General features: G+C 36.1%; 4 protein-coding genes across 4 annotated transcripts; 3 read left to right on the top strand and 1 right to left on the bottom strand.

The window, feature by feature from the left end:
* Window positions 1-50272: 50272 nt before the first annotated feature.
* Window positions 50273-82302, top strand: LOC138317541 (uncharacterized). Its single transcript, XM_069259291.1, has 6 exons — window positions 50273-50367; window positions 53579-53643; window positions 55403-68395; window positions 69278-69435; window positions 69627-70073; window positions 72925-82302. The coding sequence occupies exons 3-6, from the start codon at window positions 55437-55439 to the stop codon at window positions 75063-75065; spliced, it is 15705 nt and encodes a 5234-aa protein (XP_069115392.1). The 5' UTR covers window positions 50273-50367; window positions 53579-53643; window positions 55403-55436; the 3' UTR covers window positions 75066-82302.
* A 3117-nt stretch (window positions 82303-85419) lies between these two features.
* Window positions 85420-115025, top strand: LOC138317540 (cell surface hyaluronidase CEMIP2-like). The gene is made up of 24 exons (XM_069259290.1): window positions 85420-85751; window positions 90550-90766; window positions 93933-94099; window positions 94597-94759; window positions 96259-96444; window positions 99578-99799; window positions 101109-101213; window positions 101958-102100; window positions 102889-102961; window positions 104350-104480; window positions 104914-105044; window positions 105828-105897; window positions 106648-106782; window positions 107417-107546; window positions 108939-109002; window positions 109199-109234; window positions 109532-109642; window positions 109813-109996; window positions 110349-110558; window positions 111733-111914; window positions 112425-112595; window positions 112864-113038; window positions 113993-114046; window positions 114869-115025. The coding sequence occupies exons 1-24, from the start codon at window positions 85617-85619 to the stop codon at window positions 114929-114931; spliced, it is 3258 nt and encodes a 1085-aa protein (XP_069115391.1). The 5' UTR covers window positions 85420-85616; the 3' UTR covers window positions 114932-115025.
* Window positions 115026-115234: 209 nt separating this feature from the next.
* On the bottom strand, window positions 115235-124974 carry LOC138319466 (uncharacterized; the record flags this gene model as incomplete). Its single annotated transcript, XM_069262622.1, has 8 exons — window positions 115235-119088; window positions 119907-120058; window positions 120219-120360; window positions 120949-121091; window positions 121345-122591; window positions 123519-123656; window positions 124389-124556; window positions 124959-124974. Coding segments are annotated over 8 exons (2307 nt in total), but the record flags the coding sequence as incomplete, so codon positions are not given.
* An 8798-nt stretch (window positions 124975-133772) lies between these two features.
* On the top strand, window positions 133773-136740 carry LOC138319915 (ankyrin repeat and SAM domain-containing protein 3-like). Its single transcript, XM_069263030.1, has 3 exons — window positions 133773-133960; window positions 135075-135266; window positions 136509-136740. The coding sequence occupies exons 2-3, from the start codon at window positions 135082-135084 to the stop codon at window positions 136723-136725; spliced, it is 402 nt and encodes a 133-aa protein (XP_069119131.1). The 5' UTR covers window positions 133773-133960; window positions 135075-135081; the 3' UTR covers window positions 136726-136740.
* Window positions 136741-144179: the final 7439 nt, after the last annotated feature.

Genomic DNA, 144179 nt, shown 5'->3' with positions numbered 1-144179 from the left:
TGCCCTATTAAAATTTAGGATTTTCTTTTTTCTTTCCTCCTATCTTACTTTCATCTTCCAAAGGTCTCCCTTGACACCACCTCACCCCTGTGAGGAAGCCCGTGCTTCTGTCCTCTGGCCGAGGCACACCATAGTTTATAATAAAAGTGGTCGTTTCTGCCCCTGTTTAGCGCTCAGTATAAAAGGAGTGGGACGACTGGTTCGCCCGTGGTCAGTATAATGTGATCGGATCGGGATTGTTGCTTGGTGTCGTCGGCTGCATACTTCGGTGATATAGCACTGTATAAAAAGGTAATAGTTCCGCTATACAAGAAAGATACAAGAATGTTCCGCAGTATCCCAAAGCACGCACCCACACTTCTAACATGAAAAACACCGCATACATGGGAGGCCGTCCTTACATGATCCTGGCTGTTAATAGCATAACTCATTTAACCAACAACATTGTCCACATTTCATTGTGACAACAACATTGTCCACATTTCGTTGTGACAACATTGTAGTTGATGGTAATACATATCCTGTTAAATGGAATTGAGGATGTTTTATCAAGTTGTAAATGTCGACCATTTGATGATAAACATTAGTGTGTAATACATAAAATCTAATGTACAGTCATTTTTATGGTATATGATACCTTAGCAACATAACTCGTTTAATCAGAAAGCCTGTTTCAATAAGCTAACCACAGGGATCTTTTTAGTAGAACCATCCCAAGGTTTCAAAGCTATAGACATAGTTGTAGAGTGTTAATGTGTGTGGTGTTAGCACCTCTCACTCTCTTACCCTCTCAACCAAATTAGTTAACAAATTCAATAAATGAACATTGGACTTCAAACCGCGGTATTACAATAAAGAAATGCGAAATAATCTGCACGCATTGAGCTAATGAAATCCATACTTTCATTGACGGGTGATCGCCCTTTACTGAGCTCTGCTGGCTTTTAAGTGAAACCTTAACGGCATAAAATGCTATTTGATGGCAACCGAAGTGTCTTTTGCATTTTAACGACTAACTTTTAATTACATGATCGAAGTCGTTAACATGTTGTCTTTAAAATGGTGTTAAATTTTGTATGGAAGCCAAAAGTGTAACGTATTTGTCAGAAAAAAGGCGAAATTCTACAGTACACCATTGGTAACAACGTCTGATTTGCGTTCAGTGCTATGTGGCCATTTAAATCGGTAAGGTAAATAATTTATGAGGTTTTGTTTTATGTTATTTTGTCCGCAATGGCTATACCACTAATGCAGGATATCGATCAGTTACTTCAAGCTGGAAGTAATGGCGTCGGCCAATGTAAACAACTCTAATCCTAACTGTTGGTGTCTCCCAAGAGACATGGCCTCATATGCTCCTGACTGTTGGTGTCTCCTTAGACATCCGTTCCAATTTGACCCTGACTGTTGGTGTCTCCCTAGACACATGTCCTCAAATGACACTGACTATTGATGTCTCCCTAAACACCTGCTATCATATGACCCTGACTGTTGGTGTCTCTCTAAACACCCGTCCTCATATGATCTCGACTGTTGGTGTCTCCCTAAACATCCGTTCTCATTTGACCCTGACTGTGTCTCCCTAGAGATCCATTCTCATTTGACCCTAATTGTTGGTGTCTCCCTAGACATCCGTTCTCATTTGACCCTAATTGTTGGTGTCTCCCTATACACCTGTCCTCATATGACCGTGACTGTTGGTGTTCCACTAGACATCCGTCCTCATATGACCATGACTGTTGGTGTCTCCCTCACCTAACACCCTCCCACATATCCATATCAAATTTTGGTATTCCAAACTTTCTGATAGCCCAAGAACACAACAGCCAGTTTGGAGACCAAATTATCCGTGGTATCCAGCAAAGATTTTTCTTCTAAAAACATTTTCAAAAAACGGTCATTAGCATTGAATATCACTGAAGCTTATAATGTTTTGTCCCGGTTTAGCAAACTTAAAATATTTGCTGTGTTATAATGAAACAACATTCTGCCTTATTTCCCTATTTTACACCCCGTTCAGGACTTCCATGCACTGCATAACTCCTTCGTATGATTATAAAACACTTGACATAGTATTTCCTATTCCTGACATTTAACCACACATAATTATACACCTCTCTTTCAAGAGTTTCAAACTAACATGGCTCTTGCCATGTACTGATCGTCATAAGGATATTTTTTATAATGGCATTCCTCCGCCGTCTCCAAATCACTTCAAACCTCGCATGTACTTAATCCTAGCGTAAAATAAAATTAACAAAAATAAATGCAATTAGATATTGTACACTGTACATTCATTTACTTTAAGCCTACTATTTGGTTAATAAAATACATAGTAATGGTACTGGTAGGATTGCCAGTTTATTGGGCTAACGATAAAATGTGGGAGGTTTAGACTCACTTTTAAGCAAGGAATGAAATCTGATCTTGGCGCTTCTATCTCTGAATTCTGACACGTGATTAGGGCGTGACAAATGAAGTGATAGGTAGTTTATCTCGTGACCCGACACGTGACCTTGACACGTGACCTCGCACATTCTGATGGTGTTCCGAGACTTGTTCATACAAAACGTAAGTTGGAGGAAGAGTTTCTGGAAATTTTCAAATTATGCATCTTTAATGTTTTTGACATTTGATTTAAATCATGATAACGGGAAAGTCGAAAATTGAAAATTGAAACGGTTTTATATTAAGACAAAATCAAATATACTGGTGTGTGTAATGTCACTCCCCGATATTTATATATTGTGGTATGTAGTATTTAAATAAATCCGTAAACAAAAGATTCAGAGGTCAGCGAAGCATAATTGTTTCAAAACACGTATACGACAATATGATGGTAACATTACCTGTCCTCATACTAAAAGGGAATTACTTTTTGATTATCACGGAGCACATTTCAGTTGGGTTATAAATATTTACAGACGCCCCAGCGGCCATGATTATTGATAACCTTGTATATTTGGGCCTTTTCTTGTGTCTGATACCCGGGATTATTTACAAACATTTGTTTGTTTGATTGATTAATTAACAAGGTTACTTCTTTTGAAGTAACGATTATGTTGACACTTTTTAGACGTTTTTGTATCTTCGCTTACCAAGGGGTTCAAAACGATACTCTCCTTTTAAGAGGAAGGTTTTGAATCGTAATTCTTGGTAAGCAAATGTGACATTTCGGGGAACTATAATTACGGTTATAAAACATTTAAGATTTAGTTAAAAAACGATATCATTATGGGCTAAACTTAACAACGGTAGTCCTATAAAACTGAAATGATTGTAGAAACATGCATATCCATTATTGTTCTAACACATGAGGGGGCACCAATAGAGAACACAAACCGAGATACTAAAACAGCTTTATCTGAGCTGGTTGTAGTGCCTGAAGGTCTTGAAATGTCACGCTACGCCGTTGTTTTATGTCTTCAGATTAAGAAGGCCACGTAAGGTTAGACTACTCTGGAACATCAGGGGGTTTCATGCTTTTCGGAAGCAAGCAGACGACCTAGGAGACCGTATATAAAGTTCAAGAGGAATTTCAAGCATCGTCTGCTTCAGGAGCGCGACCGATCCGTGATCACAGCGGACCGCGTAAGATGGCGAGCACGCGTAGGAATTTGTATTGACGGATCCCGATATGGCAAGTTAGCGGGGGCGTGGTTGTAGATTTTCGACATTAATGCAAATAAGATAGTCACAGGAATATGCCATTTTTATAATCACTTATATCTATTATCACGTATTGTTAGTATTGTATTTCAGAAACATCTCCAAATTGGAGCTTATATAATGCAATGACTGGTAATGAAAGGATTGCCATGGGCTGTGTCTGGTATATGCGTGCGTGTTTCGGGGGGCAAGGAATCAAGGCCAAAATGAGGCGATGTCAAGGAAAACGTTAGGAGGAAGAAAGCCAATAGGACAAAGGGGGACAGTAGGATTCAAAATGTAGTCGCCTTTTACATGGGGGCAGCAGGTAGGATTCAAATTCCCAACCTGCAGGGCAGTCGACCTGGGGATTGACTTTTGACGGGCGTTCAACACGAGACAACAGACGTTTCGATAGGAGGAAAAAGAAAATGAATAGGAGAAAGAAAGGAAATATATAAGATCACTAATTTAGTCGCCTTTTTCGATTATGCAAAGCACAAATCCGTTTGGGCAAATCACGCATAGCGTGATTTAAAATACTGTTTATATGTTTTGAATGACACATGAAATTTGTACTTCTCATTTCGTTTATTGAGTTTTTTGTAACTATCCACTAGACTGATATACCATTTTGTTAACCCGTTTCCCGTTGAAATACCTACAAGACCATGTACATTAACTTGTTGTTACCACAATCTATATTAGCAATAAGTTATATATTTTATCGTAAGGCGCTTATAAGTGTTCAGGTGTTTGTAACAGGAACCAGCGGGATTCAATCCGCGACTAGACATGCTTCAATGACGTATTTATCCCCCAAGACGACCTTGTTCGCGTGCCGTCTATGAGAAAATTGGCCGTGGATGTTTCCTTCGCAATGAACCCTAGCAGACGTGCATTAGGCGGGAATCTGGGGCTCGTACGGACAGCGACTGACTTACATCATGTATTATCTCTGGATCGTTGAGGAGCTTTAAATTGAACGCATTAATTCCAATCGGTCGATAACTTACAAGCTTGTGTCTGACCCTGATCGGCGAGTTTAAAGTAGATATATGCGCTTAACTTCCCAGCACGTGCTGGAGAAAGGAAAGGTAACGAAAAACCAGTTCTGCTATAATAGACGGACAGGTGGTACACGTGCCTAATTATACGCGTACGTTACAAAAAGTAGTCCCGACACTGGCACGCTTTCCTTCAGATCTCCAACAAAAGGAACCGAGGAAGTGATTATAGATAGTCTTTTCATCTTTAATTCAATTAAAGTCACATTCCATGTGTCACATTGATGAATCTGAGCACCTCATCGTATTTTGGTCATTAGTAAACGGCCACGAGACAATCGGAACAAGGTTACCTCATAGAATATCTTAACCGTCTTATAAAGAAGCAGAAGAAATTATTGTGAATCGTTATAACCATGTGTTATTTTAGCCGGTTGTGGTGGGAAAGTAATACGTTATGTACATAACGACCCCCGGGAACTCGAACCTTCCATTTGACGGCTGACCCCGGGAACACGAACCTTCCATTTGACGACCCCGGGAACTCGAACCTTCCATTTGACGACCCCGGAAACTCGAACCTTCCATCTGACGACTAATTTGTCATTTTCGTGAAAATATTGTTATGAAAATTTTGAATGTAAAAATTGTCACAATAAATCCGAAACGTGAGGCGAAATGAATTACTGATTTCACAAGCGTCATATTTCACTGGGAAAAAAAGACTAGAGCCCACCAAACCGTAGTCCTATTCATAATATACAGTATTTTAACGACAAAAACACTAAAATGAAAACATGACCTAATTTAATATTGAAATATAAAGAAAAAGAAACTTTACAGTGAAAAGAGTCTACTTGTCAAAAGTTTCCCCGGGTAACATTCTTTTTACCTCAAATGTCTCAAATTTACATTGGAATGTATTTGAAAGGTCATACTTGAGTTGGAAAAAATACTTTCGTTCCCGTCAGTATCATTAAAATAAACACTGCACTGTGTTTTTCGGGATGCAATTTATCATTTTTGATATTTTTAGCTTGAAATAAAATTAGAACCTCAAATTTTTCAAAGTGGTAATAGTATAAAGTCAGTAACTTTTGCAAATGAAGAAAAATACTAATTCGTCTGCTCTTGTTTTTCATATGAAAAATTAATAAATGTCAGCGGGCGGTGAAGCATCTTTAAATTGGTTTATTGCCTTCTACGGTACGATATTTGACTAAACCATCAGACATTTGAACAAATGTATATATTCCAACGGTGTAAGATATATATCGTCTGTGAAGTAACGAGAATCCAGTGGATAAAGACATGTTGTATGTCTACAAAACAGCTGGGGTAGCATTATAGCGGATTTCGGTGCATAAAAAGGTTAAATATATATGTTAAAACAATTTATCGAGCATGTACCTTTTGAAAATCTAAACATTTATTTACATGGGCATGGATTGGTTATTTATTCTTTATATTCTAAAAATTAATCATTTAGAGTTATCTCCCTTGCCTGACGGAGTTATCATCCCACCCTGACGGATTCCGCTAGAATCTATGCGTATTATATGTGATTTGTGGAAATAAACAGCGATACTGTTATCCGCGCTCATCACTCGAGGTAGATAGATAATCGCCATATGTCTGACTTCACTTCATTTTCAAGGGTCCATGTCCAACATATGGCAGCCATTGTTATCAGATACCAGACGTGCGAGTGCTTATATGTGCTCTTATAAACTCACTTTTATGTTTTAAATCAAACGAAGCTTGATATAAAAAAACCTACATATATTAGAAATTACGAAAATCATTGCAGAAATACATACACATTGATATTTTTGAAAACATGGTTGCTATACATATTACGTAAGATATAAATATAGATAATTTATAATACTCTGATACAAGAGCGACACATTTCCGATTGATGTATGTCGGTCAAAAGCAAACTAAGTCATTGTTTAATATCTAAATGAGCCACACTTTAATTATATTTGGATGAAAAGTTTTGAAATGAAAAAAAAATCAATAGCAAAGGATATCAAACGTCTAGTGTTCGACGTATGTACCTTGTAGAATTGCAGACATCTGGTTATGGTAGAATGTTCATTTCCATTTTAAGAAACATCAAAACCAAAATGATTCTTCGGTCCCTTTGAAGTTCTCCGCCATATATCTACCATCAAGACACTCGTACATGTCTTATTTTAGATTGAAGCCTTGTCCGGGAATACTTTAGTATAAACAACTCGAGTATAATTAGTGAAGTGGTAAGGGGCCGGGGAGGGGCAATTTACTGCAGCTGGGGAGGCAAGAATGACGTAAATGGCCTGCATGCACGCGCTAATTAAGTGTAACGCACGTGAGTTTATTTCACTCTTATGCTGGTAGGATTTTGACTCGAATAAAAAATATCAAATTACATTCTTGGCATTTTGAAAATAACATCATATCATCGTTGCCTAGGTTATGTTATATATCATAAAATTTATTTTGAAATTATCATATATATATTAGATTATGCGCTGTAGTTTGACGATTGTCGATATTATTACAACGATTTTTAAAACTGATCTGTTATGTATGCTTCACTTCTCGCCTGTATGTTTTAACATTTTCGGTTTGTGTCTCCTTGTAAAAGCGGAAAAAGTTGTCCATATTATAGTGTTATCTCAGAAAAGCATTCTGCTTAAAACATCGATCAGATTCGTCTTAATCCTGTTGACGATGGTGTGTCTTGACCGATGGAATAACTGAAGGCTCAAAAGTTGAAAGAAAGTAAATTAGGAAGAAGAAGAAGAAGAAACGTAATCCGACATTTTGTCGCCTTTTACGATAATCTGTATCATATTGCTTTAGTGATATATAAAAGTCGACCGTTATCAATATCGACAATTAGTTGAATTGAATTGTGCTACTTTTTTTGCTGTTTAAAGGTAATAGACATATCAACTGTACATCCAAACATAAAAAAAACTTTTACATTATTACAATAAATAGTCCATGGAATGTACTCTCGGTGTACGTTAAAATCAGTTTCAGAGTATATATTAACGCAAAAATAAATACCGTAGATTATTCGTGTATCCTGCAAACTGATGGACATCTACGTAGATTACAGCGGAGGTCAAACTGTGTCCGAAATTGACCATACGGTCTCTGTAACTAAGATAGACATCTAGGTAATCAAAAGTGAGGGGTATCGATCCGTCTCGAGGGCGCGAAATTTACGAGAAGAGATCATACAGCCTGATACCCTCAAGAAAACCCGCGAGAATTAACATTAAGGTGATAAATTCGCCAATTGGGAGGGACAAACGGAAGCGTCGATAAGGGTGCACCCTGGCGTGCACCTGCTGTGTAACACAGATAAGGGAGATAACTATGAAATGTATACAGTTAATGTCTGGCACAGGTCGAGTTGAGTCTGCAGTGATAAGTAGGCTCTGGGTGTAGAACGAGTGTTAGCCTAGCAGAGAGTTATGCACCGATCGATGATAACATGTATTGGTTTCAGAGAGATAGATATGATTTGCCGCTGATGAGAAGGAAGATTGCGGAACCAGGCGGGAGGGATTTCATGCTTCATGTGCCCCTTTTCATTTGAAGTTACAGATCAATGGAATAACCAATAATTATTGACACAATTTGGTTACATAAATTACATGTTATTTAAGTACCTTTATAGATATATTGATACAGATTTCAACAACTACCGGTAGTGAATATCTGACATGACCTTTGATTTACATTGAACTGACTCGACCATAAAGGCCCATGCTTACATCAGATACATGCATTGTATCTACATGTCTTAGTATGGTATCGGGACAGAGGTAACTTGGACTATGTTTTCAATACTTCACACGTCTGACAATAAAAAGTACGTATGGGCCCACTCAAGACCATTAAACCTTAGAACTTCTAGTGAGAGCAGTAAGTGTGTACCCACTCTAGACCAATCAATCCGAGGACTCTCGAGGAAAGTGGACATATCCGGTTACACACGACAAGTATCTATCCCCGACTTCTTACACCTCCGTCTGTAACTTCGTTTGTATATATTCATCCGCACATCAAATTCTATTTTAAGAAGTTGAAGAGAACGTGATGACCATGACTACCAAAGACAGAGAAGGTCTCGAGACATACTATAACAGGCATAAATTGATGATGTCACCTTTTCGGGATCTTTACCATTTCTTGGCCGTGGGCCATAATTTCGAACAATTTGAAGATATGCATTGTACTTTTTTGCTTCAATCCCGTGAAATAATTATGTAGTTATTAATTACCTAAAGTGCAAAGGTCAAACAGTATAGATTGTCAGGTCTGTTGGAAGCTTTGTTTTATGGGAAATTGGTCCTGAGATATTCACCCGTCTTTCAAGATAGAGCGGTATCCGGTGACTTGGGCTAGTAACAGAACTTAGTAATATAAACATCGTGATCATTTGTGTTTTGCTGGTGAATTAGTGCCGTCGATCAGCAGTAACCATATTGTTTTATACGAAAATTTATTCTAAAGTTATCTAAAATGAAGGAGACTTTGATGTTAATCAAGAACGTCAATATATAAATTGACATATACAACTCCGAAACCTCAAATGTATATGGCTATATAAGTTTGCTTTTGACTTTTACTAGTTATATGCAATAATGGAATGGTCTAATTGTATTGCTTACATACGCAGGGGAAATCATAAATGAAAGATCGTCCAGGTCTGATCCATTAAATTTCTATATAAATAAAATAGCATTTATACAAAAAGATTAAATGTCCGGATGAAATATAGACAACAGTTGTATCAAAAGTAAGATACAATCGAAAACGCAACCGTACCAATGCATATTACATAGACAATCTGATTTGTAAAAAGTACTTCCTTCATTTCAAAAGTATCACTGTCGCTATGCCAACCATATCGAATTTTAGGAAATATCACATGTTCCTGTAGATATACAAAACCAGGAAGTCTAAGATAATGATTAAAATATTTTCTCGAAACAAAGCATTATTATAATTATTCATGATGACATTTTCATAGGCTAAAACAACAAAGACTGGGTCTTTAGAATATTTAGTTTCGTGGAACATATATGTTTCAACTTGAAGGACATATGGGACAATGCATTCCTAGGGTGTGTTATGTAATTGCATGGATGTAAATGTCATAGCCTTTACTGCGATAAGATGGTATTTGAGTATACATACGTACTACTTATCTTATCGATCTCTGATTTCCATGACACTATGTCATTAAAATGTCAAATAACATAAGAGGCAGACAACAAATCCCTGCTGTTTATTCCGATAATCGTTCTGCTATAAATGACAAATACAAAAGGCGATACGTCTGCTCGTCAACTCCTTTCAATGGAGGAGGCAGAACCTCAGAGATGCACGAGAACAAAAATGTCAAACCTACACAGAAGCAAAACACATTTTTTTCAAGTTGTAAATCAAATCTATATACGTTGTTTATAACAGATCGATTCCCCTGAAGACAATTAAGACATATTTTCATATCTTAATTCCGAATCTTTCTAAAACATCTTGTGGAAGTGGTCTAATCTATGGTGGCTGATTACGGCCATCTCGTGTTTTGTGTTGTCGCCTTGTCGAGTTGTCGCGGTCTCAAACTGCGACAACCCGAGATTTAACAGTTAAAATGTCGACTTGTCGCGTTTTCGAACCGCGACAAGTCGACAACACGACAACACGACAACACGACAACACGACAAGTCGACATTTCAAACACGCTAATTAGCGCGTACAGAATTTCGTGTTGTCGCGGTAAAATGTCGACTTGTCGTGTTGTCGACTTGTCGTGTTGTCGAGTTGTCGGCAAATCATATGAAATAGCCACTATCTTTGAATATAGAAAACTGAAGTCAGTGCTTGTACCATAGTATGGTGGCATATTTCTGCTATCGAGTTGCCGACTTACGACTTAATGATGTCGACATAATTAATGCATTAAGTCGACGTCATATCGGAAGATGTCGACATAAACAGAAGAATATGTCGACTGACACCGACTTGTTAGTTATTGATGTCGACATCTAAACTAAAAGATGTCGACATCTGGTCTTGAAAGTGGAAATCAAAGGCCACCCTTTCATAGGGCACTGTGTATATGCAGCAAGGCACCATACAGCAGAGTTCGACGTTGATTTTGTTAATTCAGAAAAGTTTTTATTTATTTGATTTCAAAATTAAAAAATGTGATACTGCACATCCCGGCCATGCAGCTGTAGCCTGCGTGTATGTACACATTGTAACTGTTAGTCCGAGCTGAGGAAGTTAGAGTGAAAAGGACTCTGCTTTGTACAACAAATTTCTATCTTCTTGGCCATAATCATTTATTAATATATATAACCGTGGGTTGAAAATTCGTTTAAAAGCTGTATTTGTGCTTTGTGGATTAGCATTCGTACCAAGTCCATGTGGTACATACCGTACTATACTATATTACAATGATTTTTTCAAGATTTCATTATTTTTTTTTTGCGAATCACGAAAAATACCAGTTACGTAATTTAAAAGCCAAAAAGGTCACAGTACAGATACACAATACCCATTTGGAAACCAGCTTTACTTGTTAGTTTGCCCTGTCCATATATACATGTATACATAAATATTTACATCCCTCGATACACTTAAATAAAGGCACAACGAATTTTTGTTACGGTCTTAATGGCCAGATTCAACCTTTGGGCTAAAAATCCTCCCGCGGGACGCGGTTTTAGCTCCAAACTCGGGATATACATTGTATCTGCATCTATTTTTTGTAGTAAAAACGTAGTAAAAAAAGTCACGTGCTTATACCTCATTCATGCCATTGGCCGGAATATACAATTGTATTATGGGTAACTAGTGATCACGTGATTTTGTGTTTACTTCCAAATATGGTGATAGTTTGCTTGCCATTTCTTCGGAGAAATTGATTTATTTGAAAATATTTAGACTCCAAAATGTTATTAATATTGCATGCATATCATTTTGACTTGCACATATGTATTATTTTACTATAAATAATGAACTGAAATGAGTTATTAAACTGTCATTTCCACGCTTTGTAAATAAATGATATAATGCGAATTGACCAATTTAATAGGTCTAACCGTCTAATCTAGGATCAGCGATGATCGGCTACTCCCGGCTAAATTCGTAGAATTCTAAATTTATATTTATATGTATTATTACCTGCTTTAGGGTTCAGAACATATACATATAACACAGAGAAAATAAGATCTTCTTCAAAAGGCCTAATTATGTATAAATACCAGGTCAGAGAAATCACTATATTTGGAAGTAAACACACACTCATGTGATCACTAGTTACCTACTAATACAATTCCATATTTATTTCGGCCAATGGCATGAATGAGGTATGCTCACGTGACTTGTTTTACTACGTTTTACTACAAAGAACGCGTGTTTTGTACCATTATGGGGGAAATCCTCCGCGGATCGTGGTTTCATTTCCACCATTTGAAACAGAAGGCTTAGAGTAGACTTTGATTGTGAAACATTGATAAATTGAAGATAACATGTTGTGCCATGGCAGATGTCAAAGTTCATGTATATATACTCGACAATTACTTCATCTAATAAATTTGTGTTAATGTACCAGGCTAAATTTTGGTTGAATAATGCATGGGAAGTAAATTAATCCAGAGATTTAAATAGTAAATCTCTGATTAATCCTAACTTTTCCACTTTGTGGAAAATCCTTCAAAACGGATTTATCTCCCTTGATTAAAACTTGATTTTTTTGTCATTTTTTTTTAAATTCAATAATGAATGCAGATCAAATATATTAATCAAATATGTGTATTAATTTAATTTGAAACATGTTTGTTTTGCTGAAAATTTGCAAAAAAATTAATATCAATACAAAATATTCATGATTGTAATTTGATTGTTGTTGTTTTTGTACTTGCTGTAAAATGAGAAAAACCGTGTTGTGGAGAAGAAGTTTGTTAAAATTTGAATTGTTTACAAATGGATGAGAGTTGAGAATGAGCAGAAGGCAATAAGGATATATATGTCTAACAGTCACCTGAATTCCGATATGCACAGTTATAAATAATGTTTTGCTTTTAAACAAACAAATAAATATGTCTCAGCCCTGTGACTTGGCACATAGGTCAAGATCATTGATTTGAACAAACTTTGTATTCCTTCATCCCAGCATGCTATGGCCCAATAACATGTCCATGTATGAGGTTCTTGGTTATTAAGAAGATTGTAAATTGTTTACAACAGACACTGGATGTTGCCGGCCAAAAGACAATTGCAATAGGTCACACAGGGGGAGATTAATTCAACACACAACCATATATACTTTATATACTTTTTCTCATAAATCATTACATATAATCCTTGTACACATCCATATCAATGGCGACGCTAAGAGAAAATTAATGAATATGCAAAATGGCGTGCGAGCGTCGAAGGGTCGAGATTTTGGTGTTTGGAGGTCCGGGGGTCTCTCCTGGAAAAAAAATATTACGATTTAGAATGGCTGAGATAATTTTTACGATGTATTTTGATGATTTTGATGATTTTGCGAACGCCGAATGCGCGAGATTTTGGTGTTTTGGGGGTCTGGGGATCTCCCCCGGAAAAAATTACGATTTTGATGATTTTGCGAGCGCCGAATGCGCGAGACTTTGGTGTTCTGGGGGTCCGGGGGTCTCCCCCGCGAAAAATATTACGATTTGGAATGGCCAAGATGAGTTTTACGGTGTATTTTGAGGATTTTAATGCGTTCTTAACGTGGTATTTTTTCGATTTACATTTACCTGCATTTAGAAATTATAATTGTGAATGTCGTCATATCATTATGCAACCCTGCTCGATCTGAACATACGACTTCACACCATCAGCACATTGTTGTTTAACTAAAAAAAATAATGAATTGATTTAATTGTCTTGCTTAGACATACAAACAATATAATATTTTAAGAAACATTTTTGAAATAGTAGAATCCCTTGATGGACATTTTTAGTCTAGTTCATGTGTATTTAATTTTTATTATTAAAGGTTTGAACATTACGTGCTTGAACTTTTAGGAAATGCGCCGCAAAGCGGCAAAATTTTCTAAAATGAAGTACGAAAAATGTGCAGGAGGACCCTTTTCTTCCTACGCCCCTGCAGTTGCACATTTAAAAAGTTTAATGAACTTGGTACCCACTACTGACTGATGTAAATCATGCCAATAAAAGATGGATCTTTTCTCTATTTCTGTTATTCTTTACCTTTTTCTTTCCTCTTGGAAATGTTTTATAACATGGGAAAACTAAAAATGAAGTCTATATAGCAGGAATAACAAAACACATAGCCACCTGTCAGCCATGCATGTTTTTTTTCTGATTGGTCACCCGAGTTCGGATAAAGAATGAAACAAATACATACATGTACACTGTATACAAGCACCATATATTGGCCTATCAGGCCCATGAAATCAGCCAGTGATGATATCCATTTAACCGTTTAATATATGAAGAGTATTTGATTCAATTGCATCTGTTTCCTATGAAAATTGAGCAAATAATGCTCATAAATGGGTTTCCCTATATAAACAATGGTACAGACCCTATCCCCTGGGGAAAATTCCGAGACCCCAGGGCCAAGAAATTCACAATATTGGTAGAGGGCCTTGAGACCTTTCAATCTATGAAGAGTTATTCTGACAAACAAAATGATACATTTTCGTACGGAACCTACCGAAGCATAATGAGTTAGGTCCTAGGTCCCAATTTACCAGGCGGGAAGCTGCCATGTAAGCACATAAACCCGTGTTTCTTAGTATATGTGTACATACATGTATGTATTAGATTCCCAAAAAGCTAAGTGGGCTATGCGGAAGCTTATACTATTTGTTTGGAAATAATATGGAAAATAAACTATGATATGATAGTATTGCTAACAATTTCAAATGGTGGAAATGAAACCACGATCCGCGGAGGATTTCCCCCATAATGGTACAAAACACGCGTTCTTTGTAGTAAAACGTAGTAAAACAAGTCACGTGATTATACCTCATTCATGCCATTGGCTGAAATAAATATGGAATTGTATTAGTGGGTAACTAGTGATCACATGAGTGTGTGTTTACTTCCAAATAGAGTGATTTCTCTGACCTGGTATTTATACATAATTAGGCCTTTTGAAGAAGATCTTATTTTCTCTGTGTTATATGTATATGTTCTGAACCCTAAAGCAGGTAATAATATATATAAATATAAATTTAGAATTCTACGAATTTAGCCGGGAGTAGCCGATCTTCGCTGATTTTAGATTAGACGGTTAAACCTATTGAATTGGTCAATTCGTATTGTATCATTTATTTACAAAACGGGAAAATGGCAGTTTTACAACTCATTTCAGTTCATTATTTATAGTAAAACAGTGCATATGTGCAAGTCAAAATGATATGCATGCAATATTAATAGCATTTTGGAGTCTAAATATTTTCAAATAAATCAATTTCCCCGAAGAAATGGCAAGCAAACTATCACCATATTTGGAAGTAAACACAAAATCACGTGATCACTAGTTACCCATAATACAATTGTATATTCCGGCCAATGGCATGAATGTGGTACAAGCACGTGACTTTTTTTTTTTACTACGTTTGACTACAAAGAATGCATGTTTTTACTACGAAAAATAGATGCAGATGTATCGCGAGTTGGGAGTTTAAAACCGCGTCCCTGGAGGATTTTTAGCCCAAAGGTTGTATCTGACCATTGAGACCGTAACAAAAATTCGTTGTGCCTTTATATAAGTGTATCGACGGATGTAAATATTTATGTATATTATATATATATGGACAGGCCAAGCTAACAAGTAAAGCTGGTTTCCCAATGTGTATTGTGTACCTGTACTGTGACCTTTATGGCTTTTAAATTACGTAACTGGTATTTTTCGGGATTCACAAGAAAATACAACATAAAAAAATCTTTTTTTATTTTTTTTTCATTCATTCTTTTAATATAGTATAGTACGGTATGTACTACATGGACTTGGTACGAATGGCAATCAACAAAACACACACACAGCTTTGAAACGAATTTTCAACACACGGTTATATATATTAATAATTCGTTGTACACTTCCTTAGCTCGGGCTAACAGCTACGTACACGCAGGCTACAGTTTCATGGCCGGGATGTGCAGGATCACATTTTTTTTTTTTTTTAAATCAAATAAATAAAAACTTTAATTAACAATCAACGTCGATCTCTGCTGTATGGCTTTTGCTGCATATACACAGTGCTTTATGAAAGGGTGGCCTTTGATTTCCACTTTCAAGACCAGATGTCGACATCTTTTAGTTTAGATGTCGACATCAATAACTGACAAGTCGGTGTCACACCCGAGCATAAACACATTAATCGCCGAGTTACCGACTGTCTACATAAATATGTTGGAATCATTATGTGGGCATGTACAATGTACATGTGGTAAGTCGACATATTCTTCTGTTTATGTCGACATCTATCGATATGATGTCGACTTAATGCCTTAACGATGTCGACATTATTAAGTCGTAAGTCGGCAAATCGATGGCAGACATATGCCACCATAAAATTGCAATATTTTCTAAGTTTCGGATTAACGGGCCTTCGAACTATTAGGCCTTAGCGGTTCAAGTGACCTTAAAATTAACAGATGACGATTACTGCGTACTAATCAGACGGCGTGACCAGACCATTATTACACGATTATAATATAATAAACAAATTATTGAAATTCATAGTTCAGAGAAAAATACTTTGACAACTCTCGGTAAAGAAATTGCTATCAAATATCTTCATATAGCTACAAACACATGCACACAATTATTTTCATTAGCAATCCAATATGGCGAGTGTTATCCATTGTTTGCGCATGTGTAACAGGAAGGCGACAACTCGACAACTCGACAACACGACAAGTCGACATTTTACCGCGACAACACGAGATTCTGTACGCGCTAATTAGCGTGTTTGAAATGTCGACTTGTCGTGTTGTCGACTTGTCGTGTTGTCGTGTTGTCGACTTGTCGCGGCTCGAAAACGCGACTAGTCGACATTTTAACTGTTAAATCTCGGGTTGTCGCAGTTTGAGACCGCGACAACTCGACAAGGCGACAACACGGCAAGGCGACAACACAACAACACGAGATGGCCGTAATCAGCCACCATACTAATCCGACTGACTATCCACATTACATCTGTGCCATTTTGTACAAAGACAGGGAATGGTTATTGATATTATTGCTAATATTGTTGAAATATAACTAGTAAACGGCAATAGTGTGCCACTATTACAAAGCAACACAGCACGGATATATATCGCAGCCTCCCAAAACCTACACCTACACACCGCAAACCACACAAGGCAGACCGTCTGTAAAGGACACTGGCTGTTAAGTGGATAATACTCGTATAAACCAAACAATATCAAACTTGTGCTTGATTAAAGAACGTTCTATCAACGGCTAGTGTCATGTAAGGACGACCTCTCTTGTATGCGGCGTGTAGCGTGTATGAAGTGCGTGGTGTGTGTTTTGGGAGACTGCGGTACATTTATGTTAAATCTTCTTGTATAGTGGAATACCTTTTTATAGTCCAATATCACTGAAGCATGGAGGCGAAGGCACCAAACAAAACACCTCACCGGGTCACATTATTATGGCAACTTGCGAATCGAACCATTCGTGCCACTCCCGGTGTGCTGAGCGCTATGCATGAGCAGAAACTACCAATTTGATAGACTTCGGTGTGTCGCGACCAGAGTACTGAGACTTTCTCACAGGGACGAACACCAACCGAAGGCTTAAGTGAGGTGGTGTCAAGGGAGACGTTAGGAAGAAGAAAGTAATTTCGGAAGAAAGAAAAGGTAAGATCCTAAATTTAGTCGCCTTTTAAGATCATGTAATAGGGGCAGCAGGTACAATTCTTACGCCATGCCTGCAGAGCCTTCAATATCAAAAGGTGGATCTTATGTTGGGGTGGGCCTTTTTGAATCGATAGTTTTGAGAAATGTTGATTGGCATTAATGGTTGTGGTAGTGCACACGTTTGAAGCAATTTGATTGGTGGTGTCGATTTCCATCTTTGATTTAATCAGAAGTACATTTAGTTTCTTTTTTTTTCTCATAAATCTCCATAAATCATTTTATCATTGAATATCATGATATCATTATAATATTTCATACTTTTATCACAAAGGTTTTCTCATTTGGCTTTTGTTTTCAGACTGAAAATGGACCCATGAAGGTACATGTTACAAAGGAATCCCATCATGCCTAGCGTGTTTAGCTCTATGATAGTACTATGTGCAATGATATTGCTGGTTTTTTGGTTTTCACAGATAATTATTTTGACAAATAACAGCAGTCCCTGGTCGTTTCTGAACGCTGTACAATGTCGCTACAATTTAAAGGACATGCGCATAAAATCAGCCATACAAATGTAAATGATGTCAAGCGTCTCATAAACATTGATGATATCATTTCTCTAAAGGCCAAGCATGTTCCGCAGCATGAGCTGTGTCAACTTGACGCTTCCATTCATAGTCAAATAAATCAATTACTGAAAACTGTACGAAATGTAAAAGAATAACGTTTGAAAATTGTAAAATATTCTTGTGCACTAAACGGCCCTCGAAGTATAGGCAACATAATGTTCCGTGTTATAAATTAGATAGATTCACCAATAAAATACAAAAAGTTTCACCATATGTTCCAGTCGAGTGAAAAGCGCAATCCGCACCCAATTATTATATTACAGTTGTATAATGCCGTACTCCGCATATCTCTGTTTGAGGCCCATTAACCTGGTGCATTGTAGTAAGGAACAATTCACGTTAGAGTGGAAGGCTATGAGGGAGACAGCTTGTAATACAATGCCCTGTTGTTTATGACGTAAGGGGTATACCTGGTGCTATCTGCCATTGCTTCATGCTAAAAGCGACTAAACTGTGAGATACTACGTCCTGCCTAATGTCTCCATGAAAACCTTTTTACTTTAATCCTCGATTTGAGTGTTTGCTTAAAGGATTTGTGAAGCCAAGTTTTTTTGATAATACATCAGGAAATGGCTTTAGATGAATGAAAAATCAAGTCCCATCCAACGAATCTCCTAGCGCTAGGTTTTGGTCTTGATTTACGGGTAGTGTCACAGTAGTCCGCGGCAACACATATACGTATATACGTTAGATGTACAATTTGTGTTTTTCGAGTTAATGGTTATTTTAGCTTTATGATGTAGATATTTTCAGGAAGACCCTTCATGCCATTGTATACCATACATGGAGGGAAAACTCGGATTCACATTCCGTTGGAAAATGATTCCCATATTCTTCAGTTTTTAGTACTTATGTAACACTATTTGTACACATAGAACTGTACCATTGCCATTAAATTACAAATGTTTCAACAAATTCATTATAAATTGGATTTCTTAAAAGACCTTATTATTAAGTAGTATTATAGCCATGTTATATGTCATTTTGGAGATTGTGATGAAAAAAAAAGATTTGAGTATTATCAATTTCGATTTAATATTTACCCTGCCAGACGATAACAATAAAACACATGAAATGTGCAAATGTAGTTATAGCGAGTACAAGGAACGACAACTCTCGCTGGTAGCTGGTGTATGAAATCATCATCCATGGTTAATACTTATTGATGAAGCCATGGAACGCTTCACGCATGGTGAGAGACTGCGATATTTAATCCCACTTAGGGGTCGGCAATCTTTTAGCCGTATTAATTATTCATCTATGATGTCAGACGGATTGATTTGCGATGTCAACAAATCACCCGCCGGAGCAGACATATATTTTATAGCATAGCAATAATATTTGTTTTGTGGAGAAGTATATCAGCTGTTTTATACACACTTCTGTAGGTCTATTGTTTGTCAATAGCAGCTCCTGTAAAGGTCATCAACATCAGCAATGAATGCGTGAATGGCTAATGTTTATACGTCCATGTAACGATTACAGTGGATAATGAAGGAATATGGATTAATATCAAAAATAATCGCTAACGCATGATTCATTATGTGGTGGAGTCACTTTGTACCGCATTATACCTAAAAGTAAACTATGTTGACATATCGTAGTGTATTTTGTTCTTCTTGTTGGGAAGGCAAAGCTAGGGACAATGATTTCTGTTGCATTGCATTCTCTTAATTAAGTGAAGTTAAACGAGACCGTAAAGGAGGTAAAGTGTCAAACACCTTAACCGCATGACCGAGGCGTTACCGTGTTATTGGTAAATCAGAGTTGTGTTAAAGAAGTAATCGGCAAACATTCAATCAATACAATGTTTTACTTGAAAATAATCTCGCTGAAGACTTATACCTGTATTAATATCTATGTATTACTACCATTGCAATTCGGCGGACTGCCAGGGCGATATTATGTTTACACTGTTTTAGGTGAAGTTGGTGTAACGTATTGCAAGACCGCCTCAATCAATGTTTTACTAAATAATATTTCATTCTAAATGCGATACGTTGAGACAATAATAATAATTGCAAATGTCAAATTCAATCCGAAAACAGAAAATGTTGAATAGAAATTTGGTCCTTGCTGGAACACATAGACGATAGGGGAGACAATCCAGTAATCGTTTGCAGCAAGTGTACAATCTGTGGGCAGGCTATGGAATGGGAGTTCACATATTATCCATAGCTGAAAGTTTCCTATTTATTGATCACTGAATTCTGACGACGGAATTGACATTTGAATTTTAAGCCTTTATGACCTTAACTAAAAAAAACATGACTAGTTACAACCTAACAACGATCCAATTTAATAGTCTAAATGTAGTAGCTGATTAAAAATACCCCCTGCCTACCCGATAATTATACTCACTAATAACAAACAGTTAAATTTCAGACAGCAAGGTTACGGTGGAATGCTACTTATCAATAGACGGTATCGACTACTTTAACCTTGTCATTACCGCTTGCAGTGCGAGGATAGATTACGCGTTACGTCACTATGGCGATTGATATTTTTGTTCCTCAGCCTAATCAATCAAACGATCTTTATATGGATTACAACGTTAATCGATCTCACCACTAGTTACATTAGTACAACGCCTTGACTACTTCACTGATATCACTTTCTCCTCACGTCTTTGTCGACGAATGGACGCCCAATGCAGAATGTACACCCAGACAATTGTTTTTCTTCGAGCATAAAGCAATAACTAACGACAAAGTTAAGACTTTTTGGCTGTTTGTTTGTTTGATTAATTAACGTCCTATTAACAGCCAAGGTCATGTAAGGACGGCTTCCCATGTATGCAGAATGTAGCGTGTATGAATTGCGAGGTGCGTATTTTGAGAGGGTATAGTGGAACTCGGCTCTATAGACATTTTGCTCTCAAGGTATATGTAATAGTGTGTCTTATGCCGCCGAAGACACCAAGCAACACATCCAACCGGTCACATTATAATGGCAACGGGCGAACCAGTCGTCCCACTCCCTGTTTGCTGAGCGCTAAGCAGGAGCAGATACTACCACTTTGATAGACTTTGGTGTGTCTCGGCGAGGGGACAGAACCCAGAGCCTTCCTCACAGGAGCGAGCGCTCCACAAAAGACCATAAGTGAGACAACTACAGTCGATATAGTGGAATGGGCTATGGTATAAGTTCGTTGTTTGATCATTCAACGTCCTATAAACAGCCAGGGTCATGTAAGGACGGCTTCCCATTTATGCTTTGTTTGTTTGTTTGATTCATTAACGTCCTATTACATGTAACAGCTATGGTCATGTAAGGACGGCCTCCCATGTATGCGGTGTGTTGCGTGTATGTTGTGCGAGGTGCGTGTTTTGGGAGACTGCGCAGGATATTCATGTTGTGTCTTCTTGTATAGTGGAACTGTACCCCTTTTTATAGTGCTATATCACTGAAGCATGCCGCCGAAGACACCAAGCAACACACCCCATCCGGTCACATTATACTGACAACGGGTCCTGGTTCTATTGTGGAAATTGTGGTGGTGTTTGGTTAAAGACGTGATCCAAGTACACATGAATCCACCAATTTTCTATTGCTGCCAAGCTCATAAATTGTATGTACTCATTTTTTCAATTGAGTATGTATTCACTTCATTTTTAAATGGACAACTGAGTACATTTTGTATCTTGGACCCCAATATACACACATGACAAGTCCTTGCGTCTCATAACACTTAGGTATCCATGATATATTTTTTAATTCCTATATTCACACCGGACATTTATACATTGAAAATGCTGCCAATGCATCAAAATGTCTGTGTATTTAGTATCAACAGATTGGACAATGGTGTATTAAGCTAGTACCATTAAAGTACAAACATATCTGACAGTTAACACGAATCAAGCGCGACCAATACTCTTATTACGGATGTGCCGATCTCATAATCACTTCAGTTAATATCTGGGGAACATTAATTAGGTCTCTTGACATTTACGCTACACTAATACTGAGGTCCTTATTACAGTAAAAACGCTGTCGTTTCATGGTACCAACAAATTTGATCATTGAATGTAATAAATTGTTTTTGTCAATCCTACTCAATGCAAACGTTTAAACCTTACGAACCATTCGTGGTTCTTAATGTGTAAATGTCTGGTTTGTATTTAGTATCAAAGATTTTGAAATAGTTCTAGTATGGTATTATCAGCAGAAGATAGCTACGTACCATCAGAGTCACGTTTTAAAGACAAACAGTATCGGACAGCCGCGGATTTACCGACAAATCCATTACTTTTGACGCGACTAAAATCCCGGGAGGTTATCCGACAGACAGAATTCGGAATCAGCCTATATAATTGGTTGAACTGGGAACTTTCGACATTAAGAGTGTCTTTATCCACAGGGATTTGGACATGTAAATACGCTACAATACCTTGTCGAGACCTATTTCGCGACAAGATTCTGTGTCTCCATCGTGTCGTTCATGGTACATCAAGATTTTAAAGGCTTTCAGAATACGATGGGGCATTTTTCTAACCATTTGTTTGGGCGTTCGGGAACTGTGTTGGTAAGACGGTATTGAAAACACTAAACATAGCACGAGAAATTTGTGATTAATACACGTCATTGTTATTATTAATGCTTCATTAGTCCGGCGTAATTAAAAACTGTGACATTTTGAAATTATCCGGAACAATAACATATCACGATGTTGACATTTATAATCATTATCCTCGAGGTTTCCGCAATTGTTTATGAATTATTGTTAATGTGTGTTATTTTACGCCAACAAAATAAATCATGTTACGCTTGCCTTTCTGAAAACAGAATTCATTTCATAAGAGTATTAATGATAGTGTGTAGATTTTGTTGAAGATACATATTAATTTTTGAAAAAAAATATTTGTTTGATACAGGAACAGCGCATAACACATAATTGTTGATAACCGAAGTTAACAAGCTACAGAAAAAGTGTAAATAAACTGATCGTTGTGGTTGGTTGGTTGGTTGTTCATTTACGTCCTATCAAAAGCCATGGCTATTTAAGTTCCCAGGTGTGCAATATGTTTTCTGTATATTTATGAGAGGCTGCGATATATTCATAGTCGCCATTTCATTTAATGAAGCATATCGCCGGGACACTAAAAGGTGACTAAAGATTGTATATTATCTGTTCTCTTCTTCCTAACGTCTCCTTTGACACCGTCTCTCTTTTGGACTTGTGTTGCGTGCTCGCCTCTGTTAGGTAGGCTCAAAGTTCTGTCCCCTGGCCGAGACACACCAAAGTCTATAAAAGTGGTAGTTTCTGCTCTTGCATAGCGCTTATATCAAGGGAGTGGGACGACTGATTCGCTCGTTGTCAGTATGTGCTCAGGTGGGTGGGTGGGGGTGTGTGTTGCTTGGCGTCTTCGGCGGCATGCTTCAGTGATATAGCACTTTAAAAAGGGAAATAGTTCCTCTATACAAGAAGACATAACATGAATATACCACAGTCTCCCTAAACACGTATCACGCACTTCATACACACTACGCACCCTATACATGAGAAACTGTCCTTACCTGACTCTGGCTGTTAATAAGACGTTCATCATTCATACAAACAAAGTCAGGGACATTTAAGGACGGTCTCCCGTATATGCAGTATGTTGCGTGTGTGAAGTGCGTGGTGCATGATTTGGGGAGACTGTGGTACATTCGTGTTGTATTTGTAGTGGTATCCCACTGAAGCAGCATACCTTACACGTTCACATTATACTGACAATGATCAAACCAGTCGTTCCTCTTCCCCTTTATACTGAGCACTAAGAATGAACAGAAACTACCACTTTTATAGACTATGGTGTGTCTCGGCTAGCAGGCAGAACCAAGAGCCTTCCTCACACGGGCGAGTGCTAAACAGAAAGCCTAAAGTGAAACACTTTCATGGAAGGCGAAAGTCCGTTAGGAAGAAGAGAAAATGTAATATCCTAGTCGCCTTTTTCAGGTTTCAAAATGAGAAGTTAAAATAAACTACAAAAGTTCGGTGTTCTTAACCGGATATTTGAAGTCTTATAAAGACAATGATACGCATCGATATTGATTTTATTATATGCAGCATTACCCAATAAAGTAAAATTTGAGAGTAATACGATCAGTAACAGGAAGTTGAGAATGGCCTGAAAACAAAAGTAGAAGTATGGTATCTATATTATCTGGAAATGGAATCTGAACTTAACAAGAATAGGGTGCAGACAATAAGAAACGAAATATGTCATTTCATAATATATTGTATGTACTGAAGCCGATAATGCCGGTATATCAAAAAAGTTGATATCATGCCTGGTATTCTGCCATGCTTCAGTTACTTTACATTGTCTGGTTCTACTGTCTTAGTTTAATTGCTAGTGGGAAAATCGATACATCCCAACAGCTACAGTCTACCAAAGTATATAGACAATTTTAATTGCGTTCAGGATTGCGTGTATTCTCATATGTACTTTTAAACATTTTGTTAAAATTTCGTGTTCAGAGCTTGAAGCTGCGTCTCTTACACGATTTCTGTTTAGGCTCTCATTTCTTTCTATGATTATGTAACATCTATGCAGCACATGTCTACGTGTTGCTAATTTTCAGGCGTAGACACTTCCTTTAGAAATGTGTTATTAAGAAGAGTTGCACACTGCGTACTGTACGTATTCTACTTTCAGCATTACGTGCATAAATATCTAGCAAGAAAATAACTTAAAAAGGCAAACGATTTTAGAGAATCACATCACATTTTGGAGGAAGCTGTTTTGTATAACAATGCAGAGACATGCCACTTTGTCTGGGCCGTTGGGACGAATAAAATGTGGCAAATAATTAACTTCAATATTTCCCAGCTAAAATGCTTGACAGAAAATATTCAATGACTCTTCACGACATTGTCATTCATAAAAGAACAGTTCTGACTCGAAGCGAGTGAGATTTAGTTGTGCCTCGCCTTTTGGACGTTTTTTTCCAATCATGTAACCAACTATCTGTGGACTCGGGACAAAACCAGCTTTCTGACATCAATACTTTCTGGTAATCGGTAGTGTGTTGCTGGTACCAAATGTAGAACGTATAACAGAATGAAGAAACAAAGTCATGATTCCTGCGTTAGGATGAATCAGAAAGCAATAGAGAATAGACAAAAATACACTACAGTACGAATGGTGTCTATATTCGTACACACAATTTGTTTCTAATGATTCAATAAGTGTCTATATTTAGGTACTCTGGCATGTTACTGTGTCTAATATACCGTAATTAGGTGTAGATAGAAGCGTCGATAGGTCGCCTCCATTAAAATAGCATTTTGTGAGCTTGGCATTTCCTACAATTTTATGTTGTGGAAATTGAAGAGCAGAAATAGTCTGGTGTTATAGCAGTTAATGGTGTATAGTGTGCAACTGTTTTTAATGGGACATGTTACAAATCTATGATATTACATTTCGACAAAATGAACATATGATATATGAACAATATAGACTTAGTAACCTATGCTTTAATGGTAGCAGCACCGGACAGGATCGGTCGCTGGAGGTAACTAAATAGATGAAGCAACCGTCTGGTATCTCGGATTCAAAATTCGGTTAGGCCGTGCATTTTCTGCTCCTGCTTCATGCATGTTAACAGAAACTCATTTAATGTACCTTGGTAAAATATATGTTGTCACAGACGTCACAACACACCTAATCCGTTCAATTCACTAATGTCGGATTGTTTCAATAAAAGCAAAAGCCGACCATACTACAGTCTCCCAAAACACACATACTCTTCGTACGCAAGCATGTTACAACCGTCTAGGAAAGTTAGCCTTACGTCACGTTATCCCGGCTCACAGCATTAAGCATTATGTCAAACTGTTGTTAAATGTTTTTACTAGACGACAAAACCAAGAACCTATCATACAAAGCCGAGCGCTCAACATAAAGGCCAAATGTGAGGCGGTAACAAGGGAGTCATTCAGAAGAAGATTCCTCAAATAGGCATTGGGTCTAACACCGTATATAAATAACTATGCTTAACAAGATCACTAAACGAAATTCACAACCATTTCCCCACGAGTTTTATTGAAATGAAACAGAATGAACGATATTTCGAATTAAGAAACACCCAAATGACAAGACAATGGTATTGGCGTCTAACCTTAACATAAATCTAGTTGTAAGGTTTATCATTTTGGCATTTTTAAGATGACACGTGCAAGTGTTAATGTAAATTGTATCGCTACATTTGGAAGTAACTATGAAAAGGTAATGTCGTCGATAAAATGTAACGCGAAAATTTAAGATATCTAAAACCTTATGTAGTCAGTATCTATTTGGGGATATAAAAATACGTTGCGTAGCTTAAATCCAGTGATTTTAAAAAGCTTTGAAACGAACCATTTTACTAGTCATACAGCCAAGGGTTTGTGAAGTTCAGGACCCGGTCTGACACGTATATATAATAAAACCTCCATAACTCGAACAGCAGGGGACCAGATCAATAGTTCAAGGATTATATGGTATTCGACTCATTCGAGGTTGGTGATAGTGGGTTACGATAGTAATATCAAATTGATATCAAATTGAAAACCAATGTATTACATAAAAGGAATGTTTGAAAATTTCTCAAAGGTCGAACATCTGTTCGATGAATACATAGTTTAATACTATTTATTTGATGAAACGGGGATATATTTCTGTTCGGAGATTAAGGGGTATTCGACGAATAGCTGTTCGAGCTATCCGGAGTTTTCTTATATGAAATATATGGGGATATGGTCGGGACCATGCGATCAGTTCGACGAATGGGGGTATTCGAAGAATGCGGGTTCGAGTTACATGGGTCATACTGTATATCACTTTGCATTTTTATATATTTTTGTTTGAGTGTTGTCATTTAAGGGCAACCTTCAAGGTAGGGCCTGCTGCCTCTATTTCATGATCGTAGGAGGCGACTAAATTTAGGATCTTATCTTTTCTTTTATTCCTAACTAACTTTATTCTTCCTAACGTCTCCCTAGACACCGCCTCACTTTGGGCCTTCTGCTGAGCGCTATCCCCTTTCAGGTAGGCTCTGGATTCTGTCCCCTGCCCGAGACACACCGACGTCTATAAAAGTAGTAGTTTCTGCTCCTACTTAGCGCTCAGTATAAAGAGAATGGGACGACTGATTCGCCCGTTGCCAATGTGATGTGACCGTGTGGGGTGTGATGCTTGGTGTCTTCGGCGGCATGCTTCAGTGATATAGCACTATAAAAAGGGCAACAGTTCCACTATACAAGAAGACACCACACGAACCAACCGCAGTCTACACACACGCTACAAATTGCATACATGGGATGCCGTCTTTACATGACCCTGGCTGTTAATAGAACGTTATTTAATTAAACAATCAATGCCATTTCAATGTTTTGCTATTATTTGTCAAATTTAAGTTAAAACACTTCATCACAATACACGTACTGACATTTTTGTGTTAACCAATGCAACCGTGTCATTCAAGTCGATTTTCCCCAAGGAAATATCCGCTATTTTAACGTCAGCAAATGAGGTTGGTTAGAGGACGCATGTCACTGAGAAAATCATCTGTCATCTGCGTAAAAACAAACTTATCTAGTGTAAAACAAATGTTTAACGTGCTAATTTCTTTTGAATATTTCCTTCATTCGAGTCGCATGTCCTTTTTCTGTTTTTTTTTTTTCTTAGCAGTGAAACAATCCGCCGTCATAGACCATTAGTATGTATATATCACATGAAATTGCCAGCCTGTCTGTCACTGTGATGCCGTGTGGGTAATCTCTCGAGTCTTATACTTGGTTCATATAAATCAAACTAATTCGCCGTCAATTTGTATGAGTTTTATATACATATGTTTTCATCTGAAGTTCTTTAGAGATGGCAAATAGACTAAATCGATTGGCAACACGGAAATAGGCCGGACAACAAACTCCAAACCATGCGCAGCATGCAAACAATACATAAAGCATGAAAAAAGTGTTCGTCTCAGTAAAATCGAATAACGACAAAAAAATGTTACGAAGAGAGTCCAAAGGCTTTCATCCATACTGGACTATTCGAAAAAGTTCAATTAAAAGTACATCAAGATTGCCAAGTGAATCCTTCCATATAACCCGGCTGGAGCGAAAATGCTCGAACGTGTTTCTTCACGTTTCAATCATGTTCCTATATGTGGTGTAAATATTTGATCTTTGACCAGGAAAAGATTGCTCGAGAGATCACCCGAATGTTATCGAACCCGTTTCAACTAAATTAGAGCAGCTAGTTAATGATAAAAGTCGTGTACATGCAAATTTGCCTAAATAATGATCCATAAAATTACTGCAAGGTTGATCTGCAACGGCCACGTGATATTGACAACCACCGAAAAATCCAGTGTACTTCAAGACAAGTGTATGTTACTTTATGGTATCTTAAATGTATTTTCCTTTCAATACGATATCGTACAACGTGTTGCTAACGTCATGAATTCTGAAACAAATAAGTTCCATTAGTGTTTAAGAATGGCAAATCGGACATCATTTCACGATTCAAATATTAACATCAAAAGTTTTTTTGTACTCCTTACAGTTCGTAAGACACGTTTCATAGACCAAAAATTAGGGCTGATACTGCCTTTGATGGTACCAGGCACAGCATACTCACGTGCAACGTAGTGAAGTGGTCGACAACCATTACATTGTATGATATCGATTTCCTGTCATGCGCCGTAATGGCTCACGAAGATGCTGTCGAACGATTTTCTGTGTACTAATTGTAGAGCTATATATAGCGCTATGAATGAGGCAGAAATTGACGGACTCCCTTCCTAGAAAAGTCTTAGCCATAGAAGGCTGATGTAATGACAATCTATAAAATCTATGTAAGCGCCTATCCAGTTTCTAACATTGCAGAGCGATGCACGATATTCTATGGAAGCTGCGGAGAACAACTATTTGGACTAAAAAGAATTATTCATTCCTAGAGAAACTTGTGTCATATGTAAATATGTCATTGTAAGGTCTAATTAAAACGTCACAAAACCAACGAAGTCATGAAGAAAGAAAATGAGGAGTTGATGTGGATACTCCAGCATTTTAACCCCGGTTGCTAATGGTTGTTTAAGATATTTGTGCCGTAATTTTCATACTGCACGATGAATCCTGAAGAGCTTTTCAATGTTGTTCATCACCAAAGCTTACCATTTTGAGAATCACTATAAATGTACTTACAATACAATACACAGACACAGGCAATACACTGCCACAAAATCCTCTTATTTACGTCTATAGTGTACTGAAATAAGTACATGTGTTGCTTGGTGTCTTCGGCGGCATGCTTCAGTGATATTGCACTGTAAAAGGGCAACAGTTCCACTATACAAGAAGACACAACACGAACATACTGCAGTCTTCCAAAACACGCATTTCACTCACGCTACACACTGCATGCATGGGAGGTCGTCCTTACATGACCCTGGCTGTTAATAGGACGTTTAAAATAATCAAACAACAAATGATCATACGGTATGCGGGAATATGAAATTTACTTGGTATTAGTAATTGTAAAGTGACAGCTGTAGATATATTTTCATTTAAACATATACAAAACATAAAACAAGAAGTTTTAAGGTGCAAACAATCTGTGGTATAACTAATGTCCATTAAGCATCATACATGTTCAGCTGTGCCTTTGAATGATTTTCATGACTTTATTTATCATTTTTTTCGATAGATTACAGAAAAAAAACTTATGTATCAAAAATGTTTTTTTTTTTTCATTTTGTAAGCTATTTTTATTGCACTATAGGAAAACGATTAAAAATGAAAGCTTAAACAGAAATTTCATATTCCAATACCATGTGGCCAGATATTTTAAAAAGATTTTCTATATTCCAATACCATGTGTTGCCGCTTATTTTAAACAGTTTTCCATATTCAAATACCAGTGGCCGTATTTAAGCAGATTTTCTATATTCCAATACCATGTGGCCGGATATTTTAAACAGATTTTCCATATTCCAATACCATGTGGCCGATTATTTAAACAGATTTTCCATATTCCAATACCATATGGCGATTTTTTAACAGATTTTCCATATTCCTTACCATTGCCGGTATTTTAAACATATTTTCCATATTCCAATACCATGTGGCCGCTTATTTTAACAGATTTTTATTCCAATACCATGTGGCCGTTTTTAAACAGATTTTCCATATTCCAATACCATGGCCGATTTTTTAACAGATTTTCCATATTACAATACCAGATTTTCCATATTCAAATACCACGTGGCCGCTTATTTTAAGCAGATTTTCTTTATTCCAATACCATGTGGCCGGATATTTAAAAAAAAAAATTCCATATTACAATACCATGTGGTCGGTTATTTAAAATAGATTTTTCGTATTCAAATACCATGTGGCCGATTATTTTAAACAAATTTTCTATATTCCAATACCCTGTGGCCGCTTATTTAAAATAGATTTTCCATATTCCAATACCACGTGGCCGGATATTTTAAACAGATTTGCCATATTTCAATACCATGTGGCCAGATATTTTAAACAGATTTTCCATATTACAATACCATGTATTTTAAACAGATTTTCCTTCAATACCACGTGTCGGTTTTCTTTTCTAAGGGTCTAAAAGTTTTCACGATATGATCTAAGGGTACATATGATTTAATCACAATTTCGCGGATCAAATTTTCGCGATCATAGCAATGAGCCGTAAAATCTAGGATTTATCACAATTTCGCAAATGTTTTCTCCAAAATTTGAAAATATCCCAGAAAATATCCAGGTATATCGTAGTTTAACGATTTTTATGTATAGAGACCATATGTTTTGATTTTGGAGTGTAGGCGGTATTCTTGATGATGTAAATTTATCCCGATACTGAGAGCGTCCTTGGTCTTTGGCGTAAACTACTACGCAAAAAGCTAATTAAAATCAATGTCAAGATACGCGGGAGTTTTATACTTAAAGACCCAATATTAAAATCATGTAAGAGGGGCGATTTACTTTATGTCTGTATCCCCCGTTAAACCGACCATCGAATCGGTTCGACCGGTGCATTCGATTAGATATCTGTATGTGGTATTCGACAATGTTGTTTACATGGAAAACGTCCATCGCAGGGTAAATTATAGCTTCCTTTGCAAACCTGAAGTTATGACCCGCTGTTGATACTAACTTGGCATCAACGATTGTATTACTACAGACACCTCCCACCAATCTAGGTTAAACAATTTAACTGCAATTATAACAATTTCTTACATAGAAACCATTGACATATGTCAACGGACTAACCATTGAATAAAATGTATGACAAAAACAGTTAGATCACTTGCGACATTTAACAGGTTGAATTTGTAATGCCGGAATTATGATTTCATTTTGAATATTAGAAGAAATAAATACAACGTCAGTCTGGGCCCAGTTTCATGGACATTTCCGAACTTCCTTAACTTAAAATTCCTCATAATAAAGCATTACAGAGTTTAAGGATGGCTCCTTAACTTAAATTTTCCCCTTCTGTAGTGGAAAAATTTTAACTTAAGGAGTTCGTTTAAGTTAAGCAATGTTAATGAAACTGGACCCTGAACTAAATGTACGCCAGCATATAAATTATGCAATAGCGTCAAAAGGCACAAGACCGAGGATGAAAGAAGATAACTATTTTGAACGGCACAGCTGAATAGAGAGACACCAAAGATTATATTCTAGTTTATGAACGATTAGTAGGGGATGGACAGTCTGATCTTCACGAATAGCAATGCTGTATGTAGTCAGTCAACTAGAACACAGGGAAGGTATGTGAAGAGCATGTCATTGGTGACAAGGAATCCATGTGGAAAGGGTACAGCCTTGAAATGTGTGAGGGAAGAGCATTATATTGCCAAACAAGGTCAAAACAAGGAAACAATATAGACATTAAGTTAACCGTAGTGGAGGTACACGAACCTGTAGCATGAAAATGAGCAAACAAATACAATTGACCTGAACTGGACAGCGAAGGATACGCTACCATTCCCAATCAATATTTATATGGCATGGAATTTTCAAAACCATCTAGGTGTCATCCTTTTATTAAACCAGTATATGTCAACAACATGTTGTTTGTATGCTTCGTTTTCTCAGTGGCGGTAGGTACTATCGGAGTGGAATCTTGTGGTGACGTATGTGGATCAGAAATTTAAAAAAACAGATAAGGAGGCATCACATTGTAAAAGGGGAAAAAGTAATTTATTGAAAAATATCAATAAAACATTCTCTGTAGAGAGATTCCTTAGATTTGAAATCAAGAAAAAAATTGGACAAGACAGTAACTGTTGAAAGAAGGAATCAGTGAAAGTGTGGGTGGGCAGGTTATAAATCCCATCAACAGACGAGTAACGATTGATAGAAGGAATCAGTAAAAGTGTGGGTGGGCGGGTCATAAATCCCATCAACAGACGAGTAACGACTTGACCAGCAGCACGCGTCCAGAATTGATGTGAAGTGTGTTGACTGGGAACACCTGGATCAGCAAAACTGTAATTCTTATTTCTTATTAAATCGGATTTTACATCTATAATAAAAATTAGAATGATTTCATGTGAATAATTCCCAAAAGGAAATATTCAGATATTGTCATCATACTGTCATTCATGCCAGGGCGTCATCTAAAAGTTGAATCTCAAATAAACAATACTTATATAAATGTAATTTTCACTAGATTTTTTAGAAGTCAGTTCAATGAAAGGTGACAACGTTTTAAGAAAGTAACTATGTATAGCTCCGTGTAACAGTCAAATAATCTACGTGGCAATTAGCTAACTGAAGTTCTTAATGGTCAGTGATCGGTTATATATAAATTCAGCGATCCAAAAGTTGTCTTTGAATACGGGATCAAGTGATAACATCGGAGATTTGGTGTAAGAGAGCCATCTTTGATGACAGACAGCAAACAGGATATCAACTTCCCCTTTATACAGAGAAGAAAACAACGTCTCCGTATTACTAGCCAAAAGTCCATATATAATTGTGTTTCCCAATATGTCATTGTTCATTATTTTTGAATTATGATATGTTTTACATCCGCCATTGTCTTTTTTCAAAGATGGCTATACTTTCCGTGTAATTGCCAACGCCAATACGCTGTTTATGTAATGCAATCAAAATTCTGTATCATAAACAAGCATATATCCAACCGCCTACGGGTAAGTAAAATCAGTCGCCATTGTAGGAACCTCTCGGGACGAGATAGAAACTGCGGGTAAATAATTCTGGTATCGGTCTGTGGGACATTTACATTGATCGAGGAAAGGCTATCAAATTATGTTGTCAATCTGACCGTCTGTAAAATATGGCCTCTGGCTGGTTACCATAGTTACGTGCATCTCTTATGCAATTGATCATATCGCTGGCTCATCACTCATCTCGCAGTTACTGCAGATCTATAAATAGATTAGTTACGTCATTAATGGATTTTTTTTTCAATCAAGATCTAATAATTGAAAACCCCTATTGCTTAACAAGACTTAAAATAACAATCTGTATCGGAATAGGGAAGATGTTTATGTAATTGTGGACTTCAGGTGGGTTGTATTGATTATTCTTCAGAATAACGTCTCATAAGTTCGAAATCTAGTCCCGATGTACCAAAGCTTCTCAATAGCAAGATCTGGCATATCATAACGTACACACAATGTGCATATCGGGACTATTTCACTCATCAAAATGAAATAATTGAAAACCTCAGTAGTTTGCTTAACGAGACTTGCAAGAGCAATCTAGTTATAGTTAAGAGTTTTCCTGATACACAAGCTTAGTCTGAACAGACTGGGCTTGTTCGATACTGAAGTCTTTCCACGTCATTATCTGATATGTCAAAAACACATGGAAATATGCATTTTGAAGCCCTTTGTGGAACACAACAAATCAGTTTGTGGCACGGTGGTAATGACATTCATAACAGCATAGCCACATGATGAAGTTGGCTTATCGAATTTTGTATCATCGTTTTGTATATTATGAATATATTGGCGTTGGGGCAAATGGTCGTTTTCTGGACCAAATATTATACCTTAGTTTATTCGTAATTTTATATTTTCTCAAGTAATAGGTAGAGTCTATTCCACCCAAATTGAACTTAGAATGTTTTTGCGCTTGGTGAATTTTATCGAAATATTTCATCAATACATGACGCATCAACGCAGTCATAAATGATGTCAAACACTTCGCAGTCAGACACTTCCTCGATACAATAACCGACTAGATCGTGAACAGTGGGAAATGGCAACTGTAAATGTCACATTATTACATAACCAAAATAAGAGATGTCTTATCTGAAAGCTTTCCGCTGACGTAGATTTTAACGTAATTAGTTGTAGCTCCATTGTTTCGTATTTATGTCGTATCTATCACCTGGATGTTAATAAAACATGTTTCACTACGGAATACGTTTTTACTGGCGATCAATATTAGCGCAATTGCTAGAGTTTGTTGGCTATACTGTAGCGGCTAGCTCTAGTGTTCATTCTTGTGTTTGCTTGCATAATACTCCGTTTGGTTTGTGGAGGATAATTGAAGTAAATCATCGATTTTTTTGCAATTTCATTTGATCTGGAGCACTTTTTAGACATAGGTTCTCAACTTTATTGGAATGTCTATCAGAACTGAACTCATGATGTGGCCAAGTCATACTTTGATATTACGACGAAACCACATGATTAATATCGCGTCATACATGTCACATTGTATGTTGGATAGGTTGTCAGATAGACTGCCGGTTATATATCATATTCTATATACTCCATTCATCTATATCCGGATTAAAAATGGCTACTTGATCCGTTCATTGATCAGTCTCCTCATTTATGTTTACTAAATTTTACACAAAAAGTTTACGCGCTCTTGTGTTTCAAAAATGTCTATGATGTCGGAAATTGTTTCTATCTTACTGAAGTTGTGGTTCGCAAATTTGCATGTGTTTGAAGGGCAAAACTAATCAATGCACTTGGAAAAGTGGCAACGAGCAAATGAAAGAAAATGCTTTCTATGAATGGTTCAGCCTTGGTTTTCTACCGCCATATTAATGTAAAACAGCAGTACAAAAACTAAGGCAAAAACTGAGCTATTTTCACACTAGAACAGTCGGACCAATAAACATCCTTGAATAATTCATAGTGCTCAGCGGCGTGTAGTTGTGAAGCTGTGAACCCCTATATATCGGTGGGATGCAAATCTACGCTTAAATCATCGATATAAGTCAGTGTGGTATTACTGGCAATAGTATTTCTTCCCTTCTGGTCTACACTTTCTCGTTGTCCCTGAAGAGTTAGACCTGCGCATGTGATCTTCAGATTGAGTAAAACTAACGTCGTATGATATCCCTTCTTGTAACTTAGCTGTATGACAAACATCGCAATTAGTATCTATCTGGCCCTGCTGCCACTATTGAACCATCGTAAAAGGCGACTTTTAGAGGGGTATCACTTTTGGGCCGTTTTACGGCCAGTCAGTGATAAGCAAAATATTTTGCATTAAATTACCTTAGGGTCAGCTGCATATTGTATGCTATTCAGAATATCCAATTTTTTCAGCGCTCATGTTAATTTCAGAGGTCAAAGGTCAAAGGGTGAAAATTTACATTTTCATTGTTCAAGTCCTAATTAATTGAATATTAGAAAAGTGTTCACCGTAAGAGAATAGTATCGTATTACTATTAAGTAACTGGTTTGTAGTGACAGGAAAGTTTTCATGAGAAAGAAACCTTCTCTATGATATTTGAGACAGAAATCCAATTCATTTCGATCTACGTAGCCTCTAGAAGTGAGATCCCAGATTTAGTCGCCTTTTCCGATTCTGTAATGAGGAAGCAGGCACAATTCTAACATCTTACTTGCAATGTATGTGATGTTTAATATTTTCTCTTACAACAAACTTAAATAGCTTAAACACTTGAACATTGAAAATCCAGAAGATACTTATTTGACAGACAATAACATTCACTTGAATGTTACCTAATTTATATATACACGTGACCCAGCAAATGTGACGTTAGGATGTAGTAATCTAAAGAGATCTGACAAAATACAAATCAAGTGCTAAATATTACTCTAAAGCTTTGAAATGGTTGTAAAATTTAAATAATTTTCATCTCAATATTAACCGTGAAATTAATATTCCAAATTTAGTCGCCTTTCAATATCATGCAGTGGGGCAGCAGGCATAATTCTAATATCCTAACTCAGTGAAGGCGTTGCTTGAAATAAAGCTCATGAAACAAGTCTAAATAATTTTACATCCTACTTTAAACCTGGGAAGTGGACAGATGATACCATTCATTGAATATGACCTAATTTATGCACGTGACCTTACCAATGTGACCCTAGGATGTAATCATCTTAAGCAGGTCATGTCAAGATCCTTATGCAGTACTAAACATTAATTTCAAGCTATCAAATGGGCGAAAAACCTAGTTTTCAGGAAGAATATTAAAGGTTGCTAAAACAGAATAAATGCTTAACTAAGTCACTGTGACCTACTTTTTGAACTTTTCATCGGTTATCTGAACTGAACTTCACAAACCCAATATTTACAGGCAAAATCTGCAAAATATGTTTTCTCTATTCTAATTTTTAATTGATTATGACTTATACAATGAAAATATTAATTTTCACCCTTTGATCTTGACATCTGAAATTACCATGAGCGCAGAAAAAATCGGATATTCTGAATAGCATTCAATATGCAGCTGACCCTAAGGTATCTTCATGTAAACTATTTTGCTTATCACTGGGTGGCCTTGTCTTTTTTCGTCATTGACAATGCCTCATTTTTGGCATTTAGTTAAGTTTTTCCCGCTTCTTTTTCAATACTGACTAGGTTGCGTACCATAAAATGCTTGATCCTGCCTAGGATCAAGGATTACTCGGAACTGATCTAACAACGCCTGTGAAAAGTATCCATGTAGTAGCTTATGAATCATATCTAAATGATCCAGGGAAGAAACAATCCTTACAGTATGCTGGTATGCTGCACAACTGAAATCCAACCAGAGATATCCCCGCGTTCAATCATGTTTTCACCACACAATATCGAACTATCTTAACACAGAATTAAATCAAAAGCCCGCACCATCTTTGGCATAAGAATAACAACTTTTCTACAAAATCTAAAATTAATTCTGGAAACCATAACCGAGTACATTGTGTCGGATGTATCGCTATGGCTCAATTAAACACCTGATAGACATCTTAACTATAAATGTGAGGGCAAAGTCCAGTGCACCACTACTCGAAGAACAAATCCTTTTCGGGGTGCATGTTCAGATCCATAATGACGGTTGACAAGATGTCGAGAAAGTTGCCGTAGCATGCTATGCATTTGTCACCCATTCAACCTCCAGATGGCTCATGAAAGCATGTGCTATCAATCTGGCTCTTGACCACATCGACGGACACCGCATTGACATGGTAGTTACCTGTTCGGACTCTCTATAAGTCCTTCAGAGTTTGCAATCAAGAAACACCCAAAACACTTTAATACAAAAACTTTTTATCTGAATATTTCGAATGTTTACTAAAACTTTCTCTCACTGTAGAGCACATGTTAACTCTTTTCATGTTGTTAGACTTGATGTTATTTTATGTACTTAAAGAAAATCGGGCTGTTTAGTAGGGTTTTAATGTTATCAACATATAACGTTATCTTTTTATTGCTTTTTCTGTTATGATTGTTGTTCTATTTTAACCGAAAAATTATTTTACAATCCACAACTTTATCTTCCAACGAAAACTCGATTTTGTTAAGAACGCACTTGTCTACTTTTTTGCTTGAATATATTTAGAAAAATCTTGGCTGCCGATGAACCGTTAAACTCAAACTTACTAATGAATGTGTATAGCAATGACCCTGCAGATTGGGCGTTAGAGCACCTGCTACCACTATTGCATGATCGTAAAAGGCAACTTATTTTAGGATCTAATATTTCCTCTTTCTAATGTCTCTCTTGACACCGCCTCACATTTGGCCTCCTATCGAGTGTCTGTGAAGAAGACTCTAGGTTCTGTCCCAAGGCCGACACACATTATAGTTTATAATAGTGGTAGTTTCCGCTCCCAAGTAGCGCTCAGCATAAGGGGAGTGGAACGACTGGTTTGCCCGTTGTCAGTATAATGCGACCGGGTTGTGTGTGGTTATTATGTGTTTTCGGCGGCATAATTCAGTGAGGTAGCACTGAAAAAAAGTGCAAGACTACCACTTTCACAAGGAGACAACACGAATATACATGTACCTTTTGTTTGTTTGGTTAATTAACGTCCTATTAACAGCCAGGGGTATGCAAGGACGACCTCCCATGCATGCGGTGCCGTGGATGACTGCTGTATGTTGTGTCTTCCTGTATAGAGGAACTCTTGTCCTTTTATAGTGCTATATCACTGAAGTATACTGCCGAAGACACCAACCAACACACCTCACCCGGTCACATTATACTGACAACGCTGGGCTATGCTGGTCGGCAGAAGAAGGATTGCTGCCCCTATTGCATGATCGTTAAATGTAGGATCTTATTTTTTCTCTTCTTCCTAACTGACTTTGTCTTTCCTAATGCCTCTCTTGGCGCCGCCTCACTTTTGGTCTTGAGTTGAGCGTTCGTCCCTTGGAGGAAGGCTGTGGGTTCTGTCCCCTGGACGATACTTACCAAAGTCTATATAAGTGTTAGTTTCTGCTTCTGCTTAGCGCTCAGCATACAGGGAGTGGGACGACTGGTTCGCCAGTCTCCCAAAACACGCACCTCGCATACCATACACGCAGCACACCACATACATGGAAGGCCGTCCTTACATGACCATAGCTGTTAATAAGGCGTTAATTAATCAAACAAACAAACAAATTATTACCTAAGGACTTTACAAACGCGTTTATATGTGCTACTTAAAGTGCCTAACTAGAGTGCGTATTAAGAATCAATAACATACAGTCTCAAGTTATTTTAGTGACAGTTGTATTTTCCTTTCCTCATTCTGGTCAAAATACAGATCCTTATTATCACTCCCCTATCGATCAGATTGTAGTATCTGTAATAGTGTTGTTAATGATATGTTGTAAGGGAGATAACTGCTGTATTATTGTCAATGAAGAATATCGGATGAGGGGGAACAACGTAACTCTATTTAAAAATAGTTTCCCATTTTGTGTCGAACGCTGCGAAATAAACATTTTTGTAGACCGCCACGTGTCCTCGTGGAATATGTTTTCTTAAGATCGTCCATATATAATCTTAGACGTTGTAGAGATCGGTAACAAACATATACATCGTAAGTGCCGTTTTCACACACAGGCGGAAGAAAACCGGAAATTTATTTTAAATTTCGGGACCCGTGCAGGTCATCTTCCACGGGTTATATTGCACGACACTACCACCAGTGTGGAGGTTAAAAATTAATTTAACAAGCAAGCAATTAAATGCACGGTATGCTCTCATATTATGCATGGCCTCATACGGCGAACTACTCTGTACTAAATTGTCTAATGGTGTCTTAGAATTTCGTTCATTTCTGAAATTTGATTTTAATTAAACTGTCGAGACTGATATTTGCTTGTTATTCTTTGAATCTCCAGTCCAAACTTGACAGGTAATCAATATCAGATTTGATTACCCGTACATCTATTTACATCTAGTGGTAAACTTGATCCCACAAACACGTTAAATTGGAATAGTAGACCCGATCGTTTTAGTTTTTCATCGCCTCTTCTATCGACGAATACAGAGGAATTTCATTTTTAATCCTACCCACCTGACAATCGCCGTGATCTTATGTCTATACTATAGTGTGTGGTTTGTGTCATTTTGTTGGCATCCAAAACCGTCAAAATTTCAACAAACTTGTGACTTGTGATTTACATGTCTAATAAAATTGTTGAATTTCAAATGTATAGTTCATCTCTGAAATATGTATTCTCAATCACAACTAAAAAATACGCAAAAGTGGATTTTATTGTCTAATTTTGTTTCCAACTAGAAATCATAGAGTGCATCCTTGAACAAAGTTTGTATTTTGCCATGTTGATGTACGTAAAGTGTCTACATATTCTGAGTAAATACAAAATGTGTTCCAGTTTGCGCTTTATTGTTCCTTAGACAAAAGCTGTAAAATGTAATTTTAAGTAACTTTTATAACTCATGAAAAATACTAATTCTGCTCCTGTTTTTGACAGAGAAAAATACCATTTGTAAGATGTGGACCATCTTTAAACATGGTACATCAGAAAGTAAATAAAAATATAAAACTACTTTTGTGGCATATTTCCCTCTATGCTGCAAAAGTTACATGTATGAGTTTTGTGCAATGATTTGTAAGTTATAAATCCTTGGTTTGTGTAACCAGATATTTAGATACAGTGTATGGTTAGGGCTTATTTAGTGACAAGTATAATTGTTTAAATCGGAACTTTAACTAAATTTACTTTTTCTATAATTGTTCATATATTTATGATCCCATATATACAATTACTATTTAAAGCTTAGCTCTATCATCAGTCTAATTAATAGGGGTAATCCATGTAATCTCGGACAGGCATATAAACTCGGACGTCTGGTATTAAAGCGCTGTTTCATTCCATATATTCCTTGTTTTGTTGTTTTTTTCGATATTGAATGCAGTCGCATGTGCGACCAAGACCAAACCGGAAACGATTTTGAAAAAGGGCGTGACTAAAACCCGGCACCGATAACGGTACAATCGGATTTTTCTCTGACATCACTTGACTTGACACCGTGTCTGCTTCCCGGGAAAATTCAAGGTGAAAAACGGTCAACATCGTTTCAGTGCCAGTGATTTGAAGAGTGAACCGAGGTAAGTTTAAATTACATATTATATTTAGGCCATGTATTTATTGTGTAATAGTATTTAATGTATGATTCTAACATTTGAAAGGGAACGCATATAGATAATAAAAGTAAAATGCGACATGATATTAAAGATGCTCCACTGCCGACAGAGCATAAATGATATCCATCATTTGAACAATAATTCGTGTTTAATCGTGTATATATATGTCTAATTAACACAAAAAATAATATAAAATAATTTATTTCGCTTTTGGTGCATGCACATTCCGTACTTCATTCCATATAGGATATAGTGACACAGATTTTTTTCGGGATGCAATTAATTGTTTTTCATATTTTTAACTTGAAGTAAAATTAGAAGCTCAAACTTTTCAATGGTGGTAATGGTGTTTTTTTGATAGTGAAAAAATACCATTTGTCAGCGGCGGAACATCTTTAAATGTACCAGGAATACATGGATATATATAATATGCATGATCCATTCAGACCAAAATTCTATAAAACAAAAAAATGAAAATTAGATGAAATCCTTAGCGCTTTCGTTTCAAATATATTTTGAAGAATGGACTAAAACTGTACAATATCTATATCATTATATCAATGTTTGTATGATTGTATATATTTCTCTTTCAGATGCCTAAGAAAACTAAAACTAAGTACAGGGGGCCTGAAATGAAATACAACCGAGCTAATTTACAGCAGGCTGAACAGCAGGTCAAAAGTGGGGCAATGTCCCTAAGAAAGGCAGCGGGAATGTTCAACGTCCCTAGGTCAACGCTGCACGATAGGGTTACAGAAAAGTCTGCGATGGATACTCATTCCGGTCGAAAGCCTGCCCTTCCTGAAGTAATCGAAAACAAAATTGTTCATAGTGTTAAAGGGAATAGGATTTAGTAGAAAACAGTTGTTGGTCAGGACGAGTGACCTCTGCAAAATTTTGAGTTAACCCATTAAGAAGGCTACACCCTCTAAACAATGGTGGGAAGGACTCAAAAAAAGGCACACGGAATTGACAATTCGAAAACCGGAGAAGTTGGCTTCCGCCAGAGCGTCAATGCTAAACCCTGTTGTGGTCCAAAAATACATGGACGACTTCGGCCAGGTACTGCACAATCTTAAAGTGTACACGGAACGGAAAATAATATTTAGATATGTTATTCTGTTTGATCTCCTGACAAGAATGTTGAAAACCGCATCAAAATCGGCCGCTTCAGTACCGAGATACAGCCCTCCGAAGTGCTCGATTTTTACCTGTATATGACTGCTAATCAGGGAATCGGCCGCTCACGCTGATTTGAGGAATAACCGGATGTGACGTCACGAGGACAACGGCAGTGAGGTGTTTGGTAGTGGGGTTATAGCAAAAAGGGGGACATATATGTATTCCTGAAATGGGGTTACGAGAATTTTACAAATATATATACAGTATACAGTTATGTTGACGATTTAATTATATATAAAATAGGAAATATTACAACTGAAATCAGGCTAAATACATATGTAGATAAGCGGAAACATGTATACGTTATTTATGTTTCTGGTACATTTAACTAGAGATCTTATCTCTGTTTTAACAACTTTCTAAATTATCAAACCTCGGGAATATTCCATTTTCATAATGTGATCTAAAAAGGGACGAATTAGAAAAAATGATGGTTATATAATTATTCATTTGAATATGTTTCTGTATAAATAAAAAAATCTCTCTCTAGGCCTATGGATTTCAACAGAAATATATATGTATGTATGTTTCTGATTTCAAGAATCAACATAACGAAAAGAAAATGTTTTAAATGTATTTCATAGTTCAATACACGTAGATATCATAGACATAAATTAGGAGGGGAGTAAAAAATGGATATCCGAAATCTACTATCAGAAATATCAAAATTCTGACATTGAGCATTATATTTGCATTGTTCTTTCTCGACATGCCATTTGTAGATAATTTTGTAGTTTTTGTTATAAAAATACATTTACGTGTAACCAGAACATATAAACAAGACAAACGTATAATGAGTCTTTCTGATTGATTTGATTTAACATATTTTATTGCAAATATATACAAAAGGATTGGGTACAAGTTTTATGCAACTTATATTGCCACCCTTTCCAAAATACAGAACGAATACAAACATGATATGCAAAGTAATGAAATATATAAATATGATTAAATAGTATATAAGAACACTTTGGAGAGAGAGAGAGAGAGAGAGAGAGAGAGAGAGAGAGAGAGAGAGAGAGAGAGAGAGAGAGAGAGAGAGAGAGAGAGAGAGAGGGGAGTAAGGAGAGGAAGAAAATTCAATGTCTTAAAATTGTAATACTAAATCGACTTAATTAATAAATAATAATTTGCGGCAACAGTTGGACTAATTATCTCGTTCTTTGCCTTCCCTCTCAAAGAATGTCCATCACACTCCTAAAATCTTTCTCCTAGCTGTTCAGGTCTTCCATCAAATCCATAAGCAATCGTCAATTAGTACCAACTTGCCATAATATCTAAAATAACGTGATTTAAGTCGATTTCTAGATAACACAAAAATACACAAAATAGATATCGAAAAGAACTGATAGGTGTATAACAATAAAGGTATTCGTCTAATATTAAAATCTTTTGCTTAATTTAATAAAGTTTTGAACATATAAAAATATTTCTGTGTTCGTTTCCAGAGACAGATCCTCATTTCCAAACAAGATTAAATTTAAATCAATAAGAACATTTAAATTCATATTATTTAGGCTTTCCAATAGCAAATTCCTTTCAACATTATAATTTTTACATTCGAAAAAAAAGTGATGTACACTCTCACAAATATGTCCACAGTTGCAGCATGGAGTTTCCACAAGGTTTATCCTGAACAAATCGCAATTTAGGGAACTACATTGATGTCTAAGTTTTGTATGCAATATATTTAACTTCCGGTCACCAATGCCAAAGTAAGAAGGAGAAGATTCAAAAACCGGTTTTAGTGAATTTCTAAAAAAAGGCTCAATGATATTGCTGACTTAACAGAGTTTTTTAAGTTATTCCAAGAGCGAAGAGTAGAAGGTAGAAAAGAAGTGTTTGTAGATGAAAGTCTGTAATACGGAATTCTATAGTCATCTCTATTTCTTAATGGATAGGCAGCTTGATCTTGAACGGTAGAAGGAAGTAGAGAAGTAAGAAAATCAGGAGTTTGATTTGTGCGCATTTTATAGAGAAGATGAAGTTTTTTCCTTTTCCTTCTAGAAGATAGAGATTCTAAACCAGTTTCAAAATATAGAGAATCGATACTTGCATAAGAGGGAAGACCGGTTATTATTCTAGCAGCTTCCTTTTGAACTTTTCTAATTTTTCCGAGTCAGAGTTTGAAAAACCATCCCATAATTCACATGCGTATTCTAATACAGGTAAAATAAAAGCGCGATAAATTCTGAGCAAAGCGTCACGTTTTATTAAAAATTTCAATTTTCTCAACACATTTAACTTTTTCATTACTGAAGAATATATTGCTTCCACGTGATCTCCCCATTTGGAATTAGAATTGAATACCACACCCAAATGCCTATGACGGTCGGTAAAGTCTAAAATATTACCATTAAATTCTAATTCTAATAATTCATTTATTTCATTACTGTTAGAAATAAAAAGAACATCGGTTTTATCTGGATTAAAAGACACTAGCCATGTTTTTGCCCAGGTGTTTAATGATTCAAGATCTTTGTTTAAAGTTGTTTGAATTTCGAGACAAGAAGAGGAAGAACATTGAAGAGAGGTATCATCTGCAAAAAGACGCGACGCGGAGTCAAAAACATCTGCAATATCATTTATGTATATCAAAAATAATAGAGGGCCTAGGATGGAACCTTGTGGAACCCCAGCATCAATATTTCCCAACCTTGAAAAGGTATCATTAACACATACCTTTTGCTTTCTTTGACTACCAAACTAATAATTCGCCTCCAATTCCATAGGACTTTAACTTTACATATAACCCAGAATGCCACACCCTGTCAAAAGCCTTTGAAATGTCACAAAAGATAATACATGTATGTTTTCTTTCTTCGAGGGATAAACAAATGTTATGGTACATTTCAATTAATTGATAAACAGTGGAATGTCCTGGGAGGAAACCAGATTGGTATTTATAAAATAATGAATTTTCCATGAAATAATTAAATATATGTTTAAAAATAACACGTTCAAACACTTTACCAACAGTGGACAAAAGAGATATTGGACGATAATTTGTTACGGAATGTATATCACCTTTTTTAAATAAAGGCATAACAATTGCCATTTTCCAAAGTTTCGGATAAATGCCAGATGACAAAGACATATTGAAAAGTATCTCGAGTGGTTTACTAATAGTATTACAAACATGTTTTAACATATGGTGACTGATACCATCATGACCCGAGGCCTTGCCGAGCTTTAATATTTGCAGTTTGAAACGTTTGATTAACTTCCAATAAGCTTTTGGGTCAGAAGTAAAGTATTTATCAATTATACCATGCACATTTTCATAAAAGTTTAAACGACGATACTTTTTCATATTGTTTACTTTGTTTCGTTGTCTTTTAAAATTGAGAATATCCTGAAAACGCTTAGATTTTCTAGCTATTTTATGTAACCTATCCCGGATTCTTAGATTTGTTCTGAGCTCAGAAGTCATCCAGGGTTTATCGGACGGCCTAATTGTAACTTCTTTAGAGGGAATACATTAGTAAAAGTTTCACTCGCATTGTCTACAGACCCACTACCAAGCAAAGATTCACGCCAGTCGTATTGCGATATAAGATTATTTAACTTGACATAATCGGCTCTTTTATAAAACCAAATTTTTCTCTTATAAACAGATTTAAAAGCGCATGGCAAAGTTACACTGACTATACAACCTTCATGATCGCTTATCGATCTATCAATATTTATTACAGAAGAATCAATACAAGATATAGTCTGACTTAAAAGAATTGGGTCAAGCAAACTTGATCTAGTCTGACCTATCCGTGTAGGTTCATTGATTACATTTGTTAAACTGAAAGTACTCATAATATCCAAAAGAATATGGTTTGGTGCAACATTGAGCAAATCAACATTAACATCACCAGTAATAATAATGTTAGGTGAAATATCTAGAGCATTTTCTATAGAGGTTTGTAAATTTTCCCAAAAAAGCCGCAGCTGAAACTTCAGATCTATAAACAGTACATAAAATAAAATTTTTGGTATGTTGCAAGATAACTCGTATCCAAATAACTTCATCACCCGGGTGTTCAAGATGATCTAGACGGTCAACTTTCAATAGACTATTAACGTAAACAATGACTCCACCCCCGCCCTGTTTCTATCCAGTCTAAATGGTGCATGGAAGCCCGATAAAAGAATATCATCGGTACAGACGTTTTCATCAAGATGGCTTTCAGTAAAGCCAAGGACGTATATGAGACAACTGCAATACGTATATGAGACAACTGCAATATGTACATTTTTTATAGTCAAATTTTGCTATAAATGCATTTGTGAGTTTAGAGGTTCAGAAAATTTATAGTTAAAAAAAAATGCTATGCACTACTTAATATGTTTAGAACTCTTCCAGATAGAGAATAAAAATAAAAAAGAACAACATCCCAATGATACTGCAACATACTTTAACAATTCTATACGGGAAAAAAATCCTTGAATTACAGGGGTAATTTACTATACGTCGCAGTATACATTGTTAAAAACTTACTAGTGAAAATTTACATGATGAAAGGAAGCCCAGTTTTTATATGGAATATTTCTCAATTTACATACAATTTTTAAAATGCATGTATCTATACATTTAAGTAATTTGTGCCAAGGAGAGCTTTATATTTCACCAGAAAACTTCATATTTTGTTTTGAAACACTGTCATAAATTTGTCATATTGAAAGTTGCACATTAAGACCGTGGTTGCCACTCCATAACACTCTATATTTTGGCAAGGAAAACATGCAAAAACTATGATTGGGAACATTTCAAATAATGCTTTTAAAAAAACACATATTCTGATTGGGAACACTTGACATTTTACAGTATGTTTCACTATAGTTTGGTAAATCAAATTTATGACAGTTTAGATATTAAATACATATAATTTAGTGACATTTTCGATAAGTGGTTTTTGCCATGAAAAAGGGCTAGTTTTAGAACAATAGAATCCTAAATCACTGAACATAGACAGTTAAACATGAAGATGTTTTGAGTCTAGTTTATCTTAGAGAAATTTTGGAGTGTTTATTGACTACCACCGTTAGTCGGAGTTCGGTTGTCGATAACACAACCAAGCGTAATGAGATCCTCGTCATTTCGAACCATAATTCTAGAATTACTGTCCTGGGTTTTCTTGGCGTAGATTTGGCCATCCCTGGTCCAGAACGCATTGATGTTGTTTAGATAGCGGTTCTTGTTTAGAACATTTACAAGGCGTTGGCGGTGTTTCGTCAGGGCCTCAACTACCAGAGTTTTGTCAGGATTTCCTTTTAACTTTGCCTTTGCCTCGAAGACCCTTTGGCGATCAGTATAACGGTTTTTAAGTCTTTCTGAAATATATACTGTACATCTAGTAATTGATACACTTGTTATATGTTATGTTAGAACGGTATATTTTACTGTAAACCAGGGATTTTTAAGTGTTAACAAATATTACATTATACAACAATTACATGATGGTCCATCGCTAACTTACCTGTGATCTCACTTTTGACACCTGACGCGAGCTAATCAACAAAGCGTGACAGGTCACTATCCACCTTTCTTACGTAATATGGTTAGCCCCCTCATTAGTCTCGGTTGACCACGCGGTTTAGTTACTGCAGTATACAGGTATAGAGATTAACGCAGTACGACATTGGCTATTCGGAATGACAGTTCTGTTTTTGTTCTGTATTTGATATCTGCTTCTTGGATTAGACTTGTCACATAGACATCTTCAGTCTCATTGTTTTCGTCTGACCCGTGCATGATTTATTTTTCAATTAAAGACACTAATGAATGAACTTGAGCGAAATATCAACAAGTCGTCGAGTGTACTGTATTATATGTAAGCTGAATATATTTCGTCAAAAAACAAATAGATCGATTTCAGATGTAGATGCATTTACATATATGCAAAAAATTCTGTTTGGAATCATAACTTAATCGTATGGGCAGGTTTTATAAAAAAAAGCCAGAAATCTGTTAAGCGGGTTTGACCAGTACACATTCAAAGACCCGAGTCGGGCTTTGGATAACATAATCAAGAATCCTTGATATAATATTCACATATATGTGGTTCCAACCACCGCAGATATACAACGTACGTGGATTTTTATGAACATTTTATTGTGTAAAATTATGCAATAATTGCGTAGAGATGTTCATTTATCTAAGACAGGTACATCAATATACATGTATGCATGGCATAAATCCCTGTTTTCAAGCGTTTTTCAAACTCATATCTGTGATTAAGGATAATATTAAATAGGTATCGGACATGAACACAGGTATTTGTGTCTTCAAAATTGATATTTACAAACAGATAGTTTATATTAGATGGCAGACACCAAAAATCGCCTCGCTATCTTATGCGAGTAGAATAGGTCCCGTTGTCCTCGTGACGTCACAGGTCAGGGGTCCCGAATCGGGGTCAATGGCTTGGGGCTTCAGGTGTGTTTTAGAGAAAGGTCGCATTATCTCTAATACCGTAATCGCTATGAAACTCGTACTTTCTCCATTCTAAATTTTATCCAAAGACGCATTTATCAAGCCTTATATACCAAACCATTCCGTGTACACTTTAACTTGACAACCAGCCCAGAACATATTTGGAATTGCGACGAAACCGGGCGCAATTTCGAACATACATGTACACCTGTGCGAATCAATTTTCAAAGAAAGAAAGTACACATATCTATCTAAAATTAAAACATCATTATAGGAATGCCTGTGCTGTCGAAATACTAAAGAGTCTTGATTTTCAACACAAGGAGTAATTTCTTGCGTTGCGGTTCATCTGATTGGATATAAAACAGAAAATATGTAATAATATGTATTATTGACGTTTTCTATTACATTTATGTTGAATTTGATTACATTTATTTGTTATTTATCTGTCCAATTTTACAATGCTGCATGCAGTGTCACTCTACCTTTCATTGTACATTAGTTTACCTGGAACTGTAGATTAGTTGAAACTAATAGTTGAAACTAATCTACAGCTACAGGTAAACTAATGTACAGTGAAAGGTGTACTAATCTACAGACAGAACAAGTACTTGAACAATAGTCTAAATAAAGTACTGGGGACAACAAAAGATGACATCATAGCCATGTTTTAAGTAAGAGAAACACCTCAAACTGTAGATTAGTCAAGATAATGAACAATTTTCGGCCCTTCGGGCCTCGCATTGTCCATTATCTTGACTAATCTACAGTTTTCGGTGTTTCTCCTATACATATTGAATATCTAACTTCATTAGCTCTGTGAACAAAGATAGCTAAATTTTTAACAATGCTACTATTTTCTGAAATTATCATGTCAAAGTAAAATTGCTGAGTGAATCTGCTATAATATATATTGAAACCACTGAAGCTTACAATTTTTCGTTACTGTAAAGGAAATTTTTAGAAATATCAACCCATTTCAAATGATTCGACTGAACTAAGTCTTCCCATCGGTTATGTTATTTTTTCATTATATTGTACAGATCAAGTTTATATCTTAAATTTCATTATTTAAGAAAATTTTCTTTGATGTGGCCTTACGCTTTGAAAAAACGCAATTATAGTACAAATAGTAATTGTCGCACGGCCACATTTCTAGGGATTAACACGTTTCAGACAGAGTTATCAATTTCAAAGTTATCTTTCAGAGAAAATAACATAAAAACGAAGCGTAATTATCAATAAATGATGCATCTTTGGTATCACCACTGAAAAATGAAGTAAACTTTAACAACACAAATGTTGTTTTTTTCTATTAGGGATCAATTTGGGTACAATGACGCTCAGTTTTTGGACCGTTCATCTCTGCCTATAATACCACTACGAATCAATATTTAAGTGAAAACCCGTTACAATCTATTAACAAGTGGAGTTTTCCTGGTATTGTAAGCCAAGGAAAGTAGAAAGGGCATTTAGCCGATTAGTCATGGCGTGTTGTGATCGCCGGACCGTTTCGACAGGGTGCGCCCATGGCCAGCTAGCAAGTGCTCCCTCCTTCGCTCCGATTCATTAACGTGATAGATACACGACGCTTCGCCCCATTAAAACGCTATAGATTTTAGGTAAAAAGATTGCGTACACATTATCAAGGATATAAAGACTGAAAACACAACAACATGCACATCGAAAGTGGAAGTTTAGAAGAACTCTCTACTTGTATGGCGTAAGATGGAAATTTAAGGTAAAATTAGTGTGATATTAATTCTTATATGAAATGCCATCTTTTTGAACCAATTACGGACAGTGAAAAGTTTTTAAAGATATTTTTGGGACCCAGATTCGGCCAACATCCATCAGGACATACGATTACCTGATCAATATAAGCTAAACCTAATTATATTAATATGATTAGCATATTACTGGTAGCCCAAGGCCAATACAGAATTATGTTTTAATGAAATATTACTTATCACTTGTTCTATATAGGGACCTACAATTTTATATATATTTTGGTACCTAAAACTTACCTAACAGAGCGACACTGAGATGAACAAATTTTATTGTGAATCATCCACTGAATGTATTTAGAAGGCAGATAAGATTTATAAGATGATATTATTAGTTACACAGTTTGTTAGTTAGCCAGAGAGACTCTGGCCCCGACACCATCTATATTTATCTATTATGGCCTGGTTGAGAGGGCACTATTGCCTCATAGTATTGTCGAGGGATGGAATAGTGCACGATATATCCCATCATGAGACAATACTATGAGGGGGTCACACTTAATAACGACAACAAACGACAACACGTTAAATACAAGGAAAAGTTAGTGACAACACAAGATATGTTATTCAGTACATTAAAATGAATATTTCTACCAAGTTTTATGAAGATTGGAGCAAAAATGAAGGAATTAGAGTGATTTGAATATTCTGAAATCGACCGCTGGTCAACGATAGATTGAGTGACAAGAGGTTTGCTGTGATGGTATACCGACAACACATTGTAACATCGAAACTGTTTTAAAAACCTTACGACAACAGAAGACATGTTATTTGTCATACTATAATGCATCTATGTACAAAATTTAATTAAGATTGGAATAACAATGAAGACTTTATACCTGTTTCGTGAGTGTGTATGTCCAGTATTACAGACAACACATATCATAGCATTAAAAATATTGTGTTGTCGGTATACCGTCACGGCAAACCTCTTGTCACTCTATCTATCGTTGACCAGTGGCCGATTTCAGAATATTAAAATCGCTCTAATTCCTTCATTTTTGCACCAATCTTTATAAAACTTTGTAGAAATATTCATTTTAATGTACTAAATAACATATCTTGTGTTGTCACTAACTTTTCCTTGTATTTAACGTGTTGTCGTTTCTTGTCGTTTGTTGTCGTTATTAAGTGTGACCGCTATGAGGCAATAGTGCCCTCTCAACCAGGCCATAATGGGTTTAGTACAACACCCTGACATGAAACCGTTTTTCATGTCATCGTAATAGAAGCACGTCAAGCGATACCTCGCGCTATCTTCATTTCCTCACGACGTCGTTACATTAAAAGTAAAACATATGAATTGTCGCAGAAATATGGGATTCTATAAAAACGGGATTCAGCTTCATGAAAATAGTAGATCTTTTAAGCAACATTTGCTTCCATCCCTGCACACAACAGCCTGTCCGCCACCTTTACGTCTTGGTTGAAGCGCAACGTTAAAGTGACGTCATGTAATGGTGGCGTCACAATACATTCACTTTCAATTTTGCGCCACTTTAATAGTGTCCGCTTGCCCGGGCACTATTGCAAATAGTACCCATTTGTGTAGCCAACCAGAATCCAGTATTCTGTCACGTGATGTACTAATTCATATTACGGTCATCTGGTATTGACAACACATTGTTTACTATGGTCATCTTGGAGATATTTTTCTAGCGTCTGTTCCGTTAAAAGCATACACTTTCGATGTAAACTGATATGATTTTCAGATACAGCAGGTTAAAATCTTCTTTCGAAGAGCAATGTCAACGTCATCTTATTCTTAAACCATCAAAATCAGTCAAAAACCGAAACTTACCAATTTTGCCTGCATCCATCTTTGATGACTGTAATATTGTTTGTAATAGAAACATTATGGTCTGATAGTAATTGATCGAAATTTCAAACTTATCAAGTTTTGCCCTGCCCATTTGCAAAGATTCAGGTGTTCTCTGATTGTCAGCCAATCACAATCTCACGCTGAGTGTCGCCGAGCTGTGTGGGACACCAAAGGGATAGAAACTACTGTTACTAGTTTTTGCTAAATAATATGCGATGTTGCTGTAACTATTTAGGAGTATATCTTAAAATAAACAGTAAACTAGGCACATACAGGGGTACATCTGTCGATCATAAAAATGCCTGCGTTGCCAATTATATATGTTTCTTACTGAACACTGGGTATTCTGGAGTGATTGCTGCCAAAAGTCATCAAATTAGATTTTATGATAGCGCTCAGGCTTCAGTTGAAGATGTTGCGAGGATGATATTATTGTGGGACATTACTGTTGTAAACACGACTCATATCTCAGATCTGGTCCAACTTAAGTCCTGTATTCAAGGTCTACTAGGCGCTTGTACATGGTATAACAACATGGGTATATCAATGAACAGTTTCACTGATCTTGATCATGCGCGGTCATACTAAATAACCATGAGGCCTAGGATAGCTAGAATTAGCAAATACATAACAATTACTAGGATCACAAAAATTTGATCCTTAAAATCTTGAGAAATGGTTGAATGATATCTACCATTAAATCTTTATCCCGAAAAGTTTAAATCGCTAAGATACGATTTTTCGTTTTTAGATGTTATTGAGAAAATTTTGGTCCGCAAAAATAACCGACAATAGGGTAGTCTGATCCAACATGACATCATGCGCCTACAATACTGAAAGTTTGGTTAAAGTCTGTATGCATTAATTGTTGTAAGTGTATCAAGTTCTGCAACTTTCTGTTTTATTAGAAACTCACGCTCATCATAAAGAAATCAACAATGATGAGTTTTTCTGGAAAAATGCTATTGGGCTCGAGCTCCAGCTCATTGCATGCATTTAGACAAGCATTAATGGGACTAATTCACGTACCACGTGATACCCGATAACGTTTGTGCGGGACTATTATATCCAGTGGTGATGGAACGTAACTCGATCTTTGTACCAGTAATCTTCCCGCTGAAATGACGTTATCCTGCAATAACGTCATTTGATGTCATTCCATCACCAATAGAAACATGTACAATAGTCCTGCACAAACGTTATCGGTTATCATGTGGTACGTGAATGAGTCCAATAGATATAAAATGTTGTTAATGTATAGCACGGTGGTCAATGGTACAAGTTCCATGACATTACCTGAAGCCCTCTCATTTGTTTGATATTATTCCCTAATCCTGTTGTAGTTGTGGAAAGCTGATGAGGATCAACCATACTTTGTGAACTACAACACAACATATAAGCAAAGCTAGTAAGTACATCTGTTCACTAATTAACACTTCATTTTTTTCTTGTGTATTTGTTTGTTAATCTTCTACTCATATTATAACTATAGAAGCCAAAGGAAATACAGTTTTCATATGTCTGTCTGTTTTTCCAGCTTTTGCACAAAGGTGAAGTAATAAGTAATATAATAACCAAAGGACTAGATACATTGTATGTATGCTTTTGAAGCTTTATTTTTGGACCCCCACCCCACCCCCCAAATTCATCAGCTTTTCAAAACCTGCTAAATGTATTTAGAAATGAAATTGTTGAATATCCAATATTGAGTACATTCTTGATACAAAAAGTGTGATAGACAATTATGTATCATTGTAACTGTTAACGTTGTATCCAAAAATTATGAAAATGTGGCCATGGAAATTCCGTCAATTTTGGCCATTTTTACTGGTAGGTTTTCATCTAGAAACCATAGAGAGCATCCTTGAACAGATTTTATATTCTCCTTAAGATGTATCTGAGGAACATACATATTCTGAATAAATGTTAAGTTTGTTCTATTGTTTCTTACACAAAAACTATAAAAAAGGCCAAAAATGAAAAATCTTAAATTCCCTTAACTTATATATGCATATTTCAGATGGTTAACACGACAACTTCAAGCGACAAAATTATCTTAACTTTTATACCAATTAAATCAGGGATGTACTAAATATTTTAAATACAACAATTTATTTCTTGATACTTACAAAATTGATAAGATACAAACCATACATAGTCCTTTACAAAATTTCTTTTGCATCCTTCAATCTCTCTCTGATATTTTTGATGCAGTTAAAATCAAATTTGCGCCAGAATGAAATAAAGTAATATGCCCATAGGTTAAAAGTCAGAGGTCAATGCACTGTTCCACCAGATCAATAGTCAAGCTCAAATTCAGATTTGTGTCTTAACATAAAGCAAAATTAATCAGAATAAATTAAGCATTGTTATTGACAGAGGTCAAGTTTGCACAAGGTATTTTGATTATTATATTTCAAAAAAACATTTGTTTAATAATGTATAATTAAATTCAGACAATGTTTATTTCCATTTCCTTTATACAAAGAACTACATGTACTTCTTATATAGTGCATTAAGTTTTCTTGTCCCTTCAAGTTTGTTATAAGTGAGTTTTACTGTATCATATTATAAAAAAATCATCAAAGTTAAAATGAATCTTTTAAAAGTATCAGTAATTGTTATAGGTCATAATAATAGGCATCTGAATGATAGTGTCTTTCCCCTTACTAACATTTGTTATGACATGACGAAAAGTAGAGCATGTTGAAATAAACAGCTAAAAATGGTTGACTTAAAACTCCAAAAGCTAATACTGTCTGTCATTGTCTAACAAAATCCTTACAAATTTGGTTGTCTTCGAAAAGAAAAAAAACCTCAAAACACTCCATTTTCATATTTTTCAAGAATTATGGCTCTTTGTCTGTTATATTTATTTTTGTACTAGCAACCTGTCTTTGGAATACAATGGATGTTGATTAAATTTTCATATGCCACATATATATATACATGTTTTTCCTGGCGCAAAAACCCAATTTCTTTTGCAAACGTTGTAAGAATCATTAAAACTGAAACTGTTGTGCTAGTTTAATGGTTTTCATCCATGAGAAGTAATCTTATTCTGCTACAATAGCTGTCACACTTTATCATATGTCTCATAGTACTAATAGTAGGCGTATCACTATGTTTTGGACAATACTTTGACCATTTCTCCTTTGTTTTTCCAGGGTCTTGAGAATAAGCTGTTTCATTCTATGAGTGATGGCTTGCAGCAGCACGTCCCTGGAGGAAACGGACCAGGACACTGTAGAGGTGCCCATTGTGTTGACATATAAGAATAATACATTTCATTGTAAAGCCTGTCGTAACAACACACAGAGCAGAAATGCCTTTGAGGAACACATGGTGAGGCACTGTCAGCTGTTACCGTACATCTGTATTTCATGTAAGACTACATTCAAGCTGAAGTCTGAAATGGAAAACCATGTGAAACAGGTTCATAAGAATGAGAAAGTTCGATGTGGAATGCAAGGAATGAAGGATGTAGGAAAAAAGATGAAACACCTTTTAGAACATGGGAAAGTGAAATTTTCTGGATATTCAACGAAGCAAGGAAAACTAAACAGTGTTTCCGCAGGAGCATCGGGACCAGTGTCCTGTGTAAAGTCAGCAGTGGACATTGAGAGGAAGAAAGCAAATGAAAAGCAATCTACGGTTAGTTCATCACTTAGTGATTCACAGCCTACTGAAAATGCTGACAAGGTCGTGCCTACTAATGAAGCATCAACAACTGACATTGGGACTAGTAGATCAAATGCGAATAATGTAGATGTTCAAAATTTAGTTGAAAATCCAGTGACTGAAAATAATAATGTGAACATTTGTATGGAAAGTAGTGGAGGCAAAGCAGAACAATCTACAAGTGGATATATTCTAAATATTCCCATTTTTAAACAAAATAAAGAAACATCTGCTTCTGTTTCAAGTATTGATCATACATCTCAGACTTTTTCAAAGGAGAATTGTGCCAAGCAGACTGACCTGATTCCTAAACTACAGATTGAACCTATTAAGTCTATCGAAAATGATTTTACAAACAATATGATCAAACTGAGTGAAGTTGAACAGGTGGATTTTAGGGCTGTTAGTTCTACAGGAGAATCTGGGGAAAAACAGGTAAATGAAAGTGTTAAATCAGAAACATTGCCTTCTGGAGATTTGAAACAGGACTTACAACAACAAGATAAGGAACATTCAAGTACTGTTAAGGAACACTTATCTGAACACAGCTGTGTGCCACAGTCAGAGTCTCAAATAGAAAACCTAAGTCAGGACAAAAGTTTTCCAGCTTCAAGCATCAAGCAGAAAAACACAGGATTATTGCATGAAACAGATTTAGAAATACATCAAGAAACCGAGGTGATGTCACATTTATATCATAATAGTGATAATACTGAAAGTGAACAGGAAAGCCAATCTTTGGATGCAGTATCACACTCCACATTAGTGTCCGTGGCTGATACACCAAACAGTGCTGAAGAACCTCCACAGAAAGATGGAGGGCAGATCCCTTCATCAAGTCAAGATAAGGAAAGAAAACTTCTTGTATCGTCTGGTGATCATTCTTCTGAGGACAAAGAAATACAGACTTCTGCAATAAGTGGTACTAATCTTGTACAAGAGAGAGAAGGAAAACCTCCTGTATTATCTGATGATAGTCCTCCACAGAACACACATCATGTTCCAACTGCATCTGATAGTGATCATCTGAATGATAAAAGGAGACAACCCATTGCAACAACGTATCATCCACAAGAATTGCCATCTTCTTCATCTGATGTGCACCCTCTACACACAATAGAGGCAATGCCAATTTCAACTGATTTTTCTTTTGGTGAAGAATTGCAACTGAGTGCTGCAAATGATGTGAAACCTTTACAAAATGAGGGGATGCAGTCCACTATAAGTACTGGTGAAAAACTTTCATATGACAAAATGGAGCTACCTGCTGCTCGAAACAAAATCACTCCATCAAACGATCAAAGTACAACTGGTAAAGATGAATCAGTGGGGGAGAAAACTCCTCCTGCTACTGATGATGGTAGTCTTCAGCAACAACTTGACATTGATCCTGAACAAGATCTAGCACAGAACAAATTGACAGTGCCAGTGACTTCTGAAACAGATAAAGACAATCATTTGATGGAGAAAGGAACAGAAGATTCATCACCAAGTGTTGAGAGTACACAAGTAGATAATATATCAAAGGCATTAGTGGACAAAAAGTCTCAAAAGAATGATAAAAGTATCAGTAATGCCGACGAAGTCAATTCCACTGTGTCTGCATCAGAGGTCAAGCACACAATTCCTTCAAGTTGTGAATCTGATGGAAAACAGAATCCAAACGGAAAAGACATTGACTCATCATCAATGGTGAATGAAAATAGCTTTCCACGACCATCTACAGTTACAACAACATTGACTGAGTCTCAAAATGCAGATGAGGATCAACACATAACTTCATCACAGGAAAGCTGCAATGAAGTCTTCAAAATCACTGAGGAAAATGAGAAGATATTGAGATCTAATCTTTTCAGTTTGAAATTCCCAGGAACCAACACTACAGATAAGAGTTTTCCAGAAAACAATACCATATCATTAACAGAGCATCCAGCAGAACATCCTTCTGTACAAACACAATCGGGTACATCAACTATGTCTTCACAGAAGAAAATTGCCGACAATATGTCTGAAAAGACCAATGCCAGCTGTTTAGTGGAGGAACATTGTATTCAAAAGGAAATATTAAAAAAAAATCCTATACCAATACGAAATGAACAGTCCTCTGCAAGATCTGATCTCGTGTTGGAGAAGCAAAGAGCTAATTTTGGTAATTGCATTCAGAGGATGCTGGAAAGAGACCCCAAGGATAATCAAGAAATGAATGTAACAATGATCCAACAAAACATTACCAAAGGCAAGGATGTGTCTTATATACCAGACAGAGAACCACCTCATGTTTTGCATCAAGGACAGACTCATCCAAGAGACCCATCACCTGTCTCACATCAAAGACAGAGTCAGCCAAGAGACCCATCACCTGTCTCACATCAAAGCCTGAATCAGCCAAGAGACCCATCACCTGTCTCTCATCAAAGGCAGAATCAGCCAAGAGACCCATCACCTATCTCACATCAACGACAGAGTCAGCCAAGAGACCCATCACCTGTCTCTCATCAAAGGCAGAATCAGCCAAGAGACCCATCACCTGTCTCACATCAAAGACAGAGTCAGCCAAGAGACCCATCACCTGTCTCACATCAACGACAGAGTCAGCCAAGAGACCCATCACCTGTCTCACATCAAAGCCTGAATCAGCCAAGAGACCCATCACCTGTCTCTCATCAAAGGCAGAATCAGCCAAGAGACCTATCACCTGTCTCACATCAACGGCAGAGTCAGCCAAGAGACCCATCACCTGTCTCACATCAAAGCCTGAATCAGCCAAGAGACCCATCACCTGTCTCTCATCAAAGGCAGAGTCAGCCAAGAGACCCATCACCTGTCTTGCATCAAATGAAAAGTCAGGATGGGCAGCATATTCCAAATAGAGGGCCATCTCCTGTGGGTTATCAAAGTCAAAGGCAAATTCAACCCATGTGTGCATCACAACAGCGAAAAAATCAAACAGGAGAACCATTTTCTGTGGCCCATCAAAGACTTAATCAGTTTGGTCAATACATTCAAACAAAAGGACCATCTCCTGAAGGTTATCATCAAGTCACAGAACAATCTGCTGTCTCACAACAGAGTTCGTGTCAAACAAGAGGACCATCTCCTGTGGGTCAACAAAGACATAGTCAAGATGGTCTATACATTCCAACAAGTGGACCATCTCCTGTGGGTCAACAAAGACATAGTCAAGATGGTCTATACATTCCAACAAGAGGACCATCCCCTCACTCCTACCAAAGTCAAATAAGGGGCCCACCTCCTGTGGGTCATCAGAGTCAGTCAAGAGGACCATCTCCTGTGGGTCATCAAAGCCAAACAAGAGTACCATATCCTGTGGGTCATCAAAGCCAAGCAAGAGGACCATCTCCTGTGGGTCAACAAAGCCATTCAAGAGGACCATCTCCTGTGGGTTATCAAAGCCAAGCAAGAGGACCATCTCCTGTGGGTCACCAAAGCCATTCAAGAGGACCATCTCCTGTGGGTCATCAAAGCCAAGCAAGTAGGCCATCTCCTGTGGGTCATCAAAGCCAAGCAAGAGGACCATCTCCTGTGGGTCATCAAAGCCAAGCAAGAGGACCAGCTCCTGTGGGTCATCAAAGCCAAGCAAGAGGACCATCTCCTGTGGGTCATCAAAGCCAAACAAGAGGACCATCTCCTGTGGGTCATCAAAGTCATTCAAGAGGATCATCTCCTATCCAATTGCAACAGCAAAGACAGCTTATAAATCAAGCCAGAAGTGTCTCGCCTGTATATTTACAACAACTAGAACAGGCTCTGAGGAGAAATAATGTTGTTGATAGGGGCACACATTCTAATCTACAAATACATGAAGAAGCTATGGTTCAAAGAATGAGCATATTTAACATCACATGTCCACAGTCAACAAGCAATTCCACCACAGTGAAAGACAGCAGAGCTAACTCTTCTTCAATGTTACAAACTAATAATCTTACTACAGGACAAACGCCATGTCAGTTTACACCTATAACATCCAGTCAAGTAAATCCCACATATCAACAGGTGAGGACCTCTGCTCCATCTGTACAACCCTTGAGACCATCAGTTGGCCAGTTTATGACAATTGTCCAACAAACAGATGTAACACCAGGACCTTTGAATATAACCCAGCATACAAACATTCAGAGTATATTGTCAAGGCAGCTTCCATCATTTCCAGAAGTAAGAGTTGCAGCACCAACTAGTTTTCCACAGACAGGGTATGCCACCAGAGCTGGTATTCATCAAGCAGCAGCTGTTGCCTCAGCTGGCTTTCCTAACTTCAATCCAGCAGATCATCCAAACGTTCAGATCCAACAGCCATCTGTTATGCATCAATCTAATGTTGGCCATAGTGGTGCCCAAGAACAGACAATTCTCAGTCAGCAACAACTTTCTGGGACTTTGGTAAGGATGCCTGCTGGTGTGCTGATCACAGGACAAAATGCTTCCCTTTTAGGTGTTTCACAGTTTCAAGAAAATCCTAATCAATCTGCTGCAGGACCCATTTGTGTATCACAAGTCTCTACAGCACAAACAAGAGGAATAATGCCACGGTACATCTTGTCACAGAATCAAACTATCCAACCTACAGTACCTATGAATAATATGAATCTTCTATTGCAATCTGGAAACCAGACACAAATCAGGGGTCCTCCAATGGTTTCCTTGCTGCAGCAAGGACCTTCTTCTGTGCCAACCCAGCAGACTCAAATTAGTGAAAACAACCAGAACCAAGTCAGGAGGCCATCTCTTGTCCCTATACAACCGAAACAGATTCAGGATGGCAACCAGCGAAGAGGACCTCCTGTAACTGTGCCGCCTAGAAATCAAGACAATACTTCTCAGCTGCTTAGTACTCCTGCACTTAGTGAAATGGACCATAACAAGTCATCTGAAATAACTGCTGAAAATAAGGAAGATAATCAGAAAAAAGGATCTGAATCTGCAACAAAAGAATCCTCATCTATAGGGAAAATTTCAAAGCAGGTATCTTTGAAGGCAACTCTCAAAATTGCTGAACTATTTCGGAAAACGAGAACAGATAAAGAAATTCAGAATAAAAAGACTCAGGAGACATCTAATGAAGTCAATGATAACCAAAGGGATAATATGCAACCAAGAGTGGAGGAGACATCTAATGAAGTCAATGATAACCAAAGGGATATTATGCAACCAAGAGTGGCAGGGACAACCCGTGAACAAACGGATAAGGAGGCTTCTGTTGAAAAGCAAATCGATGATACTTCTGTTGTGCAACCAAAGCCAAAAAAGAAAAAGAAAGACAAAGGCGATTTCAGGAAAGTTGGGCCGGACTTCCTTTGTATTGCATGCAGGATCGAAACTCAATCTGAAGTTGAGTTTAGGCGACATGTCTGGGTGCACTTCCATGTCTCAAAGAATCTCTGCCAGGGATGCCAATCTTCTATTAGCAACACTGCAAAATGCCAGCTTGTTATGAGTGTAATAGATGGTCTGAAATTTGGATGTTCTGCTCCTAGTACAGATACCGAACCAGTACAGGTCAAGACAGAACCAGAAGATGATGATATTGTGATATTGGATCATATCCCTCCTCCTAAGAAAGTGATTCCGGCTGCTGAAATAAAATGTGAGCTCACTTCGATTTCTCCTTTTGAAACTTCAGAATTTGGAAATCAAAATAAGGAGGGAATGAGTCACAGAAGCTCCACTCCCCCATTGGAAATTACTGCTTGTAGGTCTTTAAACATGCCCGAGTCAGCAGACCAACCCAGCCTTACAAGTCCAGAATCAGACACCTCTGCTAGTCAATTGAGTAGGACATGTCAAGGCAACTCTGAAAGAGTGAACATTCAAAGAAGACCATCATTGTCAGATACTGAAGCAGAGGCAACACCAGGATCAGAGACAAGCAACAATAATCAGACCGAGGGTGGAAATAACTCGTCACAGGTTACAAAAGATCGTACGGTTAGTAGACTACAGATTAGTAAAGGTGGACGGCATTTTATATATCAGTTTGTTGGAAAGAAAATCCAGCAGAAAAAATCTAAATCTAACTCAACAGAAAGTAAAGACAATGATTCCAATGTTCAGACAGTCCAAAACACAGAAGTTGAAGCAGATCCAGTCACATATTCTTGTTCAAAAGAGATTGAAAACACATCTGCTGATGAAAAAGAGATTGAAAACAAGTCTGATGATGAAAAAGAGATTGAAAACAAGTCTGATGATGAAAAAGAGATTGAAATTAAGTCTAATGATGAAAAAGAGATTGAAATTAAGTCTGATGATGAAAAAGAGATTGAAAACAAATCTGCTGATGAAAAAGAGATTGAAAACAAGTCTGCTGATGAACCATCAGTGGTGGACGAAGATCATGTGTCTTCAGAGAACAATACAGGAAACTTCTATATTTGTGGAGGCTTTGATTCCTGTCAATTTAGCTGCTTAACTGTAGCTGACTTCTACAAGCACATGTTAACTGTGCATGGGTCTGCTTCATCCTTTTTATGTGTCCACTGTGGATGTCCCTCTCCTAACCTGCAACAGCTAATGCGTCATCTTCATTCTCATCTGAAAGGAACTTCAGTTTTCTTCAAATGCTTCAGTGGTTGTAGATTTGAAACTAACATCTTAAAGGATTACAGCTCCCATTTGATAAATGTACATCATTCCTCAACCACATTCATGTGCACTTTCTGCGAAGAAAGTTTTACATCTGTTGACCTGTTGGTTCGACACATGCAGGAGAGTACCTTAAAATTTGTTAGGTGTCCATTCTGCAAAGTTGCGGATACAAATGCAAACCTTATCAAACAGCATTTGGCATCCACACATCCAGGACAATCTCGTCATTTGAAAGTGGCATGTGAAATTGTGTGTCGAGACAGAAAGAAATATAACTATCAGAGAAGAAGCATAACACTAGTACCTGAAACTGCTTCCTTACTGGATGAAGAGCCCGCTGTTGTTGAGTCAAGAACAACAGAAACACCACATGTGGATACAAGTAAACCAATATATGCTGCATTATCCGATACATCAGATGAGGAGGAGACTGCTGAAAGAAACATATCTCATACAAATGTCTATGAGGATAACACAACAACATCCAAAACTGCTACAAAAACTAGACCAGCTTTGTCACTAAGAGTAAATGAACCTGTGATTCATGAGATTTCTGCCTGTGATTCTACAGTTTCTCCAACACCTATGGTTTATTCTAATGAGGAGGATCAAGCTGATTCTGATAACAATTCACCCACCCTTCAGAAATGTGTGAGATGCTCATTTGCAACTGAGGATAAGAGATCATTCCTTTACCACAAGGAAATTCATTCAATGAAAGAGCAACATGAGAAAATCTTTACCTGTCCAATATGTCCAGATGGAATGCCGACAATACAAAAGTTCAGGGACCATATGAACAGTCATATAGGAAACAACACTGTAACTGTGTTTTACTGTGATCTTTGTGAGATTGCCAGCAATAAGCTAGAGAAAATCCAAACACATGGCACACAATTCCATAAAGACTTTAAGGAAGACACACATATTTCAACAAGGGAGATGAAATTCTCCTTTAAGGCATTTGTCTGTGACGATTGTGATTTTTGTACAACTGATGAGGAAACCTTTAATATGCATGCTGAGACACATGTAGCGGAAGTTCCAGTTCAGCTGACAGATCAGAAATGTCCATACTGTATATACTATACACAAGACCTACATATGTTAAGTCTTCACATCAACAACATGCATCAAAAGCAATTAAAGAAAGAAAAAAGAAACAGGAAATCTTCCGCGGAGCAAGAAAGTTTGTTCTCTCGTCTAAAAGATTATGAGACTCCTAATAAGTTTTCTTCACAATCCAGTACTTCTGTTGGAAGTGTTCAGGTCAAATCTACTTCTTGTGGAACACCGACTGACCAATCAAACATCCCGATCAGCATATCAGGACCAATCACCACGGAAACGACAAAAGGAATAGAGTCTCAATCACCATCCACGTCAAGTGATGTTTATCAAAGTCAGATACCAAAGCGATATCAGTGTAACAAATGCTCTAAAAGCTTTTCAGTTGCAAATCAGCTGAAAGCACACATGAACATACATATACAGGAGGGCAAAATAAATACTATAGATATTACACTATATAAATGCTCACATTGTGACTATTCATCTACTGAAATGCTTTGGACTAAACGACATGATCGGGAAGTTCACAAACAGAAACCCAAAACAACAAAGCACCTAAGGGAGGTAATCCATGTAGGAAAAGGAACAGCAGAGACCTCAGATACATCAAACAAGGATGTACAGACATCTAATGTGATAAGGAACCCAAAGCCATTTTTGATTCCAGTACAGAATACATTTCCTGAGCGAGTGAAATGTTGTGAATGTGACTTTTCTACAAGAGATCGTGCTGCCTTAGTTATTCATATCACTAAGCATTCAACACTCTATCCGAAATTTGAGGATCTTAATGAAATCGCGGAAAACAGGAAACAGAATACAAATTCTGAAACTGCAAGTATGGATGGGATCGAAAACAAAAATGAAGCCGTTGGAAAAGGAAAAAAAACGAGTAGAAAATGTTTTGATACACAGGCTAGTTCTACGTCATCCGAGGACTCAAGTGCTGATCAAGATGTCTTTGAATTATTAACTGATGAAAATAGTGATGAATTTGAAAGAGAGGAAACACCACAGGAGGAGAATAAAGGCAAGCTAGGAGGAGAGGGTGAAAATGAATCTACATCAGAGAATCAATCTGGATATATATCACAGGAGGTGTTGGCTGAGAAAATAGCTCCTCGTTCACACCGGAGAAGTAAGGAGTGTGAAGTCCTATTCAAACTTGGAGGTGACCTGCTACACAGCAGACTGATGCCATGTTTCTCAAAGGGAAAGAATAATGCTCTTGTGTGTGACATTTGTAACAACAGCACCATAGTAGACAAGGCAGAATTCCACAGACATCTGCTTGAACACATGAATCTCTGGTTCTTCATGTGTGGCTATTGTGACTTTCATTGTTTTGAGAATTCTGCCATGACAAGCCATTTTAACAAATTTCACAAGAACCAATCACCCCAAACTCTGAAGATGGAAGTGGACGACTTCAGAAACAGAATCAATGAGATCATACACTGTCGAAAGGCTGGTGTACCTATGTCATCGTTAATCAGTATTAAGGCAAAAGAGTCCAGCATAAATAAGCAACAAGGTATGATTGTAGATGATGGGACAAAAAGAGAAGAGGCCAGTAAAACTGCCAAGTCTCATAATGGAACTGATGTTGAAAAGCCCAAAGCAAGTGCTAGCAAGAGCTCACCAGCTAGTACAAGTGTACCTGCAAAGGATTCTGTTCACTCCAAGGGAAACAATAGCAAGATCTCATCAGCTAGTACAAGTGTACCTGCAAAGGATTCTGTTCACTCCAAGGGAAACAATAGCAAGAGCTCACCAGCTAGTACAAGTGTACCTGCAAAGGATTCTGTTCACTCCAAGGGAAACAATAGCAAGAGCTCACCAGCTAGTACAAGTGTACCTGCAAAGGATTCTGTTCAGCCCAAGGGAAGCACTAGCAAGAGCTCACCAGCTAGTACAAGTGTACCTGCAAAGGATTCTGTTCAGTCCAAGGGAAACAATAGCAAGATCTCACCAGCTAGTACAAGTGTACCTGCAAAGGATTCTGTTCACTCCAAGGGAAACAATACCAAGAGCTCACCAGCTAGTACAAGTGTACCTGCAAAGGATTCTGTTCAGTCCAAGGGAAACAATACCAAGAGCTCACCAGCTAGTACAAGTGTACCTGCAAAGGATTCTGTTCAGTCCAAGGGAAACAATACCAAGAGCTCACCAGCTAGTACAAGTGTACCTGCAAAGGATTCTGTTCAGCCCAAAGGCAGCACTAGCAAGAGCTCACCAGCTAGTACAACAAGTGTACCTGCAAAGGATTCTGTTCAGTCCAAGGGAAGCACTAGCAAGAGCTCACCAGCTAGTACAACAAGTGTACCTGCAAAGGATTCTGTTCAGCCCAAAGGCAGCACTAGCAAGAGCTCGCCCGACAAACACTCTGTCCATGAATCAGATAAAAGTTTATCTTCACAAAAGCTATCTGGACAAGGAAAAGTAATCTCAGCTGGATCAGTTCACAAGTGTTCAATCTGTAACTACAAATCTACCAATAGAAATGATGTGGTGCACCATCTACCTATACATTCCAAAAGAAACAAACACTGTTGCAACCTTTGTGCATTCCAAACATCTGTTGCTGGAGATTTAAGACTTCACATGACCAAACGGCACCCTGAAGAAATTAAGACAAGCACAGGCAAGGCTACATGTTCTAAGGAATGGAAAGAATTAAAAATGGAGCGTAATTCTAGATCTAATAAAAACGACCTATCTTCTGATGATACTCCAAGTTCAGCAAAAACCAAAAATACAGTGAAGACATCATCATCTGCGACTAATAGGGCTACTTCATGTGTGACCAAGACCAATCAAAGCACTGGTAAGAAAACCTCTGCTTCAAAGCAAGCTTCAGAAGAGGATAGTGAGCTGGCTACTACTCCAATGAAAACCATATTCAAGGATTCAATTAAGAGATTTAAAGGTCTTTTTAAGTGTAGCTTTTGTAAATATTGTTCAAAGTGGGGAAACAATATGATCCGACACATACAAGCTAAACATAACGTGAAGGTCCTTGTCAGTCAAGAGGAGGAAGAAAGCAGTGACCAGAGTGTCGATGAAAATGTGATGACTGATGAGGAAGACAAAAAAGATGATGAGGAGGACGAAGATGTGGAGAAAAATGAGGATGAGGAGGATGAAGACGAAGATGTTGAAAATACTGATGAAGAGAGTGAAAAGACAGAGACTTCTGAGGGAAGTGTTAAAAGTGATGATGCAGAAAAGGATGATAGAAAAAGGAATAGTGGCAAAACAAGTCTGCCAAAGGAGGTCATGTACACATGTGATGTTCAGGCTGATTCCAGTGGACATTTCCCATGCTCACTGTGTGGGAACATCCTTAAAAACAAGGCAAACCTTTACCGACACGCCATAGAAGTACACAATGCTGAAATTAAAAATGGGTACACATGTTTAAGTTGTAAGAAAAACTTCAAACTGAGAACACATTTTCTTAAACATTTGAAAACTGGAACAAAGTGTGATCGACCATGGTACATGTGTAGAGTAAGGTATTGTAGAACTCTTTTCTATGACCGTGAGAAAACTGCAAAGCACACGCAGAAAGAGCATTCGAAGCAGATGGACCCTGAAGTGATAAACACAAGGAAAATGAAACTTGCAAAGTGTGTTATCGCACGAAATACTATCAAGAAAAGGGAAAGAAAAGCATTCAGTGAAAAGGATGAGAAAACTTTGAACAAAACTGAAGAAAAGGCCTCCAGCAAAACGGTTAAATCTTCAGTAGAAAAGAAAGGAAGCCTTGCCAGCAAAATGGAGGAAAGAAGTGTTGGAAGCAAAGAGGAAAGGGGATCTAACAAAGAAAAAGTGCCCCGTTCTCTGTGCTATTCTCAGTCTCCTGGTATGAAAGATATTCAATGTGGAAGTTGTAATTGCCAGAGCACACAGAGCTTTCCTTATCAACTTCACTGTAACAGGAGACACTCTTCACTATCATTACGTTGTTTCTTCTGCCGAAAGTTCACAACAACTTCTATGCGTCACTTGATTTACCATACCATTGACATCCATAAGAAGAACAATCTCAAGTTTTATCATGTAGCTAAAACGGAACAACATGAAAAAACTGCTGATAAGTTCAAGAAGGCATTTGGCAAGAAGAACCGCATAAAGAACAAGAGTATCATTAAAACAGATCGTTACTTTGGCTCTCATCGGAGTCCACTCGCTTCAAAAGATAACAAACTCAAAGCAAAGCAAGCTGATTTAAAGAAGCAAAACAAAAAGGCTACAGAGGTGAAGTCGCCTAGAGTAAAAAGTTCTAATGGTGGGGATAAAGGTGTGTATCGGTGTATGGCCGTGAAGGGTTGCAATGACACATTTGGGAAGGCAGATTCCTTGCATTTTCACATACAGAAACATTTCAATTACAAGCCATACAAATGTGGTATATGTGGGTTTTCTTTCTTCGTGGAAGGCCATGTGAAAATGCACCACACAAAAGTCCATGATCCTGAAACAAAGTTCAAGTTTTCTGTTGAACGCAACGTGGTCATGGAGAAGCAAATAGCAAAATACTTAAGGAGAGGGCGTCCAGGATATAGTGTAAAGACAAAATTTACAGAAATGGACGCTAAAAAATTTACAGAAATGGACGCTAAGATGATTAGGAATGGGCCAGGACGATTGTTCAATCAGTCAGGAGGAAAACAGCCAATCTTTAAGTGTAAAAAATGCAGATTTGAGGCAGATACCAAGAAAAAAATGGTGGACCACGTGTACGGGCATTTTCCACAGATCTACAAGTGTCCTTTCTGTAACCATACCCGCTACCCCAGGTAAGTGAAACACCTTAAACTATCTTCATAGCTTTAATATATTTGTATACTGTTTACCACTTTATGGCTTTGCATACACTCTACATATTTCACATCTTTGTTAGTTTCAATATATTCGCAAATACCTTAATTTGCAATCAAAGGCTGTTAAGCAGATTCAGATTTATAATTATATTCTATACAATTACTTGCAAAACATATAAATTCGTGCTTGAATTCTCTCAAAAATAAAACAGTATACACTAATAATCGGAGACACAGATTATGTTGGCTGGATAAACGTCTTGCCGTAAATCCACAGTCAAACCTTTCTGAATTATTGATGATAATTCAAGCTTGTTTGACTGGAATAACTTGAGTTCTAAGTAAAATTTCACAATATATATATGGTATTAGAATTCTCTTCACTCAAATACTGTAAACACACAGATTGTAGTGTTAATCTGTTTTTAGCTCTATCCCTAGAAATTGACAATGCTAATTGTATTTTCTGTATTTTAATTGTTTAGATAGTATCTATGGTGACTGCGTGAATGTATTATTGTGCTTAACAGTTCAATTGAAGTTAAGCTAAATTTAGAATGCACCAACATAAGTATCTTTGCTGTAATCTGACATAAAGTGTTGTTTTTTTTTCAAATTAATGAGATTTGACTGTAATTAGTGTATGGTTGCTGCAGCCGTGAGTCATCTACAGATGAAGATTAACCAATATATATTTCAATGGTTTTGATGGTTAATATATGAAAATAAAAATTGATGGGTGAAAAATAACGGATAAAATATAATATTGGAAGATAGATATTTAACCAAAATATAAATAATATAAATATAAGTAGCTCCAGTCGGAATCATTTCCCATTCAAACATTCTCGTGAACAGGTCTCTGGTACTTGACCACATGGCAGACATCCACCCGCACGAAAACACGAACACACCGGTCATCAATCTGATGAAACCAAACGCTGAGCAATCAACAAAAGACCAGTCCAGGAAGTCAGAATCGTCATCCCAATCGTCTGATACAGATGTGTACTCAGGTATGTTACACATGTACCTTAAAGTTATCCATTTAAAATTATGCAAATAAAATAGTTTTTATTATGATTTTCATTTCTTAGCTTTGATTGCTAATTTTGCCAAGCATTATTTTAGAATTGAATACCTTAATTTTTTAATAGTCATGAATTTGTTGTTCCGTGTTTGGTTACTTTCTTCATTTTACTGTCAGATGATCAAGTTTGCCCATCACAGCGTAAAACCAAATCCTCTGGTGTACGACATCAAAAGTCAGAAACATCAGACTCCGACCCCATGCCACAGAAGTCCACATCTGCCAGGAAAAGACCGAGAATTTCCTCTGATTCTGAGGACGAAGAGAATGTTACAAAAAAAAGGAAACATTGCAAAGCAAACCCGCCTAAGACTAGACTCTCAAAGAGGAAACTTCTGACTTCATCCTCCAATACTGAGGAGGAGGAGGAGGAGGAAAAAGAAGAGGATGAGACGATGACTGATGAGAGCGATGAGGAAACAGAAAGTTCAAGCTCTGAAACAGAAGAATCATCATCCTCTGAAGATAGCAATGAAACTGATGAGGATGAGGATTCTGAAGATATTGTTCCAATACGACGGAAAAGACGCCGTCACCTGTCTGACAGCACCACAGATGAAAAAGGTAAAACTCTTAAATCTAATGAATTGTATGGTTAATGACTTCTGTTTAGATTGTGTTTGAAAGTGAAGCAGTAGGCTTTATACCTCTGGCAAATATTTAATATTAATAATGTATTCAAATAGAAGTGAAGGATTAGAAACAATTTACTACAGTTGAAACTCAACAAATCAAATATATCTCTATTTTGTGAGATTGGATTTTGATTCCCATCAGTGGATGACTAATGTGTTAAACACCAAGGATTTATAAGTGAGAAGGATTCGTGACTGTCTCTTTGCATAACAAATCACCACGCGAGACGCCTATGAACCGGGAATAAAAACCATTTTTCTCAACAAATACTTGTCTTATCGAGTCAAACGAAACACCAATGTAAAGTTTATTAAATTTCACAACGTTTACTACTTGCTTTAAGGACGGAATATTTAGAGGACATGTCTTAAATTTTCATTAAAAAAAATACAACAGCTCATGAAATTCAGAAAGTAAGACGGTGACCCTCGCACACGCAAGCTACATCAAAGGCTGCACTGCCGGATATCAAAGAAAAATCAATCGTCGCCCAACGTCACGGTCAGTGCACGAACACTAAAGCTCCTGCCTTGCACTTTCCCAAAACCCAGTGTGACTTATCCTTCTGATATACGTCCTTGATTATACACATATGGACTTTATAGCCTGTATCTGTTGTGGCGTATAGAACCAAATAGACATACTGTCAAGCATATATCAAGGATCATGTCACATTAATTTTAGTTATTACATTAAAAATGAAAGTTAAAAAATAATTAATAGAGCTACAATAGATATGATTAACAGTATCTTTCTTCATCAAGGGGTTACCTCCCCTTATATTCATAAACCTCCCCATATATATAAATGTTTGTTTGTGCCACCAATAACAGGAGATGACTAAGATAGGCCTGACGTCTAATCCTATAGACAGCATCCTTTTGTCAATAAATATTGGGAAATCGAAACTGAACAATGTGCTGCTTCGTCAGTATTTCAGTTTACAATTTGAAAAAAGAAAATAAACAAATAAATTAATACATCATGGTTGTCAAGATTTAAACGGTTAACGTGGTTAGAAGCCTAAAAAATGTTTATTAAAACCCCCATCTGAGTAATTGTAAATATAACTAGCCCAGCCGAAACCTCCACATATACATTAGCTGCCATATATATATATATATACATAAAAAAACACAACTATAAAACAGTTTCTTCCTCCCTAGCGCTTTCTCGGCTCATGCCGGTCTTCAGGGGTTTGAAAAAACTGTTTTATAGTTGTGTTTTTTTATGTATATGGAAACCATCACATGGACATTGTTCTTTTTTATTTATATATATATATATATAGATCATGGATTAGATGATTATTTTAGCAAATGCCAGCATAAAGTGTGTACATATATATGGACATTGTCATGACAAATGCCAAAACATATCTTGAATATATCTTATAATAACATCAGGAAGAATCGGATCTAGCCATTTACGTGCGCAATAAAGCTAATTCAATACTACATGTACATGTACTAACTCAGCTAAGTTCCCGTGCTTGTAATATGATAAAAAAAGTGCACCAATGGCTTGTGTATAGCATGCTTTCACATGTATATAGTTGACCAGATATTTTTTTATCAACAAAAGCAGCTTGAATGATCAAAACAATCCTTAGCGGTTATTTTTTTAGCCCTCCATCATCAGATGATGGGCTATTCAAATCGCCTTTCGTCCGTGGTCTGACGTCCATCCCTCCGTCTGTCCGTCCGTCCGTCTGTTAACAATTCTTGTTACTGCTATTTCTCAGAAAGTACTGAAGGGATCTTTTTCAAATTTGGTATGTAGGTTCCCCTAGAGCCCTTGTTATGCATATTGCGTTTTGGGACTTTGGCAGCCATCTCGAATTTTGATAGTTAAAGTTTGTTACTGCTATTTCTCAGAAAGTAAAGAAGGGATCTGTCTCAAATTTCATGTGCAGGTTCCCCTAGGTCCCTAGTTGAGCATATGCATTTTGGGATTGATCAGTCTTCAAGATGGCCGACAGGCTGCCATCTTGGATTTTGACTATTGAAGTTTGTTACCACTTTATTTCTCAGAAAGTAATGAAGGGATCTCTTTCAAATATCACGTTTAGGTTCCCCTAGGACCCTAGTTGTGCATATTGCATTTTGATACCGATCGGTTTACAAGATGGCCGACAGGCCGCCATCTTGGATTTTGATCATTTAAGTTTTGTTACCGCTATTTCTCAGAAAGTACTGAAGCAATCTGTCTCAGATTTCATGTGCAGATTCCACTAGGACCTTAGATGTGCATATTGCATTTTTCAGACCGATAGATAAACAAGATGGCCGACAGGTAGCCATCTTGGATTTTGATAATTGAGGTTTGTTACTGCAATATATCTCAGAAAGTGTTTTAATATGTAATATGACGTCACAATCACTTCACAGGTTGATATAAGATTCCAATGGTCCCAGGTTGAACTCAAATATAGCGTAAAGGGAATGTCCATGACGTCAAAAATCTGTTGTGACATGAAGAGGAATTACATGTAGCCAAGGGGTTTACATCATGTAAATTCCATATAATAAACTGATATCGACCTGTTTTTATTTGGATACAGTGATTTATCAGCCCTCAAAAGCGATATAATCCTCGGCTTTCGGCCTCGGTAATGTCACTTCCTTGAGTTGATAAATTACCACATCGACCTGAAAGCAGGTCAATATTTGTATAATGTCATTAGATAATCAGCATTACGATTTTCTTTAAAGTAGTTTTTGGGAGATTTTATCTGATCAATCACAGAAATAATTATGAATTTTTCTTTTTTCTGCAGATACTGGGCCCACCTGTCACTTCTGTCATCAGTGCAGCTTCCAGACTGAAGACCTGAAAATATACTGCCGTCACCTTGTCACTCACGGGGGATTTAACCAGTTATGTCCCCGCCCAGTCCCAAAAGATATCCGTAGCGAAGTGGAACAACAGTTGGAGAGACTTCTGGAAGGACATTCCAAGAAAGAAGGCACAACTTTCCTGTGTGCCTACTGTAGTTATATGGCTGTGACTTCTTTCCGAGTGAAGCAACACATCCTTTCCAACCATCCACACAGTTTCCCTGACTATATGGAGTTGCATACAAAAGATGAATCAACAAACGTCATGGTGGCTGCTATGCAACCCAGCATCGTTGTGACGGACATTTGTAAAATGGAGCTGATTGATTTAGCCATGATGTTCAAACATGAGGGAGTATGGATGAGTGGTCACCATGGCAACCAGCAAGGCAACCATTGTGAAGAGACAAGACCAGACAATGATGGGGGATCCTCCAGTAAAAACAAAAGGAAGAAGTACAGTATCATGAACCCGTCTAAATACTACAAAAAATCTACTGCTCATACAGATATTCACCAGGATGATGCTGAGAATAGGGCAACATCAAGTAATCATTGTCTGCATTCGGAGGAAAAGACGTCGGACGAGGAAAGGGATCTCATAAGGATTTCTGATAAACCTAAACCAAAAAGGAACCTTTTTAATGCTATAGTACAGCTTTCACGAGAGGACAGAAACGCTACTCAGGGGTTTGAGAACATCATGGCCGAGTATCTATCAGCTGAAAGGAAAAGTGATGACTCCCTGACCAGTGATGTCCTTGACGAAATTCTCAGTCCATGGGAAGCCGATGATGATCCTACAGGCACTCTGACCAATACAAATTCTAACACTATAAAGGAAGCCTTGACTCCAAACAACTTAGATCTTCGAAGTCCAGATGAATCACAGAAGAAAATAATGACTCTGAGCACATCAGTTAACAAATCAGATTCTCACAGTCAAAATGATTCAGAGATGGAGACCCCATCTATTGGCTCTGATTCTCTTAATACAAAAGATTCAGAGATGGAAACCCAATCTATCGGCTCTGATTCTCTTAATACAAAAGATTCAGAGATGGAAACCCCATCTATTGGCTCTGATTCTCTCAATACAAAAGATTCAGAGATGGAAATCTTGACTATCAGCTCTGATTCTCTCAATCAAGAAGAATCTGAGAAGGAAACCTTATCAATGCTTATCTATGAGGATATATCAGATTGTAGTGATGATTCTGAAGATCATTCTGACCATGGCGGTCAGGACAGTGGTCAGTCTATGGTAGACAATGGACTGACCATTGTAAGTAGCACCACTAACAACATGGATGGTTCTGACTGGTCTCCCTATTCTGACATTTCTGACTGTAGTGACCCTGAAGAAGATCCACCTGCCGTCACGGAGAAGTCAAATAACGCAATGGAGAACATTTTAGATGAGGATTTAATGCCGTCCTCTTCAACTGTAAAGCAAATAGAAACAAACATAGCTGGAGTAAACGTCCCAACACAGCTTTATACAGAAGGTCAGAACATAGAAGCCAAAGATTCAGATCTAGATATTTTACCAACAGCTCAAATTCCATCTGATCACTATACTAGATCAGTGCCTCAAATGGGAGATAACTCTAGTTGTATTGGATCTTCTTATGCAGGGGGAGATAATGCTCTTCCTTCTAGTTCTTCGTGTGAAAAAATCGATAACAGGTCAGATTCAGAACCAGTGTCCATGGAAACAGGTACTGATACAGGATTAAATGACAACCAACAAGGAAGTGGGACCCCAACTACAGACCAGGGCAGTAAAGACACTGAGAGAGCTGGGACTCCTTATGATGAGTTCAATATTTCGGAGGAAGCTTCTGATATACACAGCACATCAGACACGCTTCAGTCAGCCAAGTGGAATAACTCATTACCTTTGGTGATTACAGGAGAAAATGTGATGTCCAGTATTGATTGTATGTTGGACAGTTTGTCTGATATTAAACAGACGGATGATGCTGGGTCACTACAGTCGGTAACAGACAGACATGGGGATTCAGACAACGAATCTATTGGCTTTGAGATGAATATGAGTAGCACGCAGGAGTTTTAATGGATCATCAAAATCACACAGGAGATTTAATGGACCATCAAAATCACACAGGAGTTTTAATGAACAATCAAAATCACACAGGAGATTTAATGGACCATCAAAATCACACAGGAGATTTAATGGACCATCAAAATCACACAGGAGATTTAATGGACCATCAAAATCACACAGGAGTTTTAATGAACAATCAAAATCACACAGGAGATTTAATGGACCATCAAAATCACACAGGAGTTTTAATGAACAATCAAAATCACACAGGAGATTTAATGGACCATCAAAATCACACAGGAGTTTTAATGAACTATCAAAATCACACAGGAGATTTAATGGACCATCAAAATCACACAGGAGATTTAATGAACCACCAAAAACTCAAAGAATTTCAATTGACCGTCAAAATAACACTGGAGATTTAATGGACCATCAAAATCACACAGGAGTTTTAATGGACCATCAAAAGTATGTGTTAGTTTTAATGGAGCAATTATTATAGCGATGATTATTAGGTGCAGCAAAATATTTGGCTATAATGATACCATTTATGTAATATCCAAGGGATTCTGTTTTAGTATTCAGTTTGGGCAGTAACAATTTTAGAGTATTACTGTCAGCTGATTATCTTGGGGCATCAATGATTTTAGGTTGTGATGCAAGAGCTGTAAGATATTTAATCAATTGTTCTTACTGTATTTTACCTACTTTTTATATAAAGTTATCAGGTAGTTCAAATGTATAGCAGGTGGAATAGACGAGGTTAATAGTATATATTTATCAATAATGATACTTTTTTTATGTATGTTCACTTTATTTAAGTTAAAGTTTTCAAATACATGTAATCATTGTTTCGTATATGATTTTTGTTACTAGGAAAGTAACTACAGTATATTCAGTTTTTGGCATTGAACAAAATGTATGGATTGTTGCTGACTTATGACTTGAGTTAAGAAAGTTGGTGGTAGGGGGGGGGATGTTACTGGAAATGTGGTATTCATATTTAGTTGTCATGGTTGTGCATTTTTGAAAGGTGATTTAATTGGTCTATGATATTCGTGTCAGTATGTGTATACAAATTTCTAGGCTTTGAATTGTGACATAAAAATCACTACATTCTAGTTTGTGTACTTGAGTTGAATATATGGTAAATAGGTTGATATATCTCAATAACTATAGTCCCAGTCTGTAGAGTGATAGGATCCTGTATATACACAAACAATGCGCTCTTCCCTATATAAAAGTGCCATAAATATCTCCCATCGCTTACCTTAATTCCAGTTTAAAAAGTTAGATTGTGCTACAAATGTAATTACTAGTTGTTTTTTGTTAATATGTAATGAAACACAGTTTACAGCGATCACTTTGCAGTATATGTAGCAGACTAGATTTTTAGTTTTATATCCTATGGAAGCAGATCTATAATAATTTCATGTTGAGAAGGATTAACACTCAGTTTTCGTATCAGCATTTTAACGTTAAACAGTATTAAATAGCATTTTTGATAGTTAGTGTCAACTGTTCAGTTACAAACCAAACTTATTCATGTTTTGTCCTCTGAACTGGTTTCTTAATCATTCTGTACAAAGTTATTGTCAATGACTAGAATGGTGTTATTCATTCTAAAATGATCTTTAATAATATAATGTTGAATTGAAAAAAAATACCGGTCGTTGGTATTGATTTAAAGTTTACTTTTGTTTTAATGATATTTCCATTCAATGTTCAAATATTTTTACATGTCAATTTGTCACAGTTGTTTTCATGCTATAGTATTTTTTTGTGATTAGAAGTCAATGACAGTATTCAGGACTGTGTACATGTTTTAATGAGTGGTGCAGCTTATTTAATGAGTTTGCGAGCTTATTTAATGAGCGTGCCAGCTTTTGAAGTATAAACCATGATTGTCTTCCTTCTCAACTGCTATTTTCGTTAACCGAGTATATACTTTTTTAGGTCACCTGAGACGAAGTCTCAAGTGACCTATTCTAATCGCCTTTTGTCCGTCGTCGTCCGTCGTCGTGCGTCGTGCGTCGTATGTCCGTAAACAATTTACATTTTCGACTTCTTCTCCAAAACCGCTGAAGCATTTTCAATGAAATTTTGCACAAACCTTCTAAGGCATGAGGCCAATCAAAATTGTGAATTATATGGTCCCCATACCCCAGGGAGCTATGGGAGGGGCCAAAAGGGGTAAAATTGACTAAAATTTCAAAAATCTTAAATAATTAAATACTCTTCATAGATAGAAAGCTCCTAAGGTCCTTTACAAAAATTGTGAATTATATGACCCTGGGGTCTCAGGTTTCCCCCTGGGGAGGGGGTTAAGTTTACTATAGTTTATATAGGGAAAACACATTTTTGAGTATTATTTGATCATTTGTAATAGGAAATGAGTCAAATATTGTCAGAATTATCAGTATGAGATGGCCATTGAATCCTATTAACCAATTTTCCATGACTGATCCCCAGGGGCCTTAGGGGCGGGGTCAAAAGGGGTCAAATAGGCTATAATTTCAAAAATCTTCTTCTGAAATTCTGGAACTGATAGAATCACATACTCTTCATAGATGGAAAGGTCTTAAGGTGTTTTATGAAAATTGTGAATTATATGACCCTGGGGTCTCACGTTTCCCCCTAGGGAGGGGGTCAAGTTTACTTTATATAGAGAAAACACATTTATGAGCATTTTTTGCTCAATTTTCATAGGAAATGAGTCAAACTTGTTTAGAATTATTAGCCTGAGATAACATTTTAATATTATATCTATGTTGGTCCTGGTCAACCCCCTCGGGGCAGAGGTGTGGGGCCAAAAGGGGCAAATAGGCTAAAACTTTTAAAAATCTTCTTCTTAAATACTGGAAATGGTAGAATCAAATACTCTTCATAGATGGACAGGTCTTAAGGTGTTTTATGAAAATTGTGAATTATATGACCCTGGGGTCTCACGTTTCCCCCTAGGGAGGGGGTCAAGTTTACTATAGCTTATATAGAGAAAACACATTTATGAGCATTTTTTGCTCAATTTTCATAGGAAATGAGTCAAACTTGTTTAGAATTATTAGCCTGAGATAACATTTTAATATTATATCTATGTTGGTCCTGGTCAACCCCCTCGGGGCAGAGGTGTGGGGCCAAAAGGGGCAAATAGGCTAAAACTTTAAAAATCTTCTTCTTAAATACTGGAAATGGTAGAATCAAATACTCTTCATAGATGGACAGGTCTTAAGGTGTTTTATGAAAATTGTGAATTATATGACCCTGGGGTCTCACGTTTCCCCCTGGGGAGGGGGTCAAGTTTACTATAGCTTATATAGAGAAAACACATTTATGAGCATTTTTTGCTCAATTTTCATAGGAAATGAGTCAAACTTGTTTAGAATTATTAGCCTGAGATAACATTTTAATATTATATCTATGTTGGTCCTGGTCAACCCCCTCGGGGCAGAGGTGTGGGGCCAAAAGGGGCAAATAGGCTAAAACTTTAAAAATCTTCTTCTTAAATACTGGAAATGGTAGAATCAAATACTCTTCATAGATGGACAGGTCTTAAGGTGTTTTATGAAAATTGTGAATTACATCACCCTTGGGTCTCAGGTTTCCCCCTGGGGAGGGGGTTAAGTTTACTGTAGTTTATATAGGGAAAACACATTTTTGAGCATTATTTAGTCATTATAATAGGAAATTTATAGTCAATTGTTGTCAGAATTATCCCTATGTGATGGCCATTGAATCTTATTACCAAATTTTCCATGACTGATCCCCAGGGGCCTTAGGGGCGGGGCCAAAACGGGTCAAATAGGCTAAAACTTCAAAAATCTTCTTCTGAAATTCTGGAACTGGTAGAATCAAATACTCTGCATAGATGGAAAGGTCTTAAAGTCCTTTACAAAAATTGTGAATAGTATTACCCTGGGGTCTCATGTTTCCCTTCTGGGGAGGGGGTCAAGTTTACTATAGTTTATATAGGAAAAACACATTTAGGAACATTATTTGCTTAGTTTTCATAGGAAATTAGTCAATCTGGGTTAAAATTATTAGCCTGAGATAGCATTTTAACATCATATCCAAATTGGTCCTGGCTGACCCCCAGGGGCCAGAGGGGTGGGGCCAAAAGGGGTCAAAATGGATAACATTTCAAAAGTCTTACTTCTGAATTCACAGATTTGATGTAACCAAATAATCTTCATAGATTAAAAAGTCAAATTTATAAAATCACTGACTGACTTCAAGGGCCTGATGGGCAAATATATAGTGTTTATATGCATGTCTTTGTTTCATTCTGTATCTGATATCAGGTGACCGCTAAGGCCCATGGGCCTCTTGTTATATATATAAAGTAATTCTTTATTTTCATTTAGCAATAATTATTTTTGTATAGAATTGATGCACAAGTTGTGGTTATTTAAAAATGTATGCATATATCCCTCAGTTAATGTGAATTGTAAGTATATACCTAACCAATCTTAAGATGATTTCAAAGGATCACATTTGTTGTTGACAAGAGTAATCTGCATAGTGAACAAATTTCAAACCTGTTATTCATACATGATGAATATATTTTAGCGTGACATATTACACATTTTTATGAATATTTGACTCAGCATAATGTGAAATCTTTATGCATCAATCCATTTTGTTAACAAAAATTATTTGGTCATTAAGGTAACTTATTTTATTATTGGCTATTTTATTAATTCTCTATAATTTATATTAAAATTCAAATACAGAGTTAAAAAATGTTGTGTGTTACGAAACAACACTGAATGAACCCCTAAGAGTGATTCTAATTTATCACCCAGTTATTTCCCCCAGGGTGTGTGAATGGTCTGTCGTGATTATCATGTCACGACTGTCTCATTGTTGTACCCAGAACAACACCCCTGGGCTTCTGACGTAGGTATCTCCATCCCGATCAGCCAGTCCTCAGAGTAATATGTCTTATGTTGTGCATGGCTGGGTGGATTTCTAAAGAGACGCCTAACAATGACGTCTGTTTTGTAGACAGTTATCTCGGTACTGTTATCTCTACCCTGCGTAGCCTTCCCAGAAAATAAATGGAAAGTTTACTTTAGGGTCGCTATGTAAGATTTCCTTCAGTTTAATACACAGTTAAACCTGCCTTAGTGACCATGCACCTCCATATAAGGACCACCTGTGTATTAAAATCACTTTAAGAGTCCAAAATGCCTAATTTATTTCAACTCTCTATATATACCCTGTATAAAAGACCACTTTAATATAAAGACCATTTATTCTTTAAATCTTGTGTGGTCTTTATTGACAATTGACTTTTTTTAGATAAAAAATTATCTCAAAAATTTACTGAATGATGCCAAACATTACGAATGATGGGTAACTGAACTTTTGTTGTTGATGATTTATGACTAAGCATAAAGAAACAGATAATGGTTCTTAAGATCAATCGTGGTGGATAATGGTTATTAAGATCAATCATGATGGATAATGGTTATTAAGATCAATCATGATGGATAATGATTATTAAGATCAATCATGGTGGATAATGGTTATTAAGATCAATCATGGTGGATAATGGTTATTAAGATCAATCATGATGGATAATGGTTATTAAGATCAATCATGATGGATAATGGTTATTAAGATCAATCATGATGGATAATGGTTGTTAAGATCAATCATGATGGATAATGATTATTAAGATCAATCATGATGGATAATGGTTATTAAGATCAATCATGGTGGATAATGGTTATTAAGATCAATCATGGTGGATAATGGTTATAAAGATAAATCATGGTGGATAATGGTTATTAAGATCAATCATGATGGATAATGGTTATTAAGATCAATCATGATGGATAATGGTTATTAAGATCAATCATGATGGATAATGATTATTAAGATCAATCATGATGGATAATGGTTATTAAGATCAATCATGATGGATAATGATTATTAAGATCAATCATGATGGATAATGGTTATTAAGATCAATCATGATGGATAATGGTTATTAAGATCAATCATGATGGATAATGGTTATTAAGATCAATCATGGTGGATAATGATTATTAAGATCAATCATGGTGGATAATTACATATCAACTGTTGTTACTGTTCCCCTTGTTGGTATGGAAACAATCATTGCAGTAAAATCAATATACAGCTTTGGTGCTCCAGGTATGTAGATATTATTTATTGTGCACATTATAAATTATTCATGTAGATTTAACACCACAAATGTTATTTAGTCTGATGTTGCACATTTCATTCGCAATTACTGTGTTTTTGTTTGGATTATATTTTTGGAGAGAGTTTGCAAATTTTACCAATGTTTTATGTGAAATTTGCAGAAGTTGCTTATATGGATAAAAAATCTTTCATTTTTCTCATGGACTCATTATATCATGCCTGTTATTGATATTCAAAGATTTTACCAGAACATGTTAAACTACAGCAATCCATGATAAAGGTTAAACCCTTTGTAATCAGTACAATATTGTGGGACTGATATAAGTATTGTTCTTCCAAAGACCATGTGTGGTGTGTTTATTGATGAAAACAGAACAGTTGAGTTTTCCAGGATTTCATTGAAAGGACATATGTTATAGTATGTTATAGGTATGTGTGTAGCAAATCGTATCAACCATATGTAGGACTAGACTAATTTCCCCTCTTATAAAATATACCGTTATGTGTTCAATATGTTTCATAGATGATCAATATATGTTCAGAAGATTTATATAAACCATTGAGCAAACTAGGGTTGTTTAGTAGTTTAAGTGTGCCATCATTTCTCTTTGTTAAACCAAACAGGGCACCTGTCAGACTTTGACCATATATAGCTATATATAGGTTGGTGAGTTTTCTTTGGCTACTCTGGCTTTCCCCCTCCTTTAATATTTGCATTTCCTTTATCAACCCTACCTGTAGTTCTAATGATATGGACACTGTGATAGGATATGCATAATTTGTGTTAATGATATTGTTAATTATGGTTAGCATGTGATAAAACACGTCTTCAAAGTACCCATCTATATAACAAACTTTTTGTTGTTGTTGCTTGCTTCAAATTTTGACAAAAATTCCCTTTTTAATTAAAAAAACAAACTTGTGAGGTTATAGCAAACACATAACATGGAGTTATGTTTTTGTTTGAGTAAGTACCGGTAGTATTCAGTAAGGGCAAAATATATCAAAGATTTATTTTTAACATTTTGTTGTATAAATTTTATCTTCAAAATAAAAAAGTTTAATTAAGTACATTGTGTTATCATTATTTTTGTTCTTATCTATATGAATGTCACATTTGGTATTAAATGATTTCTTTCATTTGATGGCTGCTGTTAATCAAGTGGCCAGGTACTAGCTGTAGAGGAGGGACCATAAAAACACATTTCAATTGAAACATTATGGAAGTTAAGGAAACCCTCTTTAAGTTAAGGAGACTTCCTTAAAATCTGTAGTGCTTTTCTGTGGAGAATTTTAAGTTTGGGAATTCCTTAAAGTTTGGTATGTTCATGACACTGGGCCCAGTCATGAACTGATGATTTGAACTGAGGCATTTCCATATAAGTTGTACAGAAATACTAATTACTGTCGTTATTTTTTTTACAAGAAACAATACGATAATTTCTACTAAGGAAATATGGGTTTTCCAGATATCTTTTACTAAACCAGCACCTACTTCAGATTATTTGTACAGAAAATTTGTCTGCTTCAAAAAATTATTATACACAAACAGAGTGTTCTACAGAGAATTTGTACGAAACTATAAAGATATTCAAATTTCGTCTGTTTCACAAGCAAATTGTAAAACCTATCATTTACTGGATATTAACACAGACTCGTTTTAATCTGTATAATAAAAGTTTTTATTTCGTCCAAATGATGCATCACAAGCATATAGGGAACAATACAATCATTTTCATTATTAGTATGACATGGAAAAGTATAAGATGGTAGAGCACAATATTTCAGTACAAAAGAACTAAAGCAAATTAACACTTACTTACTTGAGAGCAGGGGTTTTCTTTACTCTGTAACACGAAACAAAAATATTAACCCAGAAAATTCCAAAATTTAACACTTTTACGAGAGAATAATTCGATACACTTTTGCGCACTTGGTCAACGATAAATATATAACTTTTGATATACGTTACTCTTATTTTGGAATTTTCCAGACAGAGAAGTTACAACTCGAACTCTGGGATGCGGGTTCGAATCCCAAATTTTTTTAGGTAGTACATAAAATCCTGTGTATTGAATTTTGACTAGGCCTATTTAAGGTTTGACATTATGTGCTTGAACGTTTTAGGAAATACGCCGCGCAGCGGAAAATTTTCTAGAATGAAGTACGAAAAATGTGCAGGAGGACCCTTTTTTCTTTCAAATAAACATTTTTAGAAAATTTCAGTCGGCGAAAATGGGGGGGGGGGGCAAAAAGACATGTTTGCTCCCCGTCCTGGGGGGGGGGGGGGGGGGCCCCCCCCTGCCCCCCGCTTCCTACGCCCTTGGACAGGCATTTCGACGGAAACATTTTGATTACTGATTTGCACATAAATGTTTTTATAGCTCACACTATCCGCACTGAAATGGCGTCTACTTGACGTTACTTGACGATATTTCAGATACGTTTTAAGGAAATAATGCCGACCTTAGATGATCATTAATTTAAATATCATTGATGTGGACAAACGTATTATGAAATGTTTCACTTGACAGACCATGTTTTGTTCACATGGTCAAAAGTTCACACTGATTCTCTATTTTGAGCCTACAGGTAAATGATAAATTCTCTCAGGTGTGATGAACTCATTTAGAAGTTCTATCTTCAGTATGTGTAATTAACAGGGCAGTTACTGTCTTCTGATGTCCATCCTACCACAAGGAGACTGTCAACTGATTTTCAGCTAAACATAAAACCGGTTATCCTGTATTAATATAGCGTTTTGAGGGCTTTTAACTTTAAACCTCTCTGAAGATTATTTCTTCAAACATATTAAGAAACCTCATTGGTTTGGGGATGCAGCTCTGATGTGATCATTTTCAGTCTTATGTCAACACAGTGTAAACAAACCTGTTTCGATTTCATGAATCTATCGAAATGGGAACGGATATTTCGAACGAAATTATCTTGGTTTTGAACTGTTGCTTACGAATCCAATGATTGCGAGCGACTTAGCGACAGTAACTAATTGATGTATATTATATGTTGACGTAATACCTGATTTATTACGCTCGCGCGCTATAAGTAATGCTCTCACACAAACCATTAATATTGTAAGACTCTTTTATATGTGGATATGAAGGATAGGGATATACAACCAGAGGGTCACAAAATGTTGTAAAACACAAAGCTTGCCGAGAATTTTACAACATTTTGTGAATCCAAGGGTAGATAATCCCTATCCTTCATATCCACATATGAAAAAGTTTTTTTTTCTCTTACCGCGATGATTTATTGCAATTGTACAATTATGATCTTCCGCCATTTCCAAATAAGTTCGAAAAAAATCGACTGCAAGTCATTTTTCTATAAATGAAAATTGCGTGATGTTGTCAACGCAAACCAAGATATTTGCATATCTTAAAACCCGTCTAGTTTCTAAAATTTGTGTGAGAGAAATATAAATATTTACATATAAAGTAAAATGTTACAGATGTACTAACAGTTCACTAGTGGTCTATCTCTGATAACATGTATAATGCACATGCGCGAGAATCAGTGATTCATAAGTGTCGATTTTGGTGTACAAATTTTACAGAAAATTGCACATTTTTGTCACGAAGTAGTTGAAACATGAAAGTACGCTACATATTTTGATATAATTATAGAAACATATATATATATATGTTGACAAGTAAGAGCGTATATGATAGACTTGCTGAAGCCATGCAGGCATCAGAAAGAGAAGGCTAGGGCTTTGGTTGGCAGGCGATTTTTGTTTTCGTTACTTTTATTTTCTAAAGATTACAGGAGAAGATAGAAAGTTCAAATTCAACATGATTTCCCGGAGGTTAAAAACCAGTCAACAAGAAGCGGTAAGTGTGCTACAGTTACGATCCCCACCAGGTGTATTGTCCCTGACAATGACTGCTTTGAAAGGTTCCGGTAACCTAATTAATCGTGTATGATTACGGTCATCGTTCGTCACAGTTTTACTACACAAAATCACATCTGAAACTAAAATATCGGACGTTTAAACTCAAAATAAATTCTTAACATAAACTATGGCATCTACCGTAGTGACAAAATTTGTATTATCACAAAAATCATTTGACCATTTTGAAAATTGAGACGTAGATGGAGCGAAGGTGTGCGTCACAGTTCAATTGTCCAGCTAAAGATAATAAAGCGATGGTCAATCAGACAGTTACCCATTCGATTCGGACATTTCCCCCGGACACCCGGACGGTGTAACGCTAAAGACCGGACATATATGTAAAAGAAAAATCTACACCTTTCTGAAATTGGGGAATTGAATACAGCTGATGGTAGAGTCATCTAAACTGTCTTCAACCTTAAACTGGTTCTGGATTTATTTTTGAAATCCGGGAGTAAAATTTTATCATGAGCGGGGTGCGAAGTTTGACCGCTGTGACTTTCTGTCTCAATGTTTTGTTGATTGCTGGTCAATCCTGGTGTCCTCACGAAAACCCATCATTAACGCTATGGTCCGACACGGCCGGCACGTGGGGAGGTGAGGTAAGTTATAAACAAGGTCCGACAAAGGTCCGACACGGCTGGCACGTGGGGAGGCGAGGTAATTGAGCTTGTAACATAGAGTTGGTATTAAAACATGGCTATGATGTCATCTTTTGTTGTCCCCAGTACTTTATTTAGACTATTGTTCAAGTACTTGTTCTGTCTGTAGATTAGTACACCTTTCACTGTACATTAGTTTACCTGTAGCTGTAGATTAGTTTCAACTATTAGTTTCAACTAATCTATAGTTCCAGGTAAACTAATGTACAATGAAAGATAGAGTGACACTACATGCAGCATTGTTAAATTGGACAGATAAATAACAAATAAATGTAATCAAATTCAACATAAATGTAATAGAAAACTTCAATAATACATATTATTACATATTTTCTGTTTTATATATTGATTCGTGGACATTGGCATATATCCAATCACATGACCGCAACGCATGAAATTACTCCTTGTGTTGAAAATCAAGACTCTTTAGTATTTCGACAGCACAGGCATTCCTACAATGATGTTTTAATTTTAGATAGATAGAATGAATGCTTTCGGTATATTTCCAAATAATTTCACTGTTAATTGCTTCATTTCTTGAATACATTCACGTAACACATAAACCCACGTTTCCCAAATTGAATAATTTCGGTATAATTCCTTATCCAAGAATCACACAAAGCCTACTGAACAAATTTGAAATTTTAAGCTTTCTTTTCATCACTTTGCCGTTTTCACTGAATTTCAATGTAGTTTCCTTTAGAATCCACTAAATCTTGATATTATGTTTTAGGACCAATCATATTCTTCATTTCATAATGTAGAGCGGTATATTCAAAATTAATACGTTTCCATGGTAATCCTCCATATTTTGTGAATTTCCGACAAGTTATATCCAAGTGAATGGTCTGCCTCTGACATAAAGAGCAGTTAAATTAATATATCACAAAATAAACTCTGTTATTGGAAATTTGATAATCATTTTAGATAGTTTAATTTCGTAAATATCTGATCTGTACTGTCTGCCATGTTGCCTCTTGTACTGCTCCAATCAGAATGAAGAGAACTCAAACTCACAAAAAATTCTCTTGTAATAACATTGGTATGGAATGTCATGGAAAATTCATGCAATGCATGCACGACCAGAGTAGACATATTACAACAGTTACTGTGCTGACATGTTCAGTGTCAAAGATGGTTGAAGGCCTTACCTGTAGCTGTAGATTAGTTACACAATAGCCATAGTTAGCATTGTACATCAGAGTGCCATGTTTTAAGTAAGAGAAACACCTCAAACTGTAGATTAGTCAAGATAATGAACAATGCTCGGCCCTTCGGGCCTCGCATTGTCCATTATCTTGACTAATCTACAGTTTTCTACGGCGGCGTATTAGGGCCACTACAAAATTTTATTTATCTTGTACGTACAAGTTATTATCTTGTACGTACAAGTTAGTATCTTGTACGTACAAGATAGTATCTTGTACGTACAACTTAGTATCTTGTACGTACAAGTTATTATCTTGTACGTACAACTTAGTATCTTGTACGTACAACTTAGTATCTTGTACGTACAAGATAGTATCTTGTACGTACAAGTTATTATCTTGTACGTACAACTTAGTATCTTGTACGTACAAGTTACTATCTTGTACGTACAACTTAGTATCTTGTACGTACAAGTTACTATCTTGTACGTACAAGTTAATATCTTGTACGTACAAGATAGTATCTTGTTCGTACAACTTAGTATCTTGTACGTACAAGTTAGTATCTTGTACGTACAACTTAGTATCTTGTACGTACAAGTTAGTATCTTGTACGTACAAGATATTATCTTGTACGTACAACTTAGTATCTTGTACGTACAACTTAGTATCTTGTACGTACAAGTTATTATCTTGTACGTACAACTTAGTATCTTGTACGTACAAGTTACTATCTTGTACGTACAACTTAGTATCTTGTACGTACAAGTTACTATCTTGTACGTACAAGTTAATATCTTGTACGTACAAGATAGTATCTTGTTCGTACAACTTAGTATCTTGTACGTACAAGTTATTATCTTGTACGTACAACTTAGTATCTTGTACGTACAAGATAGTATCTTGTACGTACAAGATATTATCTTGTACGTACAACTTAGTATCTTGTACGTACAACTTAGTATCTTGTACGTACAAGTTAGTATCTTGTACGTACAACTTAGTATCTTGTACGTACAAGTTAGTATCTTGTACGTACAAGATAGTATCTTGTACGTACAACTTAGTATCTTGTACGTACAAGATAGTATAATGTTGAAACTCTCGGTATTAAAGGCTGTGGCTGGTTTACTGTCACAATGGCATCGCATGAAGCTATACGTATATTACGTAAACTTTGTTTAAGCCAAAGGGAGAAAAGAATATATGTTGTGGAGTTGTAATGCTGTGATAAGTTTCCGAACACATATATGTAAATGTTTATAACAGAGTATTTACTATGATCATCATTTGGACAATAATTGATGTGTGTATATATGTCTAATAAACACAAAAACACTTATGAAATAATTTGTTTTGCTTTTGTTGTCTGTGCAATCAGTAACTCATTCGAATTAGGGCATATTGCCTAGGATTTTTTTCGGAGGCAGTTAATTATTTTCAATACTACTATTCTGAAGTAAAATAAATGCTCAAACATTTCCAATAATGGCACCATTGTGAAGTATTTAACTTTTATTACTGAAGAAAATTACGAATTTGTTTAATAGATAAAACTTATCATTCATCGGAGATGTATCATATTCATTTTATCACTAAATGTATCTTATCTATAAAACAAGCGACTATACAGTTTTCTCGAAAGGAACTATACAGTGTCAGTTTCAAAATAATGCAAGCGACTATACAGTTTTCTCGAAAGGAACTATACAGTGTCAGTTTCAAAATAATGCAAGTGACTATACAGTTTCAACTCATAATCCGGCAATTTCAAATTGCGATTGTGAAAAAGATATTGTTCTCATTAATATATATTCATATTTTCAATATTGTCAAATAAGTTAATAAACCTGTGATCGTGCTTGAAGCAATGCAAAGTAGACCAACTATCTTTAATTACGAAAAATATCAGGCGGGTGACTCAATTCTGCGGTGATGAACAGCAGTTCAACTTAACTTGTATGTTCAAGACACTAAGTTGTACGTACAAGATACTATCTTGTACGTACAAGATACTATCTTGTACGTACAAGATACTATAAGTTGTACGTACAAGATAGTAACTTGTACGTACAAGATAGTAACTTGTACGTACAAGATAGTAACTTGTACGTACAAGATACTAAGTTGTACGTACAAGATAATAACTTGTACGTACAAGATACTAACTTGTACGTACAAGATACTAAGTTGTACGTACAAGATAATAACTTGTACGTACAAGATACTAACTTGTACGTACAAGATACTAACTTGTACGTACAAGATACTAACTTGTACGTACAAGATAATAACTTGTACGTACAAGATAGTAACTTGTACGTACAAGATACTAAGTTGTACGTACAAGATACTAAGTTGTACGTACAAGATAATAACTTGTACGTACAAGATACTATCTTGTACGTACAAGATAGTAACTTGTACGTACAAGATACTATCTTGTACGTACAAGATACTAAGTTGTACGTACAAGATACTAAGTTGTACGTACAAGATACTAAGTTGTACGTACAAGATACTATCTTGTACGTACAAGATACTAACTTGTACGTACAAGATACTATCTTGTACGTACAAGATACTAAGTTGTACGTACAAGATACTAAGTTGTACGTACAAGATACTAAGTTGTACGTACAAGATACTATCTTGTACGTACAAGATAAATAAAATTTTGTAGTGGCCCTAATACGCCGCCGTAGTTTTCGGTGTTTCTCCTATACATAAAACTATAAGTGTGCGTGTAAACGAACCAAGCGTTTGATAACAGTATACAGGAGGTGTCACTAAAGTACAATTCCAAGACACAAATAATAATTATAATGAAATCTTTATAAAATACATATCATTTGGTAACTTTTCATTATTCACTCTTCTATTTTTTTTTTCTTTTCTAGATTTTGTAGATTACTTTAATCATTTAGATTTATTCGTATACACGTATTACTTTAACCAAACAAATTTCAAAGGGACAATTCAGTGAGGCTAATTCTGTTACATAACCACGAAGCAAAATATGACATTAATGTATTGTTCTGCATTCTTTATGAAACATATAACAAGAAATATTCGACAAATTTCACGGCGTTGTCAATACCCATACCCGAGCCAAAGTCACGCACATTAAACAAATGCAATAAATAACCACTGAGGAGTTGATAATATTATTTTTAGTCAATAACATGCATCTAATAAGGTAAATACACTACTATAAGATATGAATAGTTCTTGACAAAAAATTCTTTACTACACTGGCAAGGGCCAGGGTTCGGCATACAAGAAATCCGACCACTATGTGTAATGGCGGACAGTAAGCGAGTTTGAACATTTCACAAACATTTCACTACAGTGGGTTTTTCTGGCATAAAACAGTAAAACCAACTAATCAAATTTCTATTAGAACTGGTTTGTTTCCGAAATATGAGCAAATTTTCATGTTCTTGACACTCGTAGTCTGAATTGTCCCTTTAAACGATCTTAAGGCGATTTCTAAATTAGTGATATTTTCTTTGGAGGTTGGCGGCGAAGGAATGCACTCTTCCAAATAAATAGCTCATCGGTTTATTTATTCAAATTATTTAATTTAGGTGTTCGACCAGTCCTCAAACGTATTTGTAACAGGCGATGTCCTGTTGGACACGGACGTAGACGTATTCAGCATCACTATAGAGAGTGGAGCCTCCCTGGTGTGGAGCCCCGAGGCCGAGCCCACGGTCCGTGTACACTACATGATCGTGTATGGATCTCTAATCATCGGTTCTGAGGACTGTCCATATACAAACTGCACACACATTTCATTTGTGGGTAAGTCTCCGTCCCAATAGCGATATTCAATCTTTGGAACTAAGCACCGGCCGTGGCATCCTCGATACTCCAGGGGTTCCGATCACATACGATCTCTACACCCCTGGACTATCTCATAGTAAAACTGGAGGCAGCAAAACAGAACAGGTAATTCAGGCCTTTGATGTACATAAAAAGAGACGTATAACGGTACACTGTTATTGACTGTGTGGCTTTGAAGTTGGGCGTCACACTCTCTGTATAGTCTTCAAAGAAAATGCTTAAAGGCCTGTGATTGGGTCAGTTTTGTTCCCCTGAGCTGCCTTCAATTTTACTATGAGATAGTCAAGCGGAGTAGAGATCGTATGTGATCGGAACCACTGGAGTATCGTGGATGCGGCCGTGGCGATTGCCGATTTTCCTTTTCGTCTATCAAAGAATCGTCTTCACCTCCATTCTCAAAGACAACGATGAATAAATTCAAGAATAACTTTCTATCTAAATTCACATTCCTGCTTTAACTCCAGGATGATTATCTCCCTAATTCGGTCTTTAATGACGACCCGTCTATAATTCAAAATTTATAGAATATTCACAAATTTGACCCCTATTAGCTTGCCACTCTCTAATTCACAATTTTAAAGACGATTCCTTAGACCTTTAGGACGATCTCCACTCTAATCTGACCTTTGATGATTGCCCCTATATATTTGACCGTGAGAACGTAAAGACGATTCCTTAGACCTTTAGGACGATCTCCACTCTAATCTGACCTTTTATGATTGCCCCTCTAAATTTGACCGTGAGAACGTTCCCGTCTCTAATTCCACCTTTTATAACAAACGCTCTCTAACGACGGCCCTTCTCTACTTCGACATTGAAAGGCCCACTACCTTTCCTTTTTAAAATTGAAATGTAAAACGAACTTGGTAATTTTATAGAGTCGTTAAAGTCATTAGTTTACCGTTAATACTACACATATTATCACATACTGCACAATCTAATTTTAACAAATTAAATATTACTTTTCATAACGTGGTCGTCAATGTGTTTCTCGCTGTCGTCCTAATTACCACGCGTTAGTAAAACGTAATGAATCTTCACTGTTAACGCATGTTACGCAGTGAATCTTTCATTGATTGGCGTTGGAATCTCATTTTAGGTCAACGATATTTTCTGAAGTTATTAATGGTTTTAAGAAACTTTTTTAAATGGGTCTTTAAAGACGACCCCATCTAGTTGAACTGTAAAAACAATTCCTTCAATTCAATTCAATTTGTTTATTTCCGTAAGCCTTGCGGCTTATAAGACACAAAGTACATTTTTAATACATATTGAACAATTTAAACATGTACAGGAGAGTGATTGTATACAATAAAACACAAACATTAGTACACAATTATCATACATCAGATACTATACAGTTACGGTGTATTAAGAGACTGAGAACGTTTCTGGAATGCAAGTTTTAAGAATTTTCCGAGATTATTTAAAACTTTAACATTATTTACACTGAGTAATTGAACAAGTTTGAACACACTTGGATGATAAAAATAATAAGGTTTCAGATATCTAACTCGTAGTTGGGTATAAAGAGGACATTTAAGGATGAAGTGAAACTCATCTTCTATATCATTGGTATTACAAACTGTACATATTCTATTAGGTCGTGCTACATTTTGAAACCTACCACTTTCAATATTTAACTTATGGCTACTTAATCGTATACTTGTAATACTGTTTTTATACTTTTGATCAATGGGTTTCTTTAAATAATATTGTAAACCAAAATTGTCTACTAGATGTTGATATAAAATTCCTTTTGAGGAATTCTGTATCCTGTTTAAAATTTCTTGAGTACATACATCATAAAATTTTTGTTCAATTAGTTTATATACAATATTACTCTCATACGTACTATTCCACAAATACCCCAATCCTAGCTTATTCAGTTCGGCTTGTACATTCATGATCCAATCATCATTATCTAATATTCTTTGCTCATAACATGCTTTTAATATACAATTATCGGTTTCTTTAAGTTTTACCCAGTATTTCAATATTTTCATTTTCCTGATAATATGCATAGGCAATCTACCTAACTCATAGTATACAAGATCGTTACAAGTGTTTTTACCGACGCCTAGAATTCTTTTACAAAAACTAACATGTACTTTTTCAACCTCAAGTGCTCTATGAAAACCCCATACTTCACATGCATAACCTAATACACTACTTACGTAAGTGTCAAATACTGAACACAATGTTTCGGTGTTAAAACAATGACTTTTTAATTTATTTGATAATGCAAAATATGCTTTTCTGCCCTTTTCAGCTACATGTTGTTGAGTTTTGTTAAATTTACCATTATAATTAAAAAACATACCTAGATAGTTAAAATCATCTACCACTTCTACTTCTTTATGGTTGTAAAACCATTTTTCTTCTTGTCTTACAATACCACCATTTCTAAAAACTACAATTTTAGTTTTTTCTACATTAAGTGTAAGCTTCCATTCATTATTATACAAAAACATTGCATCCAACATAGTTTGTAAAGCATGCGGACTTTCTGCAATAAGCACTGTATCGTCCGCGTACATAAGTAAAAACAGGGATATCATACCAATTTCAACCGGTTGACAACTTTCTTTTATAAAATTCATTTCACAATCATTCACAAAAAGACTGTATAAAATTGGTGAGAGAACTTCGCCTTGGAAGAGACCGATTTTGTTATCAAAATATTCTGATATATGACCATTGTATTTCACACATGATTTTACATTTTCATAGAGAGACTTAATAATTTTTAAAAATTTTCCTTGAACTCCGTGTTTTATAAGTTTACACCAAAGTTTCCCTCTATCAATTAGATCAAATGCCTTTTTATAATCAATGAAACAACAGTACAAACGTTTCTTTTTATTAAGAGTTCTATTAATTAGTGATTGAAGGACGAATATTGCATCTACTGTTGAGTGACCAGCTTTAAAACCTTCTCTTATTCGAAATAAGATGATCCCCTCTAATTTTAAAACATTGTGCTTTATGTATAATTAATGGACGTTGGATGTCACCGAATGAGTGTTAATTGTATTACACCTAATATATATATATATATTTGTTTGTGATACTGATGCGTCATTATTATATAAAAAAAACCCAATAAAACAATACATTTCAGGCGCACCTGGGGCGTACTCCATATCGGACTTTGGAGAGAAGTTTTTAGGAGTGGCTGCTGGAGGCACATTAGAAGTCCATGGTGAACCCCGGATTGGCTGGACCAAACTGGATCACACAATAGAAAAATGTGCCCCTGGAGATTGCCTCTTTTTCAATCAGAAAAACGTAAGTCCATTTATCGATATCTAATTGGAATATCAAAATGCAGGTTTTTTCTTTAAGCCTTTAAATATTGAGAACATTTCCTCTGAAGCGAATGTTGAAAGACACAGTTAACACGCAAGGGCATGCCTATACCGCCTTGCATACATGTTTAAGTCCGCTTGACAGAAGAAAAACATAACAAATATTTTCCCATAAGATTAACCAAGTTTCAGAACAATTTGAATGGAATATATTTAATTCTAATTCTCAATAATTCTTAAATTCCCGTAAGATTCTTTATTTTAAACCAACAAATACGTTGGCCTGTTTTACTAAGCTTCGTAAGTTACGATTTAGTCTCTCCTTCCTCGACTATCTTCAAAGACGAGACAAAAAACGTGAAATTATAAATTAATAAAAATTTTATTAGAAAAGGCGATCTACAAATGTGTATATCTGGGGTAAAACAGAACTAATACTGTATTTTTTTTTTTTTTTTACAACTTAACGATTTCCAGGATGTTCCCAAGACGGATATAGTGAAATTTCAGCCTGGCCTTGTTGTCACTGTATTGGATAGGGATACAGGTCTCCCAGATAAATACACCTTTATCAGACTGGACGCCACTAGGCAAAGCACCGTCAATACCAAGGTCAAAGCATTAAAGTCCTTTATGAGTGGTAAGTTCATGTTAAACAAAATTTAAATCAACTCCATCCAGTCTTTCATGAGTTGTAAATTCATGTTAAACAGAATACAAAATCAACTCCATCCAGTCTTTCATGAGTGGTAGTTTCATGTTAAACAAAATTCAAAAGCAACACCATCCAGTCCTTTATGAGTGGTAAGTTCATGTTAAACAAAATTTAAATCAACTCCATCCAGTCTTTCATGAGTTGTAAATTCATGTTAAACAGAATACAAAATCAACTCCATCCAGTCTTTCATGAGTGGTAGTTTCATGTTAAACAAAATTCAAAATCAACACCATCCAGTCGTTTATGAGTGGTAATTTCATGTTAAACAGAATTCCAAATCAACCCAATCCAGTCTTTCATGAGTGGTAATTTCATGTTAAACAAAATTCAAAATCAACTCCATCCAGTCTTTCATGAGTGGTAGTTTCATGGTAAACAAAATTCAACATAACTCCATCCTTTCATTCATCAGTAGTAAGGTTATGTTCAACAGATTCATGAGTGGTAAGTTCATGGTAAACATAATTCCGAATCAACCCCATCCAGTCATACATGAGTGAACTGTTCATCTGTATTGAAATCCTATTAGTGATTAATGCAATAAGATATAGACAAACATCTTATATCAGGAAAGTGCAATGCTCACAGATTTGATTAAACCTATAGTACTAACAATGGAAACGGAATATTCTTCTTAGATATCACCAAAACCGTACAGAAATTGTATTATATTTAATTGACTTAAAGAGGCTCTGCCGCTGACGAATGCTATTTTTCTCCGTCAAGAACACGAGCAGACGAGTTAGTATTTTCCTTCAGTTACAAAAGTTACTTATTATACACCATTATCATCATGGAAAGTTTGATCTTCTTATTTTACATCAAGATACAACATCTTAGTAATAATTAATTGTACCCAGAAAACAATCCACGACACTATATCCTATATGAAATGAAGTACTGATTACGAAAAGCAAAATGAATTATTTCATATGCATTTTTGTGTTAATTAGACAATCACATATGTACATGACTCAGCATCGGTTATTGTTCAAAGGATGAGTATCGTCTATGCTCTATTGGCGATGGAGCATTTTTTTTAAAAATGGTTCAATGTCATTTTCTCTTCTTCTGCAAAGCTAGACATTACACCACTCACACGCAACGTACCTGCTTACCATTTTGAAGAATGCCTATCCTACCTCATGTTTTTTACATTCTAAGAAAAAAAAATGGTACGTAAAAAGTTAGACATGAAGAAATTAAATAAATTCTCAACAATCCATGCTTAAATTTTGAAGAATGCCTATCCTACCTCATGTTTTTTACATTCTAAGAAAAAAAAATGGTACGTAAAAAGTTAGACATGAAGAAATTAAATAAATTCTCAACAATCCATGCTTAAATTTCTACATTACTGTACTGCATTTGCCATGGCTGTACGTTTCTTGGTTAACTGACTTTCATCATTTAATGATCAGATGTGCCTGATGGTAAAATCGTTGCCATGGAGGCACAGAGATACATTCCCGATACTGACACGTCTCTAATGGAAGCCGCTGGTCTGTTCGACTACCTGGAAGAGCTCGTAGACTTAAACATCACGAATCAGATGGAAATCAGGAACATAGAGAAGTTTGATGCGTATGCGCTTCTGTTTCTCAAAGGTAACTATGTATTAACGTCATTGTCATCATAACGCAAGCTGCAGGTATGATTGTTTCAGACACATATGGTAGGTTGGTAGTGGAAAACTCTTCTGCTAAAGTAAATCGTGTGTTTAATAATAGAAGAGAACTAATGTTAACTATTCAGATATGGTTACACTGTATAGATTCATTCCACGGTCGCTCTTCTGGTGTGTGACCAATTCTCTATCGTTTTAAACTATTTGGAGAGAAAAAAAAGATAAATCTTATTCGCACCAGTTCACTTCCAACCTTGTTATCTGACATTTACAGGAAATAGCAGCTGCAAACAGGAAACACTTATCAAGGCAGGTTCGACTCCTCAGGCTCTAGATGCTGTGAGTTCTATGGTCGAGAATGGTATATTGTTCAAGGCCCACAGTTACGTGAATGGTAACGATGTCAAGACTAGCTACGTCAACGTTATAACAGCTAGCGCCAATGGTTCCGAGTTTGTCAGAAAAACGTAAGTCCATTTATCGATATCTAATTGGAATATCAAAATGCAGGTTTTTTCTTTAAGCCTTTAAATATTGAGAACATTTCCTCTGAAGCGAATGTTGAAAGACACAGTTAACACGCAAGGGCATGCCTATACCGCCTTGCATACATGTTTAAGTCCGCTTGACAGAAGAAAAACATAACAAATATTTTCCCATAAGATTAACCAAGTTTCAGAACAATTTGAATGGAATACATTTAATTCTAATTCTCAATAATTCTTAAATTCCCGTAAAATTCTTTATTTTAAACCAACAAATACGTTGGCCTGTTTTACTAAGTTTCGTAAGTTACGATTTAGTCTCTCCTTCCTCGACTATCTTCAAAGACGAGACAAAAAACGTGAAATTATAAATTAATAAAAATTTTATTAGAAAAGGCGATCTACAAATGTGTATATCTGGGGTAAAACAGAACTAATACTGTATTTTTTTTTTTTTTTTTTTTTTTTACAACTTAACGATTTCCAGGATGTTCCCAAGACGGATATAGTGAAATTTCAGCCTGGCCTTGTTGTCACTGTATTGGATAGGGATACAGGTCTCCCAGATAAATACACCTTTGTCAGACTGGACGCCACTAGGCAAAGCACCGTCAATACCAAGGTCAAAGCATTAAAGTCCTTTATGAGTGGTAAGTTCATGTTAAACAAAATTTAAATCAACTCCATCCAGTCTTTCATGAGTTGTAAATTCATGTTAAACAGAATACAAAATCAACTCCATCCAGTCTTTCATGAGTGGTAGTTTCATGTTAAACAAAATTCAAAAGCAACACCATCCAGTCCTTTATGAGTGGTAAGTTCATGTTAAACAAAATTTAAATCAACTCCATCCAGTCTTTCATGAGTTGTAAATTCATGTTAAACAGAATACAAAATCAACTCCATCCAGTCTTTCATGAGTGGTAGTTTCATGTTAAACAAAATTCAAAATCAACACCATCCAGTCGTTTATGAGTGGTAATTTCATGTTAAACAGAATTCCAAATCAACCCAATCCAGTCTTTCATGAGTGGTAATTTCATGTTAAACAAAATTCAAAATCAACTCCATCCAGTCTTTCATGAGTGGTAATTTCATGGTAAACAAAATTCAACATAACTCCATCCTTTCATTCATCAGTAGTAAGGTTATGTTCAACAGATTCATGAGTGGTAAATTCATGGTAAACAGAATTCCGAATCAACCCCATCCAGTCATACATGAGTGAACTGTTCATCTGTATTGAAATCCTATTAGTGATTAATGCAATAAGATATAGACAAACATCTTATATCAGGAAAGTGCAATGCTCACAGATTTGATTAAACCTATAGTACTAACAATGGAAACAGAATATTCTTCTTAGATATCACCAAAACCGTACAGAAATTGTATTATATTTAATTGACTTAAAGAGGCTCTGCCGCTGACGAATGCTATTTTTTCTCCGTCAAGAACACGAGCAGACGAGTTAGTATTTCCCTTCAGTTACAAAAGTTACTTATTATACACCATTATCATCATGGAAAGTTTGAGCTTCTTATTTTACATCAAGATACAACATCTTAGTAATAATTAATTGTGCCCCGAAAACAATCCACGACACTATATCCTATATGAAATGAAGTACTGATTACGAAAAGCAAAATGAATTATTTCATATGCATTTTTGTGTTAATTAGACAATCACATATGTATATGACTCAGCATCGGTTATTGTTCAAAGGATGAGTATCGTCTATGCTCTATTGGCGATGGAGCATTTTTTTTAAAAATGGTTCAATGTCATTTTCTCTTCTTCTGCAAAGCTAGACATTACACCACTCACACGCAACGTACCTGCTTACCATTTTGAAGAATGCCTATCCTACCTCATGTTTTTTACATTCTAAGTAAAAAAAATGGTACGTAAAAAGTTAGACTTGAAGAAATTAAATAAATTCTCAACAATCCCTGCTTTCCATTTTGAAGAATGCCTATCCTACCTCATGTTTTTTACATTCTAAGAAAAAAAAATGGTACGTAAAAAGTTAGACATGAAGAAATTAAATAAATTCTCAACAATCCATGCTTAAATTTCTACATTACTGTACTGCATTTGCCATGGCTGTACGTTTCTTGGTTAACTGACTTTCATCATTTAATGATCAGATGTGCCTGATGGTAAAATCGTTGCCATGGAGGCACAGAGATACATTCCCGATACTGACACGTCTCTAATGGAAGCCGCTGGTCTGTTCGACTACCTGGAAGAACTCGTAGACTTAAACATCACGAATCAGATGGAAATCAGGAACATAGAGAAGTTTGATGCGTATGCGCTTCTGTTTCTCAAAGGTAACTGTTAACGTCATTGTCATCATAACGCAAGCTGCAGGTATGATTGTTTCAGACACATATGGTAGGTTGGTAGTGGAAAACTCTTCTGCTAAAGTAAATCGTGTGTTTAATAATAGAAGAGACTAATGTTAACTATTCAGATATGGTTACACTGTATAGATTCATTCCACGGTCGCTCTTCTGGTGTGTGACCAATTCTCTATCGTTTTAAGCGACTATTTGGAGAGAAAAAAAGATAAATCTTATTCGCACCAGTTCACTTCGAACCTTGTTATCTGACATTTACAGGAAATAGCAGCTGCAAACAGGAAACACTTATCAAGGCAGGTTCGACTCCTCAGGCTCTAGATGCTGTGAGTTCTATGGTCGAGAATGGTATATTGTTCAAGGCCCACAGTTACGTGAATGGTAACGATGTCAAGACTAGCTACGTCAACGTTATAACAGCTAGCGCCAATGGTTCCGAGTTTGTCATCGATCTTCTGGATGATGTTTCACTCTGGAAAGAAGGTCTGTACTAACAATTAAGCAAAAAATAAACGTTGTACTCACAATGTAACAAAACTCTACTGTATACTTTTTATATAGGCGAAAGAAATTTTGCACTAATTTTGTAGCAAAAATCAATTTTGTACTTTAATATTATGCAGCAAAAATAAATTCTGTACTTTAATATGTAATGTTCGTATTAATTTTGTTGCAAAACTATACTTTATTTTGTAGGCAAAATAAATTTTGTACTAATTTTGTAGAAAAACATAATTTCATACAAATTACGTATAAAAACTAAATTATGTACAGATTATACTTCGAAAATGAACTTTTGTACTGATTATGTTGCAAAAAGTACTTTAGAAGCAAAGATAAATTTTGTACTGATAATGTGACCAAAATAAACATTGTACAAATCATGTAGCAAAATCAAACTGTATACCGAATTAGTGTGGTTAACTAAAATGCGAAGCAACCACTGAAAATCTAATGGGAACTTACTTTCAGCCGGCTTTATTTAGTACAAAACTGATAACATCCGGAGGCGTTTAACTATGAATGCAATGAAGCCGAAATAATGAAAATTAAGGATATCACATAGTGTAAATGTGTAAATTTACGTGAGGGGGGCATTTTCGTAAATAACGCGAAGGTTGATTCATCGCGAAAATCTCACCCTACTCCCCGTGCGTAATATTTTGCAATTTGTACATGTAAGAACTTTTTTTCTTAAAAGTATGGCAGTGTATCTTCACGAAAACAATTACACCACGAAAGTTTGATGTGTTTAAATCGCGAAATCAAGCACTCGCAAACATGCCTACGTTACAGTACTCTATTGCGATAGCTGTTTATATATTATCTCCATATATATAGCGAACGACTCGAAACATGGCAATGTTAACAAGCGAATAATTTCAATTTCTCAATAATGCTCCATTTCTTCATAAACCCTTCTCCAAACACTGCAATTCCGAGAACTCTTTTTGTTGCTCTTTCACAGACCAGTGACTTCACTTGTCACGTGATTGGCATTAAAGCATACATAAAAAAACATTGCAAATCTCTATAGGAAAAACAGTTTACGTCATATTAAAAAAATATATATATATACATTCATGGAAGAAAGATAAAAAAAACAACCTGGATCGTACGACATTTCTAAATGTATGTAATGGAACAGAAGAGTAGAAACGGATGTCTAATGTGTATAACTTCATAAAGTAAATGACAATGTTGTTAGGTAAATGAGTTTGCTTTGTCACAACTTTATTGTTAATCAAATCTAGTAACAATCCATCACTGGTTTTGTTGGATTTTTTTACAGGAGATGTTGTGGTCATCACATCCACTGACTATGACTGGACACAAGCTGAGGAAGCCGATATTATCGATTGTCCATCTTGCCTTCCTAACCAGATCAAAATACATCGTAAGTAGTGATATACCGATTCAAACCTTTTTACACAACAACTTAGTGTATTGACGTATCTGTGAAATGAAGATATTCTGTCTTTGCATATTACAGAGTTAGCTCCCTTGCGGGTAGGTATAGATTGTTACGTCATTATTTTGTGAGCGCAATTCACGTCGTTTTCTCCGAAACGTATGACGTTACACTCGCAAACACATGACGTCACAATCAATACCTACCCGCAAGTGCAGATAACTCTGTAATATGCAAATTCAAATTCGGAGTAACATATATTTAAGTGACAAAAGTAACTCTACCGCACGCGTAAATGTATGTGGTAATAATGACAATACTAAACAGTAATACAAACAGAAAATCAGCAATCTAATTGATAACATTAGGTAAATAATCTCATTAAGCATGAACTAAAAGTATGAAAGTTCTAGGAAATAAAGTTTGCTTGTAATGCATACAAACACGTTGATCTGCAGTAGTTCCTGAATAAGGTAATTCGCATAATAAAGCAACCTTACTAGAAGCAATATTAGTCAGTTCAAAAACAGTACCTTCATTCCTTTGATATGTACAAAAGTATTTCAAATACATCGCCAAATAGAAATATTTCTAGAGAATTTAGTTATGCCATTGGTGTAACTTCAAGTATTTCTATCCAATGGATGCGAGTTTTAAAAGCTTGCAAATCTCCCTTATCACGGAAAGAGAAGGGTTTATAGCAATATGTCCTTGTGTGTTTTGTTTAAGTGATTCCCGAATACACCCACTACGGCGAGGTGTACATGAATACAGACATGAGGGCGGAGGTAGCTCTGTTAACTAGAAACATTGTCTTCGAGGGAACAGACGTTGAAGGGGATGCTGATGAAGCGTTTGGAGGTCACCTCAAGGTGAATATAAAAATGTTACATACAGGGAAAACAAGTACAAAAAGTACAGTATGTACAAAATGTTGTCGATTTTCCAAGGCAATTTGCCCCGTTATCAAGACAAAAAATGAAATATTACCGAAGGTCAAAACTATTCACAAAACATATACAATGAACACATAAGGTCCATATAGATACACTTAATATATAGGGACAATGACGATGTGTACTGTATGTATGATCTTTTAAGTTAGTTTTATTCCATGATCAAATTATCAAAATATTCACCAATACTCGACTTTAATGCTGCGTGCTGATGGCATCTACTGTACAATGGTATGTTGATAACATTATGTTATTCCATGTCAACTAGTTACAGATGCTCCACCGCCGACAGAGTATAAATGATATTCATCATTTGAACAATAATTGGTGTTTAATCGTGTATATATATATGCCTAATTAACACAAAAAATGATATGAAATAATTTATTTTGCCTTTAGTGCATGCGCAATCAGTACTTCATTCCATATAGGATTTAGTGCCAAGGAATTTTTTCGGGATGCAATTAATTATTTTTCATATTTTAAACTTTAAATTAAATTAGAAGCTCAAACTTTTCATTGGTGGTAATGGTGTAAAGTAAGTAACTTTTGTAACTGAAGAAAAATACAAAATCGTCTGCTTCTGTTTTTGATAGTGAAAAAATCCCATTTGTCAGCGGTGGAGCTGCTCTATGTTATTTTATGGGTATTTATTTTGATATGATCTAAAACTTATGTAACATGTTCTGTTTCATTATTTGCAGTTCCTGAAGGATTTCGAGAGTATACATATCGAAGGAGCGGAATTCTTTGATATGGGTCAAAAGAACTATATGGGTAATTATTGACCTATGTCATATTTACAATGTTTATGTCTTTGTAATTGGTTATGTTTATAAATAAGCAATGGTGATCACAGAAAAAAAACATACGGTCATTACTTCTTCGTGTTTTGTATCTGATTTTGATGCCTTCGTATCCATATTTTCTGAACGTAGCAGAAGTTGCAGATTTTTGTAGGATTTTTATCGTTTTATAAAAGATCTGGAAAACAATTGTTCGCCAATACTTATGTATGAATTACCCGTCATTTGCAGCTTTCTGCCATCAATAATAAGATGAATATTGCTTTGCCACCAGATGTTGTATCTGATGCATTCCCACAGATCGTAAAATGGGTCAAACAGCGCTATACGCTTATACTGCAGTCCTTGGGAATTGAAAAAAAAAATATTTCAAATTATCCAGATTACAATAAAAGCAGGGAGGGAGGATGAAGACAATGGAAACATATAGTCAGAGACCCACTTTCCATTACCGCAATACTTTTCGTTTTTGTTCTGAACAAAGCATATTTAATGTTTTAGTTCTAGGTCACGAAAACGTCACTCGCGAACATAACCCGTTATACGCTATTTCCCTCATCGTTATACGATACTTCCGTAATCGTTTGACGATACTTCCCTCATTGTTATACAGTATTTCCCTCATCGTTATACGGTATTTCCCTCATCGTTATACGATATTTCCCTCATCGTTATACTGTATTTCCCTCATCGTTATACGATATTTCCCTCATCGTTATACGGTATTTCCCTCATCGTTATACAGTATTTCCCTCATCGTTATACGGTATTTCCCTCATCGTTAAAAGGTACTTCCCTGGTCCTTATACGGTATTTCCCTCATTATTAAACGGTATTTCTCTTATCGTTATACAGTATTTCCCTCATCGTTATACAGCATTTCCCTCATTTTTTTATTCAGCATCACCTTCATCGTTATGCGGTATTTCCCTCATTGTTATACGGTATTTCCCTCATTGTTATACGATATTTCCCTCATTGTTATACGATATTTCCTTCATAGTTAAACGGTATTTCCCTCATCCTTATACGGTATGTCACTTATTGTTATACGATATTTCCCTCATCATTATGCGGTATTTTCCTCATCGTTATACGGTATTTCCCTCATTGTTATACAGCATTTCCCTCATTGTTATACGGTGTTTCCTTCATCGTTATACGGTATTTCCCTCATCGTTTTACCGCCTTACTTTCGGAAAGTGTGCACGTCTGCGTCTATGGCACAATAACAACGCCTGTTAATGTTCGAAAAGGGTTAGTTTGTTGTCATTTGTGTCCTTTTAGAATTTTGAATTAGGTAACATTTTGATGACATTTCTGCCAGGCGACCTACCTGACTACGTCTATATTTTACAGGTGCTTATCCAATATATTTCCACATGTGTGAGGATGTTGATGATGGACCTAATCTGCCATATATTCGCTCCAACTCGATCCACAACACCCATTCCCGCTGTGTCGCTATCCAAGGCACAAGTGGTGTGCAGGTCAGTAAGACGTTACCGCTCAATAACGTGTTTATCACGTAAACATATTGGAAACATATGTAGTTACATAACATATGTGTTAGTTATAGTGCTTGGTGTCGACAAGGCATGTATAGCAAAGATGACAGAGAAAGATATCTTATTTTCCAAACGTTTCTTGCGAAGGATTTTCCTTCTAGTTGTGTTAAAAATTAATGCTTGTAGATTTGCTTTCATATTAGGATACTTGTGAAGCTGTAAGATGAGTGAAATCTGTTGTCCGATTCTTTATGCAATGCAAGTCTTTGAGCACAGAACTTGATTGATTCATTAGAGAATTTCAAGTCATGTAATGGCATTACTCCACTAAGCATATAAAGAAAGATGTACACAATTATGTGGTTGCCATTGGAAACGTTTTTTTTTGCGTTACTAATATCCTTTCCTGACACAGGTCGAGGACAATGTATGCTATGATTGTTACGGACACGGCTACTTCTTGGAAGATGGCGGAGAGAAGAGGACCGTGTTTGATGGGAATCTCGCTTTAGGTCAACGCTCATCAGGTCTCATCCAGACTGATTCGTATGTAAAATGTTTCACTGCCGCTGTATAGCTATGTATTATTATGTAAAAAAATGATAATGATTCCTCGCAAAAGTGAACGGCCTTGGTGTCTTCACAGTTGGTTTGTATTGATATTTTGGGTTACACCTGCCTATTTATCGTTATATAACCTGGATTGTATTCACCAGATTACTGTTAAAGTCATACAAAATATACAAAACGCAGAAAAATTAAAGATGCTCCACCGCTGACAAATGGTATTATTTCACTATCAAAAACAGGAGCAGACGATTTAGTATATTTCTTCAGTTACAAAAGTTACTTACTTTACACCATTACCACCATCGAAATAATAGAGCTTTTAATTTTACTTCAAGTTAAAAATATGAAGAATAATTAATTGCATCCCGAAAAAAATCCATGACACTATATTCTATATGGAATGAAGTACTGATTGCGCATGCACCAAAGGCGAAAAAACTTATTTTATATTATTATTTTTATGTTAATTAGGCATATATTTACACGATTAAACACCAATTATTGTTCAAATGATGAATATCATTTATGCTCTGTCGGCGGTGGAGCATCTTTAATAAAATCATTGACATTTTTCGGTGAACAAAAATTTGACTCAAACATACGGGGTCTCATCTTTAAGGTTTACATTTTAGTTATTTTTTTACCTTTTGCTAGGGTTTGAAAATATCTATACTTTGTAATAATTTTTAACTTGTATAATTTTTATTTGGATTGAATATATCATTATGATTTAAAATAATCATTCCGTACTATTTTCAGAAACCCCGTCGGTTTTTTCATCACAAACCCGCAGACATATCTTCGGAATAATGTAGCCGCAGGAGGTTTGGTGAGTAAAACAAAGAATTATGGATTAGCAAAATGCATGAAAATATAACACAATCCCCTGATATTGCTTTCTGGAAAGTATATATCTACTATTTATGTTAAATAATGAGCTCGACATCTGATGCAACCGATTGGTTTTTTTTTAAAGTTTAACAAAAATATATTATTTTTTTAGATTATTTGTCTTAATATCGACGTGATTGACATTTATGGAGACTGCATTCAATCGTTACAATTTAAATTTTTCAAAATTTATGTATTTGTACATAAATGCCGTTTATGAACAGAGACGATCTAGCCTGAGCTATTCACTGTCAGCTAAGCTAGTCTACATACTATATACACATATACAGCATGGGTAGTATAGTTATAAATAGCACATTTCATTCATTCCATTTTTCGACGTTTCATTGTAGCGGACGCCGTAAGAATGAAATCAAAGGAATATCACGTTAGTAATAAGTGGTTACATAATTATAAATTTATTCCGTCTGTCCATGTTAGGTATCTGCCCTTGTGGTGAGGTATTGATTGTGTGACGTCATTATTTCATGAGTATACCTCACGTCGAAATGCTCATGATCACATGACGTCACAATCATTAGAATGCAAATATAGAATACACTACAACATCAAAATGTGTTCATTCATTAGTCATTGACTTCATAGCGTTAATATTAATCAGTAATTTAACCAATGACAAAATTCGTGGACGTGTTTTGACAATACTATTGATTTTCCTTTCTTTCAGAGAGCTGGGTATTGGTTCGTGTTTCCAAATGAGCCTATCGGAAATTCTACAGGTCTTGGCTTCATGGGTCTTTACGAGGCAAAATACACGGCAATTTATGAATTCTACAACAACGTGGCTCATTCCTATAACTTAGTACGTATTCACAATTTTTTAGCAAACTGAGTGAATCTGCGTAGCAGAATGATTCTCACAAAAGAATGCAAAGAAAGCAAGATTTCAATGGTTTTTCACGGGATGTTTTTTTCACATCAATACACAACGTCAATTTTTTTTATTGTGACATCGGGATAACGTCGGATTTTCGAATGTTTCTCCGGAATTTCTCATTGTGATGTGAAAAAAGAATTGGCGAATCAGAAAGTGAGATTTAAATGAAAACAAATGAAATAACTTTAACAGTTTATAAATGCATTTTTTCCTGCAACGATCATTGATGATGTCCTAATGCGCCTACCACATATACTTTTGCTGTATTCGGTATTGAAGGACAACGTCTGTAAAATAGAATTTCGGCACGTCTTGGCATCTTTAAGTTTAAATATTTGTATTTTGAATTTAATGTTGCAAAGGTAAAGAATAAACATGGTCAGTTTCTTAAAATATCAGTTGTATTTTATGGCTTGTGTAGGAAAGGAAAACAGTGGCTTTTGCCTTTCAACCCTCGCCCAAACACAGCTTTTGAAAGATGCTGTCAATTTTTTGTATTAAGGTGGTAAACGTCAATGTAATATATATATATATATGTATATATGTATATCTTTTCAAGGCAGGTCTTCTTATTGATAATATTCTCAGACCAGATGGGAAGACGTCCCCCAACAATGGATATCAACCGAAAAAGGATCCATTAAATTTTAGATCGGCCAATAAGGAAGTGATCATAGAACGATTTACAGGTAAATTATGACAATGTGTATATAACGAACTACGCTTATAACGAAGTGATTGTGTTGGTCCCCATAGGTTCGTTATAACCGAGTTGTACATCGTTGTACAGGTAAATTATAACATAGAAATACAATGTTATACATGCAGATAATAACATAGAAATGCACAGTTGTACAGGTAAATTATAACGTAAAAACACAATAAAACCCGCTTTTAACGAATTTGTGGTTACAACAAAGTGGTTTTTATACTTGTCCAGGTTATTATAAGATATCCGCAACGTGTATATCACGAGCTATGCTTAAAACGAAGTGATTTTGTTGATCCTCAGAGGTTTGTAATAACCGTGTTGTGCACCGTTGTACAGGTAAATTCTAACATAGAAATACACTACTGAACAGGTAAATTTTAGCATAGAAATACACTTCTGTACAGGTACATTATAACATATAAATGCACTGTTGAATAGGTAAATTATAACATAGAAATACACCACCGTACAGGTAAATTATAGCATAAAAATACACTACTGTAAGGTAAATTATAACAGAAATACATTACTGCGCAGGTAAAGTATAACATAAAAATACACTACTGTACAGGTAAATTATAACAGAAAAACACTACTGTACAGGTAAATTATAACAGAAAAACACTACTGTGCAAGAAAAGTATTACACAGACATACACTACTGTAAGGTAAATTATAACAGAAAAACACTACTGCGCAGGTAAATTATAACATAAAAACACTACTGTACAGGTAAATTATAACAGAAAAACACTACTGTACAGGTAAATTATAACAGAAAAACACTACTGCACAGGTAAATTATAACAGAAATACACTAATGTGCAAGTAAAGTATAACACAGACATACACTACTGTCATGTAAATTATAACATAAATACACTACTGCGCAGGTAAATTATAACAGAAATACGCTAATGTGCAATAAAGTGTAACACAGACATACACTACTGTACATGTAAATTATAACAGAAATACACTAATGTGCAAGTAAAGTATAACACAGACATACACTACTGTACAGGTAAATTATAACATAAATATACACTACTATAAGGTAAATTATAACAAAATTACATTACTGTTCAGGTAAATTATACTAGAAATACACTATTGTACAGGTACATTATAACATAAATGTAGAAATGCGTCACTGTACAGGTCAGTTATAATAGAAATACCTTGTTGTACCTTAACCAGCATGATTATGTCAACAGAAGTCCCTTTTCATTATTCTTGTTATTAATACTTATGATAGCGACGAGAAACAATATAATTATATGAGTCCATCATTCCGTAGAAGATATGTTTAGACCTTTATCATGTTTGCGTCTGTAAGGTTGCCCTTTGTATTTTTATTCTCTTACAGGATATAAGAACCGGAATTGGAATGCTTACATTAGTGGCGGGTTCATCACCTTAGTGGAATGTTCGTAAGTAATTATACTCCCGGGTCACGTGGTTCAGTTTTATTTATTACGTGTTACGAGTCTAGAAATGGATCTGTAGCAATCATCCTGTAGAATTTGAAATAAATATCGATTATCATTTCATATATTAGAATTAATAAATTATCCAAGATGATGTAGAAAATACTATTCAATTTAAAACATTTCTTTTTTTTTTCAGGTTATCAGATTCATCTCAAAGTGTGTTTTTTGAAAGGTAAGACATTAATCTATTCATTAATATATGTTGCTAGTGTTTACTAGTAAAAGTGAATTTAATGAAATAATATCTCAATCAATCCTTTTTGACATTGTTTGACTTATAATCAACGCCTATGTTTTACCGGTAACTAGAAACATTTTTGAAAAGTATGTAATTGTACATTTGTTTTGTGTTGCAAAATTATAAATGCTAGAAGCAATATAATAAATACTAGAAAGGTATTTGTATAAGATGGAAATTATTCCGGTTTAAATGATGATAAATTTTATGTATAACTTTGATGTATTACAGAGGCTCCTTCCAATGGAAATCTGTAACTAGAAGTGTGTTTCTTGGTGAGACCCCCAACGTTGGAGAACCGTCACCCGGATATAATCGGTCTCGCCCCAAAACTAGCAACTTGTGAGTACAGTTTGGCTTTTTTGGTTCTATACCATAAACACAAATACTAAGGAAAATGAGGAAAATGTATGCAGTTTTACAAGTATAAAAACTTTTTTGAGATATACATGTTGATACCAATATTGTGTTTGAGCATAACACTTGTTTATTTTACGCTTTTTTGTTAATAGGAACTCGCCTGTCCAAGGTTTTGTCTTTAATGAAGGACCAATAAAGCTCCAACAATCCTGGTTCGGCTCCTTTGACGATAACACCAATTACAAATCAATGGGCCTAGGGTTCCAGCCCAATGACGGCGGAGATATCTCGCCACGCAGCACTGTCGAGGAGGTGCTCTTTGGATATGATGATCCGGTAAGTTTTTCTACATAATTAGTGTTTTGTAGTCATATTTGCTGTTAAATCATTATGATTTTGCCATGCTTTCGTCTATGCCTTCGTCTCAGTTCTAAGAATTTACTGGAAAGGTTTATTTTAGCGCTTTTCACACACATTGCATTTTAAGTTTAATTAAAGATGTGTTATACATGGTACATCAATGGAATTATGAAAATCTCTGTAACTACTGCTATTTTGATTTTTTTTCAACAAATGTGTTGTTTCAAACATTGAGAATCGAACGCATTTTGCTAAAGTTCTTCTGGTTAGTGCATTAATTAATACATATTATATCCGTAATATCGGAACTTTATTTTACTCATTTAAGTCTAACTTGAGAGTGTTTGACGGCAATACCACTACGCCTGGATTTTCGGATACAAAAACCGACATTGTGTCGGCTTTTGTAGACACAGATGGTACCCTGACTACGTTAGCTGATCACACGTTGGTAAAACCTCTCCCCTTCCATCTCAGCAAGTCCTGTGTTAACAATGACAACTGGGGCCTTGCAGCATGTCCTCAGAAATACGGACAGGTAAACTGCTACTGACTTCTTACCAAAACATAGATCGTTGTTCTTCGTCTAATTTCTAACAGACAAATATTCTGGCGTTACTTTTCAATAGTTGAATTAAAGATTACTTTAAAGAGACGATAGTTTTGTCTTCTAGCTAAGATAGCGTTATGTTAGGTATATTATTGGTGTTGTTTTTGCAGGTATATATCCCCAATTTTATGTTTTTGTCACGTTGACAATGCTAGGTGTTTTCAATAAGCAATCATAAAACTAAAAGCTAAACAAACATATTTTGGTAGATTCACTTACTTTTCTATATTCCCAGTTTTTACCAATATTTTAAAGATTGCTCCACCGCCGAGAGAGCATAAATGATCTTAGTCATTCGAACAATACTTTGTGTTTAATCGTGTATATATAATTAACACAAAACATAATATAAAATAATTTATTTCGCCTTTGGTGGATGCAGAATCAGTACTTCATTTCATATAGAATATAGTGCCACGTAATTTTTTCGGGATGCAATTAATTATTTTTCATATTTTTAACTTGAAGTAAAATTAGAAGCTCAAACTTTTCAATGGTGGTAATGGTGTAAAGTAAGTAACTTTTGTAACAGAAGAAAAATACTAAATCGTCTGCTCCTGTTTTTGATAGTGATAAAATACCCTTTGTCAGCGGTGGAGCATCGTTGACGTACAAACAACACAAAACAGTACAATCACATTGCTATGATTTTTTTTATTTAACAAGGTTATTTTAAATAATTGCCGCGTGTTTATTTCAATTAAGTAAGTTCGAATCAAATGTGATGATAGAACCATTATCTACCTCGGATGATCTGTGATTTTGGTAATAGAGGTGAACATTTATATACTACTGATCAAGGTATCTTAAAAATGATACATGTTACATTTAAGAACACATCGGGAAACAGTATTGTTGGAATTATTTGCACGAAGTAGTCTAATGGTAATGCTACAAAGTGGGTGAAATATTTTTAATTCCAATGATGCATCCGGTTTCTAAGTGGGTGGCTTTATCCACCGTTATTTGTCTAGATGGATTGCACTACTGTGGATTTATTTAGATTTCTTATCAGTTCCAGTTTCTTTCCCCTTCAACTAGTATGCAGATAACTACTTCGAAAAATTGTGATAACTGTTAACTGTTTTATTGTATTCCCCAGCTGACGGTGAGTTACTCTGGGAACGCCATAGCAACTATGACAAGAGACGATGACCCCTCGTTGTCCTATTCAGCCTCAAACCTCGCTCGGTTCCTCGTCATGAAAGCCTATGTGACAAGCTACATCCTCCATTTTGACACTATTCCGAGTCCCTTCACCATTAAGGCCATTGCTATAGACAAGTATAACTATCTTATTAAGATGTTTAATTGTTAAATCCTTAATAAGTCACTGAAATATATGTTACTAGAATCATTATATATTCTGCTCGCTCAACAGAACTATTATTTTCAGTTAGAAAAGAGGTAACTTGCGCGTGAATACCGGCTCGTTGTAGTTATTTTTCAATGCTAATGTGAGTTTTGAATCACCGAAACGTGTACGCAATGCACTAAACTGAATCATTAGGTGAATATATACTAGATAATCATGACGATACCACAGTACAGTCAAACATGCCTTATCGAACACCTCGGTATAAAGACCACCTGTTTTATAAGACCACGTTCCAAAATTGTGGAAAAAACCCAAAACTTTAGTGTAATTTTTATAATTTGTATAAAGATTAATTGACTATAAAGAACATTTTTCTTTGTCCCTTGGATGGTCTTTATAGACAGGTTTGACTGGCAACTTTCCTTATATCAGTGAAAACTATTGATGGCGTGGACTTTTTATTTTCCTTATTGTAGTGCCGGTGGCGTGAGAATCGGCGTTTGTGTCCCGAGGAATGCCAAAATAGAAATGAGGATCAACAAACCAAAGAAAGCCAACAGACTCAGGAAGTGGACCAGTGTGTCTACCCTACAGGACATTGACGACGATACGACAGGGGCCAAATATTTCCTCGACTCTACTGTTGGGTTAGTATCATGTGGTAATAACCAACCTACAACTGCATTCTTAATTGTTATGACCGCTACTTCAGAATGTAAAACAAAGATTCTGAGTCTCATGAATATCAATTGTCAATGACATATATGTTATGTACATTTTTGAACATGTTGCAAACTGAAATTAAGGTACAAACTATTTCAAAATATGAGTTTATCGAGATGGGTAATATGTGAGCATATTGTGTAATATTCTTTTTTAAATGTACTATTTATAAATCAAAACTTTTGTTTGTAGAATTGTGTTCTTCAAGCTATTTCACTCTGCAAATTTGGTTGCAAATAACGCTAACGACTGTCCAAGAGGTTTATGTACGCAAGTAGTTATTAGGATCAAGACTGGTGACAGAACAGATTCAGACTGTACGCAGCGTGCCTATGCAGTATACAACCGTTCTGTCGATTTCCCGCCGGTAAGTTAACAAAGATTCCAGTATCACAGTACCATTGTGATCACCATGATAATAAAATGTATATTATGTAAGGGTCCCCGGTCTTATAAATCTAATCCAGTATCGCTGTGTCATTGAAAAAGTTCTTCCATCTCTCTTAATTGCCTTCATTACTTGATTTATATAAGCTTAATTCTATCAAGCCACTTTTCATTTTCCGTTACCCGCCAGCTCCCCTCCCCTTCCCCAACCCTCTCTTATGGGGCCCAGTCTATCTATTTCGGTGTCTATCAACCGACATGTCGTTAGACGTCTCATTCTCGTCAACATTTAATATTGCGTTTTAATGTATTTAATAAAATATGGGAACAATTAAATGTAATTGTGTAAATGCTCTGTCACCTATGTAGCAGTTAAATGCAGCAACTGCGAGAATCCGTGAGTGAATGTTTGTAACAATATTTTTTCAAAATAGATTATCCTATCGAAGAAAAATTGTTGAGTGAATTAATTATCCGCATTTTGGTCCTGTTCTTACTGCAAATTGTGCTGAACATCTTCTCATTATGCATAATAAAAAGATATTCCGCAAAATACTTTTAAGAATATGACACAAATTCGTATTCATTTCCTTGTAATCAGTCTGTATTGTTTTGAGTACTTGTTCAGAGTATGGGGAATAAAAAGGGAAAAAAAGTTATCCATTTCGTGTGGCGATATACCTTTACTATCTCCTCAAGCTTTATTATTTCTTTTCTTTATTCAAAGTCTGAATGATGGGCAAACATCTGAAATGTTAAAGGATTCGAAAGTCTAACCTTATTTCGATATTACAATTCGAATGTATGTGCGAGTCAACATAAATAATGTGTTTTTGCATAATCACAAATTCCCTTACGAATGTTGTCAAGTAATTTTTACTAACCGAATTATCAAACTATGCGAGTGTTTATTTTGTTTTTGTTATCTATACAGCCCAGTATCGCTAGTTTCGCTCCCTTCCCGGCAGAAATGGCATCTCCACCCGAGGTAAGGCATTTTATCAGATGTGAAGACAATATACCGGTATCATAGTTTATCTGTAATTACCATACTTTATGTGTACTTACCATACTTTATGTGTAATTACCATACTTTATGTGTAATTTCCATACTTTATGTGTACTTACCATACTTTATGTGTACTTATAAGGATGTATTCTTCTGAGTTTCAGTCCTTGAAGTGTTTCGACAAAGATAAGAAGTTATGAGATTTTCAAATACAATTTATCAATATCTGTAGCAGTTTCCAGATGCAATTTTGTCAAAAAATTACATTTGTATTTTCAGTGATTTTTTTATACAGGGATTTAAGAAATGGTCCATTTGGCGCCATTTTGAAAATGTGCCTTTTTTCGCTTTGAGTAGAGTCAAGTTTTACCATTTTTTGTTACCATACTTTATGTGTACTTACCATACTTTATGTGTACTTACCATATACTTTATTATGTGTACTTACCATACTTTATGTACTTACCATACTTTATGTGTACTTAATTAGCACAATTGCATTTTAACTCTGAGGGTGTTTTGACTTATTTGCCCAATTTTGTTTTCGTGTCGTCACTACATGTACACGTATAACATACTTCATTTGTATGTTCTTTGTATAATTATCTTACCATGTATGATAAACAGGACCTACTAGTCATGGAATGATTTTTGTAATTATTCAAAAAAATGTTCATCAGGTGTTAAGAGCGAATCCTACCAAACATAAGTTATACACTTTTGTATAGTTAAATTTATCAGGTTTAGGCACGAATCTTACCATACCGATACATAAATTTTTTGTATTATTACCTTTATCAGGTGTGGGGAGCGGGTGCTACCAGACACGGAATGTATGACAACATGGGCGACGTATTTGACTAAAGTTGATGAACACAGCAGAACTGAGTTCCGACGACCGCTACACCACAAACCTTTCTGTACATTTGTTATAAAGTATTTGCCTTCAAATGAAAAATCTCATTTTTTTTATTATAATCTCATCCATGAATACTGTTAACGTTCACATTCTACAAGTCTTTTTTTAAGCATGGGATATTGTGATGGTTGTATTTTATAAATATCATAGTCGCAGCAATTTTCCCTATATGCAAATATCCACCTCCTTTGTTCTACTGAGAAAGTTTAAGAGTTATAGATATAGGATACAATAACAAAACACAAATCGATAAAAAATATTCAAATTTATTTTGAATACAAATCATTTTCGGTGAGATTCCATGTTAAAGGCAGCTCTAAATGCATAACTGAGACACAAAAATATGTATGTGTTTCTGACACATTAAGAAGTCACATTAACGTTTGCATAAAATCCTAGATTCAGCGTATTATGTGCAGGTGTATTGTTCTTAAATAAGAGGATATCATCCCGCTTTTTGGTTTAAACATAGACGTAGTCTGAGAAAGAAGTAAATCTTTAAAATGCAGTCATCATTATAAACAATTGAATGATTTTGATCAGATAATGCACAATTAAACATGTATGCATTCATCAACTTAATTACTATAGAATAGGTAATGCAGGCGGACGGAATAGAACCTTTAGAATGATTAACAAATACAATAATGTATAGTGATAAAATATTAAGAACAAATAATAAAGTATAAAACAAACTATAATAGGTTTTAAACCAGTACCATGAAAACGTATAAAACTTATAGTTTAAACAAATTAAAGACTAAAACGAAATTTCAACAACCAATTTTGTTACTGGATAAGAATAATCACATACATTGTAATATTGAACAAAAGTTTAAATCTGTGTATAAAGCTCTCCTTGCGCAACTCACCAAGAGAATAATTTTGAAGAAAGTGAAATGGCTGACGCATTCAAATGTTTGTCCCGCCAATTGATTTCTACGAATCGGTTTCAGTGAGTTCAGTAGAAATACAGGAGGTAACAAATGAGATTAATTACGAAAAAATGTTGTATTTGGTTTTTGAAAATCATACAGCAGATTTCCTCTGGAGTTTGTTGGAAAAAAAAATAACCGTAGCAAGAAAATAATGGTCAGCCTCGACCAAAAGTACTCCAAGGAACAAAACGCTATGAGGACATACGGCATAGCTAGATGAGTACTTTTGAGGCAGTGCATATAATGTCAAGCGTGAAGAATATCACATCAGACGGACATCCACGGTGGAAATATATAACATACAGTAAATGTATGACGTTACCAAATACAGTATTGGTATGATAAAACGGTTGAAAAATAGGCAAAGAGCAAATAAAGCACAATTAACATAAGAAATAATTGAAGTATCACGAACGGAAATTGTTTTATGTAAATAGGTATGTCTTCATATATGTGTTTTGCAGAAGAAACAATGAAAGGTTGTCAATAGATCAAGAGTTTGAGAACATAAACATGCCGCTGACTTTAACCAAAATCCTATTGGCAGTTTCAAAACACCCACAAGTCGCAATGAACCCAAAAAGATATGACATACATTGGCAAACCTGTACATGTAGACCCTCTCCTTATTAACATCAATATCATAGAATAACAAAAATTCCACGGAAGTGGATGTGTCTCCTGTACAGCAGTTTAAAACATAAAAAATAGTTATTTACAGTTGAAAATATTGTTGATAATTAGATGAAGTTATGAAGTCCCATAACTCTTGCAAATATTGGCGGTTTTTGACCAGAATAAAACCCATTTGAGATCTCATTGATATAAAGTAACATACCAGGTTAAGATAGGACAAAATATTTAAGTTATCACACGGATAACCTTTCCTGGACGCCGCCGACGCTAACGCCGACATAGTGATACCTTTGTGTCACCCTTGCGTTGCAGGCGACACAAAAAATAAGAACTGTTGCATTTGACTGAAAATACATAGAAAATAAATCCACTTTGACATAAATACATATCTTCAGAAACATATATCCACGATAAATTATTGCAAAACCAGATCTGCCCTATATAGGGCTTCATCAGAAAGTTTTCTGTACATACATTATAAAGCATACAATATATCCTACATAGCTCAGTAATGACCATATTTCCAGAACTCATTAAAACAGGTAATTAATTATTTATACATTTACATTAGATGTTGGTTTGTCAACAGACAATCAAGTCATCAATAATGCATGGTGTGCCGGTGATAAAACATCATATTGCACCATTGTGCAGGATTTCTGTATCACATAACTTTGATTTATGAACTTACAAGGTAAGTAAGAATACAATTTGACGTTTCATCGAAGAAGCATGTACAGTCAATAATGAACTGTGCTAATTATTTGAAATTGGTTTCCAGCTACAACTAACCTTAGTCATGAAAATAGACTAAAGTTTTAAGAAATTGCTTTTCTTAACATAAATTTCCATGGAACTTAACCAATATCTACCGTAGGTTGTGACATCATTTAAGATTAGTTATCTTTTCTCATTAAAATATCCTAGAAATAGAAACATAATGCTATAACTCTGTATACAGTATCCTTTGTTGAGTGATATCGAGAACATGTTTATCCATAACCAATATTTCTTTATCTTCCGAAATATTAAAACAGTATTACTTGATTAAACAAAGATAAATGTACTTTGTTTCATAAATTTTACTTGCGCGTCAGCAGAAAAATATTCATATCATGTTATCTATGCCGTTAGAATGTGTACGCACTAATTATGAAATAAGATTGAGACACAAGAGAGGTAAAATGGCAAAATAGCTTCAACTTTTTCATATATTTACACATACTAAATTAAAATCTGATAGAAGATAAAGATAATATTAAACTTATTCAACAAAGAGAAAATTAATTCGTTGTCTCCATTTATGGTTTTGCCATACTTCTTCCAATACACTTAATATGAAATAAACACTTTGAAAAAACTATATGTAACAGTTTATAAACACAAAGAAATCCGGTTTAACAACATGTTTTTTACTGCACATTTCATTTTCTTGCAGAAAAACAAAATTCTACTCTTTTCAACAAATCACATCTATTTATCGTATAGTACAGTATCACCTATTGCTAACTACTGTACATCATGAAATGTTCTATGCATTTTTTGTTGTTTTGATTTTAAGCTTTCAATTATGTCATAGGTAGAGATGTTTGTGGTAAGCCTATGAAGCTATGGCTGTAATATGATATTATGCAGTGAGCTTCATTTTTATACCCAAATAAGGAAGGAAATTAAAGAAAAGTTTATACATTAAGAACATTTCATGTAACATTGATGTAGAGAGTACTGGACAATGAAATATATCGTTGAGAAGTTGAAAATAGCACTAGATAATTGTTATCAAACTCAAAATGATTTATAGTGTCCTTCCATAGCCATTCCTTAAGATTCATCTACTTCTAAAAGAGGGATATCCATTTCTCTTACACCGGACAGGTTTTCCACAATTTTACTGGTGTGAGATTTTTCTATCTCGCCCTAGGATAAAGACAAGATACACGAGATCTTTGCACATGCTCTCATAGGGTAAGAGAAAAAATATCATTCACTCTCTTTGGGGTTGGGCAGGAGATCTGGGGGTGGGGCAGGAGATCTGAACAGCCTCGTGTTAAACAGCTTAACAATCTTACCCCTTGGGTTCAGATTCTCCTGCCTCACCCCAGAGAGGGTGAAAGATTCTATAAGTCTTCTCTTTTATCACTTATATCTCTATACAGGATCAAAATTGGCAGTTCTGTAACATTGTAATCTCTTCAGATGAAGCTTGCAGCACGTTGATAGATTCATGCTATGAAAAACCTGAGTCTTGTGAGTGAGAATTAGCTCCCCAGGTAAGGAGGCGATCAGCATTCATCGTTATCATGGCAAGATATTTCTGTAGGTCCTTTATATAATGTTCAATCTTTTTTATTGCCAAATCTGCTGAGGAACCTGCTTTATCATTGGCCGAACCTCTCGTTCTGTCATCCAATGACAAGTCCTCTCTCATTGCACTAGTTATATCGTTTAAATTCCTTGTTTCAGATGTAGATTGATTTCGTTTTTCATCCCTCAAATCAGCCTTTATCTTGATTTCAGTATGAAAATGTCTGAAAGCAGAAATTAATTTTGTATTATTTGCAGGAAAAATGATGCTCTTAAAGATGCTCTACCGCTGACAAATGGTATTTTTCACTATCAAAAACAGGAAGAGAAGATTTGGTATTTTTCTTCAGTTACAAAAGTTACTTATTTTACACCATTACCACCAATGGAATGTTTGAGCTTCTAATTTTACTTCAAGATAAAAATATTAGACATGATTAATTGCATCCCGAAAAAATTCTAACACTATGTCCTATATGGAATGAATTATTGATTGCGCATGCACCAAAAGCAAAATAAATCATTTTATATTATTTTTGTGTGTTAATTAGTCATATACACGATTAAACACAAATTGTTGTTCAAATGATGAGTATCGTTTATAGTCTGTCGGCGGTGGAGCATCTTTAAAGATTCCTAATATATCCCATCAAATTAAGTAATATTACTTATATTCATGATAAATGATAAATGAAAATATGCTTATAACTATAGTAATTGTAAAGTTTAAATGAAGGAAGATGAATATTTGAATTTCATTTTTACAATTTGGCCCTGAATATAAACCTTCCTTCAGTCTCTGCACAGCACATTTACATATATATCAGAGCAGGAGTGTTGAGATAATCATCAATTACCTTGCCAACAGTGGTTGCTTCATTATTAACAAAAAAAAATATTTTCGTTTGGCACCTTTGTTGCATTCAACTTGACTTAACTCTCAAAATTTTCAAAGATGATTTAAACAATAAGGCATGTTTTAATTGTGATTGTGCAGCTACAGGATATATGGAATGTATTTTAATGAGTCCTAAAAACTTACTTCAGCTTCCTCAGTGATTCTTTCATCTCCTCACATCGTTGCCTCGTATCGAAGCTGATCTGCTGTATATCTGTCAGACAACTCTCAGTAACATTACGAATGCGTTGTTCTTGTAGAACCTGGGCCTTTAAAGTTTCTACTTGCTCGAATGACTGAAAAGCACGACAAGATGAGTTATTACAATTTTTGTAACAAGAATCTGTTTGAGTCTAAGAATCTATGAGACATCCATTTAAGTCAATAACAAGTAATTGTCTTAAATAGATATATATTTTCATACCTTTTATCGTCATTATAAACTATTTTACCTACCTTGCGTAACTGTAGACCCATGTCCTGCATCTCTGTATCAAGGCGATCGGCATAAGCCTGCTCTAGACTTGACTGACAAATCGGACCACGGTTGTGCCAACGTGCAATGGCATTGGTCATCTTCTTCCGTGGGCCAAATAATCTAAAACAACAAACAAGGTGATGGATGTTTGGATTCCATGATGGTTAATATTGTATGTAATCCCAAATTTATAAAACCACGACACATAGAAGACCTGTATATTGCTTGCATTGCAATATTTATGGCGAAGGACTACATGTCTACAGGGATAAAACCTTCAGGTAAGTAAACTATTCTCATGTTCTTCATAAAATGTCTGTGTAACTCTGATTGACAATATATTTTTAGGAAGGTAACAATTTAAATATTTATATAAAGGGCGTAGCATTATTTTCCTACAGATATCATCCATCAAGCTACATGTGTAGCTACTTTCCTGCAAATATCATCCATCAAGCTACATGTGTAGCTACTTTCCTACAAATATCATCGATCAAGCTACATTTGTGCTTGTTCAGGGGGATGTAATCATTAATGCAAACTATGATCTCTTCCTCAAAGGTTTTTCCAACCAAATTTGGTTTAATCTATTATTTTCTTTACAAAAAGAACAAACATTAGAAGTTAAAATGATTTTCATTTTGGTCTTGCATCTTTAATATAAACAAGCATGCAGCATTTAATTGAAGCTTTGTAGCAATGACCTACTTTATCCCCACTTCTTTGAGGTCAGCATCAGTTAAAGAGAGGAACACTTGAAGGTCAACATCTTGTTCTTCAAACACAGCCAAGTACCTAGTCAGGCCTAACTGGTCAAGTAGTCCAGCAAGGTCCTGTGGCTGACCATCAGCCTACAAACCAAATACATATCAACACATTACATAATCCATAGGATATAGTCTGATATATGTGATTCATTATAGTAAGAAGATGTTCATGATCGCCATTAAAAAAAAAAAAAAAGAAAGAAAAAACAAATAAAAGAAAGAAAAAAAGTTAAAATCCGTACTCCTCTTGAGAAAAAACATAAAAAATATGATTTTTCTTTAAATTAAAATCCCATCCTATTGTGGTAATACATATAATTTTCATACATAATCTTACCTTAGGGTGTCCGAAAAATTGCTGATCCTGGAGCAATGGATTGTGGGTCATCAATGGATTGGCTGTCATGACAACATTGGTGACAGCCTGATGGGTGCCCATTCCAGCATTAGTCACCACCATTGCTTGGCCTGGCGGAATCATAGATGATTGTTGTATTCCAGTGTTGGACACTATGGCTGGGTTAGGTTGCATTATGGGAGATTGGGGAACGACCTGGTTTTGTTGCATCATGGGAGTCTGGGGAACCCCTTGGTTTGGTTGCATTATGGGAGATTGGGGAACTCCTTGATTTGGTGGCATTGCAGGAGACTGAGTAACTCCCTGGTTGGGCTGTATCATGGGAGACTGTGGATTACCTGTGTTGATAGAGGGAGGCGTAGGAAATAGCTGGTACCCTATCTGTGCTGCGCAAGTGACAGGGTTTGAACCTAGACTCTGGAACATATTTGGTGGTGGGTAGCTATTGTCAGTATGAGAAGGGTTGTTAGTGGCAGCAACGTTGGTACGAAGAGCGTCATACTCTTGGGGTGAAGACATGTATCCAGTATGTGCTTGTTGCTCACTCTGAGAACTTTTACCATTTTTACATTCAAAATGACAATTTGGTGCAAAATTGGACGGTTGAGTAATGAGATTGGACGGTTTAGTAATGAGATTGGACGGTTGCGTATTAAAGTTGGTTGTTTGTGAATGGTTGGATGGATTACTAGTGCTGTATGACGATTGAGACTGATGACTGGCACTATTTTGGTGATTTACATTAAAACTAGGCATGGATGTATTAGAATTGGAGCTCATTGCTGCCAGTTCAGCCTTTGTGGTAAAGCTAGACGTGGTTGTCTGGGAGGGCTGAGTCGTGACAGATTTAGGCCTGTCTTGATTACTGTGTGCAGTCTCCTTGCCACTACCACCCGGGAGACTTGCCTCGTCACTCGGTATACTGGCGGTCTCACTGACCCTGTCACTATTACTGACCAATGCGGTCACTAAGTCTTTGTTAAAGCTACTGGCTGGGGAGAGTACTGGGCCGTTGAGACTGTTTGTACTGCCATCTAGTGAAGAGATGCCAGAGTTGGAGGTTATACTGTCCTGAGGCTGACAATCGTCACTGTCTAAACTACTCTCACGATTTATACCCAGCGCGGCCATTAATCCTCCACTAGAACCAGAACTACTTTTTATTGTGAGAGCTCCAGTCTTAGAGAAAGCATTCCCATCATCTTCATGCTCATCTATGCAAGAATCTGTAAATAAAAAGTAGTACTATATTCATCTGAATTACAACAAAAGGTTTATCTGAACAAAGTTCACAATAATATACATTGTCCTAACTACTGCTTCAAAATATATCGTCTTGTAGGTATTGTGTACTTACTTTAACCCTCTGCCATTAATCTGTACTTACCTTTAACCCTCTGCCATTAATCTGTACTTACCTTTAACCCTCTGCCATTAAATCTGTACTGACCTTTAATCCTCTGTCATTAAATCTGTACTTACCTTTAATCCTCTGTCATTAAATCTGTACTTACCTTTAACCTCTCTGCCATTAAATCTGTACTGACCTTTAATCCTCTGCCATTAAATCTGTACTGACCTTTAATCCTCTGTCATTAAATCTGTACTTACCTTTAACCCTCTGCCATTAATCTGTACTTACCTTTAATCCTCTGCCATTAAATCTGTACTGACCTTTAATCCTCTGCCATTAAATCTGTACTGACCTTTAATCCTCTGCCATTAAATCTGTACTGACCTTTAATCCTCTGTCATTAAATCTGTACTTACCTTTAATCCTCTGCCATTAAATCTGTACTGACCTTTAATCCTCTGCCATTAAATCTGTACTTACCTTTAACCCTCTGCCATTAAATCTGTACTGACCTTTAATCCTCTGCCATTAAATCTGTACTTACCTTTAACCCTCTGCCATTAAATCTGTACTTACCTTTAACCCTCTGCCATTAAATCTGTACTTACCTTTAACCCTCTGCCATTAAATCTGTACTGACCTTTAACCCTCTGCCATTAAATCTGTACTTACCTTTAACCCTCTGCCATTAAATCTGCTACCTGACTCTTTAACCCTCTGCCATTAAATCTGTACTGACATTTGCCTTCTGTCATTAATGTGTATTGACCTTTGCCCTCTGTCGTTATTACGTACTGACCTTTGCCCCCTGAGCTGTCGAGAGCACTGTTGTAATCCTGCTGGTTGATTGGTGAGGTCACATCACGAAAGGAGAGTTTAGGTGCATCACTTGGATCTGTCTCATTTTGTTTAAAACTCAGATATCCTTTTGGAACTTCTGTTATAAAAAATACAAATGCATCAGTCAAATAATGATTGTATCACACTCCACATAGTAGACTAGAGTTTCAATGACCTCTTATAAACTATTTAAGTGAGAGTTGTCCCCACTTAATTACTTGGGTGAGAGTTGCCCCCCACTAAACTTACTTTGATGAGATTTGTCCCCCCTCTCTCCCCCCCAACCTTACTTGGATGAGAGTTATCCCACCCCTACACTTACTTGGGAGAGAGTTGTCCCCCATAAACTTACTTGGGTGAGAGTTGTCCCCCTTAACTTACTTGGGTGAGAGTTGTCCCTGCCTAAACTTACTTGGATGAGAGTTTTCCCCCCTAAACTTACTTGGGTGAGAGTTACACCCCCTCCCCTCTAAACTTACATGGGTGAGAATTGTCCCCCACTAAACATATCTAGGTGAGAGTTATCTCCTACTAAACTTACTTTGGTGAGAGTTGTCCCCCCCCCAAACTTACTTTGATGAGAGTTGTCCCCCCTCCCCCCTAAACTTACTTGGGTGAGAGTTGCCTCACCCCTACACTTACTTGGGTGAGAGTTGCACCCCTCCCCTCTAAACTTACATGGGTGAGAATTGTCCCCCACTAAACATACTTAGGTGAGAGTTATCTCCTACTAAACTTACATGGGTGAGAGTTGCCCTCCCCCCACATCCCTTAACTTACTTGGGTGAAAGTTGCCACCCACTCAAGATTGGTTCCCCACTAAACTTACTTGGGTGAGAGTTGTCTCCACTTCCTGGATGAGAACGGTCAATCAGTCTTGCGATGGCATCAGGGCCATCCCTTATACTTGGTGCACCTTTGCCTTTCCCTCTCCGAGTTTGCTGTGTACGGCGTACCGGAAATGCTTCATCTGATGAACTGAGATCCGCATCAAGACCTGCTCACAAAAACATAAAGGTTAAGTAAAGGTCAAGTAAAGATAGCTTGTAACAATGCCAAATGAAATGGTGTTTTTTTTCAGTTTTGACTTTTACTTGAACCAACCACAAACAATGTTATAAGAATGTATCAGTCTAAGATCTTATCCTCATCATTTTCATTATTCTGGAGTCATAACTTTCAAGCAATTAACAGATTTTCAATAACTGTATTGTAAAATTAAAACAAATGAAACAAGACAATGACTAATAATTTGAAAATGAATGACTCTGATCTTGTCATAATTCAACCTGGCAAGTTGCATGTTGTACTCTATGATTCGATGAACAGGTGGTAAAAGGCATTAGATACACAGATTTAGCTTGCCTGCCTCTGATTGTAGACATGTGATTTAGCTTACCTGCTTCTGATCGTAGACAAATTTTTCATTTTTCCATCAATTCTTTTTAATGTTAATGACATTGCTTTTACTAGGTATTAAATATATCCATTCTATGATTTGTATTTTAATGATGATCAGTAAAAGGTAAATAATAGTTTCTTAAAATAAAATGAAACAAGTAGTTTATCTTATTAATTTATTCTATTTACATTTTAGGAATCATGATTCAATATTAAGATTGATATTTCAAGTCATTGATTACTATTTATTTTTCAAATATTACTTGAGAAGGGGGATTTAGAAAAATATTTTTCATTAAGAAAAAGATATACCTTTCATATGGAAAATATATTAATACAGTGATTATTTTTTTTTCATTATTGCATATATGTTTTTACCAATTATATAACTTTGTGTTGATTTTAATATTTAACAATGTATATTGGCCTATAATCTCCAGTTTGGAAAAAATACTCCAATGGCCTATTTCTAATTTACTAGCATTCAGTCCTTGATAAGTATGGTTATACATGTACATGACTGTAAAGTATAATCAATGAAGTGTATGCATAACAATTTACATTATCGATATACACTTAAAAGTATTAAGCAAATGCAAGTAAATAACTGATACAAATTAAATAAGGAGAATACAACTCATATCTTGCACAACATAGTCGCCCAGTAATTAATAGCTACAACTAAATCAATCATTTATATCCATTCTGTTAAAAAAATAAGCTCTCTTGTGCAAAATGTACTTACGTGTTTGCTTTTGCTTATGACGGTCAAGTAAGCCACAGTTTAAAAGCTGCATGATATGTTTTAAGTTATCTGGTAAATCATTGACTGAAAGATATTATACTGAACCAATTTACACACAAATAAGTTTATTCTATCAATATATTGACAGCATGTAAACTCAGATGCCTCTTGACGTTTCTTTTAAATTTTAGGAGGTACATGTATGAATACATTTATTCAGGAAATACAGTATACTGTACGAACTTTAAGAAACATGTGGACATTGATATTTTTTGTGGTATGGTATGTATATTTCATAAATCGCTGAAATGTTATAAGGATATCTTCATACCTGGTACTATTTGTCTATCTATCTATATATGTGTTCATCCACTAACTTTGATTATTTTGATTTCATTATTTCATAGTAAAAGATTATTCTATTGAAGCTCCCATGGATGTTCTCTGAACAAAATATGTACATGTATGTAAAGAGATCAGATTTAGATCTAGTACTCTTTTGCACTCAAAATTGAGACGCCAGTCCTGTCCAAATCTGTGATGTAAGTTACCTTTGTAGTTTGATTTCATGGTCAACTGTTATGGTCATTTGGCTAAAGTGTCTATTTAAATTTAGAATATTTTTAGATGAATAGCATATGAGGACATATTGAAGTCATAAATCAGGGCCATTTGAATTACATTTTCCTTTAAATAAAATTTCCTCAAAACCATATAACTATGAGGTATACATAAGAGGCTTACATCCCTGTCTGTGAGCTTATAACATGCTGGGATGAATAAACTTTACCTTAACTAAAGGTCACATCAATCAAATAGCCATATACATGTACTTTTAACTGACTTTTTGTCATTAGTTTAGATGAACTTATACATTATTAGAACTGTAGTATTAAATTTAATACAAAATATAGGGCTTCAAAGTATGTCCAAATAATTTAATCAATTGCATCGACCTCTATTCAAAGTTACAGGGTTCAAATAAGTTATTTGTAAAAACTTCCTGTTAATATTATAGCTAAGAGTACTGATATTTAAGCAGTGTTATGTTTTTATTTTAAGTGAATCCAAATTTGTCCTGGTAGCAAGTGACCAATGCGTTCTATTGAACCATTGTTTTTTTTCTTTCAACCACAATAAATCTTTGTAATGTATATATAAAAATAACAAAGGTATAAAATATCCAATGAGTTTAACAAAAGACTTAAAAGGGCATGGTTATGAGATTATTTCATGGAGGATAGATGGCAGAAAAGGTCAGTCTATATCTCTGGTGACAGTTAAAGTGTACACGGAATGGAAAATGATATTTAGATATGTTATTCTGTTAGATCTCCTGACAAGAATGTTGAAAACCGCATCAAAATCGGCCGCTTCAGTACCGAGATACCGCCCTCCGAAGTGGTCGATTTTTACCTGTATATCAACTGCTAATCAGGGAATCGGCCGCTCACGCTGATTTGGGGAATAACCGGATGTGACGTCACGAGGACAACGGCAGTGAGGTGTTTGGTAGTGGGGTTATAGCACAAAGGTGAACATATATGTATTCCTAAAATGGGGTTACGATAATTTTACAGATATATATACAGTATACAGTTATGATGACGATTTAATTATATATAAAATAGGAAATATTGCAACTGAAATCATGCTAAATACATAAGTAGGTTAGCGGAAACATGTATAAGTTATTTATGTTTCTGGTTTTAAGTAGAGATCTTATCTCTGTTTTAACAGCATACTAAATTATCAAACCTAGGGAATAATCAATTTTCATAATGTCATATAAAAAGAGACGAATTCGAAAAATGATGGTCATATAATCATCCATTTTAATATGTTTCTGTATGAATAAAAATTCACTAGGCCTATGGATTTCAAGAATCAGCATAACGAAAAGAAAAGGTGTTAAATGTATTTCATAGTTCAATATTTACATTTTCACTTCGCTCCGCCTCAATGTAACTAGTAAACTCCGATCACTTCATTTCCCAATGAAGATGCTTGGTCACGCGCTGACCTCTGACCGGCGTGAGAATACATTTTGACATTGTTTTACAATTTGACCTACATTGTAGTTTTACGCCGCTTCAGTTTTGAACTTTCTGCGATGTGGCCTATCGTTGTAATTTAGAAACACAGACAGGAATGCTTGATAAAGTGATATTAGAAATTGTCAGTAATATAATATTATAGCCGCCTAGAGATATTCTTACACGTATTTTGATGGTATGAAACACTGAATTAGGCTCAAGCCCAGGTAAAAAAAATGCTGAGCATAGCCTGAACCGGGGATGCTTCAAAGCTCTCTATTTATTAGGCCTAAATATATGCACTGCTGACAAGTAAACAAAGCATGAAATTAAAACTAAAAGCATCTATCTGTTTGAAATGTTTAGAGAAATATCTTAATTCAAGCACACGTAAGAAAATTTTAACAATGTTATCTTCAAAAAGTGTAATTTGGTTAGCGTCACGTTTTAGGACCGAACGCAGTGAGGTTCACCACTCATCGCATAGCCTAGTAGGCATAATCGAACGCAAATAGTTTAATGTGTACAATATATGTGAAAACGGTGTCATACACGAAAGCTTAGAAACGATAGATTCCATTGAAAATACGCTCAAACAGCAAACAGGCTAATTTCAGTGACATTAAGCCTAACGAAAACGATTCTGTGAGTGTCAAAATCCAACGGCATTGGAGGGTCGTTGGAAACCGCCAACATTTCAAATCGATGTTTTCTCTACTTACTTTATACCGAATTTTAATCCCCAAACTCCAGTAGACAGAGAAGTTATCACATTTCAAGAATAACACAGAAGTCTTCCAGTGATCTGCGACTAAGTTCCCACATTTTAACACGTTTTATTCAGCCCCGGAAGCATGGTTTTATAGGAGATTTCAGAAAAGATGGCGATGACGTCACACAAAGGTACATTCCGGGCGCTCAAAGGTACAACTCCGTACACATTAACATGGTGGGAAACACAGCCGCTTGCGATGTTTGTTTACATTTTATTGTAATAAATAGTACGACAAACCGAGAACTATTGCGTTATTTATTAATTTAAAAAAGTGTAAATAAAAATATTTTACAATAATGCACTAATTTAAACATATGGTATTCATATATTTTACTCCTGTTTATACTCCATTTTCGACCGCTACGAGAAAACACGGTCCGCCATTTTACGTATAACATTGACAGACATATTGCAAATATCAACTTGAAATTACAAATTAAAATTCAAAGTCCCCCAAAAATATTATAATAAGTTATTACTGTTTTCGAAGTGTTACTTGATAAAATACATTACAATGTATGATAAGTGCAAAATTAAACATTTGCTTTGCGTATATTTACCCCAAGCCCACGGCAGCCATTACAGTACAGCCGAGTAGAACCCGAATTTTCGTCCATTTTTCTGTGTCAAAAAAATACGTATTCTGGTTAATTTTTTTTCATCAATTTTGGGAATTAGTTTATAAACATACAAAAGTTGTCAGTTTGTAGGTTCATTTTATCACATTTATAAACAAAAAACTAGAAGTATTTATGGATTCTCGAAGCCCGTGCGCAATGTATCCTGGCCGGCCCATTTTACAGTACAATACGAATCGTGTAATTTAATATCAATTTACATGAAGTCTAAACTAATACGTTTTCAAATTTTCTAAAAGTAATATCACTTCAATTTGAGACTTAACATAGCTCAGTCTAGTGGATACAAAAGAAGCGGCTGAAAATGAAATATTAAAAATGAAAATCTGCAGCATTTTAAAACGGAAACGATTTCACCATTTTTAATTTTTTCGAGATCGGCAGCCATAACGTGTACGTGTAACACAGTAGTTTAATTTACTATTCGTCATTTTGTTAACGATACACAGAGCATTCCAATAAAACAACATGTACATATTAAATAACAAAATATATTATCTTAAACAGTCCTTATTGAGATAAAAAAGTGTTGGTAATTTATCAATATGAATTATTTTCCAAACAATGCTGTGGCCCCTGCGGTGATCTACCAGCGACGAAGCCATGCACGAGCGGCCGTTGGTCTAGCCAGATATGGTCCACCTTTCGTTATGTTATATAGTGTTTGTGAGCAGCTTTTATCATGTACAACAGAAACATGACAATTAAAATCAATTATCTATTCATAAACTTTTTCAACAACATGGATTTCTACGTGTGAACAAAAAACGGGTTCGTGTGATGTGACGCCCCGGCACCGCTTCGCCAACTGGCTTCAACACTAAATCTACAGAAATATATTTAGCATAAACAATTGTAAATATCAAAATATAAATGGTCTGTAGCCCCTCTAAAACAATAAGAAACCATTTTAAAATCAGGAATTTGCAAGTATGAAAGTGTATACTTTTGCCCAGTATCGATTGTGTAGCAGAGGGGCTGTACTATCTGTATTGTGTTTTTGTTTACATTAGACGACATTCAGTGTTTGTACCTTTGAGGACCCGGATGTATAATTTCATGTGACGTCACGCCCATCTTTTCTGAAATCTCCTATAGGACGGCATCAGCATACCATCAGACACAGGTTGGATTTCAACAACAAATATATTAATACATATATAAATGTCAGGCTTACAACTAATACAGACCGGGAAAAAGTAAACAGCATTCTGTTAATTCCATAAACAATTATAATATATATGATTTTTAAAAGGTCAATTTAATGTCGAGTTTTAAAATTGATTATGTTTTGTATTATGTTTCTTAGATACCAACTATTCAGCATTTTCACCCACAATCGTCCATTTTCTTCGAAACCGGACCCCTGCTCAATCGGACGTATATGAGAAGGATAAGTCACACTGAGTTTTTAAGCCATTAAATTCTTGCAAAGACAGCGCAGGCGCTTTGAGAAGGATGTGTTTGTGCACTGACCGTGTTTTGTGCACGTGACGTTGGGCGACGACTGATTTCCTTTGATATCCGCCGCCGCAGCCTTTGATGTAGCATAGGGGGTGCGAGGGTTACCGTCTTACTTTCTGAAGCGTGGCTGCCATTTCATGAGCGGTCGTATTTTTTTAACGATAGTTTAAGACATTTCTTCTAAATCTTCCGTCTTAAAGCAAGTTATAAACGTTGTGAAATTTAATTTACTTTACATTGGTGTTTCGTTTGACTCGATAAGACAAGTATTTGTTGAGAAAAACGGTTTTTATTCCCGGTTCATAAGCGTCTCGCGTGGTGTTTAGTAGTGTAAAGTGACAGACACGAATCCTTCTCACTTATAAATCCTTGGAATAGCTATGAAGTTATTTTCGGAACTACATTTTGTGTTGCCTTGGTGACGAGAAGAACTGACTGGCGGCTGTTCCGTAGCTGTACATACATGTACGATAACTGGTACAATGTTGCAAAATTGTATAATAATCTTATACCTAATACATATAATTTGACTTTTTTCAACAGCGGAAATTTTAAATTGGTTGAACGTAAATATAAGGATTGATTATCAATTTTGTTGCTTGCATTGACTGATGAAGAAAGTTAATCTCGTGCAAATGTTACATGAACTGCTTCGCAGTTCACTTCATTTGCACGAGATTAACTTTCTTCATCAGTCAATGCAAGCAACAAAATTGACAATACAATCCTTAAATACACGTAGATATCAAAGACATAAATTGGAGGGTAAGTAAACAAAAAAAAAAATAAACCACATTGAGAAATTCAATTAAAAATACATAAATTCATTTATAGGTCTAAACGAGTCCTATCTAACACGTATGAGAACATGTGTTTTTTTTTAGCAATATTGAACAGTACATTTTATTGGTCATATCAAGGACTATCACTTATAAAATCCTTGGTCATATAGATTATCATTATTAGTATTATATAATGATCGATATTGACCAATATTCACAAAGATTTGGATATCCAAAATCTAGCAACTACCTAGAAATATCAAAAATTCTGACATTGTGAATCATATTTTGCATTGTTCTTTCTCGACATGGTCCTTTTGTAAGTTAATTTTGTAGTTTCTGTTAAAAAATACATATAACTAGATACATATAGATACGAGACAATTGTATACAGTGGTCATTCTGAAATATTTATACACTTGTTATATGTTATGTTCGAACGGTAATATTTTACTGTAAACCAAGGAAATTTATAAGTGTAAACCAATATGACATTATACAACAATTAAATGATGGTCCATCGCTAACTTACCTGTGATCTTACTTTTGACACCTGACGTGAGCTAATACAAAACGAAGCGTGGACAGGTCACTAAACACCTTTCTTACGTAATCTGGTTATTAGCCCCCTCATTAGTCTCGGTTGACCACGCGTTTTTAGTTACTGCAGTATACAGGTAAATGAGTTAAACGCAGCACGACAAATTGGCTATTCGGAAGTACAGGTCTGATTTTTTGTTCTGTACTTGGGTGATCAGCAAACTTGGAATTAGACATAGACATCTTCAGTCTTTTTTTCGTCTGACTCGTGCATGATTTATTTTTTCAATGAAATGAAAATAGACACTAATCAACAAGTCGACGGATATATTGTATTAAACTGAAAGATGAATCAAGGTATTTAATAAGTGAGAAGGATTCGTGGAACTGTCTCTTTCCCACTAGTAAACACCACGCGAGACCGTTATGAACCGGGAATAAAAACCATTTTTCTTAAACAAATACTGTCTATATATCCCTAGTCAAACGAAAAACACCAATTGTTAAAGGTAATTAAATTTCACAAGTTTTTTTTTTATTTTTCCTTTTTGTGTATTAAAGACGGAAGATTTAGAAGAAATGTCTTAAACTATCGTTAAAAAATACGACAGCTTGAAATGACAGCACGCTTCAGAACAAGTAAGACGGTAACCCTCGCTACCCCACCCCATTCTACATTCAAAGAATGAGCCGGCGGATATCAAAGGAAATCCAGTCGGGACGCAAACGTCGACGGTCAGTGCACACAAACACACAATGCGTGCCCCAAAACCCAGTGTGGACTTATCCTTCCTATAAACGTCATGGCTGAATGTATTCGTCAAAACAAGGAACGATTTCAGATACAACGCCAAATTAGTAGATGCATTTACTTTATGCAATAAAGTTCTGTTGTAGAATTCATACTTAATTCGTATGGGAGTAGGGTTAATTTGAAAAAGTCAGAAATTTTGTAAAGCGGGGTTTGATCAGTACAAACGACCCGAGTCGGGTTTTATTGGATAACATAGTCAAGACCCATTTACAAAATATTCAGATATAGTGGTTCACCTCAAATACCGTAGATTTACAACGTAAGTGGATTTATTATACACATTGAAAATATGTGTAATAATTGGTGCATAAATCGCGCAGAAATCTTCATATTTATCTGCGACAAAAGGTACAATCAATATATGCTTGGTTATAAAATACTATTTTCAAGCGTTATTCCAAAACTCATATCTGTGATTGGAGATAATATTAAATAAGATATCGTGACGTGTTCACAGGTACTTGTGTCTGTAAAAATCGATAACTTAAGAAACCTGATGTGCTGTTTGCCATACTTTGCATACGTTAACACTTCCTTTCGAATAAGATAATTAGAAAATACCGGTAATTTGAATGAACTTTGAGGAAGCTGTTCTATGCTTTATCTTGATTAACAAAATACCATATAGTTTTAAAATTGGGACCATTACATGTCTTTTTCATGATTTCGAATAACACCTCCTTCAGAACTTACAGTACTTTGATTTTAATATGTACATTATATATTTTGTTTGATATTTTTACTATAAAATGTATTTTTCCTATTCAACTTCATTATGGAAACACACACACACATATATATTTATTCGTAAATGGAACAAATCCTTTCCGATGACCCGTTCGTATACACAATGCACATATGTACATGTTACATGTACCTACCCGCGCACGAGATTCCTGACGACACTATATATACAATGTATACGTAGTACATGTATACCAAGGATTTATAAGTGATATATGTGAAATTTATATAGGAAAGAAGTTTGACATTTGGTATATATACTTTTTCGTGATGTAGGTTTTCTATATATTTTAGGTGTAATTTTTGGGATGTTTATGGTAATTTCCGGCTTTTTCGCTTAAACTGTTTCACTGTTTAGATAGAACCTACGTCAAACAAGCGTCTGATTGAGCGGGATTGGCGAAAATGGAGTCGAGATCACAGATGATTGTTTTAATTAGTGGAATGACATGATTTCTGTCGGTAAGTATCGTTATGTGTCAAATAAGGCGTTGTAATTTGTTGTAAATTGAATCAAAGGAACCATTTTAAATTATATACACATGTCCAGTTGTTATGATTTACAACAACATTATAGAATCACATTGTTTTTGTAGGCCATGGTTCTATTTACGATTTAGAATGTTGGTGCTGTCAAAATCATTCTTACCTATCGAATCCTACGAATGCCAGTCTTTCCACATGACATATTTAAAAAAAAGAAGTAGTTATATGGAGGACATATATAGGGTTAATTTCATTTCTTCGAAGCGGGATGTTGGTCCTGTCTGGTGTCAGTTGAACAGGTTTGGGCACAACCTGCATATGGGTAACAGTTACCCATTTGAGTAACAGTTACCTTGTTTGAGTAATCAATAAGTTACCCAAATGAGAAATATTTCGTAAGAAAAATGCATGAATTTGTTTAAAACTTTTTTTATCAAAAAGGGCGTAATAATTTTCACATGTCACCATTACTAACATAATGTATAACGTTAGTACATTATAACCAAAATGGGACAAACTTCATTGTCTCAATTTTGGTAAAAGTCACAAAATAAACCACCTCCATTGCTTACTATGGTGCTAAAAATAGAACCAGGTAAAACACATTCAACCATGACATTGAATTTCCCTGATAGCTATACACTGAAGACAACGGAAGAGCACCTAAATTGGTCATCTTACAACAAAGTTAGACAACAGATTTTAATATTTCACCCACAGAAGCATAGAGTCTTTGATCAGTTGTAAGGCATTCTAAAAATTATGACGCCCTTTTTTTGATAATAATTATTAAAACAACATTATGCGTTTTCTTTTCACATAATTACTCAATTGGTAACTTATGTATTACTGCAAACAGGTAAACTGTTACTCAAATGGGTAACTGTTACCCATATGCAGGGTTGTGCCCAACCTGTTGAAGAGCTGATAGAACCGTGTTTTACCGTAGTGACTTTGGTCCATTCGGATGTTACACCATGGACTATCACTCTTTGTTTTCAGTTGTAAGAAATGCTCTAACACAATCTTAAGTGTGGCCAAGGATCTCATATCCCTTTAATATTACTAACAACCTTTTATGTTTTGTCAGAGCAACAATGGCGAGCGAGGTGGATGCTCAATACGAAGCCTCTGATGAATCCTCTGAGAATGAATTACTGGACAAAAGTCTGTCAGTATGGAAGGGATGGAATGTGAAGGAGACCTTTGACCCCATTCCCCTTGACCTTCACACAGCCAGTAGTATTGGTCATTATGATTGTGTGAGGTCATTTATCTCAAGGTAAGATAATTATAAATTGATTAGCTTTTTTAAATTGCATGAGAGGTACGACCAATCAGGTACATGTACATTCATCATGGCCTCTTTTACAGAGTAAGTATGATATCATGTGTTAATTGGCATAATATCATAGAGAATAACTTAGCATATTTAACACAATTAGCCCTCAAATATGATACTTAGAAAATATAAAATGAATAGAATAATTTGTATGTTATCATTAGGCCATTACTGAAACTTCAAGATGATATAAGCTTGAAATTTTATTTTAAAGTTACCTATTACAGAATCAGAAAATTTGGTGTGCCCATTTATTCCAGGGGTTTCATTATCTTTCAGGAGAGGCGGTACAATTGCAATTTCAGGGGGTACTTTTCTATACCATCTGTATGCTATCTAATGTAATTTAGCCAAAATCAGGCGGTACCACAGCCAGGTTTAACTGGCAAAAATTACTGGGTACTGCCTGATATGGAAACCCTTGGCCCAATAAATAAATCCTGACTGAGCTAAGCATAAGTATAAGTACTTTGACATAAACTCTGGAAATACGTAACAGTATATAAAATTTCATAAAGAGATGTCGACTTATATAACCAAACAAAAATTCCATATTTTAATTCCTTATAACCAGTCAAGCTAGGTATTTGGAATAATAATTGCTTACCCGGAGTATATCAGTTTACATGCTTTTTGGTGGGAGGGGGATCTTATTGTCCTGTTTTCAGTACGGTAATAGGACTATATTCTGTGTACAGCAACACAACTGTATTTTATTACCTGACTCTCTATTTAAGTGTATATTACGCATTTTTGACTATTTTATTGTTAAATCCGTTTACACGACCAAAACTTCGTAAACATCAGCCAGGGTGTAACAGTCGACTGTTGCACCGTACTGTTACATGCGCGAAAAGTATGCGCAGACATTTCCCCCGTGCAGGACCCCAACCCAAGCGTTTTTCGGAACCAGATTGTTTGTTGTTGTCTGCGGAAAATGGCTTAACCCAACAGTGACAGCTGCAGATTTCAGGATATATCCGAACAGGTACAGCAACCCAACTGTATTCTGTTTACAGCAACACAACTGTATTTTGTGTACAGCAACACAACTGTATTCTGTGTACAGCAACACAACTGTATTCTGTGTACAGCAACACAACTGTATTGTGTGTTTCAGTAACATGACGGTAAATGACTATATTTTGTGTTCCAGTAACACGACTGTATTCTGTGTTTCAGAAAGGTAGACCTTGACAAGAAGAACCGTGGGGGATGGACTCCCTTGATGTACGCCTGTTACATTGGCCATGACAACATTGTCAACCTCCTTCTGGACGCTAACGTGTCTGTCAACATCAAAAACAGTAAGGGGCAGACACCACTCATGTTGGCCTCCAGTTGTGGCAACGAGAGTGTTGGCTACTTCATTTGTCAGGTAAATATACATGTAGTTTAGATTAATTTGATTTTGTTTCACATTGTATTCAAAGGGTATATGAGGTTTTGGTGGTAGAAGAAAGTTAGGAATATCACAGGAAAACCGATGACTAATAGCAAGTGTTGTTTTGTCAACTGGCCTGTATAGGTAAGGTTTCAAGCTCAATATGAAGAAGTTGAATCATTAACTAAAACACCTTGACAGTCAGATGTCTGAGATGGGCAATTAGAAATGATATCGTTACAGTTCATGTATTCTAGGCAAGATATAGAAATATAATTTGTTCTATAGAGGGTCCATGTACAGAGGATTCCGCTTATTTGAATTGGGCATTTTCCAGAAGAAAAATAACCAGAGTATTCGAAGAGGCGGAGATGGCATTTTGCACCTCCGTTTGAACCCCTACATACATATGCATGTGACTACTTTTTGAGAAATATAAAAAATATTCTTAATCCGGTTATGATTTATAATCACCTTCATAACCAAAATATGTGTGAATAGCTGTTTCTATGATATATATGAAATACACTAAATGAAAATTATAATATTTAAGCAAGGGCAGAACTAGAGGCTAGAGACCAGAAGGGCTGGACAGCTCTGTTTCATGCAACATATGCTGGTCATCAGAACATGGTGCAGACTTTGTTGGAGCAGGGCGCTAATATTGATGCTGTGTAAGTATATATTGAATAGGTCTTCTACACTTTAGATCAGTGTTTCTTTATAAGTTTTTAAGCATTGATGTCACAATTTTTAGCTCACCTGGCCCGAAGGGCCGGTGAGCTTATGTCATGGCGCGGCGTCCCGTCGTCCGTCTGTCCGTCGTCCGTCCGTCCCCCGTCCGTCGTCCGTCCGTCCGTCCGTCTGTCCGTCAACATTTCCTTTAAATCGCTACTAGTCATAAAGTTCTGCATGGATTGTAACCAAATTTTGCCACAAACATCCTTGGGGGAAGGGGAACAGAACTTGTATAAATTTTGGCTCTGACACCCCGGGGCAGGAGGGGCGGGCCCAATAGGGAAATAGAGGTAAATCCTATAAATTGCTACTACTCGTAGAGTTCTGCATGGATTGTAACCAAATTTGGCCACAAACATCCTTGGGGGAAGGGGAACAGAACTTGTATAAATTTTGGCTCTGACCCCCCGGGGCAGGAGGGGCGGGGCCCAAGAGGGGAAATAGAGGTAAATCCTTTAAATCGCTACTTGTCATAGAGTTCTACATGGATTTTAACCAAATTTGGCCACAAACATCCTTGGGGGAAGGGGAACAGAACTTGTATAAATTTTTGGCTCTGACCCCCCGGGGGCAGGAGGGGCGGGCCCCAATAGGGGAAATAGAGGTAAATCCTATAAATTGCTACTAGTCGTAGAGTTCTGCATGGATTGTAACCAAATTTGGCCACAAACATCCTTGGGGGGAAGGGGAACAGAACTTGTATAAAATTTTGGCTCTGTACCCCCGGGGGCAGGAGGGGCGGGGCCCAATAGGGGAAATAGAGGTAAATCATTTAAATCGCTACTAGTCATAGAGTTCTACATGGATTGTAACTAAATTTTGCCACAAACATCCTTGGGGGAAGGGGAACAGAACTTGTATAAAATTTTGGCTCTGACCCCCCGGGGGCAGGAGGGGCGGGGCCCAAGAGGGGAAATAGAGGTAAATCCTTTAAATCGCTACTTGTCATAGAGTTCTACATGGATTTTTAACAAAATTTGGCCACAAACATCCTTGGGGGAAGGGGAACAGAACTTGTATAAATTTTGGCTCTGACCCCCCGGGGGCAAGAGGGGACGGGGCCCAATAGGGGAAATAGAGGTAAATCCTATAAATTGCTACTACTCGTAGAGTTCTGCATGGATTGTAACCAAATTTGGCCACAAACATCCCATGGGGAAGGGGAACAGAACTTGTATAAATTTTGGCTCTGACCCCCCGGGGGCAGGAGGGGCGGGGCCCAATAGGGGAAATAGAGGTAAATCCTATAAATTGCTACTAGTCGTAGAGTTCTGCATGGATTGTAACCAAATTTGGCCAGAAACATCCTTGGGGAAGGGGAACAGAACTTGTATAAATTTTGGCTCTGTACCCCGGGGGCAGGAGGGGCGTTGCCCAATAGGGGAAATAGAGGTAAATCCTTTAAATATGCTACTAGTCGTAGAGTTCTACATGGATTGTAACTAAATTTTGCCACAAACATCCTTGGGGGAAGGGAACAGAACTTGTATAAATTTTGGCTCTGACCCCCGGGGGCAGGAGGGGCAGGGTCCAATAGGGGAAATAGAGGTAAATCCTTTAAATCGCTACTTGTCATAGAGTTCTACATGGATTGTAACCAAATTTGGCCACAAACATCCTCGGGGGAAGGGGAACAGAACTTGTATAAATTTTGGCTCTGACCCAGGGGGCAGGAGGGGCGGGGCCCAATAGGGGAAATAGAGGTAAATCCTTTAAATCGCTACTAGTCATAGAGTTCTGCGTGGATTGTAAACCAAATTTGGTCAGAAAACATCCTTGGGGAAAGGGGAACAGAACTTGTATAAATTTTGGCTCTGACCCCCAGGGGGCAGGAGGGGTGGGGCCCAATAGGGGAAATAGAGGTAAATCCTTTAATTTGCTACTAGTCATAGAGTTCTGCATGGAATGTAACCAAATTTGGCCAGAAATATCCTTAGGAGAATAAGAACTGAGTTTGTATAAATTTTGGCTCTGACCCCTCGGGGCAGGAGGGGGGTCGGGGCCCAATAGGGGAATTATATAGGTAAATTCTCTAAATTGCTACTTAATTGTCCTAGAGTTTTGTATGGATTGTAACTAAATTTGGCCACAAACATCCTTCGGGGTAGGAGAATAGAACTTGTATAGATTTTGGCTCTGACCCTCAGGGGGCAGGAGGGGCGGGGCCCAAATAGGGGAAATAGAGGTAAATTCTATCAATCGCTACTTGTCCTAGAGTTCTGCATGGATTGTAACCAAATTTGGCCACAAAACATCCTTGGGGGAAGAGGAACAGAACTTGTATAAATTTTGGCTCTGATCCCCTGGGGGGTAGGAGAGGTGGGGCCCAATAGGGTAAATAGAGGTAAATCCTATAAATTGCTACTAGTCGTAGAGTTCTGCATGGATTGTAACCAAATTTGGCCAGAAACATCCTTGGTGGAAGGGGAAAAGAACCTGTATAAATTTTGGCTCTGGCCCCCCCGGGGGTGAGGGGTGGGGCCCAATAGGGGGAAATAGAGGTAAATCCTTTAATTCGCTACTAGTCAAAGAGTTCTACATGGAATGTAACCAAATTTGGCCAGAAATATCCTTGGAAAAATAAGAACTGAGTTTGTATAAATATTTTGGCTCTGGTCCCCGGGGCAGGAGGGGCGGGGCCCAATAGGGGAATTATAGGTAAAACTTCTATAAATTGCTACTTAATTGTCCTAGAGTTTTGTATGGATTGAGTAACTAAATTTGGCCACAAACATCCTTCGGGGTAGGAGAACAGAACTTGTATAAATTTTGGCTCTGACCCTCAGGGGCAGGAGGGGCGGGACCCAATAGGGGAAATAGAGGGTAAATTCTAAATCGCTACTTATCATAGAGGTATGAAAAAAAATTTGTTTGCAAACTGTGTGACCCCAGGGGCAGGAGGGGTGTGGGGCCGCGTAGAGGTTAAATTAAAATTCTCACCAAAAAATTTTTTTTCATAACCCGAATTTTAAATTAAAAAAAAGTGACATCAATACTTATAATTAATCTTACTACTCCTATATATTTGATAAATGTACCATTATAGTGGTTTTTCAAGGGATTCTTTTTTCCGAATCAATATGCAACATCAACGTCTCTATTGTGACATCATGATAACGTCGGGGTTTTGCGCCATTCTCAGATTTTTTTTTCATAACGGTATGCAAAAAAAAATTTGGCCAATCAGAAAGCCGGATTTGGTATGAAAACAAAGAAAAATTAATAATATGATATTGGCATCAGACTTTGTTCCATCTTCATGTTTTTGGATATTATGATATTTCTGTTTACTTGTTTCTAGTTCTTTTGATGGACTTGATAGATTTTCACAAGAACATGTTTTTGTGTCCATAGAGAGCCTAGCATGGGGATCACCCCTTTCATGGAAGCAGCAGCTGAAGGTCATGAAATTATTGTCAGATCTTCTTACAACATGTAAGTCCAAACAAAATATACAGTCAAAACCTGTGTATAAAGGACACTATATATAGGACATTACAAAGATGTCCTTTATAGGCAAGTGTCCTTTACACAGCTGTCAATTATAGAGTAAATTGCAACCAAATCAGGTTGATGAGGGTCTCCCTTTTAGACAGGTGTCCTCTATGCAGAGGTTAATTGTATTCTGAATTGTATTAAATAGGGTTGATGAGTCTGTCCTTTATAGTCAGGTGGTCCTTTATACAGAGGTCATTTATATACACACGTAATATGTCAAATTGCATCAAATAGAGTTATATGAGTCTATCCTTTATCAGTGATTCAGATTAGGGCTAAAGGAGTAGATATGATAGGACCAGTATTTGGCCTTAATTTTTCAGGCCGAAAAAAAAATTAACTCTGATCCCCATCAATTTCATATCAATAAATACTCTCATACTTGCCATTCATCAAAAACATAATTTTTTATAACCATGTACACGATGTGTCCCACCTATGACGTCATCAAATTGATGATTTTCCTCTTCTCGCCAAATTTTGCTAGAAATTCATCATTTTTAGGTTAGAAAAGGCTTGAAATGGATTTGGCCACCACCTTGGAGCAACTTTACATTTTGCATGGATATGCGTAAATACACGATACACAACGTGTGAAAATCTCTTTCTGCTCCACGAAGGCGGCCACATTCATTTTTATAGAAAAACCACTCAAAAAGTATGATTTTTTAAGGATTTTGTGAAAAATGGCGGGAAACTGCTGTTGATGACGTCATAGTGAACATAATTGGCACATGCGGGATATTTTCGAGATGTAATGTGTTAGGCAATGTATTCAGCTGTTATATGGCAAAATATGTCGTTCTTTACTGGAGAATTAGTTTTGTGGCCATATTCGAGTCTTAACGTACCTTCTCCTTTATGCCATGTTGGCCATATTCTTCCAAGATTCCTAAGGTTTTTTGAAAATTCTTTGAAGCATTCCAATAGTAAAATGTCTTAACAAAATGTTTATCAAAAACCCGTAAATGTCCTAAAGATTTTAAAATCAACTTAAAACACTGGTTTATAGACAGGTTGTCCTTTATCTGATGTGAATTGCTATATTCCATTTTGCTTATAGCTAGCCACATTAGTGATCAGAATTAAATGTTCTTATTTGTTAATTGTATTAAAGGGATGTGAAAGTAACCAGTAATGCACAATAATGGGGACCACAAGCACCTCTCAAATGGGCTCTTTTCTACGGGACACATCAAGCTTGTCAGCCTTATTGATAACCACAGTATGCAATCACGTTTGTGCTACTATCTATAAGCAGGTATGCTAAATCACTTGTCTACGATCAGGAAGCTATGGTAAGGCTAAATCACTTGTCTATGATCAGAAGTAGGTAAGCTAAATCCACTTTTCTACGATCAGAAGTACCAGACATCACGAAAATTTGCCTAGTCCGACAGATCATGTCCCGTCCAAGTATGACTCGGACCCATTGTCTAATGATCAGGAACCAGTTCCGCACCGACCGTTCCGGGCAATTGTTCTAGGATCAAGATGAGGTCAGTCAATCCACTTTCTACAATCAGAATTACTGCAAGTACCGAATCACTGGCTTCAATCGTAACCTGCAACAGATAATCATGAAAACATCTGCCTATGTATACTAGTAAGCAAGTAAGCTTATCAATACCTTTGTCTACGATCGACGACTAAAGATTTGGTAGATCAAAATCATGTAAGGTCAGGTAAGCTCATACAAACTCCCTCTACAATCAGAATGTCCCGACATAAGCTCTATTCATCATGTTCTAGGATCAGGAAGTAGGTAAGCAAAATCTACTTGTCTACACTCAGAAGTAGGTTAGCTCAATTCACTTGATCTACGATCAGACAGGGTACCGGTTGAAGCTATATTTATTTGTCTTGATCAGTAGAGGTAAGTAATCTCCTTGTCTACGATCAGAAGTTAGGTAAGACAAGAATTAAGCAGGTAGCTAATCACTTGTCTACAATCAGCAGCATGGTATAGCTCAATCACTTGTATATGATCCAGAGGCAGGGTAGCTAATCTGTGTTATCTAATGCCTCTTTACCGCCTCACTGTCCATCGAAATCCATTAGAGTAACAACCAAGCAGACTTGCCCAGGATTGTGAATATGACAAGAGCAGAGTCTTTCATTTTCTAAATTATTCGTCATTGACTTGTTTCATTTGTTTTTAATTTTACAAAACAGTTATTGAAAATCTGTTAATTGCTTGAACGTTATGACTCCAGAATAATGAAAATGAAGATGATAAGATCTTTAGACTGATACATATCTTATAACCATGTTTGTGGTTGTTTCAAGTTAAAAGTCAAAACTCGAAATAAAACACCTTTTCATTTTGCAATTGTTACAAAGATATCATTACTTGACCTTCTACATATAACTTTATGTTTTTGTGAGCAGGTCATGATGCTGATCTTAGTTCATGCAGATGAAGCATTTCCGGTAATTTACTCGTACACAGCAAAACTCGGAGAGGCGAAAAGGAAAAGGATGCACAAATGTATAAGGAGATGGCCCCTTATGCCATAGCAAGACTGATTGACCGATCTCATCACAGGAAGTGGAGACAACTCATACACCCAAGTAAGTTTTAGTGGGGAACCAAATCTTGAGTGGTTGGCAACTTTTCACCCCAAGAAAGAGTAAGCGGTGTTGGGGGGGGAGGGAAAACTCTCAACCATGTAAGTTTTCGTAGGAGGTAACTCTCACATTAGTATGTTTAGTGGGGGACAATTTTCACGCCATGAAAGTATAGAGGGGAGAGGGGTGCAACATCCTCACCCAAGTTTGTTGTAGGGGTGTTTCGAACTCTCCCCCCACGTTAAGATTAAGGGGGGAGGAGGTGGGACAACTCTGCACCCAAAGTATGTTTGGGGGGGGTGGACAAACTCACACCCAGCGAAGTGTAAGTAGACGATAACGTCATCCACCAATATAAGTTTATTGGGGAAGAGCAAACTCTCATCATGTCAATTTAGTTGTGTAGGGGGTGTAACTCTCATACCCAATGTAAAGTTTTAGTAGGAGGTATAACACTTCACATTAGTATGTTTTTTAGGCATGGACCTTTCTCACCCGTTGTAGTTAAAGAGGGGAGAGGGTAGGTACAACTCCCACCCACGTTTAACTTAAGGTGGCTAACAAACTCTCACCCAATTAACTGTTAAGGGGTGGGACAACACTCACCCAAGTAAGGTTGGGGGGGGTAATAGGAGGGGGGACAAATCCATCAAAGTAATTTT

This window comes from Argopecten irradians, chromosome 3 (genome assembly GCF_041381155.1).
Source record: "Argopecten irradians isolate NY chromosome 3, Ai_NY, whole genome shotgun sequence".
Classification (NCBI taxonomy): domain Eukaryota; kingdom Metazoa; phylum Mollusca; class Bivalvia; order Pectinida; family Pectinidae; genus Argopecten; species Argopecten irradians.
Note: the sequence above shows the minus strand (reverse complement) of the source record. Positions and strands in the feature narration are given on the sequence as shown.

Coding starts and splice junctions, on each gene's coding strand:
- LOC138317541 (XM_069259291.1), top strand. CDS start 55,437: ATGGCTTGCAGCAGCACGTCCCTGGAGGAAACGGACCAGGACACTGTA. Junction 68,396..69,277: donor AACCATACCCGCTACCCCAG/GTAAGTGAAACA, acceptor TCTCGTGAACAG/GTCTCTGGTACTTGACCACA. Junction 70,074..72,924: donor CAGCACCACAGATGAAAAAG/GTAAAACTCTTA, acceptor TTTTTTCTGCAG/ATACTGGGCCCACCTGTCAC.
- LOC138317540 (XM_069259290.1), top strand. CDS start 85,617: ATGAGCGGGGTGCGAAGTTTGACCGCTGTGACTTTCTGTCTCAATGTT. Junction 110,559..111,732: donor GTCCTCAGAAATACGGACAG/GTAAACTGCTAC, acceptor TGTATTCCCCAG/CTGACGGTGAGTTACTCTGG. Junction 113,039..113,992: donor GTTCTGTCGATTTCCCGCCG/GTAAGTTAACAA, acceptor TTATCTATACAG/CCCAGTATCGCTAGTTTCGC.
- LOC138319915 (XM_069263030.1), top strand. CDS start 135,082: ATGGCGAGCGAGGTGGATGCTCAATACGAAGCCTCTGATGAATCCTCT. Junction 135,267..136,508: donor GTGAGGTCATTTATCTCAAG/GTAAGATAATTA, acceptor TCTGTGTTTCAG/AAAGGTAGACCTTGACAAGA.